The sequence below is a fragment of the Hyla sarda genome, chromosome 4 (assembly GCF_029499605.1).
Source record: "Hyla sarda isolate aHylSar1 chromosome 4, aHylSar1.hap1, whole genome shotgun sequence".
NCBI lineage: Eukaryota > Metazoa > Chordata > Amphibia > Anura > Hylidae > Hyla > Hyla sarda.
Genome location: NC_079192.1, coordinates 4,599,471 through 4,718,728, shown reverse-complemented (window position 1 = coordinate 4,718,728; position 119,258 = coordinate 4,599,471). Strand labels below are relative to the sequence as shown.

General features: G+C 44.1%; 4 protein-coding genes across 4 annotated transcripts in view; 1 reads left to right on the top strand and 3 right to left on the bottom strand.

Annotated features, from left to right (window-relative positions):
- Positions 1–6,076: 6,076 nt before the first annotated feature.
- On the bottom strand, positions 6,077–20,028 carry LOC130366722 (olfactory receptor 1500-like). The gene is made up of 3 exons (XM_056569044.1): positions 20,022–20,028; positions 18,548–18,675; positions 6,077–7,006 (listed from the first exon to the last, which is right to left on the bottom strand). Exons 1-3 carry the CDS (start codon positions 20,026–20,028, stop codon positions 6,077–6,079), a joined length of 1,065 nt encoding a protein of 354 aa, XP_056425019.1.
- A 20,888-nt stretch (positions 20,029–40,916) lies between these two features.
- LOC130366721 (olfactory receptor 1020-like) lies at positions 40,917–92,561 on the bottom strand. The gene is made up of 2 exons (XM_056569043.1): positions 92,418–92,561; positions 40,917–41,858 (listed from the first exon to the last, which is right to left on the bottom strand). Exons 1-2 carry the CDS (start codon positions 92,559–92,561, stop codon positions 40,917–40,919), a joined length of 1,086 nt encoding a protein of 361 aa, XP_056425018.1.
- A 726-nt stretch (positions 92,562–93,287) lies between these two features.
- LOC130366720 (olfactory receptor 1020-like) lies at positions 93,288–100,912 on the bottom strand. Its single transcript, XM_056569042.1, has 3 exons — positions 100,787–100,912; positions 94,672–95,609; positions 93,288–93,363 (listed from the first exon to the last, which is right to left on the bottom strand). The coding sequence occupies exons 1-3, from the start codon at positions 100,910–100,912 to the stop codon at positions 93,288–93,290; spliced, it is 1,140 nt and encodes a 379-aa protein (XP_056425017.1).
- A 14,584-nt stretch (positions 100,913–115,496) lies between these two features.
- Positions 115,497–119,258, top strand: part of LOC130366719 (olfactory receptor 11L1-like) — a 24,889-nt gene continuing 21,127 nt past the window's right edge. Inside the window, exon 1 of the mRNA XM_056569041.1 lies at positions 115,497–115,538. Within this exon, the coding sequence (XP_056425016.1) occupies positions 115,497–115,538 (42 nt within the window). The remainder of the gene's footprint in view (positions 115,539–119,258) is intronic.

The following is a 119,258-nucleotide window of genomic DNA, read 5'->3' as shown; positions in this document are numbered from 1 at the left end:
TGTGTTGTCCCGGCGCGCGCGGCCCCGCTCCTTAGGGCGCGCGCGCGCCGGGTCTCTGCCATTTAAAGGGCCGCTGCGCCACTGATTGGCGCAGCAGGCCTAATCAGTATTCTCACCTGTGCACTCCCTATTTATACCTCACTTCCCCTGCACTCCCTCGCCGGATCTTGTTGCCATTGTGCCAGTGAAAGCGTTTCCTTGTGTGTTCCTAGCCTGTGTTCCAGACCTCCTGCCGTTGCCCCTGACTACGATCCTTGCTGCCTGCCCTGACCTTCTGCTACGTCCGACCTTGATCTTGTCTACTCCCTTGTACCGCGCCTATCTTCAGCAGTCAGAGAGGTTGAGCCGTTGCTGGTGGATACAACCTGGTTGCTACCGCTGCTGCAAGACCATCCCGCTTTGCGGCGGGCTCTGGTGAATACCAGTAGCAACTTAGAACCGGTCCACCAGCACGGTCCACGCCAATCCCTCTCTGGCACAGAGGATCCACCTCCAGCCAGCCGAATCGTGACAACTCTCCTTATCACTACTTGCCCGCCTAGCGGAAGAAGCGGCTGATGTCCACTTATTGGCTGGGCAGTAGCTGCTGACTGTCCTCTATTAAATCGGTCTCAGTGAATAGTGGAGCTGAACCCACAGCATAAGATTCTTCTTTGGGGGAGGGAACAGCATAGGACAGAGGCAATGGGAGGACAGGGACTGCTCCCGGGCCATGCCAACTGAGGGTTGTGACTGGGGGTGTCAGATGTCACTTGTGATGAAGTGGATGACCGTGTCAACCAATCGATAAAAGCTGATGGGTTGCTGGTGGAGACACGACCGCTGGCTGATAACGGGAGCTCAGGCCTCTTGCTGCAACTCCTGATGCTACTTGCCCCTAGTCTGCTGTGACCTCTGCCTGATAAATTCAGTCCTCTGCCACTACTCTGTGCACATCCCGGCACTTCACTGCCTGACATACTTAGTGCATATAGTGGGTATATGAGGGGAGTACAATACGCTCCACTATGCTTAAAATAAGTATTTGTGTATAACACCAGCTGGTGAGTATTTTTGGCTGCCAAATCACAATATCTAGGTCCTTGAGACTTTAACAGGTACAAATTAGTACACCACTTAGATGTAAGTATGTGGTACACACTTATGAGGTGAGGACAATGTACTCCAGTACACTTAAAAAAGTATTTGTGCACAACACCAGCAGTACACACCAGTACTGCAACACATAGTCACAGTGTACTACACCCAAAATTGCACTCTCTCTCAATCTCACTTCTTTCCCTATCAGTGCTTCTAGATAGGATTTGTGCTTGAGCTGAATCGCTGCTGTTCTGTGCAACACACTGCTCTCTACCCATCTCTGTAATAGACGGCTGTAGTGACTGGGAGGTGAATCACTGCAGTAAGAATGCTTTTATGTGTAACACACTGCTCTCTGCCCATCTCTGTAATGGAACACTGTAGTGACTGGGAGGTGAATCACTGCAGTAAGAATGCTTTTCTGTGCAAAACACACTGCTCTCTGTCCATCTCTGTAATAGACTGCTGTAGTGACTGGGAGGTGAATCGCTGCAGTAAGAATGCTTCTATGTGTAACACACTGCTCTCTGTCCATCTCTGTAATAGATGGCTGTAGTGATTGGGAGGTGAATCGCTGCAGTAAGAATGCTTCTATGTGTAACACACTGCTCTCTGTTCCTCTCTCTGTGCAACAGAACGCTGCTGTGACAAGAAGGTGAGTCGCTGCTGGAAAAATATTTTTCTTGTCAACACACAGCGCTGTCTGTCCCTATCTATCTCTCTGCAATGAAAGGCTGAAGTGACTGGCCTCAATATGGCTGCCGATTATACAGGGCTGTGACTGGCTGCTGTTCCTGCCTTCCCAGTATTCCTTGCCCCATGTCCTGACATGTGGATCCACCATTTTAGATGCACTGGAGCCTGGACCGCACTAAATAGAGTTTAATTAAACGTTTTCCAAGATCAAATCACGGCATTTGTTGCTAATCAAATTTTTCCTGAAATTCATAACGAATTCAGATTCGTCAGATTCGTCAGATGCGATCCGCTCATCCATAATCTGTAGTTTTTATCAGTATCATGTAGGTATTGATCAGACATTGTGATAGCTTTTCATTCTATTTTTTATGGAATCTGATGTTATCAAAATACCTGTAATTCTGGTGGTTGGTATTTTTTTTATGTTTACTCTATTCACCATGTGGTTTCATTAATGTCATATTAAAATATTTTGGAAATTTCCACTCGTGGGGATACCAAATATTTTTATGATTATTTCTGTTTACACTTTTTTATTGAAAAATCTCATATATATAATCTCACATATGTGACTCCACCCCTCACTTTTTATAAGTCTTTTCTTCTATCTTTTCATGTGACAACACTGAAGAAATTACCCAATGCGTAATGGAAAGTAGGGAGTGCACGCCTGTACAACAGTGTTTAATGTTGTGTCCCCTCAAAATAACTCAACACATTCATTAATATCTAAACCTTGGTAATAGAAGTAAGGGCACCTTTAAGGGAAAATGTCCAAATTGGGCCCAAAGTTTCTATAATTTGTGTGGCCCTATTATTCTCCAGCACCACCTTAGGCCTTTTGGAAATGGAGTTCACCAGAGCTTCACAGGTTGCCCCTGTAGTCCTCTTTATCCTCCATGATGACATCACAGAGCGGGTGCATGTCAGAAACCTTGTGCTCCACACCTTCCGTTTAAGGATGCCCCACAGATGCTCAATAGGGTTCAGGTCTGGATACATACCTTGTCCATTACCATTTACAAGGCAGTGGTGGTCTTGGAGGTGTTTGGTGTCTGTATCATGTGTGAATTCGGCCCTGCGGCCCAGTCTCTGGAGGGAGGGGATCATACTCTGCTTCAGTATGTCACTGAACTGTAGCTCCCCAGTGCCGGCAGCACTCAAAAAGGCACAGACTATGACACTCCACCACCATGCTAGACTATAGGCAGGACACACTTGTCTTTGTACTCCTCACATGGTTGTTGCTACACACGCATGACACTTTCTGAACCAAATAATTTTAAATTTGTCTCATCGGACCAAAGGTTGTGGTTCCAGCAATCCCTGTCCTTAATCTGCTTCCTTCTGGGATGACAGCCATGCAGACCAATTTGATATAGTGTGCGGCGTATGGTCTGAACACTGACAGGCTGACCCCCCACACCTTCATCCTCTGCAGCAATGCTGGCAGCACGCATACGTTTATTTCCCAAAGAAGACCTCTAGATATGACGCTGAGCTTGAGCACTCAACTTCTTTGTTCGCCATGGTGAGGCATGTTTTGAGTGAAGTCTGTGCTGTGAAACTGCTGTATGGTCTTTCCCATCATGCTGCAGCTCAGTTTTAGTGAAAAGATGTGTGGATGGCTAAAAGATCTAAGATAAGGGCTAAACTCTTTCAAGTTACATAGGAAGAGTGGTATGAAATGCTGTACTGCCTTTTATTAAGTTTTTCCTTCTTTTTTTTACCTTTACCTTAACCCCTTTAGGACAATGGATGCGCTTCATACCCAGTGGGTACCAGTTGTTATCAGCAGGCTATCACGGCTAATACCGGATAATGCCGATGGGGCTGATGTCCACTATTTACCCTTTAGATGCCACATTCAAAGGACCACCATGGTGAAATTGCGGCATCCTGAATAGCTGAGAGGACAGAGCAATTGAAGACAAGTAACACTGATCAATGCATTGTTCAGTGTGTGCAATCTATAGATTGCATGTAATGTGATTTAACCCCTTCCCTGGAATGGAAAAGTTTTCATCACCTCCTGTTTCCCATTTAAAAATATATATGTAAACAAAAATAAAAATAAACATATGAGGTACAGCCATGTCCATAACTATAAAAATATACCATTAATTAAACCGCATGGTCAATGGCGTATACGAAAGAAAAAATACCAAAGTCCAATATTGTGTATTTTTGGTCACTTTGTGTACCCTACAAATGTAGAAAAAGCCATCAAAAAGTCCCTTTAAAACATGAATGGTATCAATAAAAACTTCAGATCACAGCACAGAAAATGCGCCCCCCATATCTCCCCCTATGTGGAAAAATAAAAAAGTTATAGGGGGTCAGAAGAGGACATTTTTAAACATGTTCATTTTCATACAAATCTTTTAAAATAAGTAAAAGTAAATAAAACGTATACAAGTTGGGTATCACTTTAGTTAAATGGACCTACAGAAAAAAGAAAAGCTGTCAATTTACTGAAAAGTGCACTGTGTTAAATTGAGAGGACCCAAAAGTTATAAAATGGCTTTTTTTTTCACTTTTGCCCCACAAAGATTTTTTTGTTTTGGTTTCACCATAGATTTTGTGGTGAAATCTTTGTTGTCATCACAAAGAATAATTGGTGGCTCAAAAAAGGTGCAACATTGAATGTGTCATGATTTTTAGAAGTTGAGGTGAAAAATATGAAAGTGCAAAAATGAAAAAAACCTGTGGTCCTTAAAGGGGTACTCAGCGTTTGGAACAAACTGTGAAAAACGCTGGAGCGGACGCCGTGAGCTCGAGACATAATAACCCTGCCCCCCATGACGTCGCGCACTGCCCCTCAACGCAAGTATATGGGAGGGGGCGGGACAGCGCAATTTAGCACAGTGCACTTTTCAGTAAATTGACAGCTTATCTTTATTCTATGATCTTGCTAGCTGCAAAGTGTTCTGGACTATCTTGACATCTTATCTAACTCTATTCTTCATTTTCCTGTGTGTAAATGGCGCCAACATCATATGTTGAATCCTAATTTGGCATTTGCGACATGTAACCAGCTTTTTCCGAATCAAAGCGTCAATATTTGTGACAAAAAAGATTTCTAACACTTCTGCCTGAACACAGCTTCTATGGGCTTGGTTTGCTCCACACCACTCTGCATACACAACTATTTCTTCTTTTGACTGGATTGATTGTTTCCTTTTGTTATAATCATACATAAATAAATATATATTGTAAATAACCCACATCGCTGTACGTATTCTAGATATGTGTCTCCCTTGTAATGCTCTAAAACCCTCTGAAAACATATCTCTCATTTGATAATAGACAATAAAGGGGTACTCCGGTGGAAAATATTTTATTTTATTTTTTTAGATCAATTGGTGCCAGAAAGTTAAACAGATTTTTAAATGACTTCTATTAAAAAATCTTAACATTTCCAATTTTTTTAAGCAGCTGTATTCTACAAAGGAAATTATTTTCTTTTTTTGACTTTCTTTTTTGTCTTGTCCTCCTTGCTCTCTGCTGACTCCTGATGCCCATATCAGGAACTCTCCGGAGCAGCATAAGTTTGCAATGGGGATTTTCTCCTGCTCTGGACAGTTCCTGATACGGGCATCAGGTGTTAGCAGAGAGCACTGTGTACAAGAAAAAAAAAGAAAGTCAAAAAGAAAAGAATTTCCTCTGTGAATTTCCATTGAGCTGCTTAAAAGTACTGGAAGGGTACATATTTTTTAATAGAAGTAATTTACAAATCTGTTTAACTTTCTGGCGCCAGGTCATTTAAAAAATGTTTTCCATCGGAGTACCCCTTTAAGTCATCCAAGGTTTCTTTATTTTGGTTCAAATTATCACCTCTTGGTTTCTATATATATATATATATATATATATATATATATATATATATATATATATATATATATATACAGTATAGACCAAAAGTTTGGACACACCTCCTCATTCAGAGTTTTCTTTATTTTCATGACTATGAAAATTGTAGATTCACACTGAAGGCATCAAAACTATGTATTAACACATGTGGAATTATAGACATAACAAAAAAGTGTGAAACATCTGAAAATATTTCATATTCTAGGTTCTTCCTTCTGCTTTGATTGCTCCTTTGCACATTCTTGGCATTCTCTTGATGAGCTTCAAGAGGTAGTCACCTGAAATGGTCTTTCAACAGATATATATATATATATATATATATATATATATATATCCATAATCGTTCTGCAGCTTCATCCTACCAATTAAAAAAAAAAATTAAACCTCATCGTACAACCCCTATAAAGATCCTCTGACCATTAATTTACCAGATCACCCGCTTATGAAGTATTTCCTTTACGGCTTTCTTAATATCTTTATTCCTCAGACTGTATATAATGGGGTTCACCAAGGGAGTAAACACAGTATATAGCAGGGAGAGGAGTTTACTCATGGTCAGTGTTTGTCCTTTTGTTGGGACAACATAAACACCAAACAAAGTCCCATAGAATATGGAGACCACAATGAGGTGGGAGCTACAGGTGGAGAAGGCTTTCTGTCTATCAGTATTGGAGTGGATTCTTAGGATTGATAAAATAATATAAGCATAAGACACTATAATGATTTTTGTTGGGATGATGATTATTGGAATGCTTATGATATAGATCTCCAAGTGAACAATGAATGTGTTGGAACAGGAAAGTTCTAGTAAAGGAACAAAGTCACAGAATAAATGGTCAATGACATTGGGACCACAGAAGTTTAGCGTTGCTATTGTAACAGTGTAAGTCAAAATAATAATAAATCCAGACAACCAACAGATGACGGTCAGTATAACACAATGTCCACTTGTCATGATAGAGGAGTAACGGAGAGGATTACAGATGGCCACATATCTGTCATAAGACATCACTGTGAGGAGGAAACATTCAAATACTACTGAGGCACAGAAGAAATAAAACTGAACCATACAACCAATAAAAGTCATGGTCCCACCATTATTCAGGAGGATGTGGAGCATATTGGGGACAATGTCTGTGGATAACAAGATGTCACTGATGGACAGTTGTGAGATGAAGAAGTACATTGGGGTGTGGAGGTTCTTGCTGGTGGACACCAGGGTGATGATCAGGAGATTCCCACATATTATTAGATAATAAACCACAAGGAATAGACAGAACAGGAAAAGTCTTAACCCTCGACTGACCTGAAATCCTAAGAGAAGGAACTCTGTGACCTCCGTCCTGTTGTTCTCCTGTATGGAGATGAAGGCAGTAGGTATAATGTGTTATAAATCTGGAAGAAATTACTCTTATTATACAAGACTACAAGATACAAGACTCTGGGCTCCTTTACGCGAACAGCGAATTTATTTGTGGGTTTCCCGCTACATATTTGAAACGGGATGGGCTCTTTGTTGCTGTCCGCAGCAAATTTTCGGCCGCAGAATTTCCACTGCGGAAAAACCACCACAGTAGTTGAAGTCTCAGCGCTTCATGTACCCTGTACAGGAGATCGGGGGGGGGGGAAGCAGTCAGACCCCCCGCAATCTATAACTTATCCCCTATCCTTAGGACTACAGTTCTCCTTTAATTTTAAAGTTTTTGAAACATGTATGGCTATAGATGAGCAAGGGTAGCCCGGTGAGCCCAATTTTGGTCTTAAACTTGGGGGAAACAGCGGCTCGCCAAACTTTTGAACATTGCCCTGCATGGCTCACACAAGCCTAGCAACGGTGATAATAATAGTAAAAGGGATGAAGAACACTTGGCACTTTGGCACCTGAATGAAAGGAAGAAGTATTGGGAACATTAAGATAACATCAGGGTAGCCAGGCATACCTTGAAACTATCAGCAAGAACATATGACCCCAGGTTATCCAATCATTGCATTAAATTATGTGCTATACAGCTCCCAGGTGAATAAGGACACAGCATTGGGGTGGATTTAAGAGGTGTCATGCCTTTTGTCCAGGTCAAAATGAACCAGAGACACAAATCTCCATTTTGCATTCGGCAGCCATCTTTAAATGTAGTCTAAGCAGGAAAATGCAAAGTTCAACTCAAAATTTGGAAATAATAAATGTTATTTTCATTGAATATAAAATAGTCCTTACAAACAGATGTAAATTGTCAGTGGTAGAGATGAGCAAATTTTTGGAAAATTTGATTAGGCCTATTCGCAAAATTTTCCCCAAAAATCGATTTGGTCTAAATTTATTTGCGACAAATCGCTATTAAAAACGGCTATTTTTGGGCTACAGAGAGCCTCAGTAGTGGAGTAGAATACTTTGCCTTGTCGTAACATGCAAAGGGAGTGTGCTGTTTTAGTGAAATAATACTGTTTTTCAGTATGACATGCAGATTACAGGCATCACTATTAGAATCACTGCCACAGAGCGTTTGGATGCGGCAGCAGGGTTGGGAAACCATATGGCGTCACAACTGAAGAGATTGAGCTTGCAGTCCACCACGAGACAAGCTACTACCTGTTCCAGCCCCTGCCTCTCAGTGCTGCCCCAACTGTGAAAGTGCAAATGTTTCATTTAATCAGTTATGGTTCATTGTTATCGCTCCAAGTGTTTCATTGGATTCTTGTGGTAATTCCACAGTCCCTTTGAGGAAGGAGGTGGAGGGGCACAGTGGAGCACAGTTTAGGTTTCACGAAATGGGCGGTTTTTCTTGTCATCTGACAGGAGAGAAGGAGCAGGAGCAGCCAGAGGAGCTAGAGGGTTATGAGGAAGGTGAGACAGAGGACCCAGACACAACATGGCAGTATGCAATGGAGATGAAGGAAGGAAGTCCCTACGAGTCACTTTCACAAATGGAATGATGCATGCTCAGTTGCTTGCGTAGTTACCGCCTAATTGTCACCATTTGGCAGCGGGATGACTTCTGGCTCTCCACCTTATTGGACCCTCACTACCGGCACAAAATGGGGGCCTTTTTTACACCCACTCTGAGGGAGGAGAAACTGACCTACTACAGAGAGATCCTACGTAGTCAGTTGGCCGATGCCTATCTTCACCATCGTACATCCTCTCGCAGGTCTGACTCGGGGAGCTCTGAGCTCACCTTCCACTCCCATGGCTTCTGGGGAGGGGGGTGGGGGGGCAAGAGCCATGCCAGCTCTATCAGCAGCAGCCTGAGTCTACAGACGCTGATGAGTAGCTTCCTTCACCCGCATAGTGAAGCAACTCATCAGCAGGACTTGGAGCAGGACCAGAACCAACAGGTGGTGGCATACCTTGACATGACCATGCCGACACACCTTGAAGATCCGCTGGACTTCTGGGCAGCCAAACTTGATTTGTGGAAGCAGAGCTTGCCCTGAAAAAGCTGTCCTGCCTGGCCAGTAGTGTGCCATCAGAGCGGGTGTTTAGTGTGCTGGGGCCATAATCACCCCAAGGAGAACTCGTCTGTCAACAAAAAATGTAGAGAGACTTATCTTTGTGAAGATGAATCAGGGTTGGATCAGCCAGAATTTCCACCCACCAATGCCTGATACCTCAGAGTAGATTGACCATGGTGCCACACCAACACTTATGGCATATCCAATTATGGATAGTACTCAACATAGTTAAGGTGCTGCTCCCCAGTAACAGACATTCCTCGGCATCAGACCACAAGTAAGTATTGAAAATATGCATTACATTAAACTTAGCTTTTAATAATATTCTTAGGATAAAAAATGTGTACCAAACAATTTTGGAAAATTAAACAAAAGGAAAAGTGTGCAAAAAACACCATGTGCCACCTACACCACCAAGTATTGATATGATGCAAAGACCTCTAAAAGGAGAAAGGGAACAATGTATGGTCCATTGTAACCGGTGGGGGTAAAAACTTCTCTGGTAAGGCGCTATTCTCGCATTATTATTTCCCTTCTTGCCAAGTGTTACTCGCCCTAAAAAGGGCAGCCCGACACAGGAACCTCTCCCTATTTCCCCCTACAAACACGGGCATTTTCCAGGGTTTTTAGGTGGAAATAGGGAGAGCTTCCTGTGTGAGGCCGCCATTTTTAGGGTGAGTAACACTTCCCAAGAAGGGAATTAATAGGGCGAGAGTAGGGCCTTACAGGGGAAGTTTTTACCCCCTCCTGCTACAATGGACAATACGTTGTTCCCTTCGACCTTTTCGAGTAAAGTGTTACTTGTCTTAAAAAGGGTGGCCCCACACAGGAACTAATCCATATTTCCACCTTAAAACCCTGGGAAATGGCAGTGCTTATAAGTGGAAATAGGGAGAGGTTCCTGTGTGGGGCCATCATTTTTAGGGTGAGTAACACTTACCAAGAAGTGGGGGCCTTACAGGGGAAGATTTAACACTCACCGGTTACAATGGACCATACGTTGTTCCCTTCCACCTTTTAAAGGTCTTTGCATCACATCAATATTTGGTGGTGTAGGTGGTACATGGTGTTTTTTTGCACACCTCTTCTTTCGTTTGATTAAAAAAAAAAAATTGGGTACATATATTTTATCCTAAGAATATTATTAAAAGTTAAGTTTTACTTAATGCATATCCTCAATACTTTTACAAAAGAGATAATTTTCGTCTGCCTACCTGCCTGAGCTACTATTCTGATCCTGCCACCCGCCTGATGCCACACATATGATGCCAAGTTCTCCTTTTTTCACCCACCTTCGTTGCTTGGTACTGGTATTGCCACCCACTGGAACACTCTGTCACCGGGTCACTTTCAGGACTCCTGATGCTGCTGCTGCCTTCTACAGGCCTTCCACCATATGTTCTCCTCATGCAGCTGCCACCTCCAGGATGTGTAATTCAGCCACTATATAGTCTCCACATGCTTCAGCCACCTCCATGCTGTGTCATTCAGCCACTATATGTTCTCCTCATGCTGCCGATCCACCTCCACTCTGTGTCATTCAGCCACTATATGGTGTCCTCATGCTGCCACCACCTCCACATTCTGTCATTCAGCCACTATATGGTCTCCGCCAACTATATGGTCTCTGCCAACTCCAGGCTGTGTCATTGAGCCACTATATGTTCTCCTCATGCTGCCATCTCCTCCACACTTTGTCATTTAGACACTTTAGGGTCTCCTCATGCTGCCAACACCTCCACGCTGTGTCATTCAGCCACTATATGGTCTCCTCATGCTGCCGCTAACTCCAGGCTTTGTCATTCAGCCTCTATATTGTCTCCTCATGTTGCCGCCATCTCCAGGCTGTGTCATTCAGCCACTATATTGTCTCCTCATTCTGCTGGCTAAAAGCTTATAGTTATTGCATTAGGATTGATCACATTTATTTTATTTGCTATTGGTTCCCATATCATGTAATCAAAATCTGCTGTTGTGTTACAAAAAAAGTTACAAAGCCAAAGGCCAGAAACAATCAGTTTGAATTCTTTAGAAGATGGGTTGTCACAAGAATGTGACTGACTGATCACTAGATCAAATTCCCTCCCCTCCTTTACATGAATAGTGAAGTTTTTAGATCTTGGGATACTCTTGGAATATAGCACAAGTGGTGTTAGGGAGGAAAGTGATGATCTGTGATCAAAGGAGGGAAAATTATAAGGAAATCAAATGGTTGAAATAAATGAACTCTACAAAATAATCACAATTATTGTTTTCAGACTTTCTGAATCACAATATTTGCTTTAATTTTTAGTAACAGAATAAAGGAACAGACAAAGCTCTGTAAAATCTATGTTTCAGGATACAGATGGTTCACTATTCCGGAACACACGTCTGTGCAGAACTGCTTGTGGTTGGATACTTTTAGCTTAAGCATTTGATTGGCTGTGCCCCGATATCTGGGCAAAAAGGACATTTGGGCTGAGGGTTGCCCCTCTTTTGTTTTAATTCATATAAAAATATATGCTTCCTAAATAAAGCTAGAGCATTGTTGATCTCCCACCCTTGTGTACGTGTGGTCATTCAGTGTAACTCCTGACCGGTCTTGTTAAGTGGGAGCCACACTTGAGATTGATGCCTGAGATATTTCTCCATCACTACTAAAGCGCTTGCCAGTTTGCCTCCTCCTGCTTTACACTGGATAGTACAGTCCCTCTAGTCTGCCATCACCCTTGCAGTTGCTACCTTCTGCCAGACCTTGAAAAATTTGATAACTAGATAAATGGTCAGAACTCTGGAAACTTAAATTTAATGTAAATAAGTGCAAGATAAGGCACCTGGGATGTAAAAACCCAAAGGCAGAATGTAGAATATGTAATACAGTCCTAACCTCTGTATCTGAGGAAAGGGATTTAGGGGTTATTATTTTGGACTTAAAGGAAGGTAGACAATGTAATAGAGCAGCAGGAAATGCTAGCAGGATCCTTGGTTGTATAGGGAGAGGTCTAAGCAGTAGAAAGAGGGAAGTGCTCATGGGCGTATAGAGAGAGGTATTAGCAGTATAGGAGGAAGTGCTCATGCCGCTGTACAGAGCACTGGTGAGACTTCACTTGGACTATTGTGCGCAGCACTGGAGACCATATCTCCAGAAGTGTATATAGATACTCTAGAGAGAGTTCAGAAAAGATACTAAACTAGTACATGGGTTGCAGGTTAAAACTTCCCATGAAATGTTAAATGACCTTAACATGTATAGCTTGGAAGAAAGATGAGAAAAAGGGGGATATGATAGAAACTTTAACCCCTTAAGGACCCGGGCTTTTTCCGTTTTTTTTCATTTTAAATTTTTCCTCCTTAACTTAAAAAAATCATAGCTCTTTAAAATTTTCACCTAAAATTCTATATGATGGCTTATTTTTTGCGTCCCTAATTCTACTTTGTAATGACATTAGTCATTTTACCCAAAAATCTACGGTGAAACGGGGGAAAAAAATCAATGTGCGACAAAATTGATGAAAAACACTATTTTATAAGTTTTGGGGGCTTCCGTTTTTACGCAGTACATTTTTTGACAAAAATGATACCTTATTTTTATTCTGTAGGTCCATATGGTTAAAATGATACCCTACTTGTATAGGTTTGATTTTGTATCAATTCAGAAAAAAAATCATGAATACATGCAGGAAAATGTATACGTTTAAAATGGTCATCTTCTGACCCCCATAACTTTTTCTGTGTTCAGGGCGTTATGAGGGCTCATTTTTTGCGTCGTGATCTGAAGTTTTTTGTGGTACCATTTTTGTTCTGATCAGACTTTTTGATCACTTTTTATTCACTTTTTTGTGGTATAAAAAGTGATCAAAAATGCGCTATTTTGGATTGTGTAATTTTTTTGCTCGTACGCCATTGAACGTGCGGTTTAAAAAGCAGTATATTTTTATAATTTGGACATTTCCACACGCGGTGATACCACATATGTTTATTTTTATTTACACTGTGTTTTTTTATTCTTGGAAATGCGGGGTGATTCAAACTTTTATAAGGGGAAGTGATAATTTAAAGGGTTAATAATTTTTTTTACACTTTTCTTATGCAATATCATAGCTCCCATAGGGGGCTATAACATTGCATTTACTGATCTTTTACACTGATTGATCCATCTCCATAGGAATGGATCAGTGTTTTCGGCGATTGATTGCTCAAGTCTGGATCTCAGGCTTGAAGCATTCATTCGGCAATCGTACAGCGCAGGAGAAGGTAAGAAGACCTCCTCCTGTGCTACAGCTGGTTATACCGCGGCGATCCCTAACAGCTATCTGAGCTAGCCGGGCACTTTTACTTTCGTTTTTAGCCGCGCGGCTCAGCTTTGAGCGCGCGGCTAAAGGGTTTATAACGCGATCAGTGCTGGGCGCTATTAGAGGCAGGTCCCGGCTTCACTATGACGCCAGGCCCACCGCGATATGATGCGGGGTCACCGTGTGACCCCGCATTATATCGCAGGACCGGGACCCAGGACGTACACATACGTCCTGGGTCCTTAAGGGGTTAAAACTGTGTTGAGCGAGAATATTCAAAATGCAAATTTTTAACCCCATTATCGGCCCTTTGCAATTTCACGAATATTTAGAATTCTGTGATATATATTCGTAATGATGAATATTTTTTTAATATGTGAATATTTATGTGAATATGCATGTAAATATTGGCACTTCCAGACTGGACACGGATCCCTCCCTTCTTTTAGGTAAAATATATAATTGCGAATGCGCACTATTCAAATTTATTTACGAATTTTCGCATGAAAAAAAGGAATGAACATAGGCAATATGCAAATTTCACGAACATAGGAGGAATATTTATCCATATATTCGCGAAATATCGCTAATTTGAATATGGCCCCTGACGTTTATCACTACTTTTAAATACATGAAGAATATTAACTCAGTAAAGGAGGAGAGTTTATTTAAAAGAAGAAAGACTACTACAAGAGGACATAGTTTTTAATTAGAGGGGCAAAGGTTTAAAGTAATATCAAGAAGCATTACTTTACTGAGAGAGTAGTGGATACATGGAATAGCCTTCCTGCAGAAGTGGTAACTGTACATAAAGTGAAGGAGTTTAAGCATGCACAGGATAAGCATAAGGCTATCCTTCATGTAAGATAGGGACAAGGACAATACATAGTATTTAGAAATATTGGGCCAAATAGTTCTTATCTGCCAACACATTCTATATTTCTTTGGTTAACCTCATTTTGAATACATTTGAAGAACATCAGTTTTCAAAACCTCCTTCTGTATGCTGCCTACTACGACACTTACCAATCTACCACCTCCTGTTTTTTGCCGGGTAAATAAATAAAAGATATGCAGAGGTAGCATTTGCATTGGGGCCCTGTGCCTGAAAGGGCCCCAAGGAGCCTTTGCCCCATAAGAAGACTCCAGTGGTATAGATGACACATGGTAGATATGGGGATCTGTTACAGATTTTGCATTGGGGCCCACAAGCTACACGTTATTCCTCTGATACTATCTACTACCAGCTAGGCCTGGAAAATATTTAAAAACCTAATTTTTTTAAAAGCATTTTAAAAACTTCAGTTTTTAAACCTCCTGCTGAACGCTAGGAACTACTATTCTTACCAGTCTGCCATTTCCTGCTGTATGCTGGGCACTACTGTCGCACTAGTGGAAACATTTTTTTTTTAAAACACGAACAACCACTTCTCAACCCTTCAATGTAGCATCAGGGAGAGTGTTCAGCGCAGCAAGCAGCGTAGTCCTCCCTAAGTTAACAGGACTGTCTGCCAGCAATGTAGAAAAATTAATGTTTGTTAAATTGAATCAGGCATGGATCAGTGTAGAATTATAACATCCTGTGCCAAATGCCACTGATTAGACAGTACTACCATCAACCTTCTGTCCATTGGCTACTACAATGCCCACCAGTTTGCCACCTCCTGATATACACTGGCTAAAACCAGCCCCACCAGTCGGCCATCACCTTTGCTGCTGCTATGTACAATCAGGTCTACACATACACAACCCATAATTCCCAAAAAAGGGACCTTTTCTTTCAGCTTTTTATACAAAAGCAATTTCTTCTTTACTATTTCAACTCCTGAAAAGGGATAATTTTTTGAATACTTGGAAAAATCCATAGTGTCTTCTGATGCCTCTGTGTGCATTTTAAGTCAAGGCACCAATAAAATATAAACAAGGAAATGAAGGGAAGTTGCAGCAAAATGAAGGTTGCAGCCTCCATAGCTGCTCATCACTGCAGCATGAAACAATGGTACAGACAATAAAATCTAGTATGTGAAGTCAACTTACTCTACTGTCATTTTGGTGTCTTAACCCCTTAAGGACCAAGCCTATTTTGACCTTAAGGACAAGGCCAATTTCATTTTTGCGTTTTAGTTTTTTTCTCCTCGCCTTCTAAAATCCATAACTCTTTTATATTTCCATCTACAGACCCATATAAGGGCTTGTTTTTTGCTTGACCAATTGTACTTTGTAATGAAACCTCTCATTTTACCATAAAATGTAAAGCAAACCCCAAAAATTATTTTTTTAGAGAGGAAATTTAAATGAAAACCACAATTTTGCACATTTTGCAGGGTTTCACTTTCACACTATACACTTTACGGTAAAAATGACATGTGTTCTTTATTGTTTGTGTCAATACGATTAAAATGATACCCATGGCTAGATACTTTTATATTTTTGTGCTGCTTAAAAAAACATCTCAAACTTTTTGTACAAAATCAGTAATATAAAATGTCCCTATTTTGTTGACCTATAACTATTTCATTTTTCCGTATATGGGGCGGTATGAGGGCTCATTTTTTGCACCGTCATCTGTACTTTTTATTGATACCATATTTGCATATATAAAACTTTTAGATCACTTTTTATTTCTTTTTTTTAAATATGTGACTTTTTACATTTTTACGTTTACACTGTTCACCGTCCGCGATCCTTAACATTATATTTTGATAGTTTGGACATTTACGCACGCGGCTATACCAAATATGTTTATTTAAAAAATGTACGCTTTTTGGAGGTTAAAGGGGAAAAAGGGAAAATTTTCATTTTGATTGGGGGAGGGGATTTTTCACTTTTTATTTACTTTTTTTTAAACTTTTTTAAACTTTTTTTTACACTTTTTATGTCCCCATAGGAGACTATCAATAGCAATCAGTTGATTGCTAATATTGTTCAGTGCTACGCATAGAGCATAGCACTAATCAGTATTTTCGGTGATCTTCTGCTCTGATCTGCTCGATCTCAGACCAGAGCAGAAGGGCACCTCCGTCCGCCATTTTGGATGACTGAATCCCTGCCGCAGCCCTGCAGGTGATCTGATTATCTATTTTAACATGCGCATTGCCGCAGATGCCGTGATCTGTATTGATCACGACATCTGAGGGGTTAATGGCAGAAGTTGGCCATTACCGTCAGGCCCCCAGCCGCTGCTAGCTGCCGTGTATGATGTGAGCACCGCTCTGATGCTCGTGGTCATACACAGGACGTAAATGTACCTCCTGGTGCGCTAAGTACCTCTGCACCAGGACGCACATTTATGTCCGTGGCAGTTAAAGGGTTAAAACTGGAAACAAGAACTATAATAGGGAGGGAGAAGAGTTGGACTCACACAGCCAGTTCATAAGAGGTGACAGCAGAACAGAAATAAGGTACTGTAGCACAAAAGAAGGTGGGAGGGATTGAGGTTCATTAGTATTGTATTAAGAAATTGTATCTGTTATAACCCAAGTTCCACAGGTTAGGGATGATTTGTCTTATGGCCTCTTCAAAATGCCTGACGAGAACCTTTTACATTTTACATATGGATCACTGGATTACTAAGAGCAGGGTCATGGAAAGCATAAACTCAATATTGGTGCAAGACAGATGGTCACAATAACGAAGAACCAAGGGCCGTCGCCAAGAAGAAGGGGGTTACCAACCAAAGGAGTAAACAGGCTGGTGGCTATCCAGAATTAAAATTACGATCTGTCTCACACATCCAGGAAAGACACTATAAGAAAAAAAATGTGGAAAAGACATTCTCCCAGGATCCTAAGAAAGACAGAAAAGCAGGGCTGAAATCTGGTCTGGGAAGCGGGCCAATGATCATGCGGGCTGTGATCATGGAAGTAATTTCCTCCAGACACAGGCAATTTATCAAGTTATTATGAAGACTCTAAGAAAATACCGTACTAGAGGGATGCTAAACCCTGGAAGGAACTGAAACCCCAGAGCAGGATATGACCAAAGAGAAAAATCTATGCAGTCTAGATGAGGCCCAGTGAGGAGGTTAAGGTTATCACTCTAAACAATGTTGCATCTGTGGAAAAGATTATGGAAATAAAAATATGGTACAGGCGACTATAGGTGCTATAGGTGTTGTGAGCTAGAGAATGATAACCATAGTCATCGATCAAAGAGTGAAGCGTCTTCCACAAGTCTACAAACCTGAAAGAAAACAGATCTTTCTTGAGACTATGGAGTTTGCACAAGGAAATGAAGAACTTTCTTATAGATAAGTCTAAATGAGGCTCAAAGAAGAAGTATCTCCTGTGTCATTTCTTTCCCCCTGAGATGGTGGGTTTCCAGCCTCATAAGGTTTTTACGGTAATGCAGGGAAAGTAGATGATGGCAATGGCAGCCAGACCCTCAGGATATCAGTAGAGGCAATAGGTATCTGCAGAGTGGGAAAGTGGCTCAGGGTCCAAGTGGTCAGTGCAGAAGGTAGGATGCAGTGTCTGCAACTGGGAGCGGAAACTGAGTCTGTTATCCCCTCAAATAAGTCCTCACTGTGAGTGGATAACAAGTGTGTGGGAATGTTTTACTGGAAATTAATCAGAAGCTCCTAAGGAGTGCAGTAAATCCCACCAGGATACCACAAAAATATGGTGTGAAAAGAACCTAACTCAGCTGGAGCTAATAGTATGGTCATATGTCCTAAGCAGGCTCATTGGGTTGTTTGAACATGACCCGGCTAGGAAAAATAACTGTCTGTGTACTATTAGTTTACAATACAATTCAGTGACATATAATACATGGTAAGATATATGTATCAACTTATATGACAAGATGTCTCCAAATTCTCAAAATCTTAATCCAATAAAGAAACTAGGATGTGCTGGAAAAACAAGACCGATTCATGGATCATTTTTTTTTCTTTTTAGGGTTAGAATATTAAATCAAGAAAATTATGAAGCACTTTTACCTATTTTACAATAAACATATTCCAGACCTATGGGAATTATCTACGGGATTTTTTAGTGTATGTTACATAAAGATTTATCGATCATCACTTACATCAGATATTTCTTTACTCTTCATTTCCAGATGAATATTTCTTCTCTTTGCTCTCAGGTCTCTGGGGGGATGGAGGACAATGTTACACAGGAGCAGCGTCAGCTTCTATGACCACCAGACCCCTGAATGTGAAGCATTACCTGACGATATTTATCTACAAGATGAAGACAAGGGACCAGGTAGAAGAACCCCCTGGAGATATCTCTGCTATCGTCTGATGACTCTACAGGGTTCTGTTCAATGGAGAAATCAGTAGACAAATTCTTTTCTGATTATTCCCAAAGACAAATCTTTATAAGAATATATAAAACAAACTTTATACACAATTATGGACATTTATCAACGGGTTTAGTCAGGTTTTCTCTACTATAATTGTCGCAAAATTGTCGCAACTGCGACTACACGATTTTTCGTGCGACATTTTGACTGGAAAGCGAGAAAAGCAAGTTTTCCTAAAATTTACTATGTAGTAATAATTTTAAAATGGACTACGGGTAGTCAGGTATTTATTAACTGCGACAGTCGCAACTGCGCAAAAAAAAGTCGCAACAGCGTTAAAAATTGACTAAATTTACTCCAGCTCAAACATGGAGCAGAAAAAGCTACTACCAAAGTAAAAAAGGAAAAATTGCTTACGTGAAAGAAAATTATCAACAGGCTGAAAGCAGTTGATAAATACGTCACACATAAGCAAAAAAAAAGTAAGGAAAAAATTACTAAAAAAAAGAATACATAAGCAAACATTGATAAATGTCCCTCAATATGATTGTGAAGAAGATAACAGCAATAACCCTAAAAGTTGTGTAAATTACTGCCTAAGAAATGTAAAGCCCTGTATAACACTGCTAAGGTCACCTATGAATATATTTAAGTAGTTATGAATTAGTTTTAAGACTAAGTCAATGTCAAAGTTAAAGAGTATACAAAAAGGTTGCAGCAGCACTCTTGGTCAACAAAATGGAGGCTCTTAGCATGTCTCTCATCCACCATCCACCCAAGAATGAGCAAATAACTTATATATATATATATATATATATATATATATATATATATATATATATATGTATATTAGACGTGACTTGTAAAAACACTCCTCCCACTTCTAACTAGCCACACAAATCAAATTCATTTTACGTGCAGTATAGATATCTAACCTATGGTACACTGAATTTGGTAGAAAACTTAAAATTAGACTGAGTGCTGCTGCAACTTACTTTTTTTTGTACACTTTGTATTTACCACAACAGCGTGAACCTATGTATTAGGTGGTTGTGCTGGCTGTCTTTTTTTTTTGTTATGCAAGTTAGGGGGAGTGGCACTCTCTCTAGCCGTGCACCCCTCCCTATTCACAGGAGGTTTTTTAAACTGAAAGTGAATCCTGCATGTCACCCAGTCAGGTGCAATATGCCCAACAGAGGTAAGTCGAATGAGCGTGTTAGGGTCCCATCCGAAGTGAGACCACCTCCGCATGGTGGATGGGGGACACATTTTGATAAAAAAAATTTGCTAATAGCCTCCATTTCTTGATCAAGAGTGCTGCTGCACTCAGTAGCCAATACTGATCATGTAAATCTATTTTTATGCGTGGAGCCCCTATATTTCTCTCACAAATACCTTCCATCTATTGCTCACTTGATTTGTCATTCTGTGCACTGGAGAGAGTGTGTCCTCACTTTGCATCACTCATCTTCCACCCTGGGTCTCTTTAACCAATCTCTTCAGACTGCTTTGTAACCCCTCCTCTCTGTTTTTTATGCTGCAGTCTGATAGGACAGTAGTGAGCACAGAGGAGTGATAGTCCCGCCCTCACTTCCTGGACTTTGTCCCGGCCTGTGCTTCAACTGAGACAAAAATGCTGCTGCCTCCGGACATGATCTATTTCTGGATGGTATGGGGACCCCAGTGGTCTTTTTTAGAGATGAGCGAATTTTAGAAAAATCCGATATGGCCGATTCGCCGGATTTTCCGGAAAAAATTGGTTTGTTCCGAATGTATTTGCGGTGAATCACTATTAAAAATGGCTATTTCTGGCCTACAAAGAGCCTTAATAGGGTTGTAAAACACTTTGCTTTGTTCGACACACATAGGTAGTAAAATAATTCTGTTATTCAGTATCACATGCAGATTACAGGCATTGCTATTAGAATCACTGCCGCAGAGCATCTGGATGTGGCAGATTTTTAATGTAATTTTTATTTAATTTAATTTGAATTTATTAAAATTTTTTGATTACCCATTCTGGTGAGCATTGAGCTGGCGGTACGTCACGAGGTGAGCTACCACCTGTTCCAGCCCCTGCCTCTCAGCACACCCCCATATTCTGAGTGTCCACTTGAAAAGGGAGGGACTGCAGTACCAGCAACTTGGACAGGAGTACATTCAGCTTCTGTGCCATTGGATAAGTGGGCGCAGAAAGCTAGAAGTGTCTGCAGTAAAAAAGCTTGTACTTGTATCTTAAAATCGATAAACTTGGTGGTGTAGGTGGCACATGGTCTTTTTTGCACACCTTTCCTTTTATCTGATTTAAAAAAAAAATTTTGTACATATATTTTTTATCCTAAGAAAAGTTACGTTTAAGCTAATGCATATCCTCAATACTTACTTTGGTCTTATGCGGAGGAATGTCTGTAACTGAGGAGCAGCACCTTAAACATGTTTTGCACTATCCATATTTGTGAAGTGTTGGTGTGGCCCCATGGTCAATCTACTCTGATGCATAAGGCATTGGTGGGTTAAATCCTGGCTGATCCATTCCTGATTCATCTTAACAAAGGTCAGTCTCTCCACATTTTCTGTGGACAGACGAGTTCTCCTTGGGGTGACTATGGCCCCGGCAGCACTAAACACCCGCTCTGATGGCACACTACTGGCTGGGCAGGACAGCTTTTCTAGGGCAAACTCTGCTAGTTGTGGAAACAAATCAAGTTTGGCTGCATAGAAGTCCAGCAGATCTTCAAGGTGTGTCGGCATAGGCATGTCAAGGTATGCCATCACCTGCTGGTTCAGGTGGTGCTGGTCTTGCTCCAGGTCTACCTGCTGCTGATGAGTTGCTTCTCTATGCGGGTGAAGAAAGCTACTCATCGCTGACTGTAGACTCAGGCTGCTGCTGATGGAGCTGGTACTGCTCCTGCCACCCCACCTCTCCCCTCCCCAGCAGCCATGGCAGTGAAGGTGAGTGCAGGGGGGCCCCTGAATCAAACCTGCAAGAGGATGGACGATGGCGCAGATAGGCATCGGCCAACTGACTATGTAGGATATTTATGTAGTAAGTCAGTTTGTAATCGCTCTCAGTGGGTGTAAAAAAAAAACCCCATTTTGTGCCGGTAGCGAGGGTCCAATAAGGTGGAGAGCCAAAAGTCATCCAGCTGGCAAATGGTGACAATTCAGCGGTCACTACTCAAGCAAGTGAGCATGCATCGTGCCATTTGTACAAGTGACTCTGAGGGACTCCCTGCCTCCTTCTCCACGTCTCTGGGTCCTCTGTCTCGCCTTCCTCACAACCCTCTAGCTCCTCTAGCTCCTCCTCCTCTCCTGTAAGATGAATAGAAAAAATGCCCATCTCGCAAAACCTAAACTGTGCTCCACTGTGCCCCTCCCTCTCCCCCTCCTCATGTGGCTGTGAGATGTAGGCACCATGGCCCAGATTTATCAAACTTTGTATGAGACCAAATAGAAGGATTTTCCCACAACAACCAATCATAGCTCAGCTATCGAGCTCTGGTAAAGTGAAACCTGAGCTGTGATTGGTCGCTAAAGGAAAATCCCTCCATTTTTTCTCTCACACAGTTTGATAAATCTGGACCCATGTCTCCATTGCATTGACCAGCCATTGTTTCCAACACGTGTTGTAAGAAATGAAGCAGTGGAATGACGTCGTTCATCCCATAATCCAGGCGACTTACTAATAATGTGGCTTCCTGAGCAAACGGCAGGTGTCACGTATGAGCTGCCACTGGTTGACAATGAGGTTACACAGGGGAGTACTCCTATCCGCTTGGATTATCAAGAAATTGTGACGACTTTTCTCTGTTAGTATAGTCGGTCCAACATATGGTGGGTGGAATTGCAACGTGTGGAAACTTCGCAGATCAGACTTTGTTGGGGATACCGTTTTGACGCTGCAGCTCAAGGAGGGTGTACTTTGCGGTGTACGAGTGGCTGAAGTGCATGCAAAGTTTCCTTCCCATTGTTAGGATGTCTTGCAGATGGGGGGAACACTTCAGGAACAGATTGACAACCAGATTGAACATGTGTGCCATGCAGGGCGCATGTCTCAGACTTCCTTGTCACAGTGCAGACAAGATGTTCTTCCCATTGTCGGTTACCATGGTTACCATTTTTATAGTTTTCGTAGAGTAAACCATGATTCGATTTCCTGATGAATGACTTTTAGCAATTCCTCCCCTGTACGGCTCCATTCGCAGAGGAAAACCATGTGAACAATAGCGTGACACCGCCGTGCCCTGCACACATGGTATGCTGGAGGGGCACTAATACTGCTCCATGCAGTAGAGGCTGAGGACATGGTGGAGGATGAGGAGGCAAATCGCACACAGGACGAATGGCCTAAGAGCATGGAGGCGGAAGCTGCGTGGCCTGTCCAAGTTTCTGTTGTTGTTGCTTTGCAGGAACCACATTCACCAAGTGGGCTGTAAAGGACATGTTTTGTCCCTGACTGTCGTTACAGCTTAAGACGTCGGTGCTGCCGTGTGCTTTGGTACATAACAAGAGGCTCAAGGACTGGCCCACCTTCTTTTCCATAAAATTATGCAGGGCTGGTACTGCCTTCTTTGTAAAGAGATGACGGCTTGGGACTCTCCACCTCGGCTCGGCACAAGCCATCAGTTCTCTGAAAGGTGCAGAGTCCACCACTTGAAAAGCAAGAGACTGCAGCACCAACACCTTTGACAGGAGCACATTCAGCTTCTGAGCTGTTGGATGAGTGGGTGAATACTGTTGTCTCTTGGACATGGCATAGCTGGCGGAATGACTGACTCGAAGTAGGAGGAGCAGGAGCATCTGGAGCGACAGAAGGAGGGTATAACACACAGCTCCCTTCGGCTGAGGTGGTGGAGCCTTGGTTGGCTGAAACAGAGAGGGGGCTGGCACTGAGTGATGCAGCAGGCTGGACCACTACATCGGAGCCACAGTTCTCCCAGGCCACTTTTTGGTGATGAAGCATATGTTGACGCAGGGCCGTGGTGCAAACAGTGGGACTCTGGCCACGCTTCACCTTCTGCCTACTCATTTTGCATGGGGCCTTGTTAACCTCCTCCGGATGCCTGATGAAAAACTTCCACACCGCTGAGTAGCTGATTTTCCCACCAACAGTCTGCACTGATTGACTGCTGCCGACTCCAGGAACCCCTTCTCCACTACCTCCCAGGATGGTAGCCTGCCGCGAAGCAGGTGGTCTACCCCAGGCACATTTGGCTCCAGAATTTCAACTTCTGCCACCATGCTGACTGCCAACTATGGTACCACCTTGTGAATAAGAAGGAATAGGTAGCTCAACAGATATGAATACAGAATCTAACGAGTACAGGTAAAAGGTTGTGTACCCTATACAACCTCAATATAATGAAAGGATAAAGGAGAAAGTTACCATTCTCAAGAGCTTGAGAACGGTAACTTTCTCCTTTATCCTTTCATGCTGTTACCCTGTTGGCTCAGCTGCTGCCTCACGGGCAACCTGCAACCCTCTTTACCTGATGATAATGAAGCCACTTCTGCACCCGGCTCCCAAGTGCGATCAGCTTCATCATCATCATCGAGTTGTGTTTGCACGTCACTGATGTCCTCCTCAGGTTCCTCAACAGTGTCTGCTTCAGGACCCTGAACGCTCGCAACACCACCTCCCACATCACTCTCCTTATCACTACTTGCCCACCTAGTGGAGGAAGCGGCGGATGTCTCTTCCACTTCTTGGCTGGGCAGTAGCTGCTGACTGTCCTCTATTAGATCGTCCTCAGTGAATAGTGGAGCTGAACTCACAGCATAAGATTCTTCTGTGGGGGAGGAAACAGCATAGGACAGAGGCAACGGGAGGACAGGGACTGCTCCCGGGCCATGCCAACTGAGGGTTGTGTCTGAGGAACCCATGGACTGTTAACTGGGGGTGTCAGATGTCACTTGTGATGAAGTGGATGACCGTGTTAACCAATCGATAACGGTTGATGGGTTGCTGGTCGAGACATGACCGCTAGCTGATACTAGGAGATCTGGTCTCTCCCTGCAACTCCTGCTGCCACTTGCCCCTAGTCTGCTGTGACCTCTGTCTAATTAATTTAGGCCTCTGCACTACTCTGTGCACATCCCGGCACTTCACTGCCTGACATACTTAGTGCGTATAGTGGGTATATGAGGGGAGTACAATATGCTCCACTATGCTTAAAATAAGTATTTGTATATAACACCAGCTGGTGAGTACTTTTGGCTGGCCAATCACAATATCTAGGTCCTTGAGACTTAAACAGGTGCAAAGTAGTACACCACTTAGATGTACGTATGTGGTATGCACTTGAGGTGAGGACAATGTACTCCAGTACACTTAAAAAAGTATTTGTGCACAACACCAGCAGAACACACCAGTACTGCAGCACATAGTCGGTGTGTACTACACCAAAAATTGCACTTTCTCTCTCAATCTCCCTTCTTTCCCTATCAGTGCTTCTAGATAGGATTTGTGATTGAGCTGAATCGCTGCTGTTCTGTGCAACACACAGCTCTCGGCCCATCTGTAATAGAACGCAGCAGACAGTGACTGGGAGGTGAATCACTGCAGTAAGAATGCTTTTCTGTATAACACACACTGCTCTCTGTTCCTCTGTCTGTGCAACAGAACGCTGACGTGACTAGAAGGTGAGTCGCTGCTGGAAAATGCTTTTCTTGTCAACACACAGCGCTGTCTGTCCCTATCTAACTCTCTGCAATGAAAGGCTGAAGTGACTGGCCGCAATATGGCTGCCGATTATACAGGGCTGTGACTGGCTGCTGTTCCCGCCTTCCCAGGATTCCTTGCCCCATGTCCTGACATGTGGATCCACCATTTTAGATGCCCTGGAGCCTGGATCGCACTAAATAGAGTTTAATGAAGCGTTTTGTCCGATCGAATCACAGCGATATTTGCATTTGTTGTTAATCGAACTTTTCCTGAAATTCGTAACAAATTCAGATTCGGCAGATGCGATCTGCTCATCCCTAATATGTAGTTTTTATCAGTACCATGTAGGTATTGATTGGACATTGTGAAAGCTTTTCTTTCTATTTTTTATGGAATCTGACGTGATAAAAATACCTGTAATTCTGGTGTTTGGTATTTTATATGTTTATTCTATTCACCATGTGGTTTCATTAATGTATTAAAATATTTTGGAAATTTCCACTCGTGGTGATACCAAATATTTTTATGTTTATTTCTGTTTACACTTTTTTATTGAAAAATTGGGCAAAAAAGTTGGTTATCCAAATTTTATGAAAGGGTTAACACTGTTGTTGTTGTTTTTTTTTGTTACAACTTGTTAGTCTCCAAAGGGACATGAGACAACTTATACAGATCAATTCAGTACCTACAGTATCTCCCGAAAGTCAGTCTACCCCTCATATATATATATATATATATATATATATATATATATATATATGTATATATATAAAATCTCACATATGTGACTCCACCCCTCACATTATGAACAGTATCTCTCATAAGTAAGTCAACTCCATATATATATATATATATATATATTTATATATATATATATATATATATATAAATAATCTCACATATGTGACTCCACCCCTCACATTACATACAGTATCTCCCATAAGTAAGTCAACTCCTTAAGTCTTTTCTTTCATTTTTTCATGTGACAACACTTATGAAATGACCCACTGCTTAATGTAAAGTGGGGAGTGCTCGCCTGTACATCAGTGTTTCATGTTGTGTCCCCTCAAAATAACACCTCTAAGTGAAAATGTCCAAATTGGGCCCAAATGTTCTATATTCTGTGTGGCCCCCATTATTCTCCAGCACCACCTTATGCCTTTTGGACATGGAGTTCACCAGAGCTTCACAGGTTGCCCCTGTAGTCCTCTTTATCCTCCATGATGACATCACAGAGCTGGGGGATGTTAGAGACCTTGTGCTCCACCACCTTCCATTTGAGGATGCCCCACAGATGCTCAATAGGGTTCAGGTCTGGATACATACTTGTCTATTACCTTTACCCTCAGCTTCTTTACAAGGCAGTGGTGGTCTTGTAGGTGTTTGGTGTCAGTATCATGTGTGAATCCTGCCCTGCGGCCCAGTCTCTGGAGGGAGGGGATCATGCTCGTCTTCAGTATGTCACAGTACATGTTGGCATTCATGGTTCCCTCAATGAACTGTAGCTCCCCAGTGTCGGCAGCACTGATAAAGGCCCAGACTATGACACTCCACCACCATGCTAGACTATAGGCAGGACACACTTGTCTTTGTACACCTCACATGGTTGTTGCTATACATGCTTGACACTATCTGAACCATATAATTTTATATTGGTCTCATCGGACCACAGGTTGTGGTTCCAGCAATCCCTGTCCTTAATCTGCTTCCTTCTGGGATGACAGCCATGCAGACCAATTTGATGTAGTGTGCGGTGTATGGTCTGAGCGCTGACAGGCTGACCCCCCCCCCCCCCCCACACACACACACCTTCATTGTCTGCAGCAATGTTAGCAGCACTCATACATCTATTTCCCAAAGAAGACCTCTAGATATGACACTGAGCTTGTGTACTGTACTCAACTTCTTTGTTCACCATGGTGAGGCATGTTCTGAGCGGAGCCTGTGCTGTGAAACTGCTGTATGGTCTTTCCCACCATGCTGCAGCTCAGTTTTAGTGTTTTGGAAATCCTTTTATGGCCAAGGCTTTATGTAGAACAAGAATTCTTTTTTTTCCAGTTCCTCAGAGAAATTTGCCATGAGGTGCCATGTTGAACTTCTAGTGACCAGTATTAGAGAGTATGAGAGCAATAACACTTAAATTGAACACACCTGCTGTACTGTAACATATATATATATATATATATATATATATATATATATATATATATATATATATATATTGATAAAGGCTTGATAAAGGCTGCACTGGCAGCTGAAACGTTGCATCTGTATTTATAATGGATTAAAGCTACCACCATTTTTTTCACCTATTTTGTGTGCTGCAACCACTTTTTGCTCTCTCTCTCTCTCTCTCTCTCTCTCATGAGAAGCTATTAGATCTTGCAATGCCTGCTGAGCTGTTCACACAGAGGCATATTCAAAGTGTGGGGTCCGTCCCAGAATGAGGTCACCTTTCCGTAGTGGGAAGGTCCAAGCTATTTGGCCGCCAAATTTGCAAGCTAAGTACCTCATAATTTCATAATTTCATACTTTCATTTATTGCATTACAGCTGTATAGCTTTTCATATTCTATCTATATACTCATGTTTCATCTATATTGTCACGATGCCGGCTGGCAGGAGGTGGATCCGCTGTGTCAGCGAGGGATTGGCGTGGACCGTGCCAGTGGACCGGTTCTAAGATGCTACTGGTTTTCACCAGAGCCCGCCGCAAAGCGGGATGGTCTTGCTGCGGCAGTAGCAACCAGGTCGTATCCACTAGCAACGGCTCTACCTCGCTGACTTCTGAGAAGGCGTGGGACAGAAGGACAAGGCAGAGGCAAGGTCAGACGTAGCAGAAGGTCGGGGGCAGGCGGCAAGGTTCGTAGTCAGGATGGATAGCAGAAGTACAGGTACACAGGCTTTGGACACACTAAACGCTTTCACTGGCACAAGGCAACAAGATCCGGCAAGGGAGTGCAAGGGAGGAGATCAGATATAGCCAGGGAGCAGGTGGAAGCCAATTAAGCTAATTGGGCCAGGCACCAATCATTGGTGCACTGGCCCTTTAAGTCTCAGAGAGCTGGCGCGCGCGCGCCCTAGAGAGCGGAGCCGCGCGCGCCAGCACATGACAGCAGGGGACCGGGATGGATAAGTGACCTGGGATGCGATTCGCGAGCGGGCGCGTCCCGCTGTGCGAATCGCATCCCCAACGGCCATGACAGTGCAGCGCTCCCGGTCAGCGGGACTGACCGGGGCGCTGCAGGAAGAAAGATGCCGTGAGCGCTCCGGGGAGGAGCGGGGACCCGGAGCGCTAGGCGTAACAGTACCCCCCCCCCTTAGGTCTCCCCTTCTCTTTGTCCGGTAACTGCCTCCCCTGGGATGAGGACACCGGGAAAGAATGGAGGGTTTCCTCAACGGCAGGCAGTACAGCAGGAGTGGGAATGGGGAGGGAGGGCAGAGGGCGAGGCCTGGCACGGGGCAGTGTGACACCAGGACGGGGGCCATGGGGAGGCACAGAGGCTTGCCTGACGGGACTGGGAGGGGGGGAGAGGCACTTCCTGTGGCAGGCAGAGTCCCAGTTCCTGATCTCCCCGGTGGTCCAATCAAGGGTGGGAGAATGAAGCCGGAGCCATGGCAGACCGAGGAGGACCTCAGAGGTACAGCCGGGGAGAACGAAGAGCTCAATCCTCTCGAGGTGGGGTCCAATAGACATGAGGAGGGGTTCTGTGCGGTAACGCACGGTGCAGTCCAATCTGGCTCCGTTGACCGCGGAAATGTAGAGCGGCTTGACGAGACGGGTCACCGGGATGCTGAATTTATTCACAAAGGACTCCAATATAAAATTTCCAGAGGCACCAGAGTCCAAGCAGGCCACGGCTGAGAGGGAGGAGTTGGCTGAAGAAGAGATCCGCACGGGCACCGTGAGACGTGGAGAAGCAGACTTAGAGCCAAGAGACGCCACACCCACGTGAGCTGGGTGCGTGCGTGCGTTTCCCAGGCGTGGAGGACGGATAGGGCAATCCACCAAGAAATGCTCGGTACTGGCACAGTACAGACAGAGATTTTCTTCCCTACGGTGATTCCTTTCTTCCTGGGTCAGGCGAGACCGATCCACTTGCATGGCCTCCTCGGCGGGAGGCCCAGGCGTAGACTGCAAAGGATGCTGTGGGAGAGGTGCCCAGAGATCTAAGTCTTTTTCCTGGCGGAGCTCTTGGTGTCTCTCAGAAAAACGCATGTCAATGCGGGTAGCCAAATGGATGAGTTCTTGGAGGTTGGCAGGAATCTCTCGTGCGGCCAGCACATCCTTGATGCGACTGGATAGGCCTTTTTTAAAGGTCGCGCAGAGAGCCTCGTTATTCCATGATAACTCGGAAGCAAGAGTACGAAATTGGATGGCGTACTCGCCCACTGAAGAATTACCCTGGACCAGGTTCAACAGGGCAGTCTCGGCAGAAGAAGCTCGGGCTGGCTCCTCGAAGACACTCCGGAGTTCAGCGAAGAAGGCCTGGACTGTGGCTGTGGCAGGATCATTGCGGTCCCAGAGCGGTGTGGCCCAAGACAAGGCCTTTCCTGAAAGAAGGCTCACTACGAACGCCACCTTAGACCGTTCTGTAGGAAACAAGTCCGACAACATCTCCATATGCAGGGAACATTGAGACAAAAATCCACGGCAGAGTTTAGAGTCCCCATCAAATTTGTCCGGCAGGGACAAGCGGAGGTTAGGAGCGGCCACTCGCTGCGGAGGAGGTGCAGGAGCTGGCGGAGGAGATGGTTGCTGCTGTAGCAGAGGCAGAAGTTGCTGTAACATGGCGGTCAACTGCGACAGCTGCTGTCCTTGTTGGGCAATCTGCTGCGATTGCTGAGCGACCACCGTGGGAAGGTCAGCGAGACTTGGCAGCGGCACCTCAGCGGGATCCATGGCCGGATCTACTGTCACGATGCCGGCTGGCAGGAGGTGGATCCGCTGTGTCAGCGAGGGATTGGCGTGGACCGTGCCAGTGGACCGGTTCTAAGAGGCTACTGGTTTTCACCAGAGCCCGCCGCAAAGCGGGATGGTCTTGCTGCGGCAGTAGCAACCAGGTCGTATCCACTAGCAACGGCTCTACCTCGCTGACTGCTGAGAAGGCGTGGGACAGAAGGACAAGGCAGAGGCAAGGTCAGACGTAGCAGAAGGTCGGGGGCAGGCGGCAAGGTTCGTAGTCAGGATGGATAGCAGAAGTACAGGTACACAGGCTTTGGACACACTAAACGCTTTCACTGGCACAAGGCAACAAGATCCGGCAAGGGAGTGCAAGGGAGGAGATCAGATATAGCCAGGGAGCAGGTGGAAGCCAATTAAGCTAATTGGGCCAGGCACCAATCATTGGTGCACTGGCCCTTTAAGTCTCAGAGAGCTGGCGCGCGTGCGCCCTAGAGAGCGGAGCCGCGCGCGCCAGCACATGACAGCAGGGGACCGGGACGGGTAAGTGACCTGGGATGCGATTCGCGAGCGGGCGCGTCCCGCTGTGCGAATCGCATCCCTAACGGCCATGACAGTGCAGCGCTCCCGGTCAGCGGGACTGACCGGGGCGCTGCAGGAAGAAAGACGCCGTGAGCGCTCCGGGGAGGAGCGGGGACCCGGAGCGCTAGGCGTAACATATATACTTATGTTTTATCTATATCTTTGTGCTAGCAGTGTGCTGCTGTATTCTCCTGTTGCTGTATATATATAAAAGAAATAAGTTGGCCAGCACTATTGGTTCCAAACTATTATACGGACCTGGCTTACAGGTGCAGGCTTCTGGGCTAAATATACAGCAACAGAAGAATACAGCAGCACACTGCTAGCATAAAGATATAGATAAAACTAGTGTTGAGCGGCATAGGCCATATTCGAATTCGCGAATATACGGACGAAAATTCGTCATATATATGCGAATATTCGCATATCCGTAATATTCTCGTTTTATTTTCGCATATGCGTAAATTCGCGTATGTGACAATTCATGTACGCGGAAATTAACATATACAAAAATGAGCATAAGTGAAAATTAGCATATGCTAATTTTCGCATATATATGAAAATTTGCATATGCGAAAATTCGCACGCCAGTCTCACACAGTAGTATTAGAGCCTTCTTTACACCACACAAGCTGGAAGCACAGAGGGGTGATCACTGTGATGTGTACTGTGAAAAAAAAAACAAAAAAAAAACGAATATTCGTAATTATGAATATATAGTGCTATATTCGCAAATATTCGCGAATTCTCATTGCGAATATTCGCGAGCAATACTAGATAAAACATGACTATATAGATACAACATAAGAAGCTATTCAGCTTCATGATCTACTTATGCCTGTTGCTGTATATTTAGCCCAGCAGCCTGCACCTGTAAGCCAGGTCTGTATAATAGTTTGGAATCAATAGTGCTGGCCAACTTATTCTTTGGTTGTATATATATATATATATATATATATATATATATATATATATATATATATGGAGTGGATTTACTTATGGGCAATAAGGCAATAAGCGGAGGCCCCAAGCTACTGAATTCAATAGGGCTTTGCCGGGTATGGAGAGGGTGTTTGAGTCAGAAGCCCGCTCCCTACACCCTTAGAGGCACTATTGTGGATTAAATTTATTATGGGTTACCAAAGGGGTTAAACTGTTCTACTCTAACAGGATGCATCAATTTATAAAAACTAAGAGTTGTACATCCTTTAACCCCTTAAAGGAGATATCCAGGATTAAAACAAAAGTATCCCCTATCCTAAAGATAGGGGATAGGTTTCAAATCGTGGAGGGTCCAACCACTATGACCCCCACGATCTACCGTACGGGGTCCCGGCTCTCCGGCCAGAGAGCGTGTGTCGACCACCGCACGAAGCGGCTGCCGACATGCCCTCCTTTTTTGCCCCTTTTTTAGACACAAAAAACTGTCTAAAGACAATGATAAATGTGGGCCATTGAACTTTTGCGCAGGAAGGGACTGGAACCAAGTTTTGGATCCATTGTTTAGGGTGGACGGGCAAGTAAGCAGGAAGAGTGTTTCTAGGGACAGCTTAGGGCTCACTCTCCCTGTCCACCCCTGGTTATGACAATGATGCTTTTATTTTTCCATTCACAAACCCATATGAGGCCTTGTTTTTTCTGTGACTAATTTAACTTTGTAATGGCATCACATATTTTACCATAAAATGTATGGCGCAACAAAAAATTATCATTTGTGTAGAGAAATTGAAAAGAAAACTGCAATTTAGCAACTTCTGCATTTCATTGTCATGCTGTAAACTTTATGGTTAAACTGACATGTTTTCTTTATTCTGCAGGTCAGTACGATTATAATGATACCCACGTTTACACGCTTTACTATTATTGTGCTGCTTTAAAAAAAAAAAAATCAGTATGTTTATAATTGCCTTATTTTGACCTCCCATAACTTTTTAATTTTTCCGTATATGGTGATCTATGTTCTTTTGCGCCGATATCTGTAGTTTTTTTTATGTACCACTGTTGTTTATATGGAACTTTTTGATGCCTTTTTATAATTTTTTTATGACATATGATGTGACCAAAAATCAGCTATTTTGGTGAATGAATTTGTTTCATGTTTAAGACATCTACAGTGCAGGAGAATAAACATAGTTTAATATATCGGACATTTACACAGGCAGTGATACCAGAACTGTAGCATCTTTTTATTTTTTTACATTTTTTTTTTAAATTTTTTTATGGGAAAAGGGGGTGAATTATATTTGAATTAGTGGAAGGTTTTTTTTTATAAAAAAAAAAATGTAAACAACTTCTTTTTACAATTTTTAACTTCCATTAGGGGACTATTTACAGCAATAATTTTAACACAGTACTCATTTGTACTATCAGCAATTTTCTTGTAGAGCCTTGATTTCCAGGCTTTGCAAGAAACGGGGCCATCCTGACACTGGAGGAAGGTAAGAGACCTCCAGCAGCCATCAGCACCTAATGAACCCCTGCAATTACTCAGCAGGGGTCCGATAAGCCCACCAGAACCTCTGTTTTCCCTTGAGATGCCATGATCTGCCTATGTCCGCAATTATCTATGGGTCCTTGGCTGCTGATAGCAGCAGAAGCTTACCCCCATGTAGCGTGCACTGTTCCAGCGCTCGCTTCATAGCCACGCCGTAAATGTAAGGCACTTGACACAAAGTTACTTGACACAGCCCCAAACATTTTCGGTGCACGTCCTTATGGGGTTATACGACTTCCTCATTATCCTCTGGAAGATGAAGGGAGGAGAGACCTCAAGATGTTCACAATGTGGTTGTTACGCCGAGCGCTCCGGGTCCCCGCTCCTCCCCGGAGCGCTCGCTTCACTCCCTCCGCTGCAGCGCTCCGGTCACGTCCTCTGACCCGGGGCGCTGCGATCCTGCTGCCAGCCGGGATGCGATTCGCGATGCGGGTAGCGCCCGCTCGCGATGCGCACCCCGGCTCCCCTACCTGACTCGCTCCCCGTCTGTTCTGTCCCGGCGCGCGCGGCCCCGCTCCCTAGGGCGCGCGCGCGCCGGGTCTCTGCGATTTAAAGGGCCACTGCGCCGCTGATTGGCGCAGTGGTTCCAATTAGGGTTTTCACCTGTGCACTTCCCTATATTACCTCACTTCCCTTGCACTCCCTTGCCGGATCTTGTTGCCTTAGTGCCAGTGAAAGCGTTCCTTGTGTGTTCCTTGCCTGTGTTTCCAGACCTTCTGCCGTTGCCCCTGACTACGATCCTTGCTGCCTGCCCCGACCTTCTGCTACGTCCGACCTTGCTTCTGCCTACTCCCTTGTACCGCGCCTATCTTCAGCAGCCAGAGAGGTGAGCCGTTGCTAGTGGATACGACCTGGTCACTACCGCCGCAGCAAGACCATCCCGCTTTGCGGCGGGCTCTGGTGAAAACCAGTAGTGGCTTAGAACCGGTCCACTAGCACGGTCCACGCCAATCCCTCTCTGGCACAGAGGGTCCACTACCTGCCAGCCGGCATCGTGACAGTAGATCCGGCCATGGATCCCGCTGAAGTTCCTCTGCCAGTTGTCGCTGACCTCACCACGGTGGTCGCCCAGCAGTCACAACAGATAGCGCAACAAGGCCAACAGCTGTCTCAACTGACCGTTATGCTACAACAGTTGCTACCACAGCTTCAGCAGTCATCTCCTCCGCCAGCTCCTGCACCTCCTCCGCAGCGAGTGGCCGCTCCTGGGATACGCTTATCCTTGCCGGATAAATTTGATGGGGACTCTAAGTTTTGCCGTGGCTTTCTTTCCCAATGTTCCCTGCATCTGGAGATGATGTCGGACCTGTTTCCCACTGAAAGGTCTAAGGTGGCTTTCGTAGTCAGTCTCCTGTCCGGAAAAGCCCTGTCATGGGCCACACCGCTCTGGGACCGCAATGACCCCGTCACTGCCTCTGTACACTCCTTCTTCTCGGAAATCCGAAGTGTCTTTGAGGAACCTGCCCGAGCCTCTTCTGCTGAGACTGCCCTGTTGAACCTGGTCCAGGGTAATTCTTCCGTTGGCGAGTATGCCGTACAATTCCGTACACTTGCTTCAGAATTGTCCTGGAATAATGAGGCCCTCTGCGCGACCTTCAAAAAAGGCCTATCGAGCAACATTAAAGATGTTCTGGCCGCACGAGAAATTCCTGCTAATCTACATGAACTTATTCACCTAGCCACTCGCATTGACATGCGTTTTTCTGAAAGGCGTCAGGAACTCCGCCAAGATATGGACTCTGTTCGCACGAGGCGTTTCGTCTCCTCGGCTCCTCTCTCCTCTGGTCCCCTGCAATCTGTTCCTGTGCCTCCCGCCGTGGAGGCTATGCAGGTCGACCGGTCTCGCCTGACACCTCAAGAGAGGACACGACGCCGTATGGAGAACCTCTGCCTGTACTGTGCTAGTACCGAACACTTCCTGAGGGATTGTCCTATCCGTCCTCCCCGCCTGGAAAGACGTACGCTGACTCCGCACAAAGGTGAGACAGTCCTTGATGTCTACTCTGCTTCTCCACGTCTTACTGTGCCTGTGCGGATGTCTGCCTCTGCCTTCTCCTTCTCTACAGTGGCCTTCTTGGACTCTGGATCTGCAGGAAATTTTATTTTGGCCTCTCTCGTCAACAGGTTCAACATCCCAGTGACCAGTCTCGCCAGACCCCTCTACATCAATTGTGTAAATAATGAAAGATTGGACTGTACCATACGTTTCCGCACGGAGCCCCTTCTTATGAGCATCGGATCTCATCATGAGAGGATTGAACTTTTGGTCCTCCCCAATTGCACCTCGGAGATTCTCCTTGGACTTCCCTGGCTTCAACTTCATTCCCCAACCCTGGATTGGTCCACTGGGGAGATCAAGAGTTGGGGGTCCTCTTGTTCCAAGAACTGTCTAAAACCGGTTCCCAGTAACCCTTGCCGTAACTCTGTGGTTCCTCCAGTAACCGGTCTCCCTAAGGCCTATATGGACTTCGCGGATGTTTTCTGCAAAAAACAAGCTGAGACTCTACCTCCTCACAGGCCTTATGATTGCCCTATCGACCTCCTCCCGGGTACTACTCCACCCCGGGGCAGAATTTATCCTCTCTCTGCCCCAGAGACTCTTGCCATGTCCGAATACGTCCAGGAGAATCTAAAAAAGGGCTTTATCCGTAAATCCTCCTCTCCTGCCGGAGCCGGATTTTTCTTTGTGTCCAAAAAAGATGGCTCCCTACGTCCTTGCATTGACTACCGCGGTCTTAATAAAATCACGGTTAAGAACCGCTACCCCTTACCCCTCATCTCTGAACTCTTTGATCGCCTCCAAGGTGCCCACATCTTCACTAAATTGGACTTAAGAGGCGCCTATAACCTCATCCGCATCAGAGAGGGGGACGAGTGGAAAACGGCATTTAACACCAGAGATGGACACTTTGAGTATCTGGTCATGCCCTTTGGACTGTGCAATGCCCCTGCCGTCTTCCAAGACTTTGTCAATGAAATTTTTCGTGATCTGTTATACTCCTGTGTTGTGGTATATCTGGACGATATCCTAATTTTTTCTGCCAATCTAGAAGAACACCGCCAGCATGTCCGTATGGTTCTTCAGAGACTTCGTGACAGCCAACTCTATGCCAAAATTGAGAAATGTCTGTTTGAATGCCAATCTCTTCCTTTTCTAGGATATTTGGTCTCTGGCCAGGGACTACAGATGGATCCAGACAAACTCTCTGCCGTCTTAAATTGGCCACGCCCCTCCGGACTCCGTGCTATCCAACGCTTTTTGGGGTTCGCCAATTATTACAGGCAATTTATTCCACATTTTTCTACCATTGTGGCTCCTATCGTGGCTTTAACCAAGAAAAATGCTGATCCCAAGTCCTGGCCTCCTCAAGCAGAAGACTCCTTTAAACGACTCAAGTCTGCCTTTTCTTCGGCTCCCGTGCTCTCCAGACCTGACCCTTCCAAACCCTTCCTATTGGAGGTTGATGCCTCCTCAGTAGGAGCTGGAGCTGTTCTTCTACAAAAAAATCCTTCCGGGCATGCTGTCACTTGTGGTTTTTTCTCTAGGACCTTCTCTCCAGCGGAGAGGAACTACTCCATCGGGGATCGAGAGCTTCTAGCCATTAAATTAGCACTTGAGGAATGGAGGCATCTGCTGGAGGGATCAAGATTTCCTGTTATTATCTACACCGACCACAAGAACCTCTCCTACCTCCAGTCGGCCCAACGGCTAAATCCTCGCCAGGCCCGGTGGTCTCTGTTCTTTGCCCGATTTAATTTTGAGATTCACTTTCGTCCTGCCGATAAGAACATTAGGGCCGATGCTCTCTCTCGTTCCTCGGATGCCTCAGAAGTTGATCTCCCTCCGCAACACATCATTCCACCTGACTGCCTGATCTCCACTTCTCCTGCCTCCATCAGGCAGACTCCTCCAGGAAAGACCTTTGTTTCTCCACGCCAACGCCTCGGAATCCTCAAATGGGGTCACTCCTCCCATCTCGCAGGTCATGCGGGCATCAAGAAATCTGTGCAACTCATCTCCCGCTTCTATTGGTGGCCGACTCTGGAGACGGATGTTGGGGACTTTGTGCGAGCCTGCACTATCTGTGCCCGGGATAAGACTCCTCGCCAGAAGCCCGCTGGTTTTCTTCATCCTCTGCCTGTCCCCGAACAGCCTTGGTCTCTGATTGGTATGGATTTTATTACTGATTTACCCCCTTCCCGTGGCAACACCGTTATTTGGGTGGTCGTTGATCGATTCTCCAAAATGGCACATTTCATCCCTCTTCCTGGTCTTCCTTCTGCGCCTCAGTTGGCTAAACAATTTTTTGTACACATTTTTCGTCTTCACGGGTTGCCTACGCAGATTGTCTCGGATAGAGGGGTCCAATTCGTGTCTAAATTCTGGAGGGCTCTCTGTAAACAACTCAAGATTAAATTAAATTTTTCCTCTGCATATCATCCCCAGTCCAATGGACAAGTAGAAAGAATTAACCAGATCCTGGGTGATTATTTGCGACATTTTGTTTCCTCCCGCCAGGATGACTGGGCAGATCTCCTTCCATGGGCCGAATTTTCGTATAACTTCAGGGTCTCTGAATCTTCCTCCAAATCCCCATTTTTCGTGGTGTACGGCCGTCACCCTCTTCCCCCCCTCCCTACCCCCTTGCCCTCTGGTCTGCCCGCTGTGGATGAAATTTCTCGTGACCTTTCCATTATATGGAGAGAGACCCAAAATTCTCTCTTACAGGCTTCTTCACGCATGAAGAGGTTCGCGGATAAGAAAAGAAGAGCTCCCCCCGTTTTTTCCCCTGGAGACAAGGTATGGCTCTCCGCTAAATATGTCCGCTTCCGTGTCCCTAGCTACAAGTTGGGACCACGCTATCTTGGTCCTTTCAAAATTTTGTGTCAAATTAATCCTGTCTCTTATAAACTTCTTCTTCCTCCTTCTCTTCGTATCCCTAATGCCTTTCACGTCTCTCTTCTCAAACCACTCATCCTCAACCGTTTTTCTCCCAAATCTGTTCCTCCCACTCCTGTTTCCGGCTCCTCGGACGTCTTCTCGGTCAAGGAAATTTTGGCTGCCAAAAAGGTCAGAGGGAAAAATTTTTTTTTAGTAGACTGGGAGGGTTGTGGTCCTGAAGAGAGATCCTGGGAACCTGAGGACAACATCCTTGACAAAAGTCTGCTCCTCAGGTTCTCAGGCTCCAAGAAGAGGGGGAGACCCAAGGGGGGGGGTACTGTTACGCCGAGCGCTCCGGGTCCCCGCTCCTCCCCGGAGCGCTCGCTTCACTCCCTCCGCTGCAGCGCTCCGGTCACGTCCTCTGACCCGGGGCGCTGCGATCCTGCTGCCAGCCGGGATGCGATTCGCGATGCGGGTAGCGCCCGCTCGCGATGCGCACCCCGGCTCCCCTACCTGACTCGCTCCCCGTCTGTTCTGTCCCGGCGCGCGCGGCCCCGCTCCCTAGGGCGCGCGCGCGCCGGGTCTCTGCGATTTAAAGGGCCACTGCGCCGCTGATTGGCGCAGTGGTTCCAATTAGGGTTTTCACCTGTGCACTTCCCTATATTACCTCACTTCCCTTGCACTCCCTTGCCGGATCTTGTTGCCTTAGTGCCAGTGAAAGCGTTCCTTGTGTGTTCCTTGCCTGTGTTTCCAGACCTTCTGCCGTTGCCCCTGACTACGATCCTTGCTGCCTGCCCCGACCTTCTGCTACGTCCGACCTTGCTTCTGCCTACTCCCTTGTACCGCGCCTATCTTCAGCAGCCAGAGAGGTGAGCCGTTGCTAGTGGATACGACCTGGTCACTACCGCCGCAGCAAGACCATCCCGCTTTGCGGCGGGCTCTGGTGAAAACCAGTAGTGGCTTAGAACCGGTCCACTAGCACGGTCCACGCCAATCCCTCTCTGGCACAGAGGGTCCACTACCTGCCAGCCGGCATCGTGACAGTGGTGAAGAGAAGACACACAAACATAATCTGGAACTGCCCAAAGGTCTAACAGTTCTGGGCAGCGATATTTCAGGAATTGGAGGATAATTATGATTGTATGACAGACTTCTCTGTATAAATGGACATTCTGGGGGATTTTGTGGCATTTTTAAAAAATAAATTTTTTTTTGTTATAGTCTTCTTGGTTAAACTCTTAATTCTCTGGTCCTGGTTTGACAATGTAGTCCTGAAAATTCAAAAATGGAAAAATGTTTTCATAATAAAAGTGAAAAGATATGTGGATGGCCAAAAGATCTAAGATAAGGGCTAAACTCTTTCAAGTTACATAGAAAAAGTGGTATGCAATGCTGTACTGCCTTTTATTAAGTTTTTCCTTCTTTTTTTATTTACCTTTCCCTTAACCCCTTTAGGACAATGGATGTATACTTAGTCCATTGCCCGCTCCCATTATATGAAGCACGCTCAGGAGCTGAGCGCTTCTTACCCAGTGGGTACCATTGCTATCAGCAGGCTATCACCGCTAATGCAGGACATTGCTGATGGGGCTGATGTTCAGTATCAACCCTTTAGATGCCACAATCAAAGGTCCACCATGGTGAAATTACAGCATCCCGAATAGCTGAGAGGACAGAGCAATTGAGCACAGATAACACTGATCAATGCATTGTTCAGTGTATGCAATCTATAGATTGCATGTAATAGTCCCCTATGGGGACTAAAAAAAATGTGTAATAAAAGTAAAAAAAGAAGTTAATAAATGGTATTTAACCCCTTACCTAAAAAAGTTTGCATCACCCCTTGTTTCCCATTTAAAAACTATATATGTAAACAAAAATAAACAGAAACATATGTGGTACTGCTGTGTGCATAACTATAAAAATATACCATTAATTATACCACATGGTCAATGGCGTATACGTAAAAATAAATGCAGAAGTCCAAAATTGTGTATTTTTGGTCACTTTGTGTACCCTAAAAATATATAAAAAGCGATCAAAAAGTCCCTTATCAATAAAAACTTCAGATCACAGCGCAGAAAATGCTGTACGTATCGCTGTACGTATTCTAGATATGTGTCTCCCTTGTAATGCTCTAAAACCCTCTGAAAACATATCTCTCATTTGATAATAGACAATAAAGGGGTACTCCGGTGGAAAATATTTTATTTTATTTTTTAAATCAATTGGTGCCAGAAAGTTAAACAGATTTGTAAATTACTTGTCCACAGTGCTCTCTGCTGACACCTGATGCCTGTATCAGGAACAATTCAGAGCTGCATAGGTTTGCAATGGGGATTTTCTCCTGCATCAGGTGTCAGCAGAGAGCACTGAGGACAAGACAAAAAATAAATTCAAAAAGAAAAGAATCTCCTCTGTGGCATACAGTTGCTTAAAAGTAATAGAAGGGTAAATATTTTTACATTTTTTAATAGAAGTAATTTGCAAATCTGTTTAACTTTCCGACACCAGTTCATTAAAAAAAAATGTTTTCCACCGGAGTACCCCTTTAAGGCATCCAAAGTTTCTTTATTTTGGTTAATAGACAATCAAATTATAAAACTGCCCTAACCTCTTGGTTTCCTCATATATATATATATATATATATATATATATATATATATATATATATTTCCATATTCGTTCTGCAGCTTCATCCTACCAATTAAAAAAAATAATAAAGCCACATCGTACAACCCCTACAAAGATCCTCTGACCATTAATTTACCAGATCACCCGCTTATGAAGTATTTCCTTTACGGCTTTCTTAATGTCTTTATTCCTCAGACTGTATATAATGGGGTTGACCAAAGGAGTAAACACAGTATATAGCAGGGAGAGGATTTTACTCATGGTCATTGTTTGTCCTTTTGTTGGGACAATATAAACACCGAACAAAGTCCCAAAGAATATGGAGACCACAACAAGGTGGGAGCTACAGGTGGAGAAGGCTTTCTGTCTACCAGTATTGGAGTGGATTCTTAGGATTGCTAAAATAATATAAGTATAAGACACAACAATGATTATGGTTGGGATGATGATTATTGGAATACTTATGATATAGGTCTCCAAGTGAACAATGAAAGTGTTGGAACAGGAAAGTTCTAGTAAAGGAACAAAGTCACAGAATACATGGTCAATGATATTAGAAACACAGAAGTTTAGCTTTGCTATTGTTACAGTGTAAGTCAAAATCATAGAAAATCCAAACAACCAACAGATGACGGTCAGAATAACACAATGTCCACTTGTCATGATAGAGGAGTAACGAAGAGGATTACAGATGGCCACATATCTGTCATAAGACATCACTGTGAGGAGGAAACATTCAAATCCTTCTGAGGCGCTGAAAAAATAAAACTGAGTGATACAACCAATAAAAGTCATGGTCCCCCCATTATTCAGGAGGATGTGGAGAAGGTTGGGGACAATATCTGTGGATAACAAGATGTCACTGATGGACAGATGTGAGATGAAGAAGTACATTGGGGTGTGGAGGTTCTTGATGGTGGACACCAGGGTGATGATCAGGAGATTCCAACATATTATCAGACAATAAACCACAAGGAACAGACAGAACAGGAAAAGTCTTAAACCTCGACTGACCTGAAATCCTAAGAGAAGGAACTCTGTGACCTCCGTCCCGTTATTCTCCTGTATGTAGATCTAGGCAGTAGATATAATGTGTGTTATAAATCTGGAAGAAATTACTTATCATACAAGACTACAAGATACAAGACTTTGGGCTCCTTTACACGAGCATACTTATTTGTGGGTTTCCCGCTGTATATTTGAAAGGGGGTGGGCTCTCCGTTGCTGTCCGCAGCAAATTTTCAGCCGCAGAATTTCCGCTGCGGAAAAACCCCCACAATCCTCATTGAAGTCAATAGTTGTGACATGGATTTTAGCAGTGTTCTTGTAGCTATTTTCTCCCGGCCAAATCCGTATACAGAATGTATATACCGAAGTATATTGAAGGAAATCAAACAGAGCCATTGTCGGTTTCAGTTGCTTCTGCGTTCTCTGTGTGCTTTCTACTGAGCTTTATTTCAAATCGTTCAAGTTTATATCACCTTTGTCATTAACATAACCCACCCACCTACTATGCCTTTCCTGCACAGCTTTGCGGGCTTTCTTTGTTCAAAATCTTCACACGATGGGAGGGGTGATATGAGAGAGAGCAGATGGGGGAGAGCAGATGGGGGAGGAGTGGACAAGTAACAGAAATGTGGAGTCTTCATCCTAAATGGGCATTTTACATATACAGTATATAAAATGTATGTATACACACATATACATCTATCACAGGCCCCCCTAAAATTACCATTTTCCCTTCCCATAATTTCCATCATCCTAACTCATCTGCCCCAATGTTTTTTCTCTAACGCTTCACTATACTTTAGACGACCCATGGCTTATCTATGGACCCCCTTAGACTCAGACTTTACACATATGGAGTCAGATGCTGTCCCTATGGGTCACTGGCATTATAAATGGCATTAAAGCTCTGAAATGGGGTATAGGCTTCTTCTGTAATCTCAAAGTCCTCATTTGTCATCACTGGCAAGGCTATCTCGACGGCAAAACACAACACACAACAAAGCAAGATTATTAGAATTATAAGTATGACTATCTTACCGGTTCTAAATTTCCTGAGATATACGTGCAACAAGTCTCCCAAACATCTTATATACCCCCCTTTTTCCTCTTACCCCCTTACATCATATCTAATGCCGTACCATTTTGGAATGTTATAGCGGATGTGGCTCTTAATTGTTCGGCCTGACCTGAAAGAGCATTTACAAAGAAATGTATTAATCTTTGTTGGTTATAATAGATATAATTCATTTTACTCATGGAAATCTAGGATTTTATTGATTCAACTCCGGCTTTTTACTTGACCTATAGCTATAAAACTCATCTGGGACCCCCCCCCTTGGGACTCCTATAACATCAATATACACAAAGGGATCAAAACTCCCAGCAGGGGCTGCATGTTTACCTCTAAAGTGTGGTTTGGATTACCTTGTAGGTTCGGTAATGGAAGTGTGTATGGGCAGGCATGTCTTGCCTAATGTGCATTCCCCAATTTAATTCCCTTCTAATTTGACTCTAAACTTCATATCCCCAAGTATCCTATACTTTACGATAGTCATCATTTACTCATCCCGCTCTTTGTACATGTTCACCTACTGATTCTCCTCATACAACGTCACCTCCTAACAATCCGTTGTGATTATCTTTCCCTTTGGAACAACCATGGTTATGCACAGACATAGATTTAACAGTTATCAGAGATACATCTATACGGGATCATCATATGCAATCTTCTTTTTCCTCACTTATTTCCTGCATTGGTTTTGAAGAAATGGGTGACAATTACAGAATCTGAACTAGGTAAAGTTTTACAAAAGGTTCTTAATTGTATACTTTACTGTATCTATGCTTAGGGATCAGTACAATTAGACAAGGAGATACTGATATTGACCTACCCCAGGCAGTTAGATGAAGTCTACTCATATTCTCTGAAACAGGTAAGATGTTTATGGAGTGTGTTGGTCAGGTACCTTTATTGTTTTTACCTAGGTCATATGTCAGATGTAAATGATGACGTCTGTACAAACCTTCTTTCTGCATTGTTGAATCCTGAGGCGACCCAATGTACTGACATTACTATGCACATAGCTCCCCTTTGCTTAGTGTATGGGGTCATATATGTTACCATGGGGTACAAGACTGCTGGCACATACATTTTCTTACCAACTCTCCGTATGCCGTCTTTGCCCTGTACCACCTCTTTCTTCTTCCATTGGTCTCTCTCAGCATGCATAGCTGGTTCCTGCAAGAGACCAAACCAGAAAATTCCACATTGCCCATTCACCTGTACACTTTGTACCATCATTGTGGGGGAACAGGAGCGCTGTAGCCTTGGCAGCCTCCTTCACCATTCAGTCCCCTTGGCTTCTGGGGTTGTTTCCTTCATGTGTCTCTGATCTTTACGATGGCCACTTTCTCTGGCAGCTCTCGGACTTTGAACAATTGAATTACAAACTACAGATTGGTTCGCTCAAGGATTCAACAACACTTTTACTTCAATAGGCCCATACTTATGGACGTTAATTAAAGTGTACCCGTACTCATTGTGTCATACCTTCAGATATCTTACACATCTCAGTGAATACCTTCAACACTACTGAACCACCAGCTCAGATCGAGTGGTTTATTGCAGTAGAACTTCATTCTGCGTGTGGTCACCATATATCCTGTCTTATGTATTACATCTTTTTTTTTACCTTATAAGTTTAAGACAATCAGCATCTTCGTATTACACTAAATATCATTATAAAGTTATCCACTCAAAATTGATGTTATTCAAATAAATACAATGTAGAATGAATAGGTATATCACATTTTGTATGCAGGTACTTTAACACATTCAAGTTTAAATGGTAGATATTTAGTTTCCTCAATCTAATGTGACTGTGTCTTAGTAGACCAAGGCTGTTCAGTCAATCTTCCTATAAGCCCCGCCTTTCTCCTCCCACTCCTCTATGTCACTGGTCACCACCCCTTTGAGTCTGGCTTTTTGTCCTCCTTTCGGTTTGGTCATATCTCAACAACTTTTCAGCAATCAGTCTACATGGAGACATACCATACACAGGTAAAATGTAACAATACCAACATTTACAAATACTCAACATACAACACACAGGACCCACATTCTCACCAAAAACCAAATGTAAAAGAATAAAAATATACAGAGCTATTTCAAAAAATTGGGAAAAAATCTCCTTCAATGTGCATTATTTATAATCAATAAACCGTTAGCTGATTTTAAATGCTCAAGGTAATATTCATTAATTAAATAGTGATCACTTTTTAATTTATTTTACGTTTTATTTTATTCTCCTTGGCCACACTTCTCTCGTTACTCCTATAATATAATCAGACAGTTAATTGCATTTCCTTATGAATTTATTTTCCTTTTTTTTTATCCATCTTGCACTCCTGCGAAAACAAACTTATTGAGAAATTAATAAAATACCATCAAATAGGTTCATTATGATATAAACATGTACATAAACAGGTTCACCAAAAACCATTCACTGGTAAAACCCCATGTATTCCTAATTTATCATACCTACTTCATTATACTAGGTGTGTTAAAATGGCTGTCGGGGAGTGGAGGTGGGAACTAATCGGATGAGCTAAAATGGCTGCCAGGGAGTGGAGGTGGGAACTAATTGGATGAGCAAAAATGGCTGCCGGGGAGTGGAGGTGGGAACTAATTGGATGAGCTAAAATGGCTGCTGAGGGGAGGAACTTCCCTTTTTGGGGTGGTAACATGGCTGCCCCCCCCCCCCCCCCCATAGGAGTAAGCATGTTGCAGAGACTAGAGAGAAAGAGAGAGAAAGCATGGGATGAAGAAAGATAAAATATTAACAATGTCTGGGGTTATGACTAGTTTTTTAAAAAAAAATGTATTTCTGGACATCGGTGTTAATTTCATATACCTAAATATTTTCATCATACTTACAGCCAACAACTTCTGCCTATCTATATGAATTCAGATGACCAAAACACAACTGTATATTACCCTGCTATATATATAAACTTTTGTATCCTATCAACAATCAATATATTTCAAACTTGCAACTGCCTTAATATCTATAATTCATCAATTCCGAACTCACCACATGTTTTCCATCAAAACTTCACTTTTTTTTTTCCTGTCAGCAACTCACTCTATCAGTGAGGTCAGGTTACATCTGCAAATTTCACAGCCCACTCCTTGCAGCTTCAGCCCCCTCTGTCTCATACCCACCAGCCCCCTCTTAACTGGTGGGCCTCCAGCTGTTGCAAACTAAAACCCCTCTTAACCCTGCACTTTTAGGAGATATCTTTAAAACACTAATACATTAGATCTAGTATTAGAAGGGAAGTTTTTTGTCCCCCTTCGTCTGAATTAGCTAATTTAACAATAATCCATGGACACATTAAAAAACAAAACATAACACATATTCAATCAGTTATAATGGGACAGGTCCCAGGAATATTGCAGAAAGTCCCCCTGTCCTAGGCTCACATCCAACATCTATTTACAACAGCATCTGGCATCCGGCACCACTCTGTTCAAGACCTGCCGCCTATTTATGATAGCCTTTGTCCTAGCTATGCTATGTCTACTCATCCCAGACACGAAACTGGCTACTTATGACAATTTACTTTGCAATTCTTTCCCCGATTATGATCCAGTCCCTCCCACCAGGATCCTGCGTACTCACTCACTCACATTTCATACACACTCGGGCAGTAGATAGCCATTTTTATGACAGGTACATGGGTAATTGGCTCTGGGCGAGAATTATTACTGTCTCTTCTTCATCACAAACCAGTCATCTTAAGGCATCAAGATAAACCAAAGGAGGGGCAGGGACACTGTGGCTAGGTACAAGAAGGTGTCCTTACCGTACTTCCGGAGATGATCCACTGCCTTCCTCTGTGCCATCTCCTTTGGTTCCAAATGATTCCCCAATCAGCGCGACTGGATTATGAATGAAATAGCCCAGGCCCCCATTGGGCACCATCTGACGTGGATTTTATCAGTGTTCTTGTAAGTATCTTACTCCAGGCCAAATCCATATACAGAATGCATATACCGAAGTATAAAGAAGTAAATCAAACAGAGTCATTGTCGGTTTCAGATGCTTCTGCGTTCTCTGTGTGCTTTCCACTGAGCTTTATTTCAAATCGTTCAAGCTTATATCACCTTTGTCATTAACATAAGTTCCCACCCGCCTACTATGCCTTTCCTGCACAGCTTCGCGGGCTTTCTTTGTTCAAAGTCTTCACACGATGAAAGTTGTGATATGAGAGAGAGCAGATGGGGGAGAGCAGATGGGGGAGAAGTGGACAAGTAACAGAAATGTGGAGTCATCATCCTAAATGGGCATTTTACATATACGGTATATAAAATGTATAAATACACACATATACATCTATCACAGTTGAAGTCTCAGCACTTCCTGCAGACTGCCGCGGCCCTGTACAGGAGAACGCGCGGGGGGGGGGGGGGGGTCAAGCGGTCAGACCCCCCGCAATCTATAACTTATCCCCTATCCTTCAGACTTCAGCTCTCCTTTAATTTTAAAGTTTTTGAAACATGTATGGCTAGAGATGAGCAAGGATAGCCTGGTGAGCCCAATTTTGCTTTTAACCTTGCGGGAAACAGCGGCTCGCCAAACTTTAGAACATTGCCATGCACGACTCATGCAAGCCTAGCAACGGCGGTAATAATAGTAAAAGGGATGAAGAACACTTGGTGCTTTGGCAACTGAATGAAAGGAAGAAGTTTTGGGAACACTAAAATGACATCAGGGTAGCCAGGCATACCTTGAAGCTATCAGCAAGAACATATGACCCCAGGTTATCCAATCATTACTTTGAATTAGGTGCTATACAGCTCCGAGGTGAATGAGGACACAGCATATGGGAGGATTTAAGATGTGTCAGGCCTTTTGTCCAGGTCAAAATGAACCAGAGAGACACAAATCTCCATTTTGCATCTGGCAGCCATCTTTAGATGTAGTCTAAGCAGGAAAATGCAAAGTTCAACTCAAAATTTGGAAATATTAAATGTTATTTCATTGAATAAAAAATAGTCCTTACAAACAGATGTGAATTGTCTGTGGTAGAGATGAGCAAATTTTTGAAAAATTTGATTAGGCTGATTCGCCAAATTTTCTGAAAAAAATTGGTTCGGTCCAAAATTATTTGCTGTGAATCGCTATTAAAAACGGCTATTTTCGGGCTACAGAGAGCTTCAATGGGGGAGTAGAATACTTTACCTTGTCGTAACACGCAAAGAGAGTGTGCGGTGTTAGTGAAATAATACTGTCATTTAGTATGATATGCAGATTACAGGCATCACTATTAGAATCCATGCCGCAGAGCGTTTGGATGCGGCAGCAGGGTCGGGAGACCACATGGTGTCACAACTGAAGAGATGGAGCTTGTTCCAGCCCCTGCCTCTCAGTGCCGCCCTCAATGTGAAAGTGCAAATGTTTCATTTAATCAGTTCATTATATAGTTCATTGTTATCGTTCATCCCTGTTTCATTGGATTCTTGTGGTAATTCCACAGTCCCTTTGAGGAAGGAGGAGGAGGGAAGTGGAGCACAGTTTAGGTTTCGAGAAATGGGCATTTTTTCTAGTAGTCTGACAGGAGAGGAGGAGCAGGAGCAACTAGAGAAGCTAGAGGGTTATGAGTAAGGTGAGACAGAGGACCCAGACACATTGTGGCAGTATGCAGTGGAGATGGCGGCAGGGAGTCCCTACGAGTCACTTTCACAAATGGCACGATGCATGCTCAGTTGCTTGCGTAGTTACCGCTGAATTGTCACCATTCGGCAGTGGGATGACTTCTGGCTCTCCACCTTATTGGACTCTCGCTACCGGCACAAAATGAGAGCCTTTTTTACACCCACTGAGAGTGAGGACAAACTTACCTCCTAAAGAGGCATCCTATGTAGTAAGTTGGCCAATTCCTATCTGCACCATCGTCCATCCACTAGCAGGTCTTACGCAGGGGGCCCTTTGCGCTCACCTTTCACTCACTATGTGGAGGGTAGGTGTGGCAGGAGCAGTGCCAGCTCCATCAGCAGCAGCCTGAGTCTACAGACGCTAATGAGTAGCTTTCTTCACCCACATAGTGAATCAACTCATCAGCAGCAGGTAGACCTGAACCAGCAGGTTATTGCATACTGTCACGATTCGGCTAGCTGGATGTGGATCCTCTGTGTCAGCGAGGGATTGGCGTGGACCCTATCGGTGGACCGGTTCTAAGATGCTACTGGTATTCATCAGAGCCCGCCGGAAAGCGGGATGGTCTTGCTGCGGCGGTAGCAACCAGGTTGTATCCACCAGCAATGGCTCAACCTCGCTGACTGAGAAGGCGTGGGACAGAAGGACTAGGCAGAGGCAAGGTCAGACGTAGCAGAAGGTCGGGGCAGGCGGCAAGGTTCGTAGACAATATGGATAGCAGAAGATCTGGAAACACAGGCTTTGGACAACACTAAACGCTTTCACTGGCACAAGGCAACAAGATCTGGCAAGGAAGTGGAGGGGAAGTGAGGTCAGTGCAGCGCTCGAGGTCAGTGCAGCGCTCCCGGTCAGTGGGTCTGACCGGGGCGCTGTAGAGAGAGGAACGCCGCGAGCGCTCCAGGGAGGAGCAGGGACCCGGAGCGCTCGGCGTAACAGTACCCCCCCCTTAGGTCTCCCCCTTTTTTTGTCTGGCAATTGCTTCACATGGGACGAGGACACTGGGAGCGATTGTAGGGTTTCCACAAAGGCAGGCAGTACAGCAGGAGTGGGAATGGGGAGGGAGGGCAGAGGGTGAAGCTTGGCACGGGGCAGGGTGTCACCAGGACGGGGGCTATGAGGAGGCACGGCACAGTCCCGATAGGCCTTGGGGAGACCAGGCACAGGAGGAGACACTGAGGCCCGACAGACGGGACTGGGAGCAGAGGTGAGGCATTTCTTAAGGCAAGCAGAACCCCAATTCTTGATCTCCCCGGTGGCCCAGTCAAGGGTGGGAGAATGATGCTGGAGCCATGGCAGACCGAGGAGGACTTCAGAGGTACAGTTGGGAAGGACGAACAATTCAATCTTTTCGTGATGGGGTCCAATGCACATTAAGAGGGGTTCTGTGCGGTAACGCACAGTACAGTCCAACTTCACTCCGTTGACCGAAGAAATGTAGAGCTGCTTGGCGAGACGGGTCACCGGGATGCAGAACTTATTCGCCAAAGAGTCCAGAATAAAATTTCCAGAAGCACCAGAGTCCAAGCAGGCCACGGCTATAAGGGAGGAGTTGGCAGAAAGAGAAATCCGCACGGGCACAGTGAGACGTGGAGAAGCAGACTTCGTACCAAGGGACGCCACACCCACGTGAGCTGGGTGCGTGCGTGCGTTTCCTAGACGTGGAGGACGAATAGGGCAATCCACCAAGAAATGTTCAGTACTAGCGCAGTACAGACATAGATTTTTTTCCCTACGGCGAGTCCTCTCTTCATGGGTCAGGCGAGACCGATCCACTTGCATAGCCTCCTCGGCGGAAGGCACAGGCGTAGATTGCAAAGGATACTGTGGGAGAGGTGCCCAGAGATCTAAGTCTTTTTCCTGGCGGAGCTCCTGGTGTCTCTCAGAAAAACACATGTCAATGCGGGTGGCCAAATGGATAAGTTCTTGCAGGTTGGCAGGAATCTCTCGTGCGGCCAGCACATCCTTGATGTTACTGGATAAGCCTTTTTTAAAGATCGCGCAGAGAGCCTCGTTATTCCAAGATAATTCGGAAGCGAGAGTACGAAATTGGATGGCGTACTCGCCTAATGAAGAATTACCCTGGACCAGGTTCAGCAGAGCAGTCTCGGCAGAAGAAGCTCGGGCTGGTTCCTCGAAGACACTACGGACTTCAGCGAAGAAGGACTGGACTGTGGCTGTGGCAGGGTCATTGCGGTCCCAGAGCGGTGTGGCCCAAGACAAAGCCTTTCCAGATAGAAGACTCAATACGAACGCCACCTTAGACCGTTCTGTAGGAAATTGGTCCGACAACATTTCCATATGTAGGGAACATTGCGACAGAAAGCCACGGTAGAGTCTAGAGTCCCCATCAAATTTGTCCGGCAGGGACAAGCGGAGGCTGGGAGCGGCCACTTGCTGCGGAGGAGGTGCAGGAGCTGGCGGAGGAGATGGTTGCTGCTGTAGCAGTGGCAGAAGTTGCTGTAACGTGGCGGTCAACTGCAACAGCTGCTGTCCTTGTTGGGCAATTTGCTGCCATTGCTGAGCGACCACCGTGGCTAGGTCAGCGAGACTTGGCAGCGGCACCTCAGCGGGATCCATGGCCGGATCTACTGTCACGATCAGGCTAGCTGGATGTGGATCCTCTGTGTCAGCGAGGGATTGGCGTGGACCGTGTCGGTGGACCGGTTCTAAGATGCTACTGATATTCACCAGAGCACGCCGCAAAGCAGGATGGTCTTGCTGCGGCGGTAGCAACCAGGTCGTATCCACCAGCTACGGCTCAACCTCGCTGACTGCTGAGAAGGCGTGGGACAGAAGGACTAGGCAGAGGCAAGGTCAGACGTAGCAGAAGGTCGGGGCAGGCGGCAAGGTTCGTAGTCAATATGGATAGCAGAAGATCTGGAAACACAGGCTTTGGACAACACTAAACGCTTTCACTGGCACAAGGCAACAAGATCCGGCAAGGAAGTGCAGGGGAAGTGAGGTCAGTGCAGCGCTCCCGGTAAGCGGGTCTGACCGGGGCGCTGCAGAGAGAGGAACGCCGCGAGCGCTCCGGCGAGGAGCAGGGACCCGGAGCGCTCGGCGTAACACATACCTTGACATGCCCATGCCAACACACCTTATATCCGCTGGACTTCTGGGCAGCCAAACTTGATTTGTGGGCGCAACTAGCAGAGTTTGCCCTGGAAAAGCTGTCCTGCCAGGTTAGTAGTGAGCCATCAGAGCGGGTGTTTAGTGTTGTGGGGCCATAGCAACCCCAAGGAGAACTCGTCTATCAATGTAAAATGTGAAGATGAATCAGGTATGGATCATCCAGGATTTCCACCCACCAATGCCTGATGCATCAGAGTAGATTGACCATGGTGCCACACCAACACTTTATAAATATGGATAGTGCCAAACAGATTTCAGATGCTGCTCCCCAGTTACAGACATTCCTCTGCATCAGACCACAAGTAAGTATTAAAGATATGCATTACGTAAAACTTAACTTTTAATAATATTCTTAGGATAAAATATAGGTACCAAACATTTTTTGAAAGTCAAACAAAAGGAAAGATCAGAAAAAAAACACCATGTGCCACCTACACCACCAAGTATTGATATTATGCAAAGACCTCTAAAAGGTGGAAGGGAAGAACATATACTTCATTGTAACCTGTGGGGGTAAATACTTCCCCTGTAAGGCCCTACTCTTGCATTATTATTTCCCTTCTTTGCCCTAAAAAGGGCAGCCCCACACAGGAACCTCTCCCTATTTACCCTTCCCCCCTGCCATTTCCCAGGGTTTTTAGGTGGAAATAGAGAGAGTTTCCTGTGATTGGCTGCAATTTTTAGAGTGAGTAACAATTCCTAAGAAGGGATTTAAAAGGGTGAGAGTGGGGCCTTACAGGGGAAGTTTTTACCCCCTCTTGCTACAATGGACAATACTTTGTTCCTTTCCACCTTTTCGAGGAAAGTGTTACTCGTCTTAAAAAGTGCGGCCTCACACAGGAACCAATCCCTATTTCCACCTTAAAACCCTAGGAAATGGCAGTTTGTGGGTGGAAATAGGGAGAGGTTTCTGTGTGGGGCCGCCCTTTTTAGGGTGAGCAACACTTCCCATGAAGGCAATTAATAATGCGAGAGTAGGGCCTTACAGGGGAAGTTTTTACCCCCCACCGGTTACATTGAACCATATGTTGTTCCCTTCCACCTTTTGGAGGTCTTTGAATCACATCAATACTTGATGGTGTAGGTGGCACATGGTGTTTTTGCACACCTTTCCTTTTGTTTGATTTTAAAAAAAATTGGGGTACATATATTTTATCCTAAGAATATTATTAAAATATAAGTTTTACGTAATTAATATTCTCAATACTTACTTATGCAAACTAACACTTTTACAAAACAGATTGTTTTCTTCTGCCTACCTGCCTGAGCTACTATTCTGATCCTGCCACCCGCCTGATGCCACACATTTGATGCCAAGTTCTCTTTTTTTTCACACACCTTCGTCACCGGGTACGTGTATTGCCACCCACCGCAACACTCTTTCACCTGGTCACTATCAGGACTCCTGATACTGCTGCTGCCACCACCAGGCTGTCTCACTCTGCCACCACATATTCTCCTCATGCAGCTGCCACCACCACGCTGTGTCATTCGGCCACTATATTGTCTCCTCATGCTGCCCAAATTCCAGGCTGTGTCATTCAGCAACTATATGGTCTCCTCATGTTACCGCCACCTCCTTGCTCTGTCATTGAGCCACTATATGGTTTTCTCATGTTGCCAACATCTCCATGCTGTGTCATTCAGCCACTAAATTGTCTCCTCATGCTGCCCAAACTCCAGGCTGTGTCATTCAGCCACGATATGGTCTCCTCATGTTACCGCCACCTCCATGCTCTGTCATTCAGCCACTATAACATCTCTTCATGCTGCTGCCAGCTCAAGGCTGTCATTCAGCCACTATATGTTGCCAATAACTCCAGGCTGTATCATTCAGCCACTATATAGTCTCCTCATGCTGCCACCACCTCCACACTGTGTCATTCAGCCACTCTATGTTCTCCTCATGCTGCCGTCAACTCCAGGCTGTGTCATTCAGCAACTATATTGACTCCTCATGCTGCTGCCAACTCCAGGCTGTGTCATTCAGCCACTATATTGTCTCCTCATGCTGCTGGCTAAAAGCTTATAGTTATTGCATTAGGATTGAGAACATTTATTCTTATTTGCTATTGGTTCCTATATTATGCAATCAAGATCTGCTGTTGTGTTACAATAAAAGTTACAAAGCCAAAGGCCGGAAACAATAAATTTGAATTCTTAAGAAGAGGATTTGTCACAAGAATGTGACTGACTAATCACTGGAACAAATTCCGTCCCCTCCTTTACATGAATAGTGAAGTTTTAACATCTTAGGATACTCTTTGAATATAGCATAAGTGGTGTTAGGGAGGAAAGTGATAATCTGTGATCAAAGGAGGGAAATTGATAAGGAAATCAAATGGTTGAAATAAATGAACTCTACAAAATAATTACAATTATTATTTGCAGACTTTCTGAATCGCTATAGTTGCTTTAATTTTAGTAACATAATAAAGGAACAAACACAGACAAAGCTCTGTAAAATCTATGTTTCAGGATACAGATGGTCCACTATTCCGGAACACACATCTGTGCAGAACTGCTTGTGGTTGGATACTTTTAGCTTAAGCATTTGATTGGCTGTGCCCCGATATCTGGGCAAAAAGGACATTTGGGCTGAGGGTTGCCCCCCTTTTGTTTTAATTCATATAAAAATACATGCTTCCTAAATAAAGCTAGAGCATTGTTGATCTCCCACCCTTGTGTACGTGTGGTCATTCAGTGTAACTACTGGCCGATCTTGTTAAGTGGGAGCCACACCTGAGATTGATGCCTGAGATATTTCTCCATCACTACTAAAACGCTTGCCAGTTTGCCTCCTATATTTTATTGTCTCCTCATGCTGCCCAAACTCCAGGCTGTGTCATTCAGCAAATATATGGTCTACTCATGTTACCGCCACCTCCTTGCTCTGTCATTAAGCCACTATATGGTTTTCTCATGTTGCCAACATCTCCATGCTGTGTCATTCAGCCACTAAATTGTCTCCTCATGCTGCCCAAACTCGAGGCTGTGTCATTCAGCCACTATGTGGTCTCCTCATGTTACCGCTACCTCCTGCTCTGTCATTCAGCCACTATAACATCTCTTCATGCTGCTGCCAGCTCAAGGCTGTCATTCAGCCACTATATGTTGCCAATAACTCCAGGCTGTATCATTCAGCCACTATATAGTCTCCTCATGCTGCCACCACCTCCACACTGTGTCATTCAGCCACTCTATGTTCTCCTCATGCTGCTGCCAACTCCAGGCTGTGTCATTCAGCCACTATATTGTCTCCTCATGCTGCTGGCTAAAAGCTTATAGTTATTGCATTAGGATTGAGAACATTTATTCTTATTTGCTATTGGTTACTATATTTTGCAATCAAGATCTGCTGTTGTGTTACAATAAAAGTTACAAAGAAAAAAGGCCGGAAACAATCAGTTTGAATTCTTAAGAAGAAGATTTGTCACAAGAATGTGACTGACTAATCATTAGAACAAATTCCCTCCCCTCCTTTACATGAATAGTGAAGTTTTTACATCTTAGGATACTCTTGGAATATAGCATAAGTTGTGTTAGGGAGGAAAGTGATGATCTGTGATCAAAGGAGGGAAATTGATAAGGAAATCAAATGGTTGAAATAAATTAACTCTACAAAATAATTACAATTATTATTTGCAGACTTTCTGAATCGCTATAGTTGCTTTAATTTTAGTAACAGAATAAAGGAACAAACACAGACAAAGCTCTGTAAAATCTATGTTTCAGGATACAGATGGTCCACTATTCCGGAACACACAAGGACACTTGGGCTGAGGGTTGCCCCCTTTTGTTTTAATTCATATAAAAATACATGCTTCCTAAATAAAGCTAGAGCATTGTTGATTTCCCACCCTTGTGTACGTGTGGTCATTCAGTGTAACTCCTGGCCGGTCTTGTTAAGTGGGAGCCACACCTGAGATTGATGCCTGAGATATTTCTCCATCACTACTAAAGCGCTTGCCAGTTTGCCTCCTCCTGCTTTACACTGGATAGTACAGTCCCTCTAGTCTGCCATCACCCTTGCAGTTGCTACCTTCTACCAGACCTTGAAAAATTTGATAACAAGATAAAAGGTCAGAACTCTGGAAACTTAAATTTAATGTAAATACGTACAAGATAATGCACCTGGGATGTAAAAACCCGAAGGCTGAATATAGAATATGTAATACAGTCCTAACCTCTGTATCTGAGGAAAGGGATTCAGGGGTTATTATTTTAGAATACTTAAAGGGGTACACCGGTGAAAACCTTTTTTCTTTTAAATCAACTGGTGGGAGAAAGTTAAACATATTTGTAAATTTCTTCTCTTAAAAAATCTTAATCCTTCCAGTACTTATTAGCTGCTGAATGCTACAGAGGAAATTTCTTTCTTTTTGGAACACTGATGACATCACGAGCACAGTGCTCTCTGCTGACATCTCTGTCCATTTTAGCAACCATGCATAGCAGATGCATAACAGACATATGCTAAGGGCAGCATGGTGGCTCAGTGGTTAGCACTGCTGCCTTGCAGTGCTGGGGACTTGGGTTCAAATCCCACTAAGGACAACAATAAATAAAGCGTTATTATTATTATTATAATAACATCAGCAGAGAGAACTGTGCTCGTGATGTCATCAGAGAGCATTTCAAAAATCAAAGAATTTCCTCTGTAGTATTCAGCAGCTAATAAGTACAGGAAGGATTAAGATTTTTTAATAGAAGTAATGTACAAATATGTTTAACTTTCTGCCACCAGTTGACTTAAAAGAAAGTTTTTTTCTCCGGAGTGCCCCTTTAAAGGAAGGTAGACAATGTAATAGAGCAGCAGGAAATGCTAGCAGAATGCTTGGGTGTATAGGGAGAGGTCTAAGCAGTAGAAAGAGGGAAGTGCTCATGGTTGTATACAGAGAGGTATTAGCAGTATAGGGGGAAGTGCTCATGCCGCTGTACAGAGCACTGGTGAGACTTCACTTGGACTATTGTGCGCAGCACTGGAGACCGTATCTCCAGAAGTGTATATAGATACTCTAGAGAGAGTTCAGAGAAGATACTAAACTATTACATGGGTTGCAGGTTAAAACTTACCATGAAATGTTAAAGGACCTTAACATGTATAGCTTGGAAGAAAGATGAGAAAAAGGGGGATATGATAGAAACTTTAAAACTGTGTTGAGCGAGAATATTCGAAATGCAAATTTTTACCACCAATATCGGCCCTTTGCGATTTCACGAATATTTAGAATTCAGTGATATATATTCGTAATGATGAATATTTTTTTTTATTATGTGAATATTAATGTGAATATGTATGTAAATATCGGCACTTCCAGACTGGACACGGATCCCTCCCTTCTTTTAGGTAAAATATATAATTGCGCATGCGCACTATGCAAATGTATTTATGAATTTTTGCATGAAAAACGAACATAGCGAATATGCAAATTTCACGAACATAGGAAGAATATTCATCCATATATTCGCGAAATATCGTGAATTTGAATATGCCCGCTGACACTCATCACTACTTTTAAATACATAAAGAATATTAACTCAGTAAAGGAGGAGAGTTTATTTAAAAAAGACTACTACAAGAGGACATAGTTTTTAATTAGAGGTGGTAACTGTATCAGAAGTGGTAACTGTACATACAGTGAATGAGTTTAATCATGCACAGGATAAGCATAAGGCTAACCTTCATGTAGGATAGGGACAAGGACAATACATAGTATTCAGAAATATTGGGCAGACTAGATGGGCCAAATAGTTCTTATCTGCCAACACATTCTATGTTTCTTTGGTTAACCTCATTTTGAATACATTTGAAGAACATCAGTTTTTAAACCTCCTTCTGTATGCTGCCTACTACTAGTCTTACCAATCTACCACCTCCTGTTTTTGGCTTGCCTGGTAAATAAATATAAGATATGCAGAGGTAGCATTTGCATTGGGGCCCTGTGCCTGAAAGGGCCCCAAGGCACCTTTGCCCCATAAGAAGACTCCAGTGGTATAGATGACACATGGTAGACATGGGGATCTGTTACAGATTTTGCATTGGGGCCCACAAGCTACAAGTTATTTCTCTGACACTATCTACTACCAGCTAGGCCTGGAAAATATTTAAAAACCTAATTTTTTAAAAGCATTTTAAAACTTCTGTTTTTAAACCTCCTACTGAACGCTGGGAACTACTATTCTTACCAGTCCGCCACTTCCTGCTGTATGCTGGGCACTACAATTCGCACCAGTGGAAAAAACAATTTTTTTTTAAAAACACGAACAACCACTTCTCAACCCTCCAATGTAACATCAGGGAGAGTGTTCAGCGCAGCAAGCAGCGTAGTTTTCCCTAAGTTAACAAGACTGTCTCCCAGCAATGTAGAAAAATGTATGTTTGTTAAATTGAATCAGGCATGGATCAGTGTAGAATTATAACATCCTGTGCCAAATGCCACTGATTAGACAGTACTACCATCAACCTACTGTCCATTGGCTACTACAATGCCCTCCTGCTATACACTGGCTAATACCAGCCCCACCAGTCGGCCATCACCTTTGCTGCTGCTATGTACAATCAGGTCTACACATACACAACCCATAATCCCCCAAAAAGGGACCTTTTTTCAGCTTTTATACAAAAGCAATTTTTTCTTTACTATTTCAACTCCTGAAAAGGGATATTTTTGGGAATATTTGGAAAAATCCATAGTGTCTTCTGATACCTCTGTGTGCATTTTAAGTCAAGGCACCAATAAAATATAAACAAGAAAATGAAGGGAAGTTGCATCAAAAGGAAGGTTGCAGCCTCCATAGCTGCTCATCACTGCAACATGAAACAATGGAACAGACAATAAAATCTAGTATGTGAAGTCAACTTACTCTACTGTCATTTTGGTGTCTTAACCCCTTAAGGACCAAGCCTATTTTGACCTTAAGGACCAGTCCAGTTTTATTTTTGCATTTTATTTTTTTTCTCCTCGCCTTCTAAAATCCATAGCTCTTTTATATTTCCATCTACAGACCCATATAAGGGCTTGCTTTTTGCTTGACCAATTGTACTTTGTAATGAAACCTCTCATTTTACCATAAAATGTACGGCAAACCCCCAAAATTATTTTTTTAGAGAGGAAATTTAAATGAAAACCACAATTTTGCACATTTTGGAGGGTTTCACTTTCACACTATACACTTTACGGTAAAAATGACATTGTGTTCTTTATTCTTTGGGTCAATATGATTAAAATGATACCCATGGCTAGATACTTTTATATTTTTGTACTGCTTAAAAAAAATCTCAAACTTTTTGTACAAAATCAGTAATATAAAATTGCCCTATTTTGTCAACCTATAACTATTTCATTTTTCCGTATATAGGGCAGTATGGGGGCTCATTTTTTGCACCGTCATCTGTACTTTTTATTGATACCACATTTGCATATATAAAACTTTTAGATCACTTTTTATTTCTTTTTTTTTAAATAAAATGTGACTTTTTGAATTTTTACGTTTACACTGTTCACCGTACGCAATCCTTAACATTATATTTTGATAGTTTGGACATTTACGCACGCGGCTATACCAAATATGTTTATTTAAAAAATGTACCCTTTTTGGGGGTTAAAGGGGAAAAAGGGAAAATTTTCATTTTGATTAGAGCATTGCACTAATCAGTATTATCAGTGATCGTCTCGATCTCAGACCAGAGCAGAAGATCCCAGGAGACTGCTGGAGGCAGGTTAGGACACCTCCGTCCGCCATTTTAGATGACTGAATCCCTGCCGCAGTGCTGCGGGCGATCTGATTATCTATTTTAACATGCGCATTGCTGCAGATGCCGTGATCTGTATTGATCACGACATCTGAAGGGTTAATGGCGGAAGTTGGCCATTACCGTCAGGCCCCTAGCCACTGCTAGCAGCCGGGACCTGCCGTGTATGACGTGAGCACCGCTCTGATGTTCGTGGTCATACACAGGGCGTACATGTACCTCCTTGTGCGCTAAGTACCTCTGCACCAGGACGCACATTTACGTCCGTGGCAGTTAAGGGGTTAAGACTGGAAACAAGAACTATAATAGGGAGGGAGAAGAGGGGGACTCACACAGCCAGTTCATAAGAGGTGACATCAGAACAGAAATAAGTTACTGTAGCACAAAAGAAGGTGGGAGGGATTGAGGTTCATTGGTATTGTATTAAGAAATTGTATATGTTATAACCTAAGTTCCCCAGGTTAAGGGAGGATTTGTCTTATGGCCTCTTCAAAATGCCTGAAGAGAACCTTTTACATTTTATTAATGAATCACTGGATTACTGAGAGCAGGGTCATGGAAAGCATAAACTCAATATTGGTGCGAGACAGATGGTCACAATAACGGAGAGCCAAGGGCCGTCGCCAAGAAGAAGGGGGTTACCAACCAAAAGAGTAAGCAGGCTAGGGATGGTGGCTATCCAGAATTAAAATTACAATCTGTCTCACACATCCAGGAAAGACACTATAAAAAAAAATGTGGGAAAGACATTCTCCCAGGATCCTTAGAAAGCCAGAAAAGCAGGGCTGAAATCTGGTCTGGGAAGCGGGCCAATTTAAAGGCTTTGATCATGGAAGTAATTTCCTACAGACACAGGCAATTTATCAAGTTATTATGAAGTCTCTAAGAAAATATCTTTCTAGAGGGATGTGAAACCCTGGAAGGAACTGAAACACCAGAGCAGGATGCGACCAAAGAGAAAAATCTATGCAGTCTAGATGAGGCCCAGTGAGGAGGTTAAGGTTATCACTCTATACAATGTTGCATCTGTGAAAAAGATTATGGAAATAAAAATATGGTACAGGCGACTATGGGTGCTATAGGTGTTGTGAGCTAGAGAATGATAACCATAGTCATCTATCAAAGAGTCTACAAACCTGAGGGAAAACAGATCTTTCTTGAGTCTATGTAGTTTACACAAGGAAATGAAGAAATTTCTTATAGATAAGTCTAGATGAGGCTCAGAGAAGAAGTGTCTCTTGTGTGAATTCTTACCCCCCTGAGATGGTGGGTTTCCAGCCTCATAAGGTTTTTAAGGTAATACAGGGAAAGCAGATGAAAGCAATGGCAGCCAGAAGGCCAGACCCTCAGGATATCAGTAGAGGCAATGGGTATCTGCAGAGTGGGGAAGTGGCTCAGGGTCCAAGTGGTCAGACTTGGAGTCAGTGCAGAAGGTAGGGAGCATATGGGAGCGGAAACTGAGTCTGTTATCCCCTCAAATAAGTCCTCACTGTGAGTGGATAACAACAAGTGTGTGTGTGGGGGGGAATGTTTTTTGGGTGAATGGCCAACGATAAAGCCCTTCATACTGGAAATTTATCAGAAGCTCCTAAGGAGTGCAGTAAATCCCACCAGGATACCACAAAAATGTGGTGTGAAAAGAACCTAACTCTGCTGGAGCTAATATCTAGTATGGGCAGATGTCCTATGGTACTTTGCAGAATCATTGGGTTGTTTGAACACAACCCTGCTAGGAAAAATAACTGACTGTGTACTATTAGTTTGCAATACAATTTAGTGACATATAATAACTGGTAAGATACATGTATCACTTTATATGACAAGATCTCCTAATTCTCAAAATCTTAATCCAATAAAGAAACTAGGATGTGCTGGAAAAACAAGACCAATTCATGGATCAATTTTTTTTTCTTTGTAGGGTTAGAATATTAAATCAAGAAAATTATGAAGCACTTTTACTGATTTTACAATAAACATATTCCAGACCTATGGGAATTATCTATGGGATTTTTTGGTGTATGTTACATAAAGATTTATCGATCATCACTTACCTCGGATATTTCTCCTGTAATATTATATAAATGTCACTTACATCAGATATTTCTTTATTCTCCATTTTCAGATGAATATCTCTTCTCTTTGCTCTCAGGTCTCTGGGGGGATGGTGGACAATGTTACACAGGAGCAGCGTCAGCTTCTATGACCACCAGACCCCTGAATGTGAAGCATTACCTGCCGATATTTATCTACAAGATGAAGACAAGGGACCAGGTAGAAGAACCCCCCGGAGATATCTCTGCTATCGTTTGATGAGTCTCTGGTGTTCTGTTCAATGGAGAAATCAGTAGATAAATAATTTGCTGATTATTCCCAGAGACTAATCTTTATAAGAATATATAAAGCAAACTTTCTACACAATGAGGGGCATTTACTAAGGGGTTTGGTCATTTTTTTCGGTCAATTTTTGGTGCTAAATTGTCGCAATTGCGCCTACCCTATTTTTCGTGCGACTTTCTCTAGCAAGAGCTAGAAAGTCAAATTTTTTTTCCCGCTTGATTTACCCTAGTTTGCATTTTTGACTTGCAGTGGTCAGGTATTTATTAACTGCGACAGTCGCCACTGCACAATAAACAGTCGCAACGGCCGTAAAAATTGACAAAATTTACTCCAGCTTCAACATGGAGCAGGAAAAGCTACTGCCGCCCGGGCTCCGACATACTTTCTCCCCGCTACCCTCACTGCGCTACCGGGACACTGCAGTGATTTACATCCCCCCCCCCCTCTCACCTGCCAGCGCCACACAACTCCCATCTGTCTGCTGTTGCAAGACTACAAGTCCCAGCATGCCTTTACAGTGAGGACACGCTAGGAGTTGTAGTGTTGTAGCAGCGGGAGCTGAACGGCGTGGGCGGGAGACAAGGGGGGATGTATATCAGTGTCCCCATAAGTGAAGGTAGCGGGGAGGCCGAATGAGGAGCCCGGGCGGCTGCACTGTAATGTCAGCCCAGGTTCCTGCCCTGACAGCCAAAGGCTTTGGCTGTCAGGGCATGCTGGGTGTTGTATTTTTGCAACAACTGGAGGGCTACAGTTTGCAGACCACTCGTTGTGGTCTGTAAACTGTAGTCCTCCAGCTGTTGCAAAACTAAACAGCTGAAGGGGACCGGCGAAGATTTTCACTTACCCTTCCGAGGCTCCAGCGACGATTGGTGACGGAGATCGTCGGGCGGCACTGTCGCGCGGTAGTCTCTTGCGGCAATGTCGTGCGGAGCTGGATCCTACGGAAGCCGGTAAGTTGCCCAAGCCCTAAAACAGTGTTTCCCAACCAGGGTGCCTCCAGATATTGCAAGACTACAACTCCCAGCATGCCTGGACAGCCTTTGGCTGTCCAGGCATGCTGGGAGTTGTAGTTTTGCAACATCTGGAGGCACCCTGGTTGGGAAACACTGGCCTAAAACAGTGTTTTCAAACCAGGATGCCTCCAGATGTTGCAAGACTACAACTCCCAGCATGCCTGGACAGCCTTTGGCTGTCCAGGCATGCTGGGAGTTGTAGTTTTGCAACATCTGGAGGTACCCTGGTTGGGAAACACTGGCCTAAAACAGTGTTTCCCAATCAGGGTGCCTCCAGATATTGCAAAACTACAACTCCCAGGTTGGGAAACACTGTGCACGGCCTCCGCCCCACCTTACTGTAAGGGCATGCTGGGGGTTGTAGTCCTGCAGCTGGGGGCAGGGGAAAAGCTTGTCACTTGCCCACACATCTCCTGCACCACACAACTACAACTCCCAGCATGTCCTTACTGTAAGGGCATGCTGGCAGTTGTAGTCGTGCGGGGCGGGAGATGTGTGAGCAGGTGATAATAAATGTACTAACCCATTTTTTTTTCTTCTCATTTCAGATCCGTGTATCCTGTGGACTCCTTCGGATTCGGTGGACTACTTCGATGACCAGCGTTTTTCCTTGTTTGATTTTAATAAAATGGTTAACGAGGGCTTGTGGGGGAGTGTTTTTTGTAATAAAAATTTTTTAAAACCTGTTCTTTCCTTACTTTACTGGACAGGTTTAGTAGTGGAAGCTGTCTTATAGAGGGGGTTAGCGCTAGCTGTTTTTGTGGCTAACGCTAAGCCCGGCTTAGTAATGGACTCCGTCTGTAAGACAGCTTCCACTACTAAGCCTGTCCAGTAAAGTAAAAAAAAAAAACACAACATGTTTAAAAAATAATTATTACAAAAAAACACTCCCCCCACAAGCCCTCGTTAACCATTTTATTAACATCAAGCAAAGAAAAACGCTGGTCGTCGAAGTAGTCCACCGAATCCGAAGGAGTCCACAGGATACACGGATCTGTAGAAGAAGTAACAAAAAAAAATTGTAAGTACATTTAGGGCGAAAAAACAGTGTTAAAAAAATTTAATAAACACACACACACACACTAAACGCCGTTTACCACTATTTATTTAGGTGTGGTGAAAAAGCTAAAAAAAACTCAAAAACTCAAAAAATTTATTACAAAAAAACACTCCCCCCACAAGCCCTCGTTAACCATTTTATTAACATCAAGCAAAGAAAAACGCTGGTCGTCGAAGTAGCCCACCGAATCCGAAGGAGTCCACAGGATACACGGATCTGTAGAAGAAGTAACAAAAAAAAAAGTGTAAGTACATTTAGGGAGAAAAAACTGTTAAAAAATGTAATAAACACACACACACACACACACACACTAAACGCCGTTTACCACTATTTATTTAGATGTTGTGAAAAAGCTAAAAAAACTCAAAAACTCAAAAAATTTATTACAAAAAACACTCCCCCCACAAGCCCTCATTAACCATTTTATTAACATCAAGCAAAGAAAAACGCTGGTCGTCGAAGTAGTCCACCGAATCCGAAGGAGTCCACAGGATACACAGATCTGTAGAAGAAGTAACAAAAAAAAAAAAGTGTAAGTACATTTAGGGAGAAAAAATTGTGTTAAAAATTTTTATAAACACACACCCACGCACACACACTAAACACCGTTTACCACTATTTATTTAGATGTGGTGAAAAAGCTAAAAAAAAACTCAAAAACAAAAGATCCAGAAGGAAACCTAGCAGCCAAACCTATTCAGACAGCAGGAAAAAGGAACAGACTATTTTTTCTACTACATGAAGTAAATTTCTCACTTTTGCCTATGTGTGCCTAATTTATTAACGCCGTGCAACAATTTAGTAAATTTGTCGCACATAGTCAAAAATGAAGTAGAAAAAATCAGGGTAAAAACCGGACTACATAGTAAAAGATTAGTAAATGCCCCTCAATGAGGGACATTTATCAATGTTTGCTTATGTATTCTTTTTTTTGTAATTTTTTCCTTACTTTTTTTTTGCTTATCTGTGACTTATTTATCAACTGGTTTCAGCCTGTTGATAATTTTCTTTCACGTAAGCAATTTTTCCTTTTTTACTTTGGTAGTAGCTTTTTCTGCTCCATGTTTGAGCTGGAGTAAATTTAGTCAATTTTTAACGCTGTTGCGACTTTTTTTTGCGCAGTTGCGACTGTTGCAGTTAATAAATACCTGACTACCCGTTGTCCTTTTTAAAATTATTACTACATAGTTAATTTTTGGAAAAGTGGCTTTTCTCGCTTTCCAGTCAAAATGTCGCCCAAAAAATTGCGTAGTCGCGACAATTTTGCGACAATTATAGTAAAGAAAACCTGACTAAACCCGTTGATAAATGTCCATAAATGTGATTGTGAAGAAGAAGATAACAGCAATAACCCTAAAAGTTGTGTAAATTACTGCCTAAGAAATGTAAAGCCCTGTATGACACTGCTAAGGTCACCTATTAATATATTTAAGTAGTTATGAATTAGTTTTAAGACAAAGTTAATGTCAAAGTTAAAGATTATGCAAAAAGGTTGCAGCAGCACTCTCGGTCAAAAAATGGAGGCTCTTAGCATGTCTCTCATCCACCATCCACCCAAGAATGAGCAAATAACTTATTTCTACATATAAATAAAATAGACGTGACTTGTAAAAACACTCCTGCCACTTCTAACTAACCACACAAATCAAATACATTTCAGGTGCAGTATAGATATATTACCTATGGAAATTTGGAAGAAAACTTAAAATAAGACTGAGTGGTGCTGCAACTTACTTTTTTTTTGTACACTTAGTATTTGCCACAGCAGCGTGAACCTGTGTATTAGGTAGTTGTGCTGGCTATCTTTTTTTTTTTTTTGTTATTCAAGTTAGGGGGAGTGACACCGTCTCTAGCCGTGCACCCCTCCCTATTCACAGGTGGTTTTTTAAATTGAAAGTGAATACTGCATGTCACCCAGTCAGGGGCAATATACCAAGCAGAGGTAAGTGGAATGAGGGTGTTAGGGTCCCATCCTAAGTGAGACCACCTCCACTTGGTGGATGGGGGACACATTTTGATCAAAAGGTGTGCTAATAGCCTCTATTTCTTGACCAAGAGTGCTGCTGCACTTAGTAGTCAATACTGATCATGTAAATGTATTTTTTATGCGTCGAGCACCTATATTTCTCTCACAAATACCTTCCATGTATTGCTCACTTGGTTTGTCTTTCTGTGCGCTGGAGAGGGCGTGTCCTCTCTTTGCATCACTCATCTTCATCCCTGTGTCTCTTCATCCAATCTTTACAAACTGCTATGTAACCCCTCCTCTCTGTTTTTATGCTGCAGTCTGATAGGACAGTAGTGAGCACAGAGGAGTGCTAGTCCCGCCCTCACCTCTTGGACTTTGTCCCAGCCTGGGCTTCAGCTTAGACAAAAATACTGCTGCCACCGTACATGATCAATTTCTGGATGGTATGGGGACCCCAGTGGTCTTTTTTAGAGATGAGCGAATTTTAGAAAAATCCAATTTGGCCGATTCGCCAAATTTTCTGGAAAATTTGGTTCATTCTAAATTTATTTGCGGTGAATCACTATTAAAAATGTCTATTTCTGGCCTACAGAGAGGCTTAATAGGGGTGTAAAACACTTTGCTTTGTCCGAACACACATAGGGAGTGTGCTGTGTTAGTGAAATAATACTGTTATTCAGTATGACATGCAGATTACAGGCATCGCTATTAGAATCATTGCCACGGAGCGTCTGTTTTGTGGCAGATTTTTTAAGTAATTTTTCTTTAATTTAATTTAAATTTATTTACATTTTTTGATTATCCATTCTGGTGAGCATCGAGCTGGCGGTGCGCCGCGAGGTGAACTACCACCTGTTCCAGCCCCTGCCTCCACGCCCATACTTTGAGTGTCCACTTGAAAAGGGAGGGACTGCAGTACCAGCATCTTGGACAGGAGCACATTCAGCTTCTGTGCCATTGGATAAGTGGGTGCATAAAGCTAGAAGTGGCTGCTTAGAAAAAGCTTTTATCTTAAAATCGATACACTTGGTGGTGTAGGTGGCACATGGTCTTTTCTGCACACCTTTCCTTTTGTTTGATTTAAAAAAAAAATTGTGTACATATATTTTATCCTAAGAAAAGTTAAGTTTTAGCTAATGCATATCCTCAATACTTACTTGTGGTCTTATGTGGAGGAATGTCTGTAACTGGGGAGCATCACCTTAACCCCTTAAGGACTCATGACGTACCGGTACGTCATGAGTCCGCTCCCGATCTATAACGTGGGGTCACGGCGTGGCCCCACGACATAGCGGGTCGGGCCAGGCCTCTAACAACGGCTGGGACCCGTGGCTAATAGCGTGCGGCATTGATCGCGGTGCCGCGCGCTATTAACCCTTTAGACGCGGCGTTCAAAGTTGGACACCACGTCTAAAGTGAAAGTGAAAGCATGCCGGTTAGCTCAGGGAGCTGTTCGGGATAGCCGTGGTGAAATCGCGGCATCCCGAACAGCTTACAGGACAGCCGGAGGGTCCCTACCTGCCTCCTCGATGTCCGATCGCCGAATGACTGCTCAGTGCCTGAGATCCAGGCATGAGCAGTAAAGCAGCAGAATCATCGATCACTGGTTTCCTATGAGAAGCCAGTGATCAATGTGAAAGATCAGTGTGTGCAGTGTTATAGGTCCCTATGGGAGCTATAACACTGCACAAAAAAAGTTTAAAAAAAAGTGAATAAAGATCATTTAACCCTTTCCCTATTAAAAGTTTGAATCACCCCCCTTTTCCCATAAAAAAAAACAGTGTAAATAAAAATAAAAATAAACATATGTGGTATCGCCGCGTGCGGAAATGTCCGAATTATAAAAATATATCGTTATTTAAACCGCACGGTTAATGGCGTGCGCGCAAAAAAAATCCAAAGTCCAATTTCTGCTTTTTTTTTCCCCTCTGTTTCTCTGTTCCACCTCTAGGGGGAGGAGTTGATTGGGCACAGGTGTATAAATCTTAGCTTGGGACTCTTTATTGAGCTTGCTCTTTCTGAGTGTTGCTGTGTAAGAGTGGGCTTGAAAGAGGAGTTTCAAAAACTGTGATTATCTGTTGTGCGGAGTGAATCTGTGGAGTGGGTGCGACTGCCTATAGCCCACATTCATATTTTGGGTAAGTCTTTCTCTCTTGCACATAGTGGGATAACTGTTAGAGTTTAAACACCCTTTATTTGCTTTTTTTTTCTGTGTTCCACCTCTAGGGGGAGGAGGAGTAGATTGGGCACAAGTGTATAATTCTTAGCTTGGGACTCTTACTGAGAGATTGCCCTTCTGAGTGTTGCTGTGTAAGAGGGGGCGTGAAAAAGGAGTTACAAAAACAGGAGTTTGAAAGCAGGAGGTTGAGATCGCTGTGAGTGTTAATTTCTGAACTCAGACGGTCTACAAAAAATTTGAAGTGTAATTTTGACTGTCTGTTTTTGCCTATACATTTGGGAAATCCCCATAACTAGATGGCCTCTTTTTTGGAAAATGCAGTCCGGTGTACATCCTGCGCGAAGTATGAAATCCTTGAGCAGCAGTTTGAGGGTGCATATTGTTGTGTGAGATGTAAGCGAGTTGTTCATTTGGAAGCCCAGATCCTGCATCTAGAGGAACAGCTTGCAACATTGAGATGCATTGACAACCCGGAGAGGAGTCTCCTGCTCACAGAGCAGGTATTCTCTGGGGTAGAGGTGGGGGAGGATAGTGGGACGGAGGTGCAGGACAGTCAGGCAGTTAGCTGGGTTACAGTTTAAAAGCGGGGTAGGGGAAAAAGTGTCAGGGAGGCTAGTCCTGAACTGGCAAACCCCAACAAGTTTGCCTGCTTGGCAGATGAGGGGGATGCCATTACAGAGCTAGCAGAACTGCAGCAGGATACCGCCTCTGACCGCCAGGGGGGTGTCTGCTCCAGTAAGGAGGGAGGGAGGAGTGTAGGGAAGGCCAGACAGGTACTAGTGGTGGGGGACTCAATTATTAGGGGGACAGACAGGGCGATCTGTCACAAAGACTGGGATCGCCGAACAGTGTGTTGTCTGCCTGGCGCTCGAGTTCGGCACATCACGGATCGGGTTGGCAGGGTGCTGGGCGGGGCTGGAGAGGACCCAGCAGTCATGGTACATATTGGCACCAATGACAAAGTAAGAGGTAGGTGGAGTGTGCTTAAAAATGATTTCAGGGACTTAGGCAGCAAGCTTAAGGCAAGGACCTCCAAGGTAATATTTTCTGAAATACTGCCAGTACCACGAGCCACACCAGAGAGGCAGCGGGAGATTAGGGAGGTAAACAAGTGGCTCAGAAGCTGGTGTAGGAAGGAGGGGTTTGGGTTCATGGAGAACTGGGACAACTTCACTGTCGGCTACCGGCTCTACCGGGAAGGGTGCAGCTGTGCTTGGAGCGAAGATGGCTAGAAGGATGGAGGAGTGTTTAAACTAGGGACTTGGGGGGAGGGAAACTACAGCAAAGAGGGGAAAGATAGTGTAGATAGAGAGGTGGGAATTATAAATGTACCTGGGGATGGAGCGGAGGGAGGGGTTAGAATAGTTAATAGGAATAGGCTTCATAGGAAAATAAAACTTACACCCTTGAATCCCATTAACCCCAATAACATAAAGGATGGAAATGTAAAGTGTATGTTCACAAATGCCAGAAGCCTAGCAAATAAAATGGGGGAGCTTGAGGCCTTGATACTGGAGGAACATATTGATATAGTTGGGGTCACTGAGACATGGCTGGTGATATAGTTGGGGTCACTGAGACATGGCTGGACTCCTCGCATGACTGGGCTTTCAATCTGCAGGGGTTTACATTGTTTCGCAAAGATAGAATGAACAGGAAAGGTGGTGGAGTCTGTCTGTATGTTAGAAGTGGTATGAAAGTCAGTGTGAACGATGCCATAGTGTGTGATGATTCTGAGGATGTGGAATCATTGTGGGTAGAATTACAAAAGGAGGGAAATACTGAAAAAATAGTATTTGGTGTAATCTACAGACCCCCTAATATCACTGAAGAGATAGAAGGTCGGCTGTATAAACAAATAGAGAGGGCCGCCCGGGCAGGTACAGTGGTAATAATGGGAGATTTTAACTATCCACATTTAGATTGGGGTCTGGGCTTGGCTAAAACTACAAAGGGGCGACAATTCCTAAATTTATTGCAGGATAATTTTATGGGCCAGTTTGTGGAGGACCCAACAAGAAGTGATGCCTTGTTGGATCTGATGATTTCCAACAACGCAGAGCTGGTTGGTAATGTAACTGTGCGGGAAAACCTTGGTAATAGCGACCACAATATAGTTACTTTTGACTTAAAATGTAGAAAACAAAGACAGACGGGGAAGGCAAAAACATATAACTTTAAAAAGGCAAATTTCCCTGGGCTGAGATCTGCACTACAGGACATAGACTGGGGGGAGGGGTTCTCAAATACTGATACAGAAGGGAAATGGGACATCTTTAAATCAACTCTAAATAACTATACAGCAAAATATATACCAAAGGGGAACAAATATAAACGATTAAAACTAAATCCTACATGGCTGACAAATGATGTTAAAAGAGCAATAAACCACAAAAAAATTGTTTTCAAAAAATACAAATCTGATGGGTCAGCGATAACATTTAAAAAGTACAAGGAGCTTAATAAAATCTGTAAAAATGTAATAAAAACAGCAAAGGTTCAAAACGAGAGACAGGTGGCCAAAGAAAGCAAAACTAATCCTAAATATTTTTTTAGATATATAAATGCAAAAAAACCAAGGACATAGCATGTAGGACCCCTTAATAATGATAATGGGGAGGTTGTCATGGTCGATCAAGAGAAGGCGGAGCTACTGAATGGGTTCTTTAGTTCTGTATATACTATGGAAGGAGGAGCTGACATTGGCCAGGTCAGTGCTGGTAACACATCATGTACAGGTCAGTGCTGGTAACACATCATGTAATGTACTGAACTGGCTTAATGTAGAGATGGCACAAGGTAAGTTAAGTAATATAAATGTAAGCAAATCTCCAGGGCCGGATGGACTACACCCAAGAGTTCTTAGAGAGGTAAGTTCAGTAATATCTGTACCCTTGTTCATGATATTTAGAGATTCTCTGGTGTCTGGTATTGTGCCAAGGGACTGGTGCAAGGCGAATGTGGTACCGATCTTCAAAAAGGGCTCTAGGTCTTCCCCAGGAAACTATAGACCGGTAAGTTTAACGTGCATTGTGGGTAAATTGTTTAAAGGACTTATAAGGGATTACATACAGGAATACATAGGGGATAATTGTATTATAAGTGATAGCCAGCATGGGTTTACTAAGGATAGAAGTTGTCACCAATATAATTTGCTTTTATGAAGAGGTGAGTAGAAGCCTTGACAGAGGAATGGCTGTGGATATAGAGGGGGGCTGTGTATATAGAGGGGGGGCTGTGTATATAGAGGGGGGCTTTGTATATAGAGGAATGGCTGTGGATATAGTGTTTCTGGATTTTGCCAAAGCGTTTGATACTGTCCCTCATAGACGTCTGACAGGTAAGTTAAGGTCTTTGGGTTTGGAAATTTTAGTTTGTAACTGGATTGAACACTGACTCATGGATCGTACCCAGAGAGTAGTGGTCAATGATTCGTACTCTGATTGGTCCCTGGTAATTAGTGGTGTACCCCAAGGTTCAGTACTGGGCCCGCTGTTGTATAATTTATTTATCAATGATATAGAGGATGGTATTAACAGCTCTGTTTCTATCTTTGCAGATGACACCAAGCTTTGTAGCACGGTACAGTCTATAGAGGATGTGTATAAGTTACAAGATGACTTGGATAGACTAAGTGTCTGGGCATCCACTTGGCAAATGAGGTTCAATGTGGATAAATGTAAAGTTATGCATCTGGGTACTAATAACCTGCATGCATCGTATGTCTTAGGGGGGATTAAACTGGCAGAGTCGCTGGCAGAGAAGGATCTGGGTGTACTTGTAGATCACAGACTACAGAATAGCATGTAATGTTAGGCTGCTGCTTCCAAAGCCGACAGGATATTGTTATGTATAAAAAGAGGCATGGACTCGAGGGACAGGGACATAATACTCCCCCTTTATAAAGCATTGGTACGGCCTCACCTGGAATATGCTGTTCAGTTTTGGGCACCAGTCCATAAAAGGGACACTGCGGAGTTGGAAAGGGTGCAGAGACGCGCGACTAAACTAATATGGGGCATGGAACATCTTAGCTATGAGGAGCGATTAAAGGAGTTACAATTGTTTAGTCTTGAGAAGAGACGTTTAAGGGGGGATATGATAAACGTATATAAGTATATTAATGACGCATACAAAAAATATGGAGAAAAACTGTTCCAGGTTAAACCCCCCCAAAGGACGAGGGGGCACTCCCTCCATCTGGAGAAGAAAAGGTTTAGTCTCAAGGGGCGACACGCCTTCTTTACCATGAGAACTGTGAATTTATGGAACGGTCTACCTCAGGAACTGGTCACAGCAGGAACAATTAACAGCTTTAAAACAGGATTAGATACATTCCTGGAACAAAATAACATTAATGCTTATGCAGAATTATAAAATCCCATCCCTTTCCCAATATCGCTCCACACCCCTACCCTTCAATTCTCTAGTTGAACTTGATGGACGTATGTCTTTTTTCAACCGTACTAACTATGTAATTATGTAAAATAGTGCATTTTTGGTCACTTTTTCTATCAAGAAAAAATGAATAAAAAGCGACCAATAAGTGCTATCAATGCAAAAAAATGGTACCACTAAAAACTTCAGATCATGGCACAAAAAATGAGCCCTCATACCGCCCCATACACAGAAAAATAAAAAAGTTATAGGGGTCAGAAGATGACAATTTTAAACGTACAAATTTTCCTGCATGTAGTTATGATTTTTTTCCAGAAGGACGACAAAATCAAACTTATATAAGTAGGGTATCATTTTAATCGTATGGACCTACAGAATAAAGATAAGGTGTCATTTTTACCAAAAAATTTACTGTGTAGAAACAGAAGCCACCAAAAGTTCCAAAATTGCATTTTTTTTTCAATTTTGTCTCACAATGATTTTTTTTTCCGTTTCGCCATAGATTTTTGGGTAAAATGACTGATGTAATTACAAAGTAGAATTGGTGGTGCAAAAAGTAAGCCAGCATATGGATTTTAGGTGCAAAATTGAAAGAGTTATGATTTTTTAAAGGTAAGGAGGAAAAAACGAAAATGCAAAAATGGAAAAATGCTGAGTCCTTAAGGGGTTAAACATGTTTTGCACTATCCATATTTGTGAAGTGTTGGTGTGGCCCCATGGTCAATCTACTCTGATGCATCTGGCATTGGTGGCTGGAAAACCTGGTTGATTCAATCCTGATTCATCTTCACAAAGGTCAGTCTCTCCACATTTTCTGTGGACAGACGAGTTCGCTTTGGGGTGACTATGGCCCCGGCCGCACTAAACACCCTCTCTGATGGCACACTACTGGCTGGACAGGACAGCTTTTCTAGGGCAAACTCTGCTAGTTGTAGAAACAAATCAAGTTTGGCTGCCCAGAAGTCCAGCGGATCTTCAAGGTGTGTTGGCATGGCCATGTCAAGGTATGCCACCACCTGCTGGTTCAGGTCCTGCTCCATGTCTACCTGCTGCTGATGAGTTGCTTCACTATGCGGGTGAAGAAAGCTACTCATCAGCGACTGTAGACTCAGGCTGCTGCTGATGGAGCTGGTACTGCTCCTGCCACCCCACCCCTCCCCAGCAGCCATGGCAGTGAAGGTGGGTGCAGAGCGCCCCCGAGTCCGACCTGCGAGAGAAAGGACGATGGTGCAGATAGGCATCGGCCAACTGACTATGTAGGATATTTATGTAGTAGATCAGTTTGTCCTCCCTCTCAGTGGGTGTAAAAAGTCCCCCATTTTGTGCCAAAAGTCATCCAGCTGCCAAATGGTGACAATTCGGCGGTCACTACTCAAGCAAGTGAGCATGCATCGTGCCATTTGTACAAGTGACTCTGTGGGACTCCCTGCCTTCTTCTCCACATCTCTGGGTCCTCTGTCTCGCCTTCCTCACAACCCTCTAGCTCCTCTAGCTGCTCCGGCTCCTCCTCTCCTGTCAGATGAGTAGAAAAAATGCCCATCTCGCAAAACCTAAACTGTGCTCCACTGTGCCCCTCCCTCTCCTCCTCCTCCAGTTCAGCCCCCACATGGCTCATGTGGCTGTGGGATGTAGGCACCGTAAGGGAGATTTATCAAAACCTACCTAGAGGAAAAGTAGCTGAGTTGCCCATAGCAACCAGTCAGATCGCTTCTTTCATTTTGCAGAGGCCTTTTCAAAAATGAAAGAAGCAATCTGATTGGTTGCTATGGGCAACACAGCAACTTTTCCTTATGACAGGTTTTGATAAATCTCCCCCCATGTCTCCATTGCATTGACCAGCCATTGTTTCCAACACGTGTTGTAAGAAATGAAGCAGTGGGATGACGTTGTTCATCCCATAATCCTGACAACTTGCTAATAATGTCCCTATCCGCTTGGATTATCAAGAAATCAGTGATCGCTTTTCTCTGTTAGTACAGTCGGTCCAACATATGGTGGGTGGAATTTCAACGTGTTGAAACGTTGCAAATCAGACTTTTTTGGGGGATACGTTTCTGACACTGCAGCTCAAGGAGGGTGTACTTTGCGGTGTACGAGTGGCTGAAGTGCATACAAAGGTTCCTTCCCATTGTTAGGATGTCTTGAAGATGGGGGAACACTTCAGGAACCGCTTGACAACCAGATTGAACACGTATGCCATGCAGGGCGCATGTCTCAGGCTTTCTTGTCGCAGTGCAGACAAGATGTTTTTCCCATTGTCGGTCACCATGGTTACCATTTTTACCGTTTTTGTGGAGTAAGCCATGATTCTGTGGTGTCCTGCTACCGTATTGCATACGTTACCTTGTGGTGAGGTCCCCAAAGTCAGAGTCCCTAGGAACAGTGGGGGTCCTCTTCCTTAGTTAACCCCTCATCACCCCTCAGTTAGCTATAATTAATGTAAATATAAATGTAAAGATGTATATTTAATATTCTTACCTTGTTAGCATCGCAGGACCTGCGGGTCATGTGACCGGGTTGCAGAACTCTATGGTTTTTGCTAAAGGACCTTTGGTGGTTTTGGACATGTGATCACCCACAATTCACTGTAACGGTGAGTGACAGCTGATATGGACAAATCCAAAATGGCCAGCCCCTGCCCATATAAGGGAGCTGCGCCATCTTGATCGCTCTCTCGGGTTGCTGATTCTGGAAGAGGTAGGACCTCCGCAGCTTACAAGACGATTTACTAGGCCAAAGCTTTGCGGCCTCGGCCTCTAATATAGCGGATAGACTAAGCAATTCCCCGCTACTCACCGAAAGATCACTGGACCTAAAGGCACCCTTAAATCCAGCGGATCTATCCTACAAAATCCCAAAGAAGCTAAATTGAGCTTATCTGATCCGAACCAACTGTCAATCGCTGCTCAGCTATATCTATAGAGACCCTGACTCTGTTATCTGGACTATTACTATTGCTGCATGTACAGAAATTCTTCAGTAAAAGTGCCAGCAAGTTTTCAGTTAACAGTGGTTGTGGACAATCCTTTATTTCTGCATCACCTATTGCTCTTGGGAAGGGTCTATCAATAGGCCTATCAAGATTACAGAATTTAACCCTCACCCTGGCATCACGAGTGACAAGGGTTAACAGCGCCCTTTATTATCCTGAACAGCAACACCCTAACTACCCTACACCCCACAAGGCTTTCCACACAATCCACCACCACAAGCCGATTTCCTGATGAATGACTTTTAGCAGTTCCTCCCCTGTGTGACTCCATTCGCAGAGGCAAACCATGTGAACAACAGCATGAGACCGCCGTGCCCTGCACACATGGTATGCTGGAGGGGCACTGATACTTGTCCATGCAGTGGAGGCTGAGGACACGGTGGAGGATGAGCAGGCGAATCGCACACTGTCACAGGACCAACGGCCTAAGAGCGTGGAGGTGGAAGCGGTGTGACCTGTCCAAGTTGCTGTTGTTGTGGCTGTGCAGGAACCACATTCACCCAGTGGGCTGTAAAGGGCATGTATTGTCCCTGACTGTCGTTACAGCTCCAGACATCACTGCTGCCATGTGCTTTGGTACATACCAAGAGGCTCAAGGACTGGCCCACCTACTTTTCCATAAAATTATGCAGGGCTGGTACTGCCTTCTTTTTAAATATATGATGGCTTGGCACTCTCCACCTCGGCCCGGCACAAGCCATCAATTCTCTGAAAGGTGCAGAGTCCACCAATTGAAAGGGGAGCAACTGCAGCACCAGCACCTTTGACCGGAGCACATTCAGCTTCTGAGCTGTTGGATGAGTGGGCGAATACTGTTGTCTCTTGGACATGGCTTCGCCGATGGATTGCTGGCAGAATGACTGACTCGAAGAAAGAGGAGCAGAAGCATCTGAAGCGACAGAAGGAGGGTATGACACACAGCTCCCTTCGGCTGAGGTGGTGGAGCCTTGGTTGGCTGAAAAAGGGAGTGGTGTGTCACTGCGTGATGCAGCAGGCTTGACCACTATATCGGAGCCACAGTTCTCCCAGGCCGCTTTTTGGTGACGAAGAGCCGTGGTGCAAACACTGGGACCCTGGCCACGCTTCACCTTCTGCCAACACATTTTGCATGTGACCATGTTAACCTCCTCCGGATGCTTAATGAAAAACTGCCACACCGCCGAGTAGCTGATTTTCCCACCAACAGTCCGCACTGATTGGATGCTACTGCTGCCGACTCCTGGAACCCCCGTTCCACTACCTCCCAGGAAAGTAGGCTGCCGCGAAGCAGGTGGTCTCCCCAGGGCACTTTTGGCTCCAGAATTTCAACTTCTGCCACCATGCTGACTGCCAATCATGCTACTACCTTGTGAATTAGAAGGAACAGGTAGCTCAACAGATATGAATACAGAATGTAACGAGTACAGGTAAAATGTTGTGTACCCTATTATAACCTCAATATAATGAAAGGATAAAGGAGAAAGTTACCATTCTCAAGAGCTTTGTTACGCCGAGCGCTCCGGGTCCCCACTCCTCCCCGGAGCGCTCGCAACACCCTCGCTACTGCAGCGCCCCGGTCAGATCTACTGACCGGGTGCGCTGCGATACCGCCCCCAGCCGGGATGCGATTCGCGATGCGGGTGGCGCCCGCTCGCGATGCGCACCCCAGCTCCCGTACCTGACTCGCTCTCCGTCGGTCCTGTCCCGGCGCGCGCGGCCCCGCTCCCTAGGGCTCGCGCGCGCCGGGTCTCTGCGATTAAAAGGGCCACTGCGCCACTGATTGGCGCAGTTGGTTTAATTAGTGTGTTCACCTGTGCACTCCCTATGTATACCTCACTTCCCCTGCACTCCCTCGTCGGATCTTGTTGCCATTGTGCCAGTGAAAGCGTTTCCTTGTGTGTTCCTAGCCTGTGTTCCAGACCTCCTGCCGTTGCCCCTGACTACGATCCTTGCTGCCTGCCCCGACCTTCTGCTACGTCCGACCTTGCTCTTGTCTACTCCCTTGTACCGCGCCTATCTTCAGCAGCCAGAGAGGTTGAGCCGTTGCTGGTGGATACGACCTGGTTACTACCGCCGCTGCAAGACCATCCCGCTTTGCGGCGGGCTCTGGTGAATACCAGTAGTAACTTAGAACCGGTCCACTAGCACGGTCCACGCCAATCCCTCTCTGGCACAGAGGATCCACCTCCTGCCAGCCGAATCGTGACAGTAGATCCGGCCATGGATCCCGCTGAAGTTCCACTGCCAGTTGTCGCCGACCTCACCACGGTGGTCGCCCAGCAGTCGCAACAGATAGCGCAACAAGGCCACCAGCTGTCTCAACTGACCGTGATGCTACAGCAGCTACTACCACAGCTTCAGCAATCATCTCCTCCGCCAGCTCCTGCACCTCCTCCGCAGCGAGTGGCCGCTTCCGGCCTACGACTATCCTTGCCGGATAAATTTGATGGGGACTCTAAGTTTTGCCGTGGCTTTCTTTCACAATGTTCCCTGCACTTGGAGATGATGTCGGACCAGTTTCCTACTGAAAGGTCTAAGGTGGCTTTCGTAGTCAGCCTTCTGTCTGGGAAAGCTCTGTCATGGGCCACACCACTCTGGGACCGCAATGACCCCGTCACTGCCTCTGTACACTCCTTCTTCTCGGAAATTCGAAGTGTCTTTGAGAAACCTGCCCGAGCCTCTTCTGCTGAGACTGCCCTGCTGAACCTGGTACAGGGTAATTCTTCCGTTGGCGAGTACGCCATCCAATTCCGTACTCTTGCTTCCGAATTATCCTGGAATAATGAGGCCCTCTGCGCGACCTTTAAAAAAGGCCTATCCAGCAACATTAAAGATGTTCTGGCCGCACGAGAAATTCCTGCTAACCTGCATGAACTCATTCATCTAGCCACTCGCAATGACATGCGTTTTTCCGAAAGGCGTCAGGAGCTCCGCCAGGATATGGACTTTGTTCGCACGAGGCGTTTTTTCTCCCCGGCTCCTCTCTCCTCTGGTCCTCTGCAATCCGTTCCTGTGCCTCCCGCCGTGGAGGCTATGCAAGTTGACCGGTCTCGCTTGACACCTCAAGAGAGGACACGACGCCGCATGGAGAATCTTTGCCTGTACTGTGCCGGTACCGAACACTTCCTGAAGGATTGTCCTATCCGTCCTCCCCGCCTGGAAAGACGTACGCTGACTCCGCACAAAGGTGAGACAGTTCTTGATGTCAACTCTGCTTCTCCACGCCTTACTGTGCCTGTGCGGATATCTGCCTCTACCTTCTCCTTCTCTACTATGGCCTTCTTGGATTCCGGATCTGCAGGAAATTTTATTTTGGCCTCTCTCATCAACAGGTTCAACATCCCGGTGACCAGTCTCGCCAGACCCCTCTACATCAATTGTGTTAACAATGAAAGATTGGACTGTACCGTGCGTTACCGCACGGAGCCCCTCCTAATGTGCATCGGACCTCATCACGAAAAAATTGAGTTTTTGGTCCTCTCCAATTGCACTTCCGAAATTCTCCTTGGACTACCGTGGCTTCAACGCCATTCCCCAACCCTTGATTGGTCCACAGGAGAGATCAAGAGCTGGGGTACTTCTTGTTTCAAGGACTGTCTTAAACCGGTTCCCAGTACTCCTTGCCGTGACCCTGTGGTTCCCCCTGTAACCGGTCTTCCTAAGGCTTATATGGACTATGCTGACGTATTTTGCAAAAAGCAAGCTGAGACTTTACCTCCTCACAGGCCTTATGACTGTCCTATTGACCTCCTCCCGGGCACTACTCCACCCCGGGGCAGAATTTATCCTCTGTCCGCCCCAGTGACTCTTGCTATGTCTGAATACATCCAGGAAAATTTAAAAAAGGGGTTTATCCGCAAATCCTCCTCTCCTGCCGGAGCTGGATTTTTCTTTGTGTCCAAAAAAGATGGCTCCCTACGTCCTTGCATTGATTACCGCGGACTTAATAAAATCACGGTAAAGAACCGCTACCCCCTACCTCTTATCTCTGAACTCTTTGATCGCCTTCAAGGTGCCCACATCTTTACCAAACTGGACTTAAGAGGTGCATATAATCTCATCCGCATCAGGGAGGGGGACGAATGGAAGACTGCATTTAACACCAGAGATGGACACTTTGAGTATCTGGTCATGGCCTTTGGCCTGTGCAACGCCCCTGCCGTCTTCCAAGACTTTGTTAATGAAATTTTTCGTGATCTCTTATATTCCTGTGTTGTTGTGTATCTGGACGATATTCTGATTTTTTCTGCCAACTTAGAAGAACATCGCCAGCATGTCCGCATGGTTCTTCAGAGACTTCAAGACAATAAACTCTATGCCAAAATGGAGAAATGTCTGTTTGAATGTCAATCTCTTCCTTTCCTAGGATACTTGGTCTCTGGCCAGGGACTACAAATGGACCCAGATAAACTCTCTGCCGTCTTAGATTGGCCACGCCCCTCCGGACTCCGTGCTATCCAACGTTTTTTGGGGTTCGCCAATTATTACAGACAATTTATTCCACATTTTTCCACTATTGTGGCTCCTATCGTGGCTTTAACCAAGAAGAATGCCAATCCTAAGTCCTGGTCTCCCCAAGCGGAAGACGCATTTAAATGGCTCAAGTCTGCCTTTTCTTCTGCTCCCGTGCTCTCCAGACCTGACCCATCTAAACCCTTCCTATTGGAGGTTGCTGCCTCCTCAGTGGGAGCTGGAGCGGTCCTTCTACAAAAAAATTCTTCCGGGCATGCTGTTACTTGTGGTTTTTTTTCTAGGACCTTCTCTCCGGCGGAGAGGAACTACTCCATCGGGGATCGAGAACTACTGGCCATTAAATTGGCACTTGAGGAATGGAGGCATCTGCTGGAGGGATCAAAATTTCCAGTTATCATTTACACCGATCACAAGAATCTCTCCTATCTCCAGTCTGCCCAACGGCTGAATCCTCGCCAGGCCAGGTGGTCGTTGTTCTTTGCCCTTTTTAACTTTGAAATTCATTTTCGCCCTGCCGACAAGAACATTAGGGCCGATGCTCTCTCTCGTTCCTCGGATGCCTCGGAAGTAGAGGTCTCTCCGCAACACATCATTCCTCCTGACTGTCTGATCTCCACTTCTCCAGCCTCCATCAGGCAAACTCCTCCAGGGAAGACCTTCGTTTCTCCACGCCAACGTCTCGGGATTCTCAAATGGGGTCACTCCTCCCACCTCGCAGGCCATGCGGGCATCAAAAAGTCCTTGCAACTCATCTCTCGTTTCTATTGGTGGCCGACTCTGGAGACGGATGTTGTTGATTTTGTGCGGGCCTGTACTGTCTGTGCCCGGGATAAGACTCCTCGCCAGAAGCCTGCTGGTCTTCTTCATCCTCTGCCTGTCCCCGAACAGCCTTGGTCTCTGATTGGTATGGACTTTATTACAGACCTACCCCCATCCCGTGGCAACACTGTTGTTTGGGTGGTCGTTGATCGATTTTCCAAGATGGCACATTTTATTCCTCTTCCTGGTCTTCCTTCAGCGCCTCAGTTGGCAAAACAATTTTTTGTACACATTTTTCGTCTTCACGGTTTGCCCACGCAGATCGTCTCGGATAGAGGTGTCCAATTCGTGTCAAAATTCTGGAGGGCTCTCTGTAAACAACTCAAGACTAAATTAAACTTCTCTTCTGCTTATCATCCTCAATCCAATGGGCAAGTAGAAAGAATTAACCAGGTCCTGGGTGACTATTTACGGCATTTTGTTTCCTCCCGCCAGGATGACTGGGCAGATCTTCTACCTTGGGCCGAATTCTCGTACAACTTCAGAGTCTCTGAATCTTCTGCTAAATCCCCATTTTTCGTGGTGTACGGCCGTCACCCTCTTCCCCCCCTCCCTATTCCCTTGCCCTCTGGTTTGCCCGCTGTGGATGAAGTGACTCGTGATCTTTCCACCATATGGAAAGAGACCCAAAATTCTCTTTTACAGGCTTCATCTCGCATGAAAAAGTTTGCCGATAAGAAAAGAAGAGCTCCCCCCATTTTTGCTCCCGGAGACAAGGTATGGCTCTCCGCTAAATATGTCCGCTTTCGTGTCCCCAGTTACAAACTGGGACCACGCTATCTGGGTCCTTTCAAAGTCTTGTGCCAAATTAATCCTGTCTCTTACAAACTTCTTCTTCCTCCTTCTCTTCGTATTCCCAATGCCTTTCATGTCTCTCTCCTTAAACCACTCATCATCAACCGTTTCTCTCCCAAACTTGTTTCTCCCACTCCTGTTTCCGGTTCTTCTGACATCTTCTCCGTGAAGGAGATACTGGCCTCCAAGACGGTCAGAGGGAAAAAATTTTTTTTGGTTGATTGGGAGGGCTGTGGTCCTGAAGAGAGATCCTGGGAACCTGAGGACAACATCCTAGACAAAAGTCTGGCCCTCAGGTTCTCAGGCTCCAAGAAGAGGGGGAGACCCAAGGGGGGGGGGGGGTACTGTTACGCCGAGCGCTCCGGGTCCCCACTCCTCCCCGGAGCGCTCGCAACACCCTCACTACTGCAGCGCCTCGGTCAGATCTACTGACCGAGTGCGCTGCGATACCGCCCCCAGCCGGGATGCGATTCGCGATGCGGGTGGCGCCCGCTCGCGATGCGCACCCCGGCTCCCGTACCTGACTCGCTCTCCGTCGGTCCTGTCCCGGCGCGCGCGGCCCCGCTCCCTAGGGCGCGCGCGCGCCGGGTCTCTGCGATTTAAAGGGCCACTGCGCCACTGATTGGCGCAGTTGGTCTAATTAGTGTGTTCACCTGTGCACTCCCTATGTATACCTCACTTCCCCTGCACTCCCTCGCCGCATCTTGTTGCCATTGTGCCAGTGAAAGCGTTTCCTTGTGTGTTCCTAGCCTGTGTTCCAGACCTCCTGCCGTTGCCCCTGACTACGATCCTTGCTGCCTGCCCCGACCTTCTGCTACGTCCGACCTTGCTCTTGTCTACTCCTTTGTACCGCGCCTATCTTCAGCAGTCAGAGAGGTTGAGCCGTTGCTAGTGGATACGACCTGGTTACTACCGCCGCTGCAAGACCATCCCGCTTTGCGGCGGGCTCTGGTGAATACCAGTAGTAACTTAGAACCGGTCCACTAGCACGGTCCACGCCAATCCCTCTCTGGCACAGAGGATCCACCTCCTGCCAGCCGAATCGTGACAAGCTTGAGAACGGTAACTTTCTCCTTTATCCTTTAAAGCTACTACCCTGCTGGCTCAGCTGCTGCCTCATGGAAACCTGCAACCCTCTTCTCCTTATGATGATGAAGCCACCCGGCTCCCAAGTGCGGTCAGCTTCATCATCTTCATGGAGTTGTGTCTCCACGTCACTGATGTCCTCCTCAGGTTCCTCAACAGTGTCTGCTTCAGGAACCTAAATGCTGGCAACACCGCCTCCCACATCACTCTCTGCATCACTACTTACCCGCCTAGCAGAGGAAGCGGCGGATGTCTCCTCCACTTCTTGGCTGGGCAGTAGCTGCTGACTGTCCTCTATTAGATCTTCCTCAGTGAATAGTGGAGCTGAACCCATAGCATAAGATTCTTCTGTGGGGGAGGGAACAGCAGAGGACAGAGGGAATGGGAGGACAGGGACTGCTCCCGGGCCATGCCAACTGAGGGCTGTGTCTAAAGGATCCCAGCAACTGTTGGCAGGGGGTGTCAGAAGTCATTTGTGATGAAGTGGATGACCGTGTTAACCAATCGATAACGGCTGATGGGTTGCGGGTCGAGACACAACCGCTAGCTGATACTTGGAGATCTGGCCTCTCGCTGCAACTCCTGCTAGTCTGCTGCTACCTTTGCCTGATAAATTTAGGCCTCTGCCACTCCTCTCAGCACATCCTGGCACTTCACTGCCTGCAACAAAAAAAATGGTCTCAAATGGCTGGAGGTGCTCAACCCCAAATGTGGTTGTGCATTTATACTGGGGGAGCAGATTCTGTCCTTGTAGTTTGTTGCTAGGGGCGATCCCCAGCATAAAAATGCATACAATGGAGGATGCCTGCAGCGGACTACAAGTGCCACAATAGAATCCTTCACCAGATAGACGGTGTGGATGTGTAACAATTAGAATAATACAATATAGAAATTTAGGTGCACTACTGTGGTAGATGTATACAATGACATTGGCTATCCCTCAACACTCATGTTAAAATTTAGACATTCGCCAGTGTATCCTTATATGAAGGACATACCGGAGCCTGCACACCAACGCCAAGGTTACTCAAATGGCACGGGACCTAACGCTAAACCTACCTGTGCGTGATAAGCAAAACAGGGGCCAGTGGGCAATTACGGCAGCATTAGGCCAACTCACAGCCTCCTCCCAGGTAACCTCCAGTGTGGCTAAGCACACGTACAATGGGAGGAGGGAGGCAGGCTGCAAGCCCCACCTAAGTTGGCTAATATAGGTGCATGGCCTCACAGGTGCTACCTTAATGCTGTCTGGAAGATGTTCAAGGCACATTACATATGGAGTTTACTTGGAGGTGTGTAAACTCCATATGTAATGTGCCTTGAACATCTTCCAGGCAGCATTAAGGTAGCACCTGTGAGGCCATGCACCTATATTAGCCAACTTAGGTGAGGCTTGCAGTCTGCCTCCCTCCTCCCATTGTATGTGTGCTTAGCCACGCAGGAGGTGTACCTGGGAGGACGCTGTGAGTCAGCCTAATGCTGCCTTAATTGCCCACTGGCCGCTGTTTTGCTTATCACTAGTGTTGCTCGCGAATATTCGCAATACAAATTTTATTCGCAAATATCGCATATTCGCAACTTCACGAATTTTCGCGAATATAGCACTATATATTCGTAATTACGAATATTCGTTTTTTTGTTGTTTTTTTTTCACAGTACACATCACAGTGATCACCCCTCTCTGCTTCCAGCTTGTGTGGTGTAAAGAAGGCTCTAATACTACTGTATGAGACTGGTGTGCGAATTTTCGCATATACGAAAATTTGCATATACTAATGTTCGCATATGCGGATTTCCATTTATGTTAATTTTCGTATATGCTAATTTTCGCATATGAAAATTTTCACATATGCGCATTTTCGCATATGCGAAAATAAAACGAGAACATTATGAATATGCGAATATTCGCGAATATATGACAAATATTCGTACATATATTCGCGAATATTCGCAAATTCGAATATGGCTTATGCCGCTCAACACTACTTATCATGCACAGGTAGGTTTAGCGTTAAGTCCCGCGCCATTTGAGAAACCTCGGTGTGCGGGCTCTGGTATGTCCTTCATATAAGGATATACTGGCGAATGTTTCAATTTTAACATCAGTGTTGAGGGATAGCCAATGTCATTGTATACATCTACCACAGTAGTGCACCTAAATTCCTGTATTGAATTATTCTAATTGTTACAAATTCACACTGTCTATCTGGTGTAGGATTCTATTGTGGCACTTGTAGTCCACTGCAGGCATCCTCCATTCTATGCATTTTTACGCTGGGGATCGCCCCTAGCAACGGACTACAATGGCAGGATCTGCTCCCCCAGTATAAATGCACAACTGCGTTTGGGGTTGACCACCTCCAGTCATTTGAGACCACACTTCACTGCCTGACACACTTAGAGCGTATAATGGGTATATGAAGGGAGTACAATATGCTCCACTACGCTTAAAATAAGTATTTGTGTATAACACCAGCCGGTGAGTACTTTTGGCTGGCCAATCACAGTATCTCGGTCCTTGAGACTTTAACAGGAACAAAGTAGTAAACCACTTAGATGTACGTATGTGGTATGCACTTATGAGGTGAGGACAATGTGCTACAGTACGCTTAAAAAAGTATTTGTGCACAACACCAGTAGTACCCTCTCTCTCTCAATCTCACTTCTTTCCCTATCAGTGCTTCTAGATAGGGGTTGTGCTTGAGCTGAATCACTGCTGTTCTGTGCAACACACTGCTCTCTGCCCATCTCTGTAATGGAACACTGTAGTGACTGGGAGGTCAATCGCTGCAGTAAGGATGCTTTTCTGTGTAACACACACTGCTCTCTTTGCCTCTGTCTGTGCAACAGAACACTGATGTGACTAGAAGGTGAATCGCTGCTGGAAAAATGCTTTTCTTGCCAACACACAGCACTGTCGGTCCCTATCTATCTCTCTGCAATGAAAGGCTGAAGTGACTGGCCACAATATGGCTCCGATTATATAGGGCTTTGACATTACAGGGGTGACTGGCTGCTGATAGGCTGCATGCTGCATGTGATTCAGGGTCATCCCGCCTACCGCTGTTCCCGCCTTCACAGGATTCCTTGCCCCATGTCCTGACATATGGATCCACCATTTTAGATGCCCTGGAGCCTGGACCGCACTAAATAGAGTTTAATGAAGTGTTTCATGCGATTGAATCACGGCGATATTTGCATTTGTTGCTAATCAAATTTTTCCTGAAATTCGTAATGAATTCAGAATCGGCAGATTTGTCAGATGCGATCTGCTCATCCCTAATCTGCAGTTTTTATCAGTATCATGTAGGTATTGATCAGACATTGTGATAGCTTTTCATTCTATATTTTATGGAATCTGATGTTATCAAAATACCTGTAATTCTGGTGTTTGGTATTTTATATGTTTATTCTATTCACCATGTAGTTTCATTAATGTATTAAAATATTTTGGAAATTTCCACTCGTGGTGATACCAAATATTTTTATGTTTATTTCTGTTTACACTCTTTTATTGAAAAATTGGAAAAAAAGGTGGTTCTCCGAATTTTATGAAAGGGTTAACACTGTTGTTGTTGTTGTTTTTGTTACACCTTATTAGTCTCCAAAGGGACATTAGACAGCTTATACAGATCAATTCACCACCTACAGTATCTCCCATAAGTGAATCTACCCCTTATATATATATATATATATATATATATATATATATATATATATATATATAATCTCACATATGTGACTCCACTCCTCACATTATATACAGTATCTCCCATAAGTAAGTCAACTCCATATATATATATATATATATATATATATATAGATATATTTATATAAAATCTCATATATGTGACTCCACCCCTCACATTATATACATTATCTCTCATAAGTGACTCCACCCCTCACTTTTTTATAAGTCTTTTCTTCTATCTTTTCATGTGACAACACTGAAGAAATGACCCACTGCGTAATGTAAAGTGGGGAGTGCACGCCTGTACATCAGTGTTTCATGTTGTGCCCCCCCCCCCCCAAATAACTCAACACATTCATTAATATCTAAACCTTGGTAACAGAAGTGAGGACACTTCTAAGTGGAAATGTCCAAATTGGGCCCAAAGTTTCTATATTTTGTGTGGCCCCATTATTCTCCAGCACCACTTTATGCCTTTTGGACATTGATTTCACCAGAGCTTCACAGGTTGTCCCTGTAGTCCTCTTTATCCTCCATGATGATATCACAGAGCGGGTGGATGTTAGAGTGGATGTTAGATGCTCAATAAGGTTTAGGTCTGGATACATACCCTTCCATTACCTTTACCCTCAGCTTATTTACCAGGTAGTGGTGGTCTTGCAGGTGTTTGGTTTCTGTATCATGTGTGAATACTGCCCTGTGGCCCAGTCTCTGGAGGGAGGGGATCATGCTCGTCTTCAGTATGTCACAGTACATGTTGGCATTCATGGTTCCCTCAATGAACTGTAGCTCCCCAGTGTCGGGAGCACTCATAAAGGCCCAGACTATGACACTCCACCACCATGCTAGACTATAGGCAGGACACACTTGTCTTTATACTCCTCGCATGGTTGTTGCTACACACGCATGACACTATCAGAACCAAATCATTTTATATTGGTCTTATTGGACCAAAGGTTGTGGTTCCAGCATTCCCTGTCCTTGATCTGCTTCCTTCTGGGATGACAGCCATGCAGACCAATTTGATGTAGTGTTCGGTGTATGGTCTGAGCACTGACAGGCTGACCCCACCCCCCCCCCCCCACACACACACACACCTTCATCCTCTGCAGCAATGCTAGCAGCACTCATACGTCTATTTCCCAAAGAAGACCTCTAGATATGACGCTGAGCTTGTGCACTCAACTTCTTTGTTCGCCATGGTGAGGCATGTTCTGAGTGGAGCATGTGCTGTGAAACTGCTGTATGGTCTTTCCCACCATGCTGCAGCTCAGTTTTATTGTTTTGGCAATCCTTTTATTGCCAAGGCTTTATGAAGAACAACAATTATTTTTTTTCAGTTCCTCAGAGATCTTTGCCATGAGGTGCCATGTTGAACTTCTAGTGACCAGTATTAGAGAGTATGAGAGCAATTACACCAAAATTGAACACACCTGCTGTACTGTAGTATATGTACATACATATATATATATATATATATATATATATATATATATATATATATGGAGTGGATTTACTTATGGGAGATACTGTGTTTGTACATATATATATATATATATATATATATATATATATATATATTGATCCATTAAATCTGCAGATCGGCAGACATGAAGGCTTAGGTAACAGCTCTGGCTGCCAGAACAATGGATCTCCTTGCCGCAATAGCACCAAGGCCAGGAGATACAAAATTTAAAGCGTTAATAGCTGGCCCCCAGCTACTGAATTCAATGGGGGGATGCCGGGTATGGAGAGGGTAGTTGAGTCAGGAGCCCGCTCCATACACCCTTAGAGGCACTATTATGGATTAAATTCATTATGGATCACCAAAGGGGTTAAATTGTTTTACTGTAACAGGATGAATCAATTTATAAAAACTAAGAGTTATACATCCTTTAACCCCTTAAAGGAGATATCCAGGATAAAAAAATGTAACCCCTATCCTAAAAATAGGGGAAAGGTTTCAGATCATGGGGGGTCCGACCGCTGGGACCCCCACGATCTCCCGTACGGGGTCCCGACTCTCCGGCCAGAGAGCGTGTGTCGACCACCTCACGAAGCGGCTGCCGACATGCCCTCTCAATGCAGCGCTATGACAGAGCCAAAGATTGGCGAAGGCAGCGCTCCGGCTCTGCCATAGAGTTTTATTGAGGAGACGTGTCAGCCGCCGCTTCATGCGGGAGTTGACAAGTCCCCTTCTCAAGGGCTGACGGTGCCCTGTACGGGAGATCGCAGGGGGTCCCAGTGGTCGGAGGCCCCGCAATCTAAAACGAATCCCCTATCCTTAGGATAGGGGATACATTTTTTAATCATGGATATCTCCTTTAACCCCTTAAGGACGCAGCCCTTTTTCACCTTAAGTCCTTTTTCGCAATTCTGACCACTTTGCGAATTATTAACTTGAAAATGCTTTTACCGAATATTCTGATTCTGAGATTGTTTTTTCATGACATATTCTACTTTATATTGGTGGTAAATTTTCGGCGTTACTTGCATCCTTTTTTGGTGAAAAATGCCAAAATTTCATGAAAATTTTGAAAATGTTGCATTTTTCGAACTTTGAAGCTCTCTGCTTGTAAGGGAAATGGATATTCTCAATACATTTTATTTTTATTCACAAATACAATATGTCCACTTTATGTTGGCATCATAAAATGGACATATTTTAGGTTTTTGAAAAAATTTGAGGGCTTCAAAGTAGAGCAGCAATTTTCAAAAATGTCATGAAAATTGCAAAATCTGAAGGGACAGATGTTACAGAACTACAACTCCCAGCATGCCTGGGCAGTCTAGGCATGCTGAGAGTTGTAGTTTGGCAACATCTGGAGGGCTACCGTTTGGGCACCACTGTAACAGTGGTCTCCAAACTGTGACCCTCCAAATGTTGCAAAACTACAACTCCCAGCATGCCCAGACAACCTTTGGCTGTCTGGGCATGCTGGGAGTTGCAGTGTGGCCTTCCTAGTGGTTGCCACAGTAAAGATAACTTTACTTTCACTTTCATTTCCCCCTCCCCAAAGTGGTTTCCCTACCTGTGCCTGTCTTCAGTGACGATCGTGGGGTCCCCAGGCATCTTCTCCTCCAGGTACCGGCCTCCTTCTTCTCCCCTTGTTCCCCATGACATCCAGGGGTGGGCAGAACGGGGGTTGCCATGGCAACCCACTGTCCTGCACTGCCATTGGTAAGAATCAGGGGATAGGAGGAGATTGCAGCACTGCGACCTCGCTCCTAGCCCTCAGGCTGATCGGGGCTGTCACTGACAGCTCCGAACATCCATATTTTCCGGGTGATTGGGTCACCAGAGACCCGATCAGCCCAGAATAGCAGAACATCGCATGTCTGAATTGACATGCAATTTTCTGCGATCGCCGACATGGGGGGGGGTCTCAGGACCCCCCTCGGTGATGAGCAGGGATGCCTGCTGAATGATTTCAGCAGGCATCCCGATCCGGTCCCCAACCGGCTAGCGGCGGGGACCGGAATTCCCACGGGCGTTTGCATACGCCCCACGTCCTTAAGGACTCAGGATGCAGGGCGTATGCATACGCCCAGCGTCCTGAAGAGGTTAAAGACACAGACAATTTAATTTTCATATTTTCATGTTTTCCTTCCTTCTAAGAGCCAATAACTGTAATGCCCATTTCTGTGTTTTTGCATTTTTCTGTTTTTGGTCCTGTTCAGTCTTTATTTTCATGTCTGAACAGTTTCTGTGCTAATACTTCCTAGGGTTGGAAGAGTTAATGCTTCCACCCTATCACAGCTTGGGTGTGGTTTTAAAACCCGAGCTCTGCTGTTACTCTGGGCTGATGATTAGTTCTACTCTGACTATGACTGTTTTACCATGGTTGTTTCCTGTTATGATATAGATTTTAGCCTGCTTGGTTTTAGTACATTTGTTGGCTTTTAGCTTTGTGTATGTCCGTTCTGCTCTAACCTTTCTATATCTTAGTCTGTGTTCACACTGTTAGTCTTGTGCTTGTACCCATGCTCAGTATTTAGTATTCCTGTTTAGAGTCTAGACCCATATTCCTCCATGTTTTGGAGTTTGGCTTTTGTGGAGTTCAGACTCATCCGGTTCTTTGTTCAGTGTCCAGTGTGAACTCTATGTTTCCTGACCTGTTTAGTGTTTGACATTCAGATCATCTGTTCATCCTCTGCATCTCCTGGTTTCAGCTGTATACTTATTCCATATCTAGTCTTGTTCATTCATTTATATCTGCTGTTAATCTTGTTTCCAGTTTCTGAACTGTATGTTAGTATACTTTATTCTGCATTGTTTGTATATGAATACTATATCTGTTCTGGCTTTTGTATTACCATTACGTTTCAGACCTATCCCCAACTATGTACAGTTTTTTTTGTGTACCTTTATGCCCATTGCACTTTTGCGCAGGAAGGGACTGGGGCCAAGTTGTTGATCCATAATTTAGGGTGGATGGGTAAGTAAGCAGGCAGAGTGTTTCCAGGGACAGTTTAGGGCTCACTCTCCCTGTCCACTCCCAGTCATGACAATGATGCTTTTATTTTTCCATCCACAAACCCATATGAGGCCTTGTTTTTTGCGTGACCAATTTTACTTTGGCATCACATATTTTACCATAAAATGTATGGCGCAACAAAAAATGATAATTTGTGTAGAGAAATTGAAAAGAAAACTGCAATTTAGCAACTTTTGCATTTCATTGTCATGCTGTAAATTTTACGGTTAAACTGACATGTTTTCTTTATTCTGCAGGTCAGTATGATTATAATGATACCCCCGTTTACACGCTTTAATATTATTGTGCTGCTTTAAAAAAAATAAATAAATAAACTCAATCAGTATGTTTATAATTGCCTTATTTTTTACCTCCCATAACTTTTAAATGTTTCCGTATATGGGTATGATCTTTTGCACCGTTATCTGTAGTTTTTTTATGTACCATTGTTGTTTAGATGTAACTTTTTGATGCTTTTTTTAATAATTTTTTATGTAGCGTCTTTTTATTCTTTACATCTTTTTAAATGTGTTTAATTTTTTTATGGAAAAAAAAAAACTTTTTCCATAAAAAAAATTAAACATTATATTTAAATTGGGGGAAGTTTTTTTTTTTATAAAAATGTTTTAAACAATTTCTTTTTACAAGTTTTAACTTCCAATAAAGGACTATTAATAGCAATAATTTTAACACAGTACTAATTAGTACTATCAGCGATTTTCTTGTACAGCCTTGATTTCCAGGCTGTGCAAGAAGTTCGGCCATCCTGACACTGGAGGAAGGTAAGAGACCTCCAGCAGCCATCAGCACCTAATGAACCCCTGCAATTACTCAGCAGGGGTCCGATAAGCCCACCAGAACCTCTGTTTTCCCTTGAGATGCCATGATCTGCTGAAGTCCGCAATTATCTCGGTTGCTGATAGTAGCAGAAGCTTACCCGCTATGTAGCGTGCACTGTTCCAGCGCTCTCTTCATAGCCACACCGTAAATGTAAGGCACTGTACACAAAGTTACTTGACACAGCCGCAAATATTTTCGATGCATGTCCTTATGGGGTTATACGACTTCCCTGTTATCCTCTGGAAGATGAAGAGAGGAGAGACCTCAAGATGTTCACAATGTGGTGAAGAGAAGGCACAAAGCCATGAATCAATCGAGTTCCTTCTTCAATACATGGAAAACAAAGCCCATACATTCAGAGCTCCAACTAACTCCACTTGAACCAATTGAATTAAACATGTGTGTAGGGCTATTAAGATGCTAACAGCACGCCAATTTTAAACAGAATTTTTCGTGAGTGAAATTATGCAATAACTCACTTTTATCGGGAAAATTCTTCCAGCTTTATTTTCTTATTTCATCTTGCACATAAACGGTCTTGCAGGACTCGGTAAGTTACATTTAGCAGCAACGAATAGCAGCAATGTCTGTACTTTCATCAGTCATGGCACAACGTTTCAGGGGAGGACCCCCTTATTCTTGCGCTAAGACTGCTGGGAACTAGAGCTTCTAAGTAAGTCAATTACAGCTGTTACAAATTGGTATAGATTCATAAAGTGTAAACATGCACATATAAACTAAAATTATTTCAAACCAAAAACAGCATAATATGACTCATAAAAATGCCTTAAAGCTACAATGTTCATTCATACCTTTTGGTATGAGAGTTTTGAGTTCCGTGATCCAAAACATTTCTCGCTGAAGCAAGCATTTTCGATTTTGGTTTTCATTAATGTGAACAGTTACCTGTTCTATCACCTGCCACCTCAAATCAGATACTTGATGTTGATGTTCTTTAAAATGTTGTGCTACTGTTGTTTCACCATACTTGTTGGATGTAATGTCTGATTCAATTTGTAGATGTTTTTCTAATTGCAGCTCTATGTTCATTAATACGAGTTTTTATGATCCTGGATGTCTGACCTTTGTAGCATTTGCCACAAGGGCATTTTAACAAGTAAATTTAATTCACAGAATTGCATGTAAAAAAAAACTTTAATTTGAATGTTGTGTCCCTTTGTGGGATGATGAATAACATCACCTTTGATGATACCACTACAGTTATTGCACGGGAGGCAAATGTGCCATGTCTCCGTGATGCTAGAAATGTTTGTCTGTCTTGCTTTTTTTTTTTTTTTTTGAAATTTCACTTCTAATTAATTTGTCACCCACTGACTTTCCTTTTTTATGTACATACATTGGGGGATTTATGAATAATGTACTATATTTAGGATCAGTTTTTAATAATCCCCAATATTTTTTTATTGTTCTTTTTAAAAGATTGCTTCTTTTATCTTATGTGGTCACATACAATATTCTATTTTTCTCTTTTTTCTGTTTTTCTGATCAAATTCTCAATTGTTGCCTAACATAGTCTTTCATTTTCTTTTTTTTTTTCTTTTTTTCTTTTAATTAAAAGTGACATTTAAAAAAATAAATAAAAGCAAGACAGACAAACATTTATAGCATCACGGAGACATGGCACATTTGCCTGTCTCTCGTGCATTAACTGTAGTGGTATCATCAAAGGTGATGTTATTCATCATCCCACAAAGGGACACAACATTCAAATTAAAGGTTTTTTTTACATGCAATTCTGTGAATGTAATTTACTTGCTAAAATGCCCTTGTGGCAAATGCTACAAAGGTCAGAAATCCAGGAACATAAAAACTTGTATTAATGAACATAAAGCTGCAATTAGAAAAACTTAAAAAAATGAACAAATTGAATCAGACATTACATCCAACAAGTATGGTGAAACAAGAGTAGCTCAACATTTTAAAGAACATCAACATCAAGTATCTGATTTGAGGTGGCAGGTGATAGAACAGGTAACTGTTCACATTAATGAAAACCAAAATCGAAAATGCTTGCTTCAGCGAGAAATGTTTTGGATCACGGAACTCGAAATTCTCATACCAAAAGGTATGAATGAACATTGTAGCTTTAAGGCATTTTTATAAGTCATATTATGCTGTTTTTGGTTTGAAATAATTTCAGTTTATATGTGCATGTTAACACTTTATGACGCTATACCAATTTGTAACAGCTGTGATTGATTTACTTAGAAGCTCTAGTTCCCAGCAGTCTTAGCGGATGAATAAGGGAGTCCGCCCCTGAAACGTTGTGCCATGACTGATGAAAGTACAGACATTGCTGCTATTCGTTGATGCTAAATGTAACTTACCGAGTTCTGCAAGACCGTTTATGTGCAATATGAAATAAGAAAATAAAGCTGGAAGAATCTTCCCGATAGAAGAGAAGGCACACAAACATAATCTGGGACTGCCCAAAGGTCCAACAGTTCTGGGTACCGATATTTCAGGAATTGGAGGAAAAATATGATTGTATGACAGGCTTTTCTGTATAAATGGCCATTCTGGGGGATGTTGTGGCATTTTACAAACATAAAACATTTTTTGTTAAGGTCTTCTTGGTTAAACTCTTAATTCTCTGGTCCTGGTTTGACAATGTAGTCCTGAAAATTAAAAAATGGAAAAATGTTTTCATAGTAAAAGTGAAAAGATATGTGGATGGCTAAAAGATCTAAGATAAGGTCTAAACTCTTTCAAGTTACATAGGAAAAGTGGTATGCAATAATGTACTGCCTTTTATTAAGTTTTTCCTTCTTTTTTTTTTACCTTTCCCTTAACCCCTTTAGGACTTACATCCATTGCCCGCTCCCATTATATGAAGATGGGTAGAAACTTCCTTTTTGGGGAGTAATCTGGCTTGGCATTAATCCCGATCAGTTTTTTATATTCCGTAACTGGAGCTAAGCTGATACCAGGGAACATCGCCTGAGAAGGTGATGTAAAGAGCTGCTTTGCATAGTCCCCTATATATATATATATATATATATATATATATATATATATATATGTGTATATATATACATATTTCCATAATCGTTCTGCATCATCATACCAATTAAAAAAATAAAAATAAATAAAGCCTCATCTTACAACCCCAATAAATATCCTCTGACCATTAATTTACCAGATCACCCGCTTATGAAGTATTTCCTTTACGGCTTTCTTAATGTCTTTATTCCTCAGACTGTATATAATAGGGTTGACCAAAGGAGTAAACACAGTATATAGCAGGGAGAGGATTTTACTCATGGTCATTGTGTGTCCTTTTCTTGGGACAACATAAACAATGAATATAGTCCAGTAAAATATGGAGACCACAATAAGGTGGGAGCTACAGGTGGAGAAGGCTTTCTGTCTATCAATACTGGATGAGATCCTTAGGATTGATAAAATAATATAAGTATAAGACACAACAATGATTATGGTTGGAATGAGGATTGTTGGAATACTTATGATATAGGTCTCCAAGTGAACAATGAATGTGTTGGAACAGGAAAGTTCTAGTAAAGGAACAAAGTCACAGAATACATGGTCAATGATATTAGAACCACAAAAGTTTAGCGTTGCTATTGTTACAGTGTAAGTCAAAATAATAATAAATCCAGACAACCAACAGATGACGGTAAGTATAACACAATGTCCACTTGTCATGATAGAGGAGTAACGAAGAGGATTACAGATGGCCACATATCTGTCATAAGACATCACTGTGAGGAGGAAACATTCAAATCCTTCTGAGGCGCTGAAAAAATAAAACTGAGCCATACAGCCAATAAAAGTCATGGTCCCCCCATTATTCAGTAGGATGTGGAGAAGGTTGGGGACAATATCTGTCGATAACAAGATGTCACTGATGGACAGATTTGAGATGAAGAAGTACATTGGGGTGTGGAGGTTCCTGCTGGTGGACACCAGGGTGATGATCAGGAGATTCCAACATATTATCAAACAATAAACCACAAGGAACAGACAGAACAGGAAAAGTCTTAACCCTCGACTGACCTGAAATCCTAAGAGAAGGAACTCTGTGACCTCCGTCCTGTTGTTCTCCTGTATGTTGATCTAGGCAGTAGATATAATGTGTGTTATAAATATGGAAGAAATGACTCTTATCATACAAGACTACAAGATACAAGACTTTGGGCTCCTTTACACGAGCATACTTATTTGAGGGTTTCCGGCTATGTATTTAAAAGGGGGTGGGCTGTACGGAACGTCCACAGCAAATTTTCGGCCGCAGAATTTCCGCAGTGGAAAAACCACCACAATCCTCATTGAAGTCAATAGTTGAAGTCTCAGCAATTCCTGCAGACTGCCGCGGCCCTATACAGGAGATCGCGGGGGGAGGGGGGGCAAGCGGTCAGACCCCCCGCAATCAAGAACTTATCCCCTGTCATCCAGCTACAGTTCTCTTTTAATTTAAAAGTTTTGGAAACATGTATGGCTAGAGATGAGCAAGGGAGCCCGGTGAACCCAATTTTGCTCTTAACCTTGGCGGAAACAGCGGCTCGCCAAACTTTTGAACATTGCCCTGCACGGCTCACGGAAGCCTAGCAACAGCGGTAATAATAGTAAAAGGGATTAAGAACACTTGGCGCTTTGTCACCTGAATGAAAGGAAGACGTATTGGGAACTGTTAGGTTTGACTCCAAAGATCGAGTCGTCTTACGTCGGTTGATTCCCAATTTGTGCATCGAAGGCTTGTAAGGGGCTGCAGTAACCCTACTCTCCCAACGTCACCCTGCCACTCAAATGAAGACACAGACACAAGTGCCAAGGGCAGTAACAAGACTGACCCTCCTCTCAAGTGTATTTTCTTATATACATGATTTTCAATATGACATGCGCAATAAACTTTAAATTGTAACAAAGACAGGGAAACGTAAATAATTTGCATAGTCAACAGAAAGTTAAATGCAAATATACATAGCTAAGCTGAAATCTAAAAAGCCATTGTTTCAAGAACACATCTGTGGTAACAAAAGATAAGAGTTGCCTTGAATATAAAACACCAATTGTCTCAAGTCCAAAAGGTAAGGAGTTATATAAAAAAAAAACAAGAATGATAGAATGCAGTCACTTAGATCGAGAATATGGAGTCTTTGAACAGAAAATGGAGTCTCCTCTACCCAATTTTATCAGGAACACAAAATGACATCAGGGTAGCCAGGCATATCTTGAAGCTATCAGCAAGAACATATGACCCCAGGTTATCCAATCATTACTTTGAATGATGTGCTATACAGCTCCCAGGTGAATGAGGACACAGCATTGGGTGGATTAAAAAGGTGTCAGGCCTTTTGTCCAGGTCAAAATGAACCATAGAGACACAAGTCTCCATTTTGCATCCGGCGGCCATCTTTAGATGTAGTCTAAGTAGGTAAATGCAAAGTTCAACTCAAAATTTTGAAATAATAAATGTTATTTCATTGAATATAAAATAGTCCTTACAAACAGATGTGAATTGTCAGTGGTAGAGATGAAGTAATTTTTTGGGAAAAATTAGGCCATTTAGCAGAATTTACCCCCCAAAATCGGTTCGGTCCAAATTTATTTGTGGCTATTTTTGGGCTACAGAGAGCCTCAAAAGGGGAGTAGAACACTTTGCCTTGTCATAACACGCAAAGGGAGTGTGCTGTTTTAGTGAAATAATACTGTTATTCAGTATGACATGTAGATTACAGGCATCACTATTAGAATCATTGCTACAGAGCATTTGGATGCAGCAGCAGGGTCGGGAGACCATATGGTGTCACAACTGAAGAGACTGGGCTTGCAGTCCGCCACAAGGCGAGCTACCACTTGTTCCAGCCCCTGCCTCTCAGTGCCGATGTTTCCAGCCCCTGCCTCTCAGTGCAAATGTTTCATTTAATCAGTTATGGTTCATTGTTATCGCTCATCCCTGTTTAATTGGATTCTTGTGGTAATTCCACAGTCCACAGTGGAGCACAGTTTAGGTTTCGTGAAATGGGTGGTTTTTCTAGTTGTCGGAGAGGAGGAGCAGGAGCAGCCAGAGGAACTAGAGGATTATGAGGAAGGAGAGACACAGGCACACTGTGGCAGTATGCAGTGGAGATGGAGGCAGGGAGTTCCTACAAGTCACTTTCACAAATGGCACGATACATGCTCAGTTGCTTGCAAAGTTACTGCCGAATTGTCACCATTCGGTAGCGGGATGACTTCTGGCTCTACACCTTATTGGACCCTCACTAACGGCACAAAATGGGGGCCTTTTTTACACCCACTGAGAGGGAGGACAAACTTACCTACTACAGAGAGATTCTACGTAGTCAGTTGGCCGATGCCTCTCTGCACCATTGTCCATCATCTCACAGGTCTGACTCAGGTGCCCTCTGTGCTCACCTTCCACTCCCATGACTGCTGGGGAGGGGAGGGGTGGCAGGAGCAGTACCAGCTCCATCATCAGCAGCCTTAGTCTACAGACGCTGATGAGTAGCTTTCTTAACCCGCATAGTGAAGCAACTCATCAGCAGCAGGTAAACTTGGAGCTGGACCTGAACCAGCAGGTGGTGGCATACCTTGATATGACCATGCCAACTCACCTTGAAGATCTGCTGGACTTCTGGGCAGCCAAACTTGATTTGAAATAATGTATCAGCCAGGATTTCCACCCACCAATTCCAGATGCCTCAGAGTATATTGACCATGGTGCCACACCAGCACTTCTCATGTTGCCACCACCTCCATGCTGTGTCATTCAGCCAGTATATGTTCTCCTCATGCTGCCACCACCTCCACAATGTGTCATTAAGACACTATAGGGTCTCCTCATACTGCTGCCACCTCCACACTGTGTCATTCAGGCACTATATTTTCTAGTGCTGCCGCTAACTCCAGGCTTTGTCATTCAGCCACTATATTGACTCCTCATGCTGCCACTATCTCCATGCTGTGTCATTCAGCCACTATATTGTCTCCTCATGCTGCTGGCTAAAATCTTATAGTTATTGCATAGGATTGATCACATTTATTCTCATTTGTTATTGGTTCCCATATTATCTAATCAAGATCTGCTGCAATGGTACAATAAAAGTTACAAAGCCAAAGGCCAGAAACAATCAGTTTGAATTCTTTAGAAGATGGGTTGTCACAAGACTGTGACTGACTGATCACTAGATCAAATTCCCTCCCCTCCTTTACATGAATAGTGTTTTTAGATATTAGGATACTCTTGGAATATAGCACAAGTGGTGTTATGGAGGAAATTTATGATTTGTGATCAAAGGAGGGAAATGATAAGGAAATCAAATGGTTAAAATAAATGAACTCTACAAAATAATTACAATTATTATTTGCAGACTTTCTGAATGACTATATTTGCTTTAATTTTTAGTAACAGAATAAAGGAACAAACACAGACAAAGTTTTGTAAAATCTATGTTTCAGGATACAGATGGTCCACCATGCCAGAACACACATCTGTGCAGAACTGCTTGTGGTTGGATTGACTGCGTCCCTATATCTGGGAAAAAAGGGACATTTAGGCTGAGGGTTGTCCCCCTTTTGTTTTAATTCATATAAAAATACATGCTTCCTAAATAAAGCTAGAGCATTGTTGATTTCACACCCTTATGTACGTGTGGTCATTCAGTGTAACTCCTGACCGGTCTTGTTATTTGGGAGCCACACCTGAGATTGATGCCTGAGATATTTCTCCATCACTACTAAAATACCAAAAGACGTCTCTCCTGTGTGAATTATTTCCCCCTTAAATGGTGGGTTTCCATCCTCATAAGGTTTTTAAGGTAATACAGGGAAAGCAGATGATGACAATGGCAGCCAGAAGGCCAGACCCTTAGCATATCAGTAGAGGCAATAAGTATCTGCAGAGTGGGAAAGTGGCTCAGGGTCCAAGTGGTCAGACTTGGAGTCAGTGCAGAAGGTAGGATGCAGTGTCTGCAACTGGGAGCGGAAACTGAGTCTGTTATCCCCTCAAATAAGTCCTCACTGTGAGTGGGTAACAACTTCTAAGTGTGTGGAGGGAATATTTTTTGGGTGAGTGGCCAACGATAAAGCCCTTCATACTGGGAACTAATCAGGAGCTCCTGAGGAGTGCTGTAAATCCCACCAGGATACCACAAAAATGTGGTGTGAAAAGAACCTAACTCTGCTGGAGCTAATATCTAGTATGGGCAGATGTCCTATGGTACTTTGCAGAATCATTGGGTTGTTTGAACACAACCCTGCTAGGAAAAATAACTGACTGTGTTCTATTAGTTTACAATACAATTCAGTGACATATAATAAATGGTAAGATACATGTATCCAGCTAAAATTGCACTCATACAACAGAAGTATAAAGGGCAGTTACTTAGTGCCAGGGATGTGCATATAAAACTTAGCTTTTAATTTATCAAAATACTAATAAAATGATATAACAGTGTTTAGTGATGTGTATATGATATTTTTGGATCACTAGTATCATTGGTCTACACTGGCCTCTGCAGGGCCCAGCCAGTCCAGTAGAACCAATCACCCTAGGTGGCACATGCACACCATAGGGTGATAATAGTTTAAACCACAACGCGTTTCTACCTGCTGGTACTGAGTAGGTGTCCTCAGGAGGTATAGAAAGTGATCAAATTAATAGTTGGCTAGAGGATTATCACATTCCTTCTAGCTCCACAAGATCAGCTAAAAGAAAATTATAGCTCAATAATCAGACCGCTATCATGATAGATGATAATACCACATAAATTGACCTGGGTGCCTGTAAGAAAAAATGTATCTTCTATCCCTACGGTATATGCTCATTCAGAGCTTATTCAGCTTAAAAACCTGTAGGGAGAAATAACATAGGCTTTCCCTAACAGTTACACATGGTATGAAGTTGCGGTCTGTGGCAATCTGCCTCCATGATCTCCACGGTTAGTTGTAAGCAGAGTGCTTAGACGCGTCCCCGCTCTCCGCTGGGTGCCGGAAGTGTCAGGACACTCTCATTTAGTGCGGTGAGATGTGGCGTCTGTCTGTGACGCCACATCTCACCGCACTAGGTGAGAGTGTCCGGACACTTCCGACAGCCCAGCGGAGAGTAGTCAAACAAAATGGTAGATGTTATTCCCAGAAGTCAATACATCAGTATAGCATATACAGAAAAATACATTAAAATTGCAATTTTCATTAATACCATTCGGGGACATAGAATTTAATTTAGTGATCCAATACACCTTCCTTTTTAGTAATTTATTTTTTGTTTCGTCACTCCCTGAACCACATACTTCCTCCAGCACCATCCATTTTAAGTCACATATTTGATGGTTATTCTCCAAGAAATGTTTAGGGACCCTGGTTTCTCCATACTTAGTATTTTCTACACCTTTCTCCTGCATTACCTTTTTTGCCATAGTCCTAATTGCACTCTTATGTTCATTGATACGAATCTTGATAGACCTTGCTGTTTGGCCAATATACACCTTACCACACAGACATTTAATGAGGTATATAACTTGTTTTGCTTCACAGGTGAACCATAAATTTATCGGGAACTTCGTTCCTTTCATTGGATGGGTTGCCTTGTCCCCTTTCACAATACCATTGCAAAAAACTAAAGGTAACGCAGGAGAAAGGTGTAGAAAATACTAAGTATGGAGAAACCAGTGTCGCTAGACATTTCTTGGAGAATAGGAAAAAAAAGGAAAAAGAAATGCATATGGAAGCACACCTGAAACAATCAATGATTCCAAAAATGACAGTCTTTATTGGAGCACAAAAAAATTATCTCTGTGTCTGTGTGGTAAGGTGTATATTGGCCAAACAGCAAGGTCTATCAAGATTCGTATCAATGAACATAAGAGTGCAATTAGGACTATGGCAAAAAAGGTAATGCAGGAGAAAGGTGTAGAAAATACTAAGTATGGAGAAACCAGTGTCCCTAAACATTTCTTGGAGAATAACCATCAAATATGTGACTTAAAATGGATGGTGCTGGAGGAAGTATGTGGCTCAGGGAGTTGATGGAACAAAAAACAACAAACAAAAAAGAAATTACTAAAAATGGAGGTGTATTGGATGACTAAATTAAATTCTATGTCCCCGAATGGTATTAATGAAAATTGCAATTTTAATGTATTTTTATGATATATGCTATACCGATATATTGAGTTATGGGAATAACATCGACCATTATGTTTGACTACTTTATATATGATTTTAACTTTATAGACATGAAATCTCGCCAGAGTATGGTCCATAAGTAGTGGTGGTGGGTTCATTCACATTAGGCTTGAGAAATGTCACCTTGCATCCTCACCTCCTAGTGAGCAGTTGTCCACTGTTCAGAAAGAAGGCAGGAGGTACGGCTCAGATGGACACTATGAAACGGAGCTCCAGCTGGAGCCGCAAGATTTGAATTGATGCCGTAGACCTCAGCAGTGACGAGCACTGGGTGAATATTATGTGTTCCTCTACACTGTTCCCGTATTTTAAGTTTTTGTATGAAGACATACGGTTGAAGTAAAAGTTATATTCAGAGAACACTAAATCTGTTGTATGAGTGCAATTTTTGCTGGACTATGTTACACTGAGAAACCGTGGAGACTCAGGTGCACAACATCATACCCAGATTCAGACTACACCCTCTACTTTGATTGCAGTGAAGATACATGTACAAGATGTGATGTTACATGACAAGATGTCTCCAAATTCTCAAAATCTTAAACCAATAAAGAAACTGGGATATGCTGGAAAAAGAAGACCAATTCATGGATCAATGTTTTTTTCTTTTTCAGGTTAGAATCTTAAGTCAAGAAAATTATGAAGCACTTTTACCTATTTTACAATAAACATATTCCAGACCTATGGGAATTATCTATGAGATTTTTTGGTGTATGTAACGTAAAGATTTATCAATCATCACTTACATCAGATATTTCTTTATTCTTCATTTCCCAATGAATGTTTCTTCTCTTTGCTCTCAGGTCTCTGGGGGGATGGAGGACAATGTTACACAGGAGCAGCATCAGCTTCTATGACCACCAGACCCCTGAATGTGAAGCATTACCTGCCGATATTTATCTACAAGATGAAGACAAGGGACCAGGTAGAAGAACCCCCTGGAGATATCTCTGCTATCGACTGATGAGTCTCCAGGGTTCTGGTCAATGGAGAAATCAGTAGATAAACCATTTGCAGATTATTCCCGGAGACAAATCTTTATATGAATATATAAAACAAACTTTATACACAATATGAAGAATAAAATAACAGCAATAACCATAAAAGTTGTGTAAATTACCACCTAAGAAATGTAAAGCCCTGTATAACACTGCTAAGGTCACCTATGAATATATTTAAGTAGTTATGAATTTGTTTTAAGACAAAGTTAATGTCAAAGTTAAAGAGTATACAAAAAGGTTGCAGAAGCACTCTTGGTCAAAAAATTGAGGCTCTTAGCATGTCTCTCATCCACCATCCACCCAAGAATGAGCAAATAACTTATTTCTACATATATGAAGAAATAGAGGTGACTTGTAAAAACACTCCTCCCACTTCTAACTAACCACACAAATCAAATACATTTTAGGTGCAGTATAGATATATAACCTATGGTACTCGAAATTTGGAAGAAAACTTAAAATAAGACTAAGAGTGCTGCTGCAACCTTCTTTTAAAACCGCTATTTCTGGCCTACAGAGAGGCTTAATAGGGGTGTAAAACACTTTGCTTTGTCCTAACACGCAAAGGGAGTGAAGTAATACTGTTATTCAGTATGACATGCAGATTACAGGCATCGTTATTATTATTATTAGAATCACTGTCGCAGAGCGTCTGGATATGGCAGATTTTTTATGTCATTTTCATTTAATTTAATTTGAATTTATTTAAATTTTTTGATTACCTATATAGGACGCACCGGCGTATAAGACGCACCCAATTTATAGGTGCAAAATCTAAAAAAATAAAGATTCTGAACTGTTGGCTGTCTGGGCATGCTGGGAGTTGTAGTTTTGCAACATCTGGAGGTCCGCAGGTTGAAGACCACTGGTATAGGAGGTAATACTTACGTGTCCCAGCCGCTCCGGACCCGTCACTGGTGCCCTGGATGTCGCTCCATCGCTGTCGCCGCGTCCCCCTGGTGTCCCCGATGCTCCGGACTTCTTCTTCCCCGGGATCCACGCTCTCCATCGCCGTCATCACGTCGCCGTCATCACGCCGCTCCGCATGCCGCTCCGCATGCCGCTCCGCACGCCGCTCCTATTGGATGACGGCATGCGCGACGACGTGATGACGTCGAAGGAGAGCGCAGGGGATCCCGGCACGGAGAAGACACCGAGGAGGCAGGTAAGGTCCCTCCCGGTGTCCTGTAAGCTGTTCGGGACGCTGCGATTTCCCCGCGGCGGTCCCGAATAGCCCGACTGGGTTAGTGTTATTTTCCGGGTTAGTGTTATTTTCGCTTCAGACGCGGCGGTCAACTTTGATCGCCGCATCTGAAGGGTTAATACAGGGCATCACCGCGATCGACCATTGATGGCCGCAGGTATTCGGCGTATAAGATGCACCAACTTTTCCCCACCAGTTTTGGGGAAGAAAAAGTGCGTCTTATACGGCGAAAAATACGGTATCCATTCTGGTGACCATCGAGTGTGCGGTGCACTACGAGGCGAGCTACTACCTGTTCCAGCCCCTGCCTCTCAGCGCACCCCCATACTCGGAGTGTTCACTTGAAAAGGGAGGGACTGTAGTACCAGCAACTTGGACAGGAGCACATTCAGCTTCTGTGCCATTGGATAAGTGGGCGCAGAAAGCTAGAAGTGACTGCAGTGAAAAAGCTTGTACTTATATCTTAAAATCGAGCTTTTGGTCCTCCACCCGGTGAGATGCCAAATGTTACAACCCTGCTTCTCAGCGCCCCCCTTATTTTGAAAGTGCGAATGTTTCACTTAATCAGTTATGGTTCATTGTTATTGCTCCAAGCTGTTTCATTGGATTCTTGTGATCATTCCACAGGTAAAATATGACGTAAACGACCATATGGCTTCAGTCTTGAAAAGATTCCATCGATTTTTTAAATTTAAAATTTATATTAGATTCCCAAGTTTAATGTCCCAGTGTTTACTTTGAACTAATACTGTATGACCCCAAAACCCCAACTTACTTGGAGTCACATGGCGGCACAATGACAGAACATAGAGGTGGCAGCAGTATGAGGAGACCATAATCTGGCAGAATGACACAGCCTGGAATTGGCGGCAGCAAGAGGACACCATATAGTGGCTGAATGACACAGCGTGGAGTTGGCTGCAGCATGAGGAGACCATAGGGCCTCACTATCTCTAAGATTAAAAGATGAATTTTAAAATGTAAATTGAAGATTTATTGTAGCTAGTGCTACCATAAAAATGTGTAGGTAATGTCCCAGGCCCAGCAGCATCAGTAAACCATATACTGTAGTGGCTAAATGACACAGCCTGCAGCTCGCGGCCGCATGAGGAGACCATAGAGCCTCACAATCCCTTAGATTAAGATGAATTATAAAATTTAAAGGGGTACTCCTGTGGGAAACTTTGTTTTTTAAATCAACTAGTGCCAGAAAGTTCAAAAGATTTGTAAATTACTTCTATTAAATTTTTTTTATCCTTCCAGTACTTTTTAGCAGCTGTATGATACCGAGGAAATTCTTTGCTTTTTTAATTTCTTTTTTGTCTTATCCACAGTGCTCTCTGCTGACACCTCTGTCCATTTCAGGAACTGTCCAGAGCAGGAGAAAATCCCCATAGCAAACCTATGCTGGACAGTGTCTGACACAGACAGAGGTGTCAGCAGAGAGCAATGTGGACAATACAAAAAATAAATTCAAAAAGCAAATAATTTCCTTTGTAGCATACAGCTGTTAATAAGTAATGAAAGGATGAAAAAAATTAATAGAAGTAATTTACACATTCTGGCACCAGTTCATTAAAAAAATAAAGTTTTCCACCGGAGTACCCCTTTAAATTGATGATTTATTGTAGCTAGTGCTACCATAAAAAAAATTAGGTAATGTCCCAGGCCCAGCAGCATCAGTAAACCATATAGTGGCTGAATGACACAGCCTGGAGTTCACAACAGCATGAATAGACCATAGAGTGGCTGAATGGCACAGCATGGGGTTAGCAGCAGCATAAGTAGAACATATAGTGGCTCAATGTCACATCCTGGAGTTGGCAGCATCATCAGGAGTCCTGAATGTGACCCAGTGACAGAATGGTGTGGTGGGTGGCAATACCAGTACCTGGTGACGAAGGTGGGCGAAAAAAGGTCTGATGTGGAGGAATGTTTTTAACTGGGGATCAGCGCCTTAAATCTGTTCGGCACTATACATATTTCTGAAGTGTTTGTGTGGCACCATGGTCAACCTACTCTGATTCATCAGGAATTGGTGGGCGGAAATCCTGGCTGATCCATGCCTGATTCCTCTTTACAAAGGTCAGTCTCTCCACATTTTTCGTGGACAGACGAGTTCTACTTGGGGTGACTATGGCCCCCGCCCAGAAGTCATCCCGCTGCCAAATGGTGACTATACGGCTGTCATTCTGCAAGAACGTGAGCATGCATCGTGCCATTTGTGCAAGTGACTCGGAGGGATTCCCTGCCTCTATCTTCACTACAAACTGCCACGATGTGTCTGGGTCCTCTGTCTTGCCTTTATCATAACCCTCTAGCTCCTCTGGCTGCTCCTGTTCCTCCTCTCCTGTCAGATGACTAGAAAAACTGCCCATCTTGCGAAACGTAAACTATGCTTCACTGTGCCCCTCCCCCTCCTACTCCCCCAGTTCAGCCCCCACTAGGCTCATGTGCCCATGAGATGTAGGCACCACGTCTCCATTTCCCTGACCAGCCATCGTTTACAACACGTGTTGTAGGAAATGAAGCAGTGCAAGGACATTGTTCATCCCATAATCCTGGCGACTGACTAATAATATGGCTTCCTGAAAGGGCCTGAGCAAATGGCAGTTGTCACGTATGAGCTGACAATGGTTGACATTGAAGCTATACAAGGGAGTACCCCTATCCGATTGGATCATCAAGAAATCAATGATGGCTTTTCTCTGTTCGTATAGTCAGTCCAACATATGGAGGGTGGAATTCCAACGTGTAGCAACATCTCAAATAAGACTATGTTGGAGGATACTGTTCTGACGTTGAAGCTCAAGGAGGGTGTGCTTTACGGAGTACGAGTGGCTGAAGGGCATGCAAAGTTTCCTTCCCATAGTTAGGATGTCTTGAAAATCGGGGGAACACTTCAGGAACCGATTGAAAACCAGATTGAACACGTGTGCCATACAGGCACATTGCCATACTGGCTCAGGCTTCCTTGTCGCAGCACATGGTTCCCATTTCCAGTTTTCGTGAAGTAAGCCATGCTCCAGTTTCTTTATGAATTACTTTTAGCAGTTCTTCCCCTGTGTGACTCCATTCGCCAAGGCAAACCATGTGAAGAACAACGTGACACCGCCGTGCCCTGCACACATGGTATGCTGAAGGGCCACTGAGACTTGTCTGTGCAGTGGAGACTGAAGACACGGTGGAGGATAAAGCGGCGGAGTCGCACACTGTCACAGGATCAACGGCCTGAGAGCGTGACCTGTCCAAGTTAGTGTTGTGGCTGTGCAGGAATTCAATTCACCCAGTGGGCCGTAAAGCACATGTATTGTCCCTGACCATAGTTACAGCTCCAGTTCTTAGTTCTCTGAAAGGTGCAGATTCCATCACTGGAAAATTGAGGAACTGTAGCACCAGCAACTTGGACAGGAGCACATTCATCTTCTGCGCCGTTGGATGAGTGGGCACATACTGTTTGTCTCTTGGACATGGCTTCATCAAGGAATTGTTGGCAGAATGGCTGACTAAAAGTAGGAGGAGCACACAGATCCCTTTGGCTGAGGTGGTGGAGCCTTGGCTGGCTGAAAGAGGGAGAGGCGTGCCACTGGGTGATGCAGCTGGCTGGACCACTACATCGGAGCCATGGTTCTCCCAGGCCGCTTTATGGTGGCGAAGCATATGTTGACGCAGTGTCGTGGTGCCAACATTGGGACCCTGGCTACGCTTCACCTTCTGCCGACACATCTTGCATGTGGCTATGTGAACCTCCTCCGGATGCTTGATGAAAAACTGCCACACCGCCAAGTAGCTGATTTTCCCACCTACAGTCTGCACTAATTGACTGCTACTTCCGCCATCTCCTGGGACCCTTGTTCCACTACCTCCCGGGAAGGAAGGCTGCCGCAAAGCAGGTGGTCTCCCCTGGGCACGTTTGGTTCCAGAATTTCCACTTGTGCCATGCTGACTGCCAACCATGCTACCACCTTGCTGGCTCAGCTGCTGCCTCACATCAACCTGCAACTCTCTTCTCCTGATGATGATGAAGCCCCTTCTGCACCCAGCTCCCAATTGCGATCAGCTTCATCATCATCATCAAGTGTCTGCACGTCACTGATGTCCTCCTCAGGTTCCTCAACAGTGTCTGCTTCAAGACCCTGATTGATGTCACCACCGCCTCCCACATCACTTTCCTCTTCACTATTTGCGGGAGGAAGCGGCAGATGTCTCCTCCACTTCTTGGCTGGGCAGTAGCTGCTGACTGTCCTGTATTAGATCGTCCTCAGTAAATAATGGAGCTGAACCCACAGCATAAGATACTTCTTTAGGGGACTGAACAGCATAGGACAGAGGCAATGGGAGGACAGGGATTGCTCCCGGGCCATGCCAACTGAGGGTTGTGTCTGGGCAACACACCCACTGTTGACTGGGGGTATCAGATGTCACTTGTGATGAAGTGGATGACTGTGTTAACCAATCGAGGATGGCAGATAGCTTGCTGGTCGAGACACAACCACTAGCTGATACCGAGAGCTCAGGCCTCTCCCTGCGACTCCTGCTGCCACTCGCCCCTAGTCTGCTACAACTGCTTCCTGATGAATTTATGCTTCTGCCACTCCTCTGTGCACATCCTGGCACTTCTCTGCCTGACATACTTAGTGCGTGCATGAGGGAAGTACAATACGCTTCACTACTCTTCACTACACTTAAAAGAGTATTTGTCTAGAACAGCAGTAGGTGTGTACTTTTGGCTGTCCTTTCACAGTATCTAGGCCCTTGACAGAGTAACAGGAACAAAATAGTACACTACTTATATGTAGGTATGTGGTATGCACTTATGAGGGCAGAAAAATATGCTACAGTACGCTTAAAAAAGTATTTGAGTACAACACCAGCCAGTGAGTACTTTTGCCTGTCCTTTCACAGTATCTATATCCTTGACAGATTAACAGGTACAAAAGTGTACACTGCTTAGATGCAGGTATGTGTTATGCACTAATGTGGGCACAAAAATGCACTACAGTACGGTTAAAGAAGTAGTGGATTAAAACACCAGCCTTTCACAGTATCTAGGCCCATGACAGATTAACAGGTACAAAATAGTACACTATTTAGATGTACAATCATGGCCGTATGTTGGCACCCCTGAAACCTTTCAAGAAAATGAAGTATTTCTCACAGAAAAGGATTGCAGTAACACAGGTTTTGCTATACACATGTTTATTCCCTTAGTGTGTATTGGAACTAAAATAAAAAAGGGAGGAAAAATAGCAAATTGGACATAATGTCACCAAACTCCAAAAATGGGCTGGGCAAAATTATTGGTACCCTTATCTTAATATTTGGTTACACACCCTTTGGAAAAAAATAACTGAAATCAGTGTCTTCCTATAACCATCAATAAGCTTCTTATACTTCTCATCCGAAATGTTGGACCACTCTTCCTTTACAAATGTCTCCTGGTCTCTCTTCTTGGAAGCGCCTTTTCCCAACAGCAATTTTCAGATCTCTCCACAGATGATCATTGGAATTTAGATCTGGACTCATTGCTGGCCACTTCAGAACTCTCCAGCGCTTTGTTGCATCCTTTTCTGGGTGCTTTTTGACGTATGTTTGGGGTCATTGTCCTGCTGGAAGACCTAAGATCTTGGACGCAAACTCAACTTTCTGACACTGGACTGTAGAGTGTGACCCAAAATCCTTTGGTAATCCTCAGATTTCATGATGCCTTGTACACATTCAAGGCACCCAGGGCCAGAGGCAGCAGAACAACCCAAAACATCATGGACCCTCCACCATATTTCACTGTAGGTACTGTGTGCTTTTCTTTGTAGGCCTCAATCCATTTTCGGTAAACAGTAGAATGATGTGCTTTACCAAAAAGCTCTATCTTGGTCTCATCTGTCCACAAGATGTTTTCCCAGAATGATTTTGGCTTACTCAAGTAAATTTTGGCAAAATGTAGTCTTGCTTTTTTATGTCTCTGTGTCAGCAGTGGGGTCCTCCTGGGTCTCCTGCCATAGCGTTTCATTTCATTTAAATGTCGATGGATAGTTCGCGCTGACACTGATGATCCCTGAGCCTACAGGATTGAATATCTTTGGAACTTGTTTGGGGCTGCTTATCCACCATCCGGACTATCCTGCGTTGACACCTTTCATCAGTTTTCCCTTACGCCCACACCCAAAGAGATTAGCTACAGTGCCATGGGTTGCAAACTTCTTGATAATGTTGTGCACTGTGGACAAAGCCAAATCTAGATCTCTGGAGATGGACTTGTAACCATGAGATTGTTGATATATTTCCACAATTTTGGTTTTCAAGTCCGCAAGACAGTTCTCTTCTCCTTTTTCTGATGTCCATGCTTAGTGTGGCATACACAGACACACAATGCAAGGACTAAGTGAACTTCTCTCCTTTTTATCTGCTTTCAGGTGTGATTTTTATATTGTCCACACCTGTTACTTGCCCAAGGTGAGTTTAAAGGAGCATCACATGCTTAAAACAATCACATTTTTCAACAATTTTGGAAGGGTTACAATAATTTTGTCCAGCCCATGTTTGGTGATATTATGTCCAATTAGATTTTTTTCCTTTTTTTGTTTAGTTCCAATACACACAAAGGGAATGTGTATAGCAAAACATGTGTTACTGCAATCCTTTGCAGAAATACTTTGTTGAAAAATTTCAGGGGTGCCAATATTTTTGGCCATGGCTAAATAGTACACTACTAAGTTATGTGGTATGCACTTATGAGGGCAGAAAAAATGTGCTACAATACGCTTAAAAAACATATTGAAGTAAAACACCAGCCGCTGATTACTTTTGCCTGGCCTTTCACAGTATCTAGGCCTTTGACAGATTAACAGGTACAAAAGAGTACACTATTTAGATGTAGGAATGTGGTGTGTATATATGAGGGCAGAAAAGTACGTTTAAAAAAGTATTTGAGTACAACACCAGCCGGTCAGTATCGAAGCCCTTTACAGATTAACAGGTACAAAATAATACACTACTTAGATATAGGTATGTCGTATGCACTTATGTGGGCACAAAAATACGCTACAGTACGCTTAAAGAAGTAGTGGAGTAAAACACCAATCAGCCTTTCACAGTATCTAGGCCCTTGACAGATTAACAGGCACAAAATAGTACACTACTTAGATGTAGGTATGTGGTATGCACTTATGTGGGCACACCAATGCGCTACAGTACACTTAAAGAAGTAATGGAGTAAAACACCATCCAGTGATTGCTTTTGCCCGGCCTTTCACAGTATCTAGGCCCTTGACAGATTAACAGGTGCAAAATAGGACACTATTTAAAAGTAGGTATGGTATGCACTTATGAGGGCAGAAAAATGCACTACAGTACATTTAAAAAACTAATTTTTGCACAACACCAGCAGTACACAACAGTGCTGCAGCACACAGTCGCTGTGTACTCTCTCACAGACTATTAGGAATGCACTGCTTGGTGTATTATACCATCTACAGACTAGTATAACCAGCAGACCATTTGTTGTGGAACAAGGAGGGCAGAAAATTGGAGTAAATTGGAGTAAAATACCAGCCAGTGATTACTTTTGCCTGGCCTTTCACAGAAACTAGGCCTTTGACAGATTAACAGGTAAAAAATAGTACACTACTTAGATTTACATGTGGTATGCACTTATGAGGGCAGAAAAATGCGCTACAGTACGCTTTAAAAACATATTGGAGTAAACACCAGATAGTGATTACGTTTGCCTGGACTTTCACAGTATCTAGGCCCTTGACAGATTAACAGGTAAAAAAGAGTACACTACTTGGATGAGGGCAGAAAAATGTGCTACAGTACGCTTAAAAAACTTATTTTTGCACAGCACCAGCAGTACACAACAGTGCTGCAGCACACAGTCGCTGTGTACTAAACCCAAAATTTCACTCTCTCAAATATTATTAGGAATGGACTGCTGGGTATTATACTGTCTACAGACTAGCATAACCAGCAGACCATTTGCTGTGGAACAAAGACACAGAGTTGCGCTGAAAATATTATTCCTGCCTCCTCTGCTAAGGTTTCTCAAGCTGAGCCAGCTTGCTCAAATGTATGAGGCAACACACAGCTCTCTGCCCCTCTCTGTAATACAATGCTGTAGAAAGTGACTGGGAGGTTAATGGCTGCAGTAAAAATAATTTTCTGTGAAAAATGCACTGTTCTGTCCAGCAGAACGCTGATGTGACTATGAGATGAAACGCATCTGTAAAAAGCTTATCTATGTAACACACAAATCGCTGTCCGTTCTCTCTGCAGTGAAAGGATGAAGTGACTGGCCGCAAATTCAGCTTCATCAGATTTGATTCGCTCATCTCTAGCTGTTACTATAATCATCACAATTATGACAAATCATGGTTTGAACTATCTTGCTTTGTTTGTAATGAGTCTCTCTGATATATTAGTTTCACCATTTAAGTTGCATTACTGAAATAAATGAACTTTGCACGATATTCAAATTTTTTTCACCTGTACTTTGAAGCACTCTAATGTCTTCAAAAAGTAAAAACATGTCAACTTTATGATTCCAACATAAGATATTTTTTATTTGATAAACCTATACTTTATGTGGCCTGCCCATTTTCCTTATAAGCAGAGAGCTTCAAAGTTAGAAAAATGCAAAATTCTAATTTTTTCATGAAATTATAGAATTTTTTTCCAAGAAATTATGCAAGTTTTGACAAAAATGTACACCTATCTTAACTCCTTCCATCTCGGGCCTTTTTTAATTTTGGCACTTTTATTTTTCTCTCCTCACTGTTACGTACCGGCAGGACTGGTAGTGGATCCTCTGGACCAGAGAGGCGATGACGCGGGTTGTACTAGAGGACCGGTTCTAAGTGGTTACGGGTTTTCACCAGAGCCCGCCGCAAAGCGGGATGGACTTGCTGCAGCGGTAACCACCAGGTCGTATCCTCCAGTAGCAACTCGACCTCACTGGTAGCTGATATGGCGTGGTACACAGGGAGCAGGCAGGAGCGTAGTCGGACGTAGCAGAGGTCAGGGCAGGCGGCAAGGGTTCAAAGGCGAGTAGACGGTAGCATGGGTACGGCAACAGGCAGGGCAGTATACACAGTATGGAAAGCTTTTTCAAAGGCACTAGGGCACAAAGATCCGGCAAGGGCGGGAACGGGCAGGAGACTTTTATTAGGGAAGGAGGCAGGGATAATTAGCCAGCACACCAATCAATGGTGCGCTGGCCTTTTAAATTTACAGAAGGTGGCACACACATCCTAGAGAGCGGGGTCGCGCGGCCGGAAGGCAGAGCCAGTCAACGCCGGGAACGAGGAGCCAGGTAAGTCAGACAGGGACTTGGCGCGTGAGCGGGGACCACCAGCCACGGAAGCCGCGTCAACGACACAAGGGATCCCGTGCTCCCGGTCAGTGTGACTGATCCCGGGAAGGGGGAGCGGGGAAGCGAGCGCTCCGATCCGGAGGCGGGGACCGGAGTGCTGGCTGTGACAGTATCCCCCCTTTGGTCTCTCCCTCTTTTGGGTACCCAGAAAACAACGAATGAGGTTGCGGTCCAGGATATTCTCTTCGGGCTCCCAGGATCTCTCCTCAGGACCGCAACCCTTCCAGTCAACCAGAAAAAATCTTTTCCCCCGCGAGACCTTGGTAGCTAGGATTTCTTTAACCGAGAAAATATCTGAAGTACCAGTGACAGGGGTGGGAGAAAGAAGTTTAGGAGAAAAGCGATTAAAGATGGCAGGTTTGAGAAGGGAGACATGGAAAGAGTTATGAATTCTGAGGGAGGGAGGAAGATGGAGCTGGTAGGACATCGGATTAATGCGGCTCTTAACTCTGAAGGGACCAAAGTAACGAGGGCCCAGCTTGTAACTTGGTACCTTAAATCTGATGTATTTCGAGGAAAGCCACACCTTGTCACCAGGATTGAATTCTGGAGGAGCTCTACCACTTTTATCGGCCTGGAATTTCATACGGGTCGAGGCCTTGAGGAGGGCTGAGTGGGTCTCACGCCAAATGGAAGAGAAGTCTTGAAGAAGGTCCTCTACAGCTGGTACAGAAGAGGGAACGGAGGTCCGAGGTAGTGGTGGCAGAGGGTGATGACCATAAACCACAAAAAATGGAGACTTATTGGTGGCGGAAGATTGTTTGAAATTATAAGAGAACTCTGCCCAAGGGAGTAAGTCTGACCAATCTTCTTGGCAGGAGGACACAAAATGGCGTAGATAATCTCCCAGAATCTGGTTCACCCGTTCTACTTGGCCATTAGACTGAGGGTGATACGAGGAAGAAAAGTCCAGTTTGACCCCGAGCTGTCCACAAAGACCCCTCCAAAATCTGGAAACAAACTGCACCCCACGGTCAGAGACGATGTGTCTGGGAAGACTGTGGAGGCGGAAGATGTGTAGGAAAAACTGTTTGGCCAACTGAGGCGCGGACGGGAGACCAGGCAGAGCCACAAAGTGAGCCATCTTAGAGAATCAGTCAACCATGACCCAAATAACCGTCATACCATGAGAGGAATGGAGATCAGTTATGAAGTCCATGGCAATGTGCGACCAAGGGGTCTCCGGAACTGGAAGGGGCAGAAGAAGACCTGGCGGGTTTAGACGAGGAGTCTTGTCACGGGCGCAGATCGCACAGGACTGGACAAACTCAGTGACGTCTTTCTCCAGCGAGGACCACCAATATCTTTGGGAGATTAACTGAAGAGACTTCTTAATCCCAGGATGGCCGGCAAAGAGGGAAGCGTGTACGCACTTGAGAACCTGTAACCGCTGACGAGGAGGAACATAGGTTTTACCCGGGGGCAACTGTGAGGAGACATTCAGGTGGAATAATGTGTTGAGGAGTAGGTACGTCACCCACCACATCTGAAGAGCAAGAAAGGGTATCTGCTCTGACGTTCTTGGCAGCAGGACGGAAATGAATTTGGAAATTGAAGCGGGCAAAGAAGATGGACCAACGGGCTTGGCGGGGAATAAGTCTCTGAGCTGACTGGAGGTAGGCTAGGTTCTTATGGTCCGAGAAAATGGTCACAGGGTGAGGCGCACCCTCGAGATGATGTCTCTACTCCTTGAAAGCCAATTTAATTGCCAACAGTTCTCTGTACCCAATAGTGTAATTCTTCTCGGCGGGAGAAAAGGTTTTAGAAAAGAAGCCACAAGTTATGGTCTTGCCTCTGGAAGACTTCTGAGTAAGCACAGCTCCTGCTCCCACCGAGGATGCATCCACTTCAAGATAGAATGGGTTGGAAGGATCAGGTCGGGAAAGAACAGATGCGGAAGCAAAGGAGGCTTTCAGGGACTGGAAGGCTTCTTCAGCTTGAGGAGGCCAGGTTTTGCGATTAGCACCCTTCTTAGTCAAAGCCACAAGGGGGGCCACAAGGGTGGAGTAATGAGGAATAAATTGTCTGTAATAGTTGGCAAAACCCAGGAACCTCTGTATGGCTCGGAGACCAGAGGGGCATGGTCAGTCCAGGACCGCAAAGAGCTTGGCAGGATCCATTAGGAGTCCTTGGGATGAGATGATATACCCCAGGAAGGGAAAGAGGAAAGCTCGAACAGGCATTTCTGAATCTTGGCGGTTCTTTCTGAGCCGAGTGAGAAGTTGTCGGACATGAACTCGATGTTGATCCAAATTAGAGGAAAAAATAAGAATATCATCAAGGTATACTACTACACAAGTATAAAGAAGGTCCCGGAAGATGTCATTAACAAATTCTTGGAAGACTGCAGGTGCATTACAAAGTCCAAAAGGCATCACTGAGTATTCAAAGTGACCATCTCTGGTGTTAAAGGAGGTCTTCCATTCGTCGCCTTCACGAATACGGATCAAATTATAGGCCCCTCGAAGATCCAATTTGGTGAAGATCTTTGCCCCTCGGAGACGATCAAATAACTCAGAGATTAGGGGCAGAGGGTAACGGTTCTTGATGGTGATTTTATTGAGTCCTCTGTAGTCAATACAGGGGCGAAGGGAACCGTCCTTCTTGGTCACAAAGAAGAAGCCAGCCCCAGCAGGAGAAGACTTCCTTATGAATCCTCTCTGGAGGTTTTCACGAATATATTAGGACATGGCAAGCGTCTCTGGAGGTGAGAGAGGATACATTTTTCCCCGAGGTGGAGAGGAACCAGGCATTAGGTCAATAGGACAATCATAGGATGTGTGAGGAGGAAGGACCTCAGCTTGTTTTTTGCAAAAGACATCCGCAAAACTGTGGTATGGTTTTGGCAGACCGGGAGGCGGAGAAATTTGCGGAAGTTGCTTGACTGGAGCAGGCTTGAGACACCGGTCTGAACAGGAGGTACCCCAACGCAGGATCTCACCGGAGGACCAGTTCAGGACAGGACTATGACGTTGTAGCCACGGCAGGCCCAGGAGGAGTTCGGAGGAGCAGAAGGGAAGGACAAGGAACTCTAAAGTCTCTGTATGAAAAATTCCAATGTCCATCTGCAGTGGCAGGGTACGGAACTGCACCGTTAACCGTAGAAATTATGAGGGGCTTGGTTAGACGGACAACCGGAATGCGGTACTTGTCGACGAAGGAGGTGTGAATGAAGTTGCCAGCTGAACCGGAATCCAATAAGGCTGCGGCGGTGAAGAAGGACTTGGAAGGGAGGAACAACTGCACGGGTATGATGAGACGTGGAGAGGGGGAATCCACACCTAGCAACGCCTCTCCTGCGTTTACTAGGTGCGAGCGTTTCCCGAACCTGGTGGACGGAGAAGACAATAACGTAGGAAGTGCTCAGTACTGGCGCAGTACAGACACAGGTTCTCGTCTCTGCGACGGCTTTGTTCTTGCGGAGTCAGGTGTGACCGGTCCACCTGCATGGCTTCCACGGCGGGAGGCCCAGAAAGGGGTTGAGGTGGACATTGAGAAACGGGAGCCAGACGAGGGTAGAGTCTAGATTGAGCCTTTCCCTTTTCTACAAGGAGTTCCTCTTGTCTCTCGGTGAAACGCTTGTCGATTCTGGTGGCCAGCAAGATGAGGTCACTAAGGGAGGAAGGAAGTTCTCGTGCAGCCAGAACGTCCTTTACTTCACTGTTTAGTCCCTTCTTGAATGTGGCACAGAGGGCTTCATTATTCCAGTTCAGCTCAGAGGCTAGGGTACGAAACTGAACGGCATAATCACCCACGGTAGAGGCTCCGTGGTTCAAGTTCAGTAAGGCAGTCTCTGCGGAGGTAACCCAGACAGGTTCCTCGAAAACATTCCGGAATTCTTGGCAGAAGTTTTGGACAGAGGAGGTGGCAGGATCAGAGCGGTCCCACAGCGGTGTAGCCCAGGCCAGGGCCTTCCAGGAGAGTAGACTAAGAATAAAGGCTACCTTGGCTTGCTCAGAAGTAAATTGGTCAGACAGTAGCTCGAGGTGGAGAGAGCACTGCGACAGGAACTCTCGGCACTGCTTAGGATCTCCGTCATACTTGTCAGGCAGGGACAGACAGATTCTGGAACCGGAGGCAACTGCAGGCGGAGGAGATGCAGCAGATGCAGGCGGAGGAGCTAGATGTTGCTGAGACAGCAGGAGCTGCTGCAACATGGGGTTAACTGGGCCAGCTGCTGACCTTGCTGGGCCACAATGGTGGTGAGGTCCGCTAGGCTTGGCAAAGGAACATCAGTGGGATCCATGGCCGGATCTTACTGTTACGTACCGGCAGGACTGGTAGTGGATCCTCTGGACCAGAGAGGCGATGACGCGGGTTGTACTAGAGGACTCGTTCTAAGTGGTTACAAATTTTCACCAGAGCCCGCCGCAAAGCTGGATGGACTTGCTGCGGCGGTAACCACCAGGTCGTATCCTCCAGTAGCAACTCGACCTCACTGGTAGCTGATATGGCGTGGTACACAGGGAGAAGGCAGTAGCGTAGTCGGATGTAGCAGAGGTCAAGGCAGGAGGCAAGGGTTCAAAGGCGAGTAGACGGTAGCAAGGGTACGGCAACAGGCAGGGCAGTATACACAGTATGGAACGCTTTCTCAAAGGCACTAGGGCACAAAGATCCAGCAAGGGCAGGAAGGGGCAGAAGACTTTTATTAGGGAAGGAGGCAGGGATAAATTTACAGAAGGTGGTGCGCGCGCGCCCCAGAGAGTGGGGCCACGTGCGCTGGAAGGCAGAGCCAGTCTGCACCGGGAACGAGGAGCCAGGTAAGTCAGACAGGGATGCGGCGCGTGAGCGGGGACCAGCCGCCACGGCAGCCACGTCCCCGACACAAGGGAACCCATGCTCCCGGTCAGTGTGACTGTGCGGGAGGCACCGGGATCCCGGGAAGGGGGAGCGGGGAAGCGAGGGCTCAGATCCGGAGGCGGGGACCGGAGCGCTGGCTGTGACACTCACCTTCCAAAAACCATAACACTTTCAATTTTCCTCCCACAGACCCATATGAGGGCTTGTTTTTGCGCAACCAATTTTACTTGGTAATACCATTAATTTCACCACAAGATCTATGGTTATACAAAAAAAAAAAATAGTTGTGGGGCAAAATTGAAAAAAAAAAAAAAAAAACACGCCATTTTGTAAATTTTGGGGGCTTGCGATTCCACGTAGTGCACCTTTGAGTACAAATGACACCATATCTTTATTCTGTAGTTCCAAGGATACCTAATTTATATAGGTTCTATTTTATTTTACTACTTAAAAAAATTATAACTGCATGCACCAAAATTGGTATGTTTAAAATCAACTTCTGACCCCTATAACTTTTTTATTTTTCCGTATAGGGGGCGGTATGAGGGCTCATTTTTTGCCCTGTCATCTGAAGTTTTTATCGGTACCATTTTTGTTTTGATGAGACTTTAGATTTTTTTCGGTCCTGGTTGCTGATAGCGCATCTGCTGAGCAAGTGTCGTACAGTGGGAGCCCGAAGTGGACGTAAATATATATCCATTTGTGGGAGGGGGTTAAAGTAAAATATGTCCTGAAAAAACTATCTCAGAATCAAATTCATAAGTAAAAGCATTCCAGAGTTATTAATGCTTAATTCCTAAAGACGCAGGACGTATATTTACCCCGCGTTATATATGGGTCGATCCCAGTGGCCATCAACGGCCGGGACCCACGACTAATACTGGACATCACCGATCGCGGTAATGCCTGGTATTAACCCTTCAAACACGGCGATCAAAGTTGACCGCTGCATCTGAAGTGAAACCAAAATCATCCTGGCAGCTCAGTCAGGCTGTTCGGGACTGCCACAGTGAAATCGCAGCGTCCCAAACAGCTTGCAGGATGCAAGGAGGATCCCTACCTCCCTCCTGGGTGTCGATCACCAAATGACTGCTCCGTGCCTGAGATCCAAGCAGGAGCAGTCGAGCAGCGATAACACTGATCAATGCCATGTTAATGCATGGCAATGATCAGTGTAGAAAATCAGTGTGTGCAATGGTATA

Excerpts from the sequence above, each read along its gene's own strand:
- LOC130366722 (XM_056569044.1), bottom strand. Across the intron at positions 7,007-18,547 it reads TTGTAGATAAATATCGTCAG|GAGAACAACAGGACGGAGGT; the intron begins GTAATGCTTCAC and ends ATCTCCATACAG.
- LOC130366721 (XM_056569043.1), bottom strand. The coding sequence starts at position 92,561 with ATGAACATAGAGCTGCAATTAGAAAAACATCTACAAATTGAATCAGAC. Across the intron at positions 41,859-92,417 it reads GGTGGCAGGTGATAGAACAG|ATCTACATACAGGAGAATAA; the intron begins GTAACTGTTCAC and ends TCTACTGCCTAG.
- LOC130366720 (XM_056569042.1), bottom strand. The coding sequence starts at position 100,912 with ATGGCAAAAAAGGTAATGCAGGAGAAAGGTGTAGAAAATACTAAGTAT. Across the intron at positions 95,610-100,786 it reads AATGGATGGTGCTGGAGGAA|ATCAACATACAGGAGAACAA; the intron begins GTATGTGGTTCA and ends TCTACTGCCTAG. Across the intron at positions 93,364-94,671 it reads CTTCATAAGCGGGTGATCTG|CTTTATGTTCATTAATACAA; the intron begins GTAAATTAATGG and ends TTCTAATTGCAG.